This window comes from Marmota monax, unplaced genomic scaffold, assembly GCF_021218885.2.
Source record: "Marmota monax isolate L192 unplaced genomic scaffold, Marmota_monax_Labrador192_F-V1.1 WCK01_AAM20220418_F8-fsc00033, whole genome shotgun sequence".
NCBI classification, from domain to species: Eukaryota; Metazoa; Chordata; class Mammalia; order Rodentia; family Sciuridae; genus Marmota; species Marmota monax.
In genome coordinates this window covers 1235698-1357593 of record NW_026694282.1, presented here as the reverse complement: position 1 = coordinate 1357593, position 121896 = coordinate 1235698, and the positions used below count along the sequence as shown (strand labels likewise).

Below are 121896 nucleotides of genomic sequence, written 5' to 3'. Positions count from 1 at the left end.
TCAGACAGAGAGCTAAACTGTCAGTTAATTACCCCCTGGGTCTCAGGCTTTCACTGGGGCCTTCTAAAATACACAAAACCAAAGTGAAGGCAGGACACCATTAGCACCACATAATTCAAGCAAACAATCAATGTGTTTACTCTGCCTGGCTACTGACCACCTGCCTTCCATCCCACCAGGCAGGTCTCTCTATATAGGCTGTCCTGTTCACAGTCCTGTAGAGTGAGCCTCTTTGGGCTTCACCATCTGTGAACTGAAAGGAATCTTGGGGTCTGATAGCATGCATCTGCTTTTACTTCAATTGCTTGTGCTCCTGCCTCTGGGGAAGGCTGGCTGGTGCCTGGATGACCCTGGAAGTCATGGTTCTTTTTCCCTCCTGCTCCTAGAAAGGAGCCGCCGAGAACTCTCCACCAGCAACCAAGAGGAAGCTGAGGACAAGCCGGATCTGTTTGTTGCAGTGCCACACCTGATAGGCACCAGCCTGGCAGTGGAAGACCAGAGGCAGAAAGAGAAGATGCTGTCCATGTTTGGCAGGATCTGGAAGAAGCCTGAGAGAGAACTGTACCCTCTTGGGGACTTAGAAAGTGAGTACTCCCCACCTGGGACCCAGGCCCTCCGTCAGCCAATGGAAAGGAAGAAAATAGAGAAGTCTCCTCTTCAAGAAGAAGCCAAGAAATTCTGGCACCACTTCATGTTCAGAAAAGGTCCAGCCTCTCAAGGGGTCATCTTGCCCATCAAAAGCCATGAAGTACATTGGGAGACCTGTAGGACAGTGCCCTTCAGCCAGGTATGTGTCCTGGGGGTAGAGTAGATGGGGGTTTGCAAGATGGGAAACAGCTGAGACAAGGAGAGAGGAGGAAAAGCATCTGTGGGGAATCAGTCTTGCTTAACTTCAAACTTGGTCCTAGATAGTCACCATAGGATTTGGTAAAGTATGATCTTATTCCTTATATCTCCTTCTCATCTCTCTGTTATTTCTTGGCATGCCAGATATGCTACAAGAATGGTATAATGGTACTGTCAATATGATAATCAAAGGACACAGAGCTCTGTTTTATTTATTTATTTTTAGACTGGGGGTGTCCTATCCAGAGAAGTAAGTCTGCCCTCAGTTAGGAAACTGGGAATACAGAGCAATCACCAGGACTTATTTGTAGCTACATCTCTGCACCTCTGGAACGTGGGTGAACAGATCAACTCCTTCTGTAGATAAGGTGGGACGTACTGAATTCTTCCCCAAACAAATTTCACATTCATTGTGACAGTCTTAATCTATTTCACACCTAACCATAGGTTTATGAAAGTTTCTTTAATAGTTGTCAAAGCTATCCAACTTTTAAAAAGCTATCCCACAACCTCAAACTATATTGAGATTCTTGGGACAAAAGTTGCTGTGTTATTTCTAGTATTGTGATAGAAAATGATTTAGTTTAACTTATTTTTACATAAGCTCTCAAAAAATAATCTAGATGTGATATGACACCCCCTACTCCACCCTATCTCCGGATTTATGTTGTATTGGCTGACATATACTTACCATGATCAATTCCAATTCTATTAAGACAAAATGCATCAGATACGTAAACATGAAGATGTTGAACCAAAAGCAATGCAGGGAAGAGTAAAATTTCACAGTCCAGTAACTCTACCCAATTAAGCAGGCAGTGTTATAAGACAATTGACTGTGTGAGGCAGTTAAGTATTATGCCTGCAAAGGCAAGGATATGCAGCACAGACAAGTCAATTATCAAATAATAATGACTGCTTTGTGGCCCATGTGCAATTAGAAAATTACTTCTAAGAATTGAGCCATCAAATTTCCTTTGAAATTCTTATTTTGAATTATATTGCTAATTAAATTAAGATGTTTGATTCTTGTATATTTTGGAAGGCACATAAAACTAGGTGTATGAGGTTACGAGAGAGGCAAAGATGATGTAACAGGTGCATGCATTGCAATTTTGCCATGCAACTTTGTAGATTTGAATGCATCACAGTTCCTGCAAAATAGGACAGAATTAAACTTGTGATGTTCTGGTCTATTTTATGATCAATTGAACAAACTATGTATAGAGAGCCTACTATGGGAAATGTACTGTGAGGAATAAAATAGTAACACAGAGTACTTAAATAAGAAGTTTGTCATTAGAATTTTTCCAATTGGTCACATTCAACTAGACAAAATGTCTTAGTCTGACATTTATAGTACCAACTATTTTCATATTAAGTTGAGGATACCAAAAGGCTAATAATTTACTCAATACATTTAGTTAAGTTGGCTTTATGCCCTAATAGATACCCTCACTTGGACATTACAAAATGTATCCAAAATGGAAAAGCTATGGAAATTTTAGTCTGTTATCCTGATTTACACTCTCTAGCTTCTTTGCATCATGTACACTAGCGAAATGACTCAAGATAACATAATGGAAATGTGTTTGTCTTTTAGACCATCACCCATGAAGACTGTGAAAAAGTCGTTGTTCAGAACAACCTTTGCTTTGGGAAGTGCGGGTCTGTTCATTTTCCTGGAGCAACGCCGCACCCCCATACCTTCTGCTCCCACTGCTCACCTGCTAAATTCACCACTGTGCACTTGCAGCTGAACTGCACTGGCCTGGCCCCCGTGATCAAGGTAGTGATGCAGGTGGAGGAGTGCCAGTGTGCAGTGATGACAGAGCATGGAGACGGACACCCCCTTCAGGCTGGCTCCCAGGATTCCTTTATCCCAGAGGTTTCAACTTAAAAAGTTCTCCCACTATTACCTTTGAAAAGGTAAACCACAAGAATAAGGCAATGGTTATTCAGTCTGGAAATGATAAGTGGGTACATAATGCTTAAAGGGAAAGGTGGTTTTAAAAGTAGTTACAAGATGGCAATATTTAGAAGAAATAGTATTTTTCTAGTTTTTAATAGATGTTTGGAATCTAGTGATGGCTCTACCACTAACTGGTTGTAGAATGTTAAGGAGCTGTAGAAATTTGCACCATCTAAAGCTTTTTATCTACAAATGAGAGACTTGTCCCAGTTGATTGCTAAAGTCCTTTCCACTACTGGTACATGGTTGATTTTCTCCAAAATTTTAAAAGCCTTCTATCTAAGGAAAAGAAATAAACTACATCATAAAAATGGGCTTCTTCAATAGCTTGTCAAATCACCAGCAGGAACAAACAAACAAACAAACAAAAAAAGTTGGAATATTTTTAGGAGGGATTTCTCATGCTTGTAGCTGCATTTGTGATTCAGGGAATGTTTTGCCTTCTTCTATCAGATGATTCTTTTCATAGATGTTTGAAGTAACTTGCTTGGTTTCTCCTCCCCTCCCATCTTCCTCCTCCTTTTTAAAATTGTTTTTTTTTGGGGGGGAGGGTTACTGGGGATTGAACCCAGGTGTGCTCTACCACTGAGCTACAAACCCAGCCTTTTAAAAATTTTTTTATTTTAATACAGGGTCTTGCTAAGTTACTGAGGGCTTCAAACTTGTGATCTTCCTGCCTCAGACTCCCACGTAGCTGGGATCACAGGCATGCACTTGGCCTCCCCATATAAAGTTATTAATGTCTGGTGTCTGTCTTTGAAGAAGTAACATTGATGCTACTTTTAGCAGTTTACATAAGGAAGAGGAACAATCTTTGGTAGCCAAATAGCTACCTATATTATGAGAAAGAAAAACTATATGACGAGAACCATGATTAAAGCTCACTCCAAAAACACTAATGAAAGTAAACAAGAAATTCAGCAGAGGTCAAATTAAATAAATTGTAAATAAATAATTTAAAATTGAAATAATTTATGGTGAAATATCCACATGGCTTTTGAGTTAGGTAATAAGTAAGGTTTCTGAGTTTGGATCACTGTTTTTGAGTATTGTATAAAACTTTGTATGATAAATTCTACTCAGCAAAGGCCACAATGAAAAGGTCTGACAATATTCTGAATGTTTTGATGTATTGAATTTTAGTGTATGAAACATTCTGGAAAATGTTGTGGCATGTAAATATCTTATGTTTGGCCCTTATTTGTTTTGCCTGTCTCATCATTTAAAGGTACCACTGGGACATCAGTATTAGAAGTGTTTCTGAATGTCTTTGTGGGCTTATGACACTGACCCATGGGTTTCTTCTGACTTTGTAAGCAGCCTGTGGTTTAAGCCTTTGAACCACTGTCGTTTAGCAATTGTCTTTCCTGCTGTATTTATTTGTATGCATACATTGTGCCGAATTGACTTTTCCCAACCAGATTATTTTTTTATAATTGTTCAAAAATTCATTTAAAAAAATTACTTGATTTGGATTCCTTTACTTCAGTACATACACATGCGAGCACGTGTATGCACGCGTGCCTACACACAAACACACACACACACACAAGCAAATGTTTCATGGAATAATAACTAATTATTTTTTTGAAAAGAAATCAATTTAAATTTTAATTCTATTCCTCTTTAATCACACTATCTAACATGGTGTTTCAAAGAAGCAAATGCATTTATATTTAGTGTGTATTATGAAACACATCAATGTAATAGAATATGAGCTACATAGATACACATGTGACATTTACAACAGAATATATTATACCCTTTGGTGGTCAAAAACAATCTAATTGGCCAATATGTGGTCATAAGGATAAAATTGTTCAGCATTAGTGATATCCCAACTGGTCAATATATTTTGATGCCAAAAGCTATTGAGCAGCTGTCTAGTTTGCAACTGCCTTACTCTGATTATGTAAACCTATCTTCCCCAATTGGAATCTCCCTTTTCCTCACATCTTTGCATATATCCCTTTTATCTGTACTTGCAAATAGACTCTCAAGCCCAGGCTCCAAACAGCTCTCTCTTTCATTCAAACACTGTTCTGCCCTTTGCTCACATGTAAATTCCAGATGGGAAAGCTGATAGCTCCATTGGAACTAACATTAATGGAGTGATAGCGTGAACCTCATGAAATGGCCCATTTACAACCAGTTTAATATGTAAAAAGGGCAGTTTTTAATGTTTCAACATAATATGTGGGAGTGTAAGAAACTGGGAGGAAACACACAAATATCAGACATCTATTAATGTCCAGATAATGTGTGATGGCTTTTAAAGAAAGTACAAAATCTAACCCTTGCAAAAACCATGTGATGTAGGTAATCACCCCATTTTATAAGGGAGAAAAAGAAGCCTTTAAAAAGTTTGAAAACATGCCGAAAATCACATGGAATATGCTTTCTTTGTATTAAAATATTTGCTCATTGGTCCTCCGTCAATTTAGATTGAGGTCTCCTACCCAGAGGCCTCAGAGAGAACTTCTTACCTTTTACCTACCTCTCACATCTGAAGCATATTGGTGTCATCTCTTAAATAGAAATTATCCCTAGGTTTTCAGCTAAACATTGCCCTGGCTTGCTTGGTCCCCAAGGCAAGCCCCTTCATAAATCCTGGCCTCATTTTCCTCTCATAAAAAAGGTTGATAATGATTACCTCAATATTATTTGATAATCAACTGTAGGTAACAGCACTTCAGAGAAACTTTAGATCCCATAAAACCACAAGGTATTAATTCACTTTTCTCCTTTCAGACTTTCCTCTTTTTGTTATTTTTTTAAAATTTGTTTTGAGAAATTTTAGACATAAAAGCATAGAAAAGGATTCTATAACAAACACAAAATTCTCATGGCCAGAATAGATGATTATCATTTTGCCATCTTCTGCATTTAGTCATTTTTGAAAAAGAATTAAACCATTTGGGATATAAAGAAATTTCCCTCCATGAGATGCTGAGTCCCATCCCTCAAACTCCCACCCACCCTACATTCCACCCCCTGAAGATTTTTGTTTACACTTCCAATTCCTAGTTATATTTTTGCATTTCTATTCACATCCATAATCAGTACAGGGTATTATTTTTATATGTGTGAGGATGTATTTGTTAGTGTGCAACATACAGCTCTGGGGGGCTGCGAATACAACAAAGGTACTGGTCAGATAGGATCCCTGCTACTATGGAGCCTCCATCCCAGCAAGGTGAGACATAGTTCAAAAATTAATCAATTTATCCATCAAGCAACTGAAAAGGAAAAATATTAGATGGCTATAAGTGGTATGCAAAGGAGTAAAACAGGAAAATATGCTAGAGATTGATAATTTTAGATTGAGTGGTGACATTAAAGCTGTGCAATTTTAATTATCTGAATGAATATTCTGCAGAAGGGTTTTTACGTTTTTTTCCTCCATACATGATGCTGACTTGTTCTTACAACAGTTTTTTAGAGGTTTTTTCCGTATACATTTTATTTGTATTCTAGAAACCTGGAATTTAGCATTCCCTTCAGTGAAGTTTTAACCTAGCTTTGATAAAATTATTTTCTCAGCATATGTATTTTTGGGGGCATGTAAAGACACAGGTTTGTTTCTTGCACACAGGATGTATTCATCACAGGTTGGCTCTATCTTGGCACCATATTACTCCAGGATCCACACTCTGGACTGGAGCACAATGGTTCATTCCACACTCTGGAATAATAATGGTCTTCCTGTCTGAAACAAAGAGTGAGAACATGGTGAATGGTTTATTAAAGATTTTCTGAAATACACCACAAAGGACTTTCATCATATTTAATTGTCCAAAACAAATCATATGGCAAGCCTGATTTCAATGGGACTTGGAATTATAATCCTCTACCAAGGTAGGCTATACAATTTCCTTAACCTGTCAACTGAATTTCTAATTCAGATGTCAATTATTCTCTGATTTTTTTTAACAGAGAATTTATTCTATGTAAGTCATTGTGCTAAGAACCTTAGGATATTCAAAGATAAATAAGATGTCACCCCAAGGCTGATAATGTAGTAGCAGAGAAAATATATGCAAATTATAAGGCAAAAATAATAGTAGCAATAATAAGAGCTACCAATTATTGAGGCCTTACTGTGTGTTTGTATGCTTCCGATCCCTTATCTCCAAAGAGGGAACATTTTAACTCTCTTTCTCCAAGGATATCGAAATTTAGAGGAGTTCATTCATTCCGTACAAAATATTTATGCCTGTCTATGATAAGCCAGCCACTGTGCAAGGTGCAGAGAATATAAATGGTTACAAGATGACCTGACCTTAGAAGCCTACCATCCAGGAACAAGTAACTGCATGTTTTTGCTTTCCATTTGTTTTTCTGTTTAGCTTAAAATGATGACCTCACCAGCACATCCCTGTTCTCAAACTCAAACTCCACTTTCCCAGTAAAACCTTTCTTAATCCCAGACAAAGTCAGGTGCATCTCTTACACGATTTCATGGCACTATTTACCTTTACTTCATATCTCTCATCTCAATTCAAAATTATACCTTTATTTGCATCATTATTAATCAAACTGTAAGCTTCCTGAGAACAGGATTCATATTGGTTTTTTTTATCATTGTAATTAATGCCTAGGAAAAGTACTCAATATTTTTTCGTTTGCATGTAAGAAACAAAATCAATAGATATCATATACTTAACATATATCATGTGTCTATAAAACAACTGTGCCAAGATTATATTATTTAATTATTTATATTATTTAATTTAGTCCTCATGTAATGTATGAAGTAGGGAGTATAGAACATTTTATTGCTGATGATGCTAAGGCTCAGACAAATAAACTTTTCAAAGTATCACTTCTTAGGGAGTGGCAGAAGCTGAATGACTCCTAAGCTCAATTTCTTTCCTACTATGTCATACTGATTCAAGATAGAAAAAGATGTATATTTACATATGTACATAAGTGGATATATAGACTTTTATACATATGCATATATATTCTATGCATATAGATACATATATATATGCATGTGCATATATAGAATATGGCAACCAAGGTTAAACACCTCACTCATCTAGTCATCTATCCTAAAACCCATTATCCATGCTTGTTTTCAGGTAACATTGAGGAAGCTTTCAACTCAAGTGCCAGAAAACACAATGCAGAGTGCATAAATTATAAAGGGATTTATTATTTCACTAGAAGTCTGAAGGGCAGCTAATTCTTTAACTGGTCAAGTGCAGCTCTACCATTTCATTAGGAATATGGGTTCCTTCTTCTTTCATCTCTATCAGTTTCAGGATATCCTGAAAGCTAAAACTCTGCTCAGTCACATCGTGCTGTTGCAGCTCCTGACATTATAGGTTTCACTCTTCACATAATACTGTCCATAGCAGAGAAAAGGGATTCTCCATTGGGTGCACTTCCTCATGCCTATAATCCCTGCTACTCGGGAGGCTTTGGCAGGAGGACCACAAGTTCAAGTTCAGCCTTAGCAACCTAGCAAGACTGCTTCAAAATAAAATAAAAAAGACTGGAGATGTAACTTGGTGGTAGAGCTCCCCTGGGTCCAATCCCCAGTACTCCCACCCCACATACACACACAAAAGGATTCTCTTCCACTCATTTCCCTTTTAAAGAGCTGAATAAAATCAGTTATGCCCAGGATAACTGAATAATGGAACAAAATCTTTGTTCTTATAGCAAGAAATAAGGAGAAGATACCTATTGGGTAGTTAAGCAACATCACGCCACAGCTGTTTCTACTTTTAATGTTGTTTCCATGATTTATTTCCTTGTCTTTCTCTCTAGATTGTAAGCTACTTAACAGCAAGTCCTGCATGTCATGCATCTTTGATACCTTTCTGCTTGTATTGTTTTCTGTTTTATATTTACATATATACACAAACATATATACATACACATAAAATCTATAATTTTAATGCTTTATAGGGAGTAAATATTCAATTCATGTAAGTTAAATGAATGAATTTTAGGAATTGCTTTTGGAAGGATAGGCAGCATACGTATGGGGAGTTTTGAATAGAAGCCATCGGGTTTTAAAAATGTATGTGGTAGGCAATGTGGAGTTTTAAGCAGATTAGGATGGTATGGGTTTACAGGAGTAGTTTCAGAGGAGTCCATGAACCCCCTGAAATGTGTGCAAATATTGTGGGTGTTCAGAAGGTCCTGAATTTTCATGAGCTTCTTAAAGGTTTCCATGAGCCAAAAATTTTAGCAGTGGGTATAATAAATTGGAATGGAAAGAAAGCATAGAGGCCAGAAGAGCTGGAAGAAATCTTGGAAATCATGTGCACAAAACTCTTCCAACTGGAACTCAGGAACGTCAGGTTTCCATGTTGGGAACATAGGAAAAATTTTGAAGACATGTCCGTGGGTGCTCTTCACCTGGTTTAATCTCAGGTTCATATCCAGGAGCTTGCAGTGATGAAAGGAGTGAGCAATAATATCCCAACCAAAGGATGGACTTTCCTGTAATACTAGTTTTCTACAGCCCAGCCTCACTTCCCCACCCACATTTCCTGAAGTGGCTTAGATTTTCATTCATTGCTTTCCTTCCTCGAATTGTTTTGTTCTTCTCCTTTCCTCTAAAAGAAACACTCACCAGTGGCCCTCCTGTTGATGAGGTCTTAGGTTAATGTTTTCCAAGGAAATTGTCACCACCTCCTCTTGTCAACTTACTAAGCCAAACACACCTCCTTCATGTCCAAAAACCAAAGAACAGGAATTTCTGGTACGTGTGCTTTGTAGCTTGCAAGCACATCACTGAAAGGAAACCTGAGTCCTGCTCAAACTTCAGGCAAGAAGTAGGTGAAAATGTGATGGATAGACATATCCTACATCATACTAGACCCTGAAAGGATGCCCTTTTCAAAAGACCTGGGGACTGTAGGACTTAATAGTATCTTTGGACATGAAGAAATGATGGCCTAGAGAGCTCAGGACCATGAAAATAGTGTAAGCCTATAATTGAAGGAGCTTCCAGATATTCAGATAGTAGCAAGAAGAGAGACACTATGCCCCATTTTCCTGCTTGTCCTTCAAAGTGATTATATGCTGTGGCATAGGTCTGTGGAAAATTGCAAGGCAGGTAAAAAAATTTTTTTGGCATCTACTTTTCCTGCTTTCTGCTTCTGAACTCAGTCTTAGGCTCCCTTATCCTTGTTCACCTCATTTCTGAATTTTCAAATTATCTATAATTCCCTAGAGCTTGTAACTAAAGTCTATTATTCCACTGATTGATTAGTTAAATTAATATTTATTTAAAATCTAGTTAGTGTTAGGCATTGGGTTGCTCATTGGGATACCGAGAGGGCCATGACAGGCACCTGCCCTTGAGAAGATAAATTTGCCTGGCTGAGGAGTTGGATTTCATCCCAGAGGCAACTGCTTTTTAACCCTGTTTGTGTATTAGTTATCTGTGGGCATCTAAAATACAGTAATACTGTTCCAATGGGTCAGCAGACTTGGTGGATAGCAGACATTGCTCTGTAGGTTTTTAAAACTTCACAGGCATTTTTGCTGCTAGGCCAGGTAATAGGAAATTAGGGAGTCACTAAAAACTTCTGATCACAATAATTAGGAACAGTTGCTCAGATTTCTTTTAGAAAGAGAACAATTGTGCTTTTTCTCCTTTTGTTTGTTTTTGCAGTACTGGAGATTGAACCCAGGCATGCGCTACCACTAAGCTACATTTCCCAACCTCTTTATTTTCTAGTGTGCAACAGGGTCTCACTAAGTTGCCCAGGATGGCCTCGAACTTGCAAATCCTCCTGCCTCCTTATCTCAAATGGCTGGGATCACAGTCATCCTGTTTCTCCTAATTCTTCTTGATGCTTTTAGTTGTTTTTCACTGAAACTCTGCCAAGTTTTTTAGTTTTCAGTTCTATGCAATTAAGGAGTTACATTATTCCTACTCCATTAACTCAATTGCTTTTTTTGTTGTGGTTGGTAATGGTGCTGGGGATTGGACCCAGGACCTCATACATGCTAAGCATGCACTCTACTCAATTACATGTTTTATATAAAGAGAAAATAGGAGTCTCTGAGTTGATTATTCTCCCCAAAATACATTGTTTTTTTAAAATCACATTTATTGTATTCCTCCATTAGTATTTAACTTTATAATTCAAAGATTTTTCAACCATTATTGCCTAAAACTTGCTTCAGGTGCTTATTAGCAGCATCTCTCTCTAGGTTCCACACCCAGTGAGTCTGATTCAGTGGGCTTGGTAGATGCTCAGGAATTTGAAATTTTCCAACTTTTTCACAATGAAGATTTTTTTAAACAAATAAAATAGTTTTAAAAAGAAATAAAAAAAGAATATCACCAAGAACACCTTCAAGTTCTCTACTTTAAATTAAAAATTGTTTTCATTTTGCCACCATTTGTTTTCTCTCTCTACTTAATGAATGCATGGTGGTATATTTATCATGTATTTTTATTTTTCAGAACTATGTGAAAGTAAATTTTGGATATCCTGATGCTTTACCCATAATACTCCAAAATGCATCTCCTCAGAATAAGGATATTCTCCTACATAATTAGGGGAAAGATATCATTGCTTCAAAGATATTTCCAAGATATTGTCTAGTTTTTTTGTATCTCAATGGACATCTTTTAGTTCTCTCTCAAATATAGGACCTACACCTATGGAAGTTTTAGACATCCTGGTGGGCCAATGGAGGAGAACTTTGGGGAGCAAGACGTACTTTAGGCCAAACAAAACAGGTTTCAAGTTGGTTCTGGGTAGATTTCACAAAGCAGGTCAGACAAATGTCTCATCTTGCCATAATGACCATTCCACTTGATAGTTGGACAGGTTATACAGCAATGTGGATGCACTCCCACACACTAGTCTTAACTATAAAAAAGGTGAAAAGTTCTTTCCTCCTCTGGGGAACTTCAAAGAAAATCCTCTTGTCCTCATTTTTATGATAGAAAGTTGACTGGTGTGTGTACATTAAGGCATCTACATGACTAAATACACACCCTGACTTACGAGATTAGATTTGCTTCAGCATATATCATTAAATAACTTCCTGCTATGATTGAAGGGTTAAATCATGAGTCAGTATCAGATTTCAGGGGAGTAATAAGAAATAGGGATCATAGGAGTTGTAGTGTGATACTTCTGCATGCTCTCTGATACTATCTCCATAAAACAACATCGGCTGCTACTGCACACAGTATAATTTTAATATGTTCTTTTAATATTTACAGTGTGCCTATAAAAGACTTTGTAATAACAGCTGGTAGTTCCCGTGGTAATTAATAAATGATAGCAAAGCCATCATCAGATTGCTTTGGGAAAGTCTCTCAGAATGCTGGCCTGGGGAAAATTCCTGGGTACAGGACTTTCTAAACCTGAGGTGGACTCCTTTTCACTACTTGCCTGCATGGTTCCATAGATGCTTTTCTCTGAGTTCTTTCCAAAATAGCAAAAACTAAGGAGAAAAAGGAATGAACAAGGAGTCTGACTTTGCAAATTAAGTAGCTAGCAAAGCTAACCTTCCTGCTTGTACTCTTCATTCTATTGGTGCTTCTGTCCCCAATTCTAACTGGTCTCTTCTCTTTTTATGATCTTGTCTTAGAGATAAACTAAGGCTTCCTCATCCTAAAACACAAGCAGGAATTAAAACATTAACTCCTTTTATTACCAATTTCTTGCAGTAATAATGCCTCTAATTTCCAAGTAATCTACTTTCTTGCTAGTTCAAATCACATAGTTATTAAACATACATTGAATTACCCAGGAAAATTCTAGTCACCAAATCTAATGGCCTTTCCTTAAGACCCATGATCTTTAGCATGATCTTTCCTCAGACTTTCATCTTCTTGATCATTCCTCTGCCTGTCACCCATCCCTTTTCTCCCCTCCCTTGACTTCTGCAAACCCTTCAGTATCTGTGACAGACAAAGCTCAGACTCAGAGCCCCCTTCAAGGGTCTGCCAACTACTCTGACTCTTCTTTCATATCGTTCATTAATTCAACCAACTCATTGAGCACCCATGATGGATCCGACATTGTGAGAAGCAATGGAAAGATATGTAAAAAATAAGACTGGATCAGTGCTCCATGTAGCTCACTGTCTTGTGGGGAAGATGTATAAGCACATAGATAATCCCAACCTGATGAATGAGTCAGGAGAATCCAATGGGAGCCCAAAGGAAGGTGCCTTAAACTGGTTATTTCAAAGGAAGACACTACCAGACATCTGCAGGGTGAGCATACAGTCAGCCACTGTGGGGGCATGGAAAATGATGGTCCAGAAAGCCAATCTGTACTATGGGGACATACATTAAAAGGCAAGGCAGAGGAAGGGGATGAGAAATGGGAACAGGGAAAAGACTGAAAATGCCAGATTATGATGATATTTTATGCCATGGTAAACATGTCTTGTTTTACAGTAAACACTTGAAGCAGGGAGTAAGAATGGTTAGATTTGCTTTTATGGACAAGTGCATGAATGACAGTGTAGAGAATAAGTGGGGGTAGGAGTAAGATTGGAGGTATAAATGTACCACTGCAGTACGGGGTAAAAAAAAATGGCGACATGAACTAAGATAGTGCTATAGGGATGGAAGGAATGAATTGTTCCAAGACATATTCTAGAAGTGGAATTGATGGGGTGGTTTGGTGACTGGGTATAGATGGATTGAGAGAAATAGAGAAGATACATTCCTAGTTTTCTAGCTTTGGCAATAATTATTCTGGAATTTGGGATATGGGGTAGGGATAGAGTTAGGGTGCTTTTGATGAAAGTTTTTTTTCACCTTTCTTTTTAAAATTTTTTGAAAGATTAGTTTTCGAACATGTTGGGTTTGAAGTTTTGAGGGATGTGGAGAATAATTTTTCATAGCATATAACTAGGGTTTTGTTCTTGTTCTGAAATGAGGCTCTTTTGATTTTGAAAATTCCAATGAGAAGAAGTTGGGGGACAATAAGAAATAAAAAATAGCGAGAAGGCTTTATATACTCTTGTTCTTATCAAAAGCAATGTTCAAATCATATGTAGATGTTACTCATACTGTGTTTAGCCTTCTACCTTAGCATGAGAGTAATACCAGTTGAGTTACTTCTTACACCAGATCCATGTCTAAGTGCTTGGCACACACTGACTCATTTAATCCTCAGGTGTTCTACCACGGTGACTATTATGTTACCTTCCTTTTACATAAGAAGAAACTGAGGCATTGGGTAGTTAAGTAAGTTAGACTGAGGACAAAGTCAGGCATTCTTTCTCATTATACTCTTTCTGAGATTGAGTTTCTAATTATCCACAAACTCTGACATATGGGGGCCTAATATGGCCTGTTGCCTGTTGTTGAAAATAAAATTTTATTGTTATACAACCATGCCTGCTCATTTACATATTGTCTATGGCTGCTTTGCAATACAATGGCCAAGTTAAATGGTTACTACAAAGATTATTTCTCTCTCTCTCTCTCTCTCTCTCTCTCTCTCTCTCTCTCACACACACACACACACACACACACAAACACACACACACACTATCCCTATCTGATCCTTTACAGAATGTTTGTTGACCTCAATCCAAAGGGTTCTAGTCACCTGAGCTGATATTTTTCTTTGTGTGTGGGGGGGGTTGAACAATGACCACTGTACCTTACAGCCAACCTTCTGCAAATAAGAAGTTAGAAACTGATCCTTTTTTCCCCCCAATGATAAAACCATTCACCACCTCATTTGCCTTACTTGTCAGGATTAAAAAGTGACAAGTATCTTTCCCTAAGCTATTAATGGAGATAGTTAAAGGACAAACAGATTAAACATTAAGTTGATGTGCAGGTGCAATGATGCACACCTGTAATTCCAGCAAAAACCAAAACCAAAAAGGGCTGAGGATACTGAGGATGTGGCTCAGTGTAAAGTGTACCTGTGTTCAATCACCACAAAGAAACTAACAACAACAACAACAAAAAAAGAAGTTGGTGGCTTTTTTTTTGATTGTTCCTACTCTCTTACAGGAAATGAGGCAGAGAAACTTTGTTTGCCTTAAGAATAATGGTACCTTTTTTTACCTTTCATGGCTGGTCCCAAAGGCTTTGCATCTATGTGAATCCACATAACAAACATATGGGGGTGGGGGTTTATTTGAATTTGGGTCTGCAACTCAATAGAAAACAGTTAGATATATTGACTTGAGAATAATTGGAACATAGGAGATTCTTAATCATTTTTTTATCAAATACTTAAATATACAATAGTCAAGATTTTTCAAGATTCTGCCTTCTTATCTCTGCTCTAACTACAACCCCTTTCTTTGGTGACCTACTCCACTCTTACTGTCTCAACTGTTCCTGCTGGTAGAGGTCTCCAGAAGCCATTTAACATCCTTGAGGTTGCTTACGATCTCTGCTCCAGTCTTTTTTTATCTATTGATATGACATTTCTCTCTTTTTTCTCTCTCATTTCTCTCTTTTATAATGAAACCTCTCAGGGAAAATCTCAATCTCTGTCCTTCATGTACAAAGGGCAGAATCATCAAAATCCATCAATTTTTATTACTTATTTATTTTGCAGGGATAGGGATTGAACGCAGGGCCTTATGCCTGTTGAGCAAAGGCTCTACCACTAAGCCACACCCTCAGTCCTGCCCTATTTTACAGTTGTTCTTGACATTTTACCAAGGCAGGACTTTTCATCATCTTTTTAGATAATTTAACCTTCCCACTCTCTTGGCACTCTCTTCATCCCACTTACTTAAATTAAGCTGCTTCTAAGTAGACTAAGGGAAGAGGGTGACCTGCTCAAAACATTTCTTCCTCCCACCTTGGAAGAGTCCTTGTGTAAACCGAGAGCCTCATTATTGGAAATAACAGTTACTTTATTGTGCAATTGACTCAGAAAGGTTCCTGAATAATTTTAATTTTTGAGTCCTGACAGTGGGAAGCTTTCATCATTAAGTGGGTTGTTAAGACATAATCAGTCCAGTAACAAATCTGTTATCCCACAAAATCAGATTCACTGCCTTTCAGGGAGGAAGGGCACTCCTACACAAGAGCGGGAAGGGTGGAGCGGGAAGGTATGCTCCCATTGAGGGATTCTGAGGTGAGTCTAAGGGAGTAGTATTAGGTTGGTGTTTGTTTTAAGGTGGGATTAGGAGAAGAGGGAATTAACTAGGAATTGCATGTTTCCAAGAGGTGAAGATGACTGAGCAACTGAATATCACCAGTGACAAATGGAAATAACAATTTTTCTGAGTTGTCATCTGTAAGAAGTCAGTAATCATCCAAAGAGGGTGGGGGTCATTATGGCATCTTAGAACTGCTGCATGACCTTTGCAGATTGTCCTGTTAATTTTGCACCTGGATTTGTCTGTCTTCTCAGCCTGATTAGTGGCAGGACTTCTTTTTAGTTCAAGTTGATTTTCAGTCTTTCTATCTCAAATAGATTTTAACTCAGTGTTAATGTGGAGATTAAGTGCACATAAACATTCACCAAGATAAATTTCTTCATTGGCCCTTAACCAAGTATAAGAATCTCAAGTTCACCTTAACAGAAAATTCTTAAGCAAATGGCAAGTAAATACTAGGTTCCAATTTAGGACATTTAGATCTTTCCAAATGCCCTATCACTCTACTTTTTGATAATGCTACTACCCTTGCTAACAGTCTCTTCCAGCTCAAAGTGGGTCATTGCCCTTGTCTGAAGCTTGATGGTTCTTCAATAGACATAACATTATTTTTGAGACTCACCATAACTTGACTATTTCTTTCCATTTGCCTCTCTCTCTTTGCATGTACTCTACATTTGAGCCACACCACATGGACCCTTGCATTTTCATGTATCCATGTCTTTGTTCAATCACTTCCCCCATTCTGAAATTTCTCTCCCTTTTTTGTCCCAAAATCTTATTCTTGGGGCTAGGGGTATAGTTCAGTGGTAGACTGTGTGCTTAGCATTCATGAGATCATGGGTTCAATTCCCAGAACTCTCCCCAACCCCTGCAAAAATATCACTAAGCTTCCTTAAACCAATATCCTATTCCCAGTTGCCTGATGCAAGAACTTTTCTCCATGAAATCACCCTTACCCATCCTATTGAAGTTACTAGCTGCATCTTTAGCACTTTCATAGTATTTTGCTTGTAATTATTCAGTGTTGCTCTTATCTTCTAAACACACAGTGGTTTTATAGTTTTCCCTTGATATTTTAAAAAAAGTTATTTTACTCACCTTTTTTCCTAGGAAGAGTTCTTTACGTAAAGTTCATGACTTCATTGTGATGCTCTCAAAAGTGTGAGACAGTGGGGCAGTGTGTAAAACTTTGTCCATAAATGTATGTACATGTTTACATACATTGTGTATGTGTGTGTGTATTTGTGGAGAGAATCATCAACTTTCATCACATGCTCAGAGATATGTTATCCCCCCCCCAAAAAAAAATTAAGAACAACTTTTAGATTATATTAGACTACTGTGGAATGGGCACTCTGCCACTCAAACAGATGGAGGAGATGAGTATAAGCAACCAAGAAATCACGAATGTGCATCAAATGTGGGTGCAAAGGGCATGGAACCCATCTGGGCAGGTGGAGAACGCCATCCACCCAAAGCTGCCAAGGGCTATTAGCCTGTATGATTAAACTCTGGATTGCACTGACTTTTGGAAATTGCAGTAAAATTCAGTCCTCCTTAGTCATGGCACAGAAGCACAATAGTTGACTGAATTTATCTACATAAATGCCCTGAGTGTGCCTTTGTTAAGAGCTAAGTTAGCAGTGGAAGCAATGCCATTGTCCTCATCTATTTTTTAGATAAATATGAATTTAGTTAATAATTACATTTCAGTCCATCACAGGTCCATAAAACAGACTGGAATTTTGGAAGAAAAATATACTGTGATTGATATTATCTGTCTATCTATATCTATATCTCCACATACTATCTTCTGTGGCAGGAAGGCACAATAATCTAACTGCACATCACTGCAATATATGTATTCTTTCCATCCTTACAGTAAATATGAAAAGATTATCTGATGACACAGGTGTCTGATGCTTAGGATGAAATGACTTGACCTTTAGTACAGAGGATAGACAGGACTTTGGTTATATGTCTTAACTGCCCATGCTAAAAATGTTTCATGATTTGAGAATATTTTTACCAACACTTCTCTCATTCCTGTGGAATTGACTTGGCTGATATGAGAATGTTAACTCACACACACATAAAGGCATTAGAAATATGAACACTTTTGATTCACATTCATATGCCTTTCAATTAATTCTGATTTGGGCATGTTGAGATCATTTGACCTTAATTATTCCCTCTCACAGGGGTAAATGAAGAGAGAGCAAAACAATATGCAATTCAGGTAGCAGGATTAGGGGAAGGGGTTTCTATGTGTTTTCCTTCAAAGTGACTCCTTTTATCTAATGTTTTCTTCTATCCAAACAACCCAAGTTACAAAAATCCTACTATATCAAGTGAATTATGAAAATCCAAGCTAATTCTTCCAAAAGGAATTGTGACTAGTCTTCAAACCTATCTCTGTATGAATGGGGTCAAACCAATCCCTATCACTTGGGTTCTTTTGGAATACAATACTTTAGGTCAGCAATTCTGAAATGTTAGTGTGCACTAGAATCTTGGAAGACTTGTTAGAACACATATTGCTAGCTTCTACCTCCAAAATTTCTAATACTATAGATTTGGGGTGGAGGCTGGAGAATATGATTTCTCACAAGTTCCCAGGTGCTGCTGCTGCTGTTGGTCTAGGATCTATACTTTGAAAACAACTAATCTACGTCTTTAAGATCACAAGGAGTTTGTAATCATTTCAATCTGGATAAAATATATTTTTAAATCCCTAGCAATACAAGGTAACATAAGGGTTCTCCAAAGCTACAATGAGTGTGGTCCAAGAATAGTGGTGAGGGGGAATCTGGGATATCAGGATTTCAGCTGACTTCAAAGTTGGATCAGGATTAAGATGATCGGAGAGAAGATGGAAGACATTCATAATATGGGGAAATAAACCAATTTAGTTGGAGCTAAGACTTGAGAGGTAGGAAGGAACCTATTGGTAGAAGGCTTTCAATTCTATCTTATAAGTACAGACTTCATACAGCAGGAACTATTTCTTCCATCCACACCAGCTGCCCATCACTGCAGAAAGTTTGAGCTTTTCAAATTCCTTTTAGCTGGGATAAGATGGGAAAGTTTTTTTTTTTTTTTTTTTTTTTTTTTTTTTTAGTGTATCTCGTAGGTTTGGTGAAGATGCCAAATTCTACCGGGATGTGTTGTTAGTATTGCTCAATTAAATTATTTTTCCTATCCTACACGGATAGAAGAGCTGACAACCTTTGAAGTTCTGAAATAAAAGTAAGGCTTATTTGGCTACGGATGGAGGTTACCGATAGGAATAGGAAAAATCTTCGATGGCTGTAGTATCCCAAACAGAGGGTCAAAAATGGGTAAAGCAAGCACTACAGTGCAGTACTTTGCAATGATTAAGGTGCACTCCTAAAAATCATCTGGAGATCCTGTTAAAATGCAGATACTGATTCAGTAGGCCTGATATTATGCACTTCCTACAAGTTCCAGAGGATGCTGCAGACCATACTTGAAGCAAGGTACCGGGGGAGTCAAGAACACGTCAGGGGGAAGAGAGGCCTGTTGGCCATATCCTCTGAAGAAAGGAGGATACTTGCAATCCTTAAGGATTAGGCCCCAACCCGGTGCAGTGAGGGTGTGGGGACGAGAAGGACGACCTGGGCAAAGCCAGGAAGGGGACCAAAGGGAAGGGCGGAGACAGTGAGGTGCTTCAGGTAGAGTGTTCCGGTGATGGCGGCCCACCGCGCGATTTCTGGTCTTTCGGCCCTCCGCGGCTCCCATCGCGGCTCCCATCGCGGCTCCTGGGCGCGAAGCGGAGACTGCTACGGAGAAGGCGGCGGCGGCGGCCGATCCCTCCCCGCGCGGGCGCGCGGGCATGCGGACACCAAGTCGGCCGGTCCTGGCGCTTGGGCTCCCGGAAGCGGAAGAGGAGAGCGGCACGGCCTGGGCGGCGGCGCGGGAGAGAAAGACGTGGGTAGAGTAGCGGGCGGTCGCGTGAGCAGCGGCGGCGAGAGGCTAGCCAGTCGGCGCCGGTAAGTGTGTGCAGGCGCGGGGGTGAGGGGGACGCCCCCGCCGCCCCGCCCTCCTCGCGGGACGCCGGGCCACCGACCCCGCTCCCCGCGCCCTCGCGGTGCCTCCCTAGCCCTAGCTGCACCTGTCCCCGCGCGCGCTCGGAACCCGGGCTCGGAGCCTCGGGACTTCTCCGCGCTCTCCCAGCCCCAGGCCTGGCGGTTTTCAGAGCACCTTCTGCCAGCACCGGAGCCACCCGCCGGTGCTCCTCCCATAACTGGTGATGGGTGGGTTCCTGCTCTAGTGGATGTGATTTTGGGTTAGTTAAAAAACAAAGTCAATGCCTGGAGTTTCCTCCCTGTAAACCAGTTTCCCTTTCTGCACTCCCTCCCGGAGACCTGCACCAGGATTCCGGATTTCTCTCTGCTGTGACAGAACCTTTCATTCATTCTCAGACCGCTGGCGAGAAGCTGCAAAGGACTAACAGGAGAAACAGTTGGCTCTTTTATTGACCTTCTTCCCCCATCCCCAACCAAAGGTGTTTTAGAGAAAATTTCTTATGGGTGGATGGCAGCAGTTTGCACTTGTTACCATTCCCCATTATAGGTTGCTGGATTTTAACTGGAGAGACCATTTAAATTATGGTCTTTCTCAAGCTATATTTTGGTCACATTTTTAGATCTCTTGTGAGTCAGTGGAGGATGTCTGTATCTCCAGGACCTGACCAATTATTTCTTGAAAATATTGCAGTACAGCAGTCATAAAAGTACAAGAGGAAAAAAATCAAGGTCATTGTGGGCGGGCTATAAATAAATCATAGGTAAAGTTACTGTCTAAAGACAAATAAGGATAATTAAGTGCAAGTTAAAAAGGTGTCAAATGGTTCCTTCTGCTACTATGTTAATATGTGCACCTAAAAACATTCACTACCTAACTTGTGGTAAAAATAATAATAGTACTTACCATTTGATGACTGCTTAGAGTGTACTGTTCCTGGATTAAAAGGCTTTTTATGTAGTATTCCATTAACTTCTTCCAACTCTTTAGATTTAAAGATAAAATTCAGAGAAGTGCTCTTTTTATTGGCTTAGTTGTGCTATCACTTAATAGCAAAAAGATTTTTGAAAAAGAGATGAGGTGAGAAATCAACTGGAAAGAATCAAATGAGATTTGGTTTTGTGGAAAGTAAAACCAGATTCTATTCCCATTTCTGTCACTATCCAGCTGTGGGGTCATTGGTAGGTCAGTGACCCAGGTTGTTTTCTTATCCATACAGCTAAGGAGTCAAGACTAAATTCCTTAAGGCTTATTCTTTATTTTAAAGCTTTTCCACTTTTTATTTTTGAAAATTGCCATGTTTGTAAGACTCTTAACATGTGGAAGGTATATTTAAAACATTTACCTGATGAAAAATATTAGTAAAATTTTGAGAGAGTGCCAGAATAGATGAACTTTAGAATTCATCATTTTGCACGTAAAACAATAGAACTATGCTGGGTCTCTTCAAACTGTTGAGATTTCTGTTAGTTTAAACATATGTTAGAAGCTGTGGTTGGAGTAAATGAAACAAAGCATGTTTTGAAAATGGATGATAAGAATTATGTCATGTTGCCTGTCTATAGCATACTTTGTTTAATAAAAGAAGTTTAAACATTTAAAAATAAATATATATAACCATCGGCTTAATAAGTTAGATTTTAAGACAAAAAGTAATCAGCAAATCATAAAACTTTTACTTATTTTCCCACTGCCTGATTTAAATCTATGTTTTAATTCATAGTGTGTGATTCAGAACCTGTGAAAAAGTTCTTGAATAAAATAATGCCATGGATTAGGAAAGAAACTGATTGAGAAATCTAGTAGTGTCTCCATGGAGCTTTTTTCCTGGAATTGTAATTAAGATTGAGTCAATGAAAATTTTTCAGCATAAGAGGCTACACAGTGATAGTGTCAGTACCAGGCTTAACAGGGAAGGCAGAAGAAAAGCTGTTTTTATTGCCTGAAGGTTATTCGTAAATTCAGCTTTACTTTTTGAATAAAGAATATAACTTTGGCAAAGTATTAAGTCTAAGATTCAAATTTTCAAATGTGTTAGAAATAAAAGAAAATTTAGCACCTATTGGCATAATCGGTTTATAAATACCTCATCAAATTTGAAAATGTTTGACATATTTTGAATCAATAATAATAATAATAAATAGGAGAAAGAATTGGAAAAATACCAGTCTTATTGCCAGAATAGTGATTTGTTGGTCAAGAATTCCTGATAAATTGGATCAACTAGTTTAAAAAGCACATTTTCATGGACCTGTGAAGCTGCATTGATAGCTACCTTAGTATAATGGTAATTTGCTTATTTTGTTTCCCTTTTTAGATCTACCCTAGGCAAAATGTGATGTTTTCCAAGTTTGTCATCTGCCCTTTAGGCCTCCTTTTCCTTTGTGTTATTCCTCTCTGTGTAAATTAACCTTCTTCTCCATTTTGGAGGGTAAATCAACATCAACTCTCCTCACCTATGTGGTGCTCCTTTCACAAAAGGTCAGGTTAGATTAATTGGTATTATACCATTCACTGATTACTTTTAATTCTAACTTAAAATGCTCAAGTATGATCTCAACTGGACTTCTGAAAGCCTTTTAATTATAATTATAGAATGAATAACTTTCACATATGCAGGATTTTCAGCTTCAGCAAGTAGGTGAGGAGAGAGTTTCCATCTAGTGTTAGTGTTTTTAGATTAGGCCTGCTTTGGTTAATTCTGGTGTAAAGACAGTCTAATTTAGTTTCTTTTTTATTCTTCCAGTATATCTTGGTACAGTGGGTATTAGGTGGTCAGAAGCTGGCCTACCTTACTATTTGGAAGACATGCCTTATTTATACCCAGGAAAAACCTTAGCCTCATTAAGTCTAGCTTTTACCATACCTGAAGTTTTTTTCCTTTTACTTTCTTATTTAATTTAATACACACACACACACACACACACACACACACGTGTGTATGTGTTTGTGTGTGTGTGTATGTATTCAGATGAAATGTGTCACATACACACACACGTGGGTGTGTATAAGTGTGTGTGTGTGTGTGTGTGTGTGTATTTTAAAGACAGGGTCTAGGTTGCCCAGGTTAACCTTGAACTTGGAATCCTGCCTTAGCCTCCCTGCTAGGTGGGATTATAAGCATGCACCACTGTGCCCAGCTTCTTTGTACCATTTTTGAAGCAAAGATTCTCATTGCTTCCTGTCTGTATTCTACATTGAATCTTGCTTTTTCTATCCTTTCTCCCACATTCCTTCCTTCCTAAATGAATATTCCCACATAGATATTTGGTACTGACTAAAACAACATTTGGTAGTTTTAATTGCTGTCATCCCATATCTTCCAAGTTATTTCTACTATTTGTTAGAAGATTCAGATGAAATATGTCACTGTAGTGCAGTATTATTAATAGAGATGTAGTATTTTTATTTATTTTTCACTCCTGAGGCAGGTGTCCAGAAGAGCAGGTTTATGTGAAGAACAACAGCTTATGTTTAGTTTTGTCCAGAATGTAGTGGCTTAGATACTTGTTCTACACAGTAGATTCTTGAAATCATTGATGGTGCAAGAATGTTATGCTTTGAAACTTTGCCCCACCCATGTTTTTACAAAAATCTTCTTGGAGAATTTAGCAATTGATTCAGAATACCCTGCTTTAATTATATAGTCTCATTAGCTTCTGAAATCAAGGATGATTTTCTTCCATGCTTCATTTCTCCTCTTACCATCCTGCTTGCACTTGAAAGAGATTAGATTAGGGGCTCTTTTAGTTCAATTATTCTGTTTTAGATCAAACTTCTATTTTTGGTTTTGTGCTTGAAGAAATCCCAGGAAAACATGTAGAAATATAACTTTACTACACGCTTGTAGTATAACACTAGCTGAAAGGCTATACTTTTTGAAAAAAAAATTTTTCCCCCTAACAAGTAGTTGACAGATTTTGGTGGGGGAGGAAGTAAATTAGCTGAGGTATGGTTAAATTGTATCACTACTTTTAAGGATAGGACCCTGAAACACTGTTTCATTCTAGAGTTTTTAAAAGGAGAAGTAAAACTCATCTTTAAGTTCCCCTCTCCCCCCTACTTCACACTTCCCTTTAAAGTTACTATTTTGGAGATATTTCTTTGCCAGGCAACTTCTCATTTGAGCATGATTACAACCCTGTAAAATTGATATTTTTAGCCCCATTTTAAAGATGGTCAAACAGAGCTTGGAAAGCAAGCAGCTGTATTACCATTTGAACATGCTTCTCTGTTTTAACATCTGTACAAGATATATTTACTACTCTGTTGATAATAAATGGAATACCTACATGATATCTTAAAAATTACTTTATTGGCTAAGTATTACAGGCAGCTAGAGCCTCATGTTTAAGTAGAGCTAAATGCCACGATTAACCATTTTGCAGAGTAGGATAAATAAAATCAAATAGCTTTATAAGTATGTTTAAAGATACACAGCTGTAACTTTGTTTTCTAAACTAATTTTTGCTTGTAATAATGTTTTAAATTTCATATATTGATCTAGAATAGTATTAATTTTCTCTTGGCCCTTGCAAAAAATTTTTTTGGTATGTTTGGTAACTTACTCTGTGATTTGACTATATTTTTTCTGACATAGCAATGTTAAAAATGTTTAATGTCATAGTTTTGAAACTTTGTAATATTGTAATCCCAAAATTTTTAGGATTTTTGAGGTTACTATTATTTTCATACTACATAGACGAAATTTGATTTCAAAGTAGCGACAGTGGTATTGATCTAGCACTGAAATGTTAGTTGCATTTTGCATGCTATGTCTGTAATAGAGCTCTAATAACTGTAAATGTTTGTTGAGAATTTTTTTGATGTTAAGCCAGTGAGTGACGTGGGTTTGCCTCATGGATGATTTGCCAGTGGTATTACCTAATGTTACTTACAGAAACTACTGTTTTGTTGAAACATTAGGAAGCCACCCTAGAGTTGTGGCATTAGTGGCATTGCTCACTTTGGCTATGTTTCAGAACTTTTTGTTGTTCCACATCTAATTGTGTTTGATTTTCTTTTTTAATACATTTATTTGCCATTAGGGTAGCAGCTCCTTAACTTTGTCCTATGGTATTTTGTTTTTAAGAAGCAAGGTACAGCAAGGAGACCACTTTAAATTAGGTTAAAAAGTTAGAGTAGAAAGAAATGACATTTGACAATCTAATAATCACGCTGCATAGAAAAATTGACCTTGGGAGAAAATACAGGTATTGAAGCTAGCCAATTCCTAAAAAACAAATGCCAAATGTCTTCTTTGATATAAGGAGAGTAACTAAGAACAGAGTAGGGAGGAAGAGCAGGAGAAGAAGATTAACATTAAACAGGGATGAGAGGTGGGAGGGAAAGGGAGAGAGAAGGGAAATTGCATGGAAATGGAAGGAGACCCTCAGGGTTATACAAAAGTACATACAAGAGGAAGTGAGGGGAAAGGGAAAAATAATACAAGGGGGAGAAATGAATGACAGTAGAGGGGGTAGAGAGAGAAGAGGGGAGGGGAGGGGAGGGGGGATAGTAGAGGATAGGAAAGGCAGCAGAACACAACAGATGCTAGTATGGCAATATGTAAATCAATGGATGTGTAACTGATGTGATTCTGCAATCTGTATATGGGGTAAAAATGGGAGTTCATAACCCACTTGAATCAAAGTGTGAAATATGATATATCAAGAAATATGTAATGTTTTGAACAACCAACAATAAAAAATTAAAAAAAAAAAAGAAAATACAGGTATTGTTCGTTTTATAAGTTTATAAGGGAGAATGGAAATGTAATGATAATCATTGATATATTTTTCACATTCTCACTATGTTATAGTTTTGTTGTTGCATTGGTAAACAGTGCACTTCATAAATTCATAGCTTGTTCTTTATTTCCTGTCTTGGAGAATGATACCAACTTTATTTAGTCCCTAAGCCAGAGATTTAGGACTAATCATAGAATCTGCCCTTTACTTCATTTGACCACTATGTCCTATCAGTTTTTTCATTAAAGTTCTTCTAGATCTGTCCTTTTTCCAGTATGTTTTCTGTTGTGTCACTTCATAACACAAACATACCGCATAGCCCTTATAAATAAGCATTTCTGGGATGCTTACCATGTTTCTCATCATTTTTCTCTCTCTTTGTTGTAATGAGGATTGAACCAAGGGTGCTTAACCACTGAGCCACATCCCCAGGCTTTTAAAAATATTTTATTTAGAGACAGGGTCTCGCTAAATTGCTGAGACTGGCTTTGAACTCACGATCCTCCTGCTTCAGCTTACTGAGCTGCTGGGATTACAGGTGTGTACTGCACCTGATGTCCTTCATCATTTCTTAGGTGAAGACTAGTTTGTTGTTTGTTAAGTCAGTTTCAGTACTTTATCCATCTATCCAAACTCAGCCATAAGATCTTTGCTTTTCTTCTCCAAATACAAATTTGATTCTGGGATTTGCTCCCTAAAATCCTTTAATGGTTTTCCATTACATTCAGGATGAAGTCCAGACTCATTGACATGTTTTCATTTCATAGTGCTTTTTAATTTGAGGATCACTCTTTATTTGGTGTCATGAATTCTGTTTAGTAGGCTGTGACCAGCATCATATATTTTTGATGAAGTAAAATCGAATAGCAGTATCAGAGTGCATCTTATGTAGAAAGGGTAAAATGTCTTTCTTCAGTTATTCATATATTTCTGTGTGTACTGATAGTGTTGTGGAATTTATTTCTTTGAATTGATTATGGTCACATCTTTTTTTTAATTAAAAATTTTTTTTTTTTTTTTTTTTTGTAGGGGCTGGGGATGTGGCTCAAGCGGTAGCGTGCTCGCCTGGCATGCATGTGGCCCAGGTTCGATCCTCAGCACCACATACAAATGTGTCCGCTGAAAACTAAAAAATAAATATTAAAAAATTCTCTCTCTCTCTTAAAAACATTTTTTTTTGTAGTTGTAGATGGACAGAATACCTTTATTTTATTTGTTTATTTTTATGTGGTGCTAAGGATGGAACCCAGTGCCTCATGCATGCCAGGCTAGCGCTCTGCCACTGAGCTACAGCCTCAGCCCAAGGTTGTCACATCTTGACCCATGTTCCAGATGCAGTGATTCTTGTCATTTCCATTTACTTCTATTTCCTCTGCTTGCTTTTACATCTTTTCTTGTTCTATTCTCTCGGTTAGAAAAAGCCTCTGTTTTTCATTGAGCTCATTCACAGGCTTCATTGTCTCTGAAAATCTTTCCCTGATGACAGCTTACCATAAGAAAGAAGTTGATTGTAATGCATCCCAGCACACACATGCATCTTCAGAAAACTGAAAAATGTTCTATGAACTAATACCCTTACTATGTGAGATGCATTTTTTCCCTCTTTCTTAGCTTCTTTTACATCATAATTGATCTTGTCTCTTTACTGGTCAGTCTCCACTGAGTATAGTGTCTCTTTTTCATCTATATCCTGTGTCAAAGCATAATATAAAGTTAATAAATATTGACTGAATTAATAACAGTTAATTGGTATACGTTATTGTAGAACTTATTATTTTAAGCTTTAGCTATAGGATCTAACTTTTATGGTAGACTCTTCTGGTGGTGGTTTCATTGTAGGAGGATAACTTTTTTCTTAGAATATTTTAAACCAAAATTTCTATTTTAAACTCTTCTGTTCTCTGTTTATTAATTGTGAGTAGATGCTTCTAACCTCATATCTTGGAAGATATTACTTGCATTTTGTCATGTAAGTGATCTCAGAATCTGAATTTTACTTTGAAATTTGTGGTCAAGGAAATTTGATGATGCCCAAATGCTGGACACGTAATGCTTTTTTTGGTTTTATGGGAATTAGGTGATTTCAAAAGAGAGAACTTTCATCTGTAATGGTGAACAAGTACAAATTCTGCAGGGATGAATGGCATATGTAAGCATTGAATCAGGTGGAATTGAATCATCTTATTTTTTAATTTAAAAGTTTTGTAATTGTCATTTTCATAGAATGTTTAGTTGCTTATAATTTTTATCTTTGTGAGAGATGATTGTTTGTTAAACCATTAATAGATTCTCATGGAGAACAGTTATTGAAGAGAGGGTCCATTTGGTGGAATGTAATGCAGAAAGAATGAATCAAGATAAAACTTCTAGATGCAAGTACCAGAAAAATTACAACACATCCCAGTGAATTTGCAAGTGGTAAGTTTGCATTTTATAGTGGGACTATTGTTTCTCATTTATTTAGTGTAGTATCCTTGGAGTCTAATGTTTGTATGCACTTAATTGTACATTAGCAAATGTAGTTTGTTTACAAATTTTATATTACATTTTAACTAAGCGTATTTTCTTAAATTAGACTTTTTATAAAGAAAATAAGCTGTAAATAATACGAGTCACAGGAATATCTTTCTAAATTGCAAATATTATGTTGTTTTATGGCAGATCCTTCCACATAACAGTTTTTAAAAATCCTAATTTAAAAAATAATATATAGTGATCGAGGCTCAAATTAAACATTTATAACACTAGTCCTGTCACTTAGTCTATTTTTCGGTGGTTGAAAATAATTTAGAATTGTATATGATACTGATAAACTTAGAAGAACATATAAATATATGCATAAAATAGGAAAGCCTTCTTCCTCACTCCTCTTTCAGTTCAGTGATAACCCAGTTTGGTTGATATGTGTTTTCTTCAAACAATTTTTCCCCTCTATACACATGCAGAAATTACTTATGTGTAGTTTTTGCTAAAAAAAAAAAAAAATGTTATAGGAACTATTCCTCAACTTATCTTCCCAACATTTAATTTTGAAAACTTTAAACAGAAATGTGGAAATCAATTTTATAGTGTTAAATCTGAATACCCATCATTTAGATTTTATAACTATTATTATTGAACTTCATCACATATTCATCTCTTGTCTATCCATCAATCAGTTTTATTATTATTATTTGATCCATTACAAAGTAAATTGCAGGTATCAGTATACTTCCTTCTCCACATACTTTAATATATGTCATTAACTAGAGTTCAGTATTGATTTACAGGGGTTTTGTAAGGTTAGTTTACATACCATGAAATGCAATAATTGGAAGTGTACCTTTGCTGAGTTTTGACAAATTCACATACTTGTATAACTCAGACTCCATATCATGGTATAGATCTTTATTAGCACTACAGAAAGTTCCCTCATGCCTCTTCTTAGTCTGCCCCTATTCCTTCTCTTCCAGAAAAGCTACTGTTAAGATTTCCCCCCTTCCCACCATAAAACTTGATTTATTAATTCAGTAGTGCGTTATAGGTAGTGACATGCACATCTAGGTCTGCCTTCCTTTTTTTTTTTCCCCCTCAAAATTGTAGTAACTTGGGAGTAGTCTACACTATGGATGTATTATAACTTATTTGATCATTCCCCTCTTCTACATGGACATGTAGGCTGTGCTATATTTTTCTAATTTACAAGAAGTGCTGTGTCCTTTATACCGCCTTTTATGTATGTATACTTGTATACTCTCACGAGTACCTTTGCCAATATTACTAAAAATAAAACTGCTGGGTAAAAGGGTTTTACGTTTTGATGTATACTGCCAAATTACCCTCCCCATATGATTGTATCAGTTTATGTGCACACTGGTAATTTATGAGAGTGCCCTTTCCCTGTGTCCTCTCAACATTGAATATCATCTGTCTTCCTGAAAGTTTTTTAATAAATTGATGAAAAATATACCTAGTTATTTTACATTTCCTAATCAGTAATGATTAGCCATTGGATTTTATTTTCTATTTTTGAATTGCCTTTTAATGTATTTCCTTTGTATGTCTCTTATCGTTCATGTGTTATAATATTTTTTCCATGGATACTGTATCTTTTGACTAGGTGTTTGGTGTGTTTTGGGATCAGGAATTTTAATTTTTATTAAAATTTTTTGAATTTTAATTTTTATTAAAAATTTTTTTTAAATGTTTTGGTTGAAATTGACTTTATGGGTTTTGTGAAGGCCATCCTCATTCCAAGTTTTTAAAACCATTGGCTGTTTTCTTCTTCTAATTTTGCTTTTTATTGAAATTAAGAACCAAAAGATCATTGTGAATTGAAGTGCCAGGAAAAATTTCATTTGGAAAATGAGATTCAAATTGTCCTGAATTGAGAGTTAAATTTAAATAGAGTTAAGGAGAGTAGTGGGGACATTTCAGACAGGAGGAATGAATGATGGAATGTGTTTTTCATATTCATAGAACTGCCATCAAACCACTTTGGCCAAGATGATGAGTCATACAAAACTGTATTTGGGGATATACTTGTGACAAGATTTCTTATAATTATTTTGGCTAATCTTTATGATTTTCTAAATTCTGCATTCTGATGTTACCATTTTCTGTCATATAGTAGTTTTCTGTTATTTTTCTTTTCCCAATTCCATAAATATTCTTCCTGAGGAGAATATGTGGTGAAATACAGTTGCCTGAAAAGGCAGAAAAGGAAAGGTGGTATCCATCCCATTGGGAAAATCTGAACATTGTAAATATTTACTCAGTGTAGTTTAATTAGGATTGAATTATAATTTCTTTAAAAATAGTTTGTGCTGTAGTAATTTACATCATTATGAAATTAGTCATTACACTCAAGTTTAGTTACCAGATAGTAATCTTTAAAAATCTTGAAATACTAGTGTATCTACTAGTCACATCAAAGTTTGAGTTATGAGTTCACCACTTAATATATAAATTAGTATGTTGCTAATGAAAGTACTTAACAAAATGCCACCCTTAAGACCAAGCAGCAGCATTGTATTGCTTGTTGCTCAGGATGTGTAATAGTTTCTGTTCAGCCATAAGCCACGCCTGGTAGATATTAACTGACTGGAGTGATCCTACAACTCTACCAGTTATGTGTTTGTAGTTGTAATCAGATTTGGAGCTCTTTGGACAACCATTTTCTTCTCTACAACCCTGTTTTAAGGATTATGTGGCACTAATTTTCTCTTACCAGGTATTTATTTAAATATTCAACATCTTGTTCATTGTTTTATTTTTCTATCCTGTGCTCATTGTTCATTGGGGTTCCTTGTTCTTTTAGAGCTTATCATCTATATATGTTTGCATTCAGGAAAAAAAAATGGACACATTTTTAAATGATACTTTTTACTATGCAATATTTTCTGTTGTGAGGCTCTTTTATGGATGAGAAAATTTTGCTATTTTCTGGTAGAAAGAAATGAAAACAGTTTAAAAAATGAATGAGTATTTGATAATTTTCCCACTTGTTTTGCTGGTTTGTATGCTTTTCTGTTTCTAATGTTAATAAAATTAGAAATGAATAATGAAATTACTCTATTCTGTGTAATTATTGGAATTCACATTCTGTTTTTTAGTCCTGAACAGAACTGAAACATTAAAGGACAAAAAGGTACATGAAGTTAATAATATTGAACATGTTGAGAAACAGAACCTTCTGTCATTTCTTTTAGCACTTGGTAGTTGGCAAGGCTGTAAAAAATTAACATTCTTTGGAATGTTTCTCTTTTTAGCTGTGTAAATAGCTTACCATTTGCATATGAACTTCTTTAGTTTTTAAAATACTGATACCTATCAAATTACACAGATATTAAGCTTTATCCTCTCTGATTTTCTTTTATGAAATTACACAGATATTAAGCTTTATCCTCTCTGATTTTCTTTTATGATAACTGATCTGTCTTTTCATTTTCTAATGAAGGGGTAGTGAAATTTAGCTTTTACTTTTAAAAACCTGGGTACTATTCCTGTTTTGGAATTCTTATGCAAATACTAATTTGGGCCATATCTGACTGAAACTGTTGAATGGTATTGCATTTGAGTTCTTGTCTCCCCACCTCCCTTCATTTCCCAGTATTTGCAGGATCTAAGAAGGAGAGACAGACTACTCCTTTAAGAATTAAATGGCTCCTTAATCTTTATTTTGGTAGCTTTATTTATTTTTATTTTTATTTTCTGTTATATGTGTATATATGTGTGTGTTTTAGTTATACATGATGGTAGACTCTGTTTTGATATATTTATACAAGCATGAAATCTTATCTTACTCTAATTAGGATCCCAGTCTTGTACACTATGTTGAGGTTCATTGTGGTATATTCATACATGTACACAGGAAAGTTATGTCAGATTCATTCCACTGTCTTTCCTATTCCCCTTTGTCTAATCCACTGAACTATTATTCCTCCCACTCCTGTTGTGTGTTAGCATCCACATATTGAGAGAACATTTGATTTTTGTATTTTTGGGATTGGTGTATTTCATTTAGCATGATAGTCTCTAGATCCTAGGCCTCTAATGGTACTCTGAGGCTTTTCAATTGAAGATAAATTACTCTTAGAATGAAATAGTTGGGATATAAGTTGGAAGTCTAGGAGTCATCCTTGACTCTTTTCTCTGCAACTCCTAATATTGAATCAATTAATAAGACTCACTGGTTTGATTCTATTTCTTTAGTTGGCCCTTGGCTAAAACTAAGTTTGGCTTTTGTATTCTCTTAGCCTAATTGATCTTTGTCTTTAATTTTATTCTCCATACCAAAGCTTCACTAACTTATTTAAAACAAATTCATCAGGTTAACCTCCTGCTTTGATAGGTTTCCTTTGCCTAAGAATGAAGTCTTAGCATTTTAAATGTCATGGTTGTGTCCTTCCTGCTGTAGCCCTTTATTTCTCATTTCTTACCAGTCACTATCCCCAGAAACTTTTTTTTTTTTTTTTTTTGGTACTGGGGATTACACCCAGGGGTCCTTTCAGGGGTCCTTTGTCCCCAGTCCTTTTATTTTTTTACTTTGAAGCAGGATCTCACTGAGTTGCTTAGGGCCTTGCTAAATTACTGAGACTTGTTTTGAACTTGGATCCTCCTGCCTCAGCCTCCCTAGTCTCTAAGATTATAGGCATATGCCACTGTGCCCAGTCACAGAAAGCTTTATGATTTGTTCTTGCAGTTAGTAATACCTCTTGCAGTTTTTACTCTTATATATCTCCAGCTCTTCTTTTGTTTGTGGTATTATTGTCACTTTCCTTTCTTGGATAACTTCTTCTCATCTTTTAAGACTGAACTCAGTTTTCATTTGTTATAGAAAGTCTTGCTTAAATCCGCATTTAACTATTTCCTTCTTTTGTGCCCCTACTGACAACTTGAGTACATATCTGGAACTTACTATATTATACTAAATATTTTTGTGACTCTTTGCCATTAGACTGTTAGTTTCTTTAAGCAAAGACCATATCTTAGTCTTAGTTGCATCTTTAATGTCTAACAAGTGACTGGTGTATAGCAGAGACTCAGTCAATATTTATTGAGTTGAGTAAGTTCAACTCATAGCTATAGAATTGACATCTTTGTAAAGATTCAGGTTTAATGGTTTCTAGATAACAGTCAGCTGTATCAGATACCTGGAAAGCACTTTAAATTGTTTTATTGGTTTTTGAACTCTATGAAGAATTAAGATTTATTAGATTGCAATGGGAATATATATTCTTTTAAAGCTTCTCAGTTGATTCTGGTTTCTTACAAGTTCAAGAACCATTGTCCTGGTTTATTGTTATTTCTATATATTTGGTATAAAAAGCGCCCACTAAATCTTATATTGTAAGTGTTATTGTTTAAGCGTTATAAATGTAGGTATATTTTAAGCCATTTTATTGATATCTATAGTTGAAGTATATCTTAACTTTTTAAGTGTCTCATTTGGAGATCTGTTGGTGGATCATTAATACTCAATTGAAAACAAAGCCCCATTTAAACAAGAGTCTTCTTGAGTAGATAGTAGTAAGATTAGTTGGAATTTTAATGTTTCTAGCAATTTGTACATGATTTTAAAAACATTTTATTGTGTTTTAAAATTAAACTGAACTGCACAAGCCTTCAGTATACAGCTCAGTGAATGTTTCTATATTTCCACAGGGTACCATCCACATCAAGATATAAAACATTTTTAGCCCTTCAGAGGTTAAAACACACCCCTTTTCAGTTAATACACACCCTTTCATTACAGGATAAACACTATTTTGACTTGTGTGACCATCAGTAGTCTTACAGTTAAATCTACTAAAATTTTTTTATTAATCTTTTGCTGGACATGTACACTTATTTCTCTTGGGTTTATACATGAAATTGTAGGGTTAGGGCAAATATTGTTTTAATTTCAGCAGATAATACCAGTTTATACTCGTAATAGAAATTCATAATGAACAGTTGAAATTAAATTTTTTGAGGCTTTTGGTGAAATTTAATACCCAGAAGTTTCTGTTTTCATAAGTGTTTATTGTTAAAAAATCAAATATACAAAAAAGTTAGTAAATGCATTTTATAGGTGCCAGAAACGCAGTTTTTAGTCAAGTAATTTTTTCTATGTTTGTAACTTTTTTTTCCCCCTTCTTCTTAGGATTGTCTTTCCTTGTGGGTTGGCAGGCAGTTATAGGACTGCAAAATGGGTCTCCGGATTCACTTTGTTGTTGACCCACATGGTTGGTGCTGCATGGGTTTGATTGTCTTTGTCTGGTTATACAATATTGTTTTAATTCCCAAAATTGTCCTCTTTCCTCACTATGAAGAAGGACATATTCCAGGCATAGTAATAATAAGTAAGTTTTTAGATCTTTATTTGTTTTCTTTATAATTAAAGTTTTTTCATTGTGTATGTTTTTGAAGAGTAGTGCCACTATGATAATCTTCCTTTTAATATATTTATTATTTTAGTAGTGGTATTATTATTATAAATTAAATAAGTTTTAAAATTAAATAAATTTTTAAAATAATAGTTTTTATATATTTGCATATTGAAGAGCTATCTCCATATTTATCTAAGTCTGAAAAATACATATGAAGACCATTTTGCTAAAAAAAAAACAGCAGTTGATGTTTGCATTTTTAATGTTTCTGTTTTGTATTTAATTGCAAATATGGAAGTTCTAAGAATGGGGATGGTAGTGTACATTACTGGGAAATGAGAGTTTCATTCTACTAAAATCATTGATTTTGATTATGAAGTTGATTATGACCTCACTTTGAACTTCTGAATAATTAATTTTTGCTATAATATACATGTTAATGGTTTGCCTATGATTAAAATAGTCAGATCAGAATGATATTTTACATGTATATGTACATGTTTTTATGTACTTTACCTTATTTGTATTTCAAAAGAGCTATGGGTTATATAATTTCTTTTATACAGATGATAAAACTGACTTATAGCTATGCAATTAGTCCAGGAGTGAGCAGTCAAATTGTTTCCTTTTACATGTGCAGTGTGTTTTGTTTTTATTCCCTCAACAAAATGCATGTGTCTTACTAATTTAAATTGTGAAATTATAGAGACTGAATCTGTTTTCCCTTGCTATTTTTTCCTGATTTTTAATTTTAAAATTAAAAAGTTTCTAATTCTTTATTCTCAAGCATGTTAAGATTCATCAAAAGGTGCAATTGAACATCTCTAATTGAGAGTAATTTTGAAGATAGAATTAATGGAAAAATTCAAGAGTAAAATATTTTTTAAAATGCTATCAAATATAGTACAAGTAGGGTCTATTTGTATCATTTTTGATGAGAAGTCACTCTTATTAAAGAAACTGATTTATATCAAATTTATAAGTTATTAATATGCAAAATAATATTTAAAATTGAACATATAGTATAGTTTTGGCAGTATTGATTATTTAATTTTTCATTTCATCTTTTTAAAAATTATTTATCCTGATAGTGTTAGTTAATATATACTTTTTAAACACAAATATGCTTGTTGATAATGTATTTTAAAGGGTAAATGACTAATTTATTAATTTATTTATTTTAAATAGTATTTTATGGCATTGCCATATTTTGTCTGGTCGCCTTAGTGAGGGCCTCAATAACTGACCCAGGAAGACTCCCAGAGAACCCTAAGATCCCACATGGAGGTATGCTACTCTTTGGATTTATCAGTTTTGCTGGTACAAGAATTATTATCTTTATCAATGTATTTTATTGTATTCATTAAATACTGTATTTGTGTCTATCATTTAACACCATTTTTAAGTCTTTGCTCACATTTTTCTTTCCAGACTTCTCTATTTAAAATTGCAAACCATCCCTTCCACTTCCCTCTCATTCCCTGGCTCTCTTTTTCAGTTTGTCTCCTTTTACCTATTCCAGATCTATATAACCTTTGTGAGAGTATAGATTTATTTTCCTTGGGTTTTCTTCCTTCATTTATTGCTATATCCCTAGTGTCTAGAAGAATCTCTGTCACTTAGATGTGCAACAAATATTTGTTGAATGAAATATAATTATCAGAAATTCTATTTTTATTTAAGAAAGGAATTTTGTTGCTGTTGCCATACACCTCATGATATTATAAATGTAATATTGCCTAGAGTAAATATTTGTAGTATTATGAACACTGTTTCTTATATATCTCCAAGTTTTAACATAGTCAGTGAAACATTTGAAAACTTTTAAATGTAGTGCCATTTAAACATAATGTTTGATCATCCTATTGCATAATAACCATTTAAACAACAAAAGTAAATAAAAATATATTACTTGTTTTATTATATACCAGACATAGTATAGACTCATCCTCCTGAGTCTTGCATTTTGCTTATTTGCTATATAATTTTTGAGAATGATGTACTTTGTTCTAGTAAGGAATTTATATCTTTGTAGTACGCTATAGAACTACAATACTTTCTGTTGTAATTTAGTAAATTCCACACTTGCTGCACATTAAAATTACCTGGGGGCTTTTTAAAATATCTCATATTGATTAAATGAGAATATCTGGATGTCAGTACATGTGTCAGTATTTTCAAAAGATCACAGTAATTTCATTAAAAGTTTGGAAACCAATGCAGTAATTCCTTGTGAATTGAGGTTAAGTGACAGGTCACTTATAGAGCCTCCTATAAGTCCTGATTATTATTTTTTGGGATCCATCATTTAGGTGCTTACTTGGCTTTAAAATTTTAGAGGTTAAATGAAAATATTATACATATTTATGTAGCTGAAGAAATTTCTCTTATGTTTTGGGGGAATAGGGAGTGAAACCCGGAGATACTTTACCACTGAGTTACATCTACAACCCGTTTTATTTCTTAATTTTGAACAGGGTCTTGCTATATTGCCCAGGCTGCCCTTGAACTTGTGATCCTTTTACCTCAGCCTGATCTGTAGTAGCTGGGATTACAGACATGCATCACTGTGCCTGGCTATAGCTATAGAAGTTTCTGAATACCATTCAAATATTTACTTTTTATTAACTTACAGAAATACCACCTTGCAATTTGTTTCTGTTTTATGGTGGGGGCAGAGAGGGTAGTACCCTTAAGCCTTAGAATCCCACTTCTCAACTGGCATAGCCAAAAACTCTCTAATATATAGTATATGTGTGTAATCTCTTTTAATACTAAATCCAGAAGTAAAAAGAAGTCTTTTTCTAATTTTGGATGGATTTCTGATAAATTCTTTTTGTTTGTAATGATCAAACACTCAAATGCCTACAGGCTCCAGGCACCACCAATTAGTGAAAGGAGCCAGGTTTGTGGTTTTCCTGTTGAATCTAATAGTGGCAGCCACAAGCCAGTTCCTGTGAAATCATCATGCGATTAGATTGCTGGGTCTTAAAATTTAAAAAGTCAAAATAGGTGTATCATTCAGCTTTTTGTCACTATGATGAAATACCTGAAGTGGGCTAACTTTATAAAGCAAAAGCTTATTTAGCTTGATATTTTGGCTGCTGAAAGTCCAAATGACATGAAATAGGCTCTGGCAAGGCTTTATTCCAATAGAATCTTCTTTTCCATCTAAGACTAATTCCCTAGTCTTATCTTCTGAGCACTCACCAGAATTTCCCATAAGGCCCATCACACAGCATTCTAGATTATTCTAATCTGTTCCTCAAAACTCTTCTAACCTATGACCATTCCAAAAGTTGACTTCACATTTTCAGGTATAGTTATAGTAAAGACCCTACTCCTGAAATCCATTTTTGTGTGTGTGTTTGTTTTGCATTACTATAATGAAATAGGTGAGGCAGGTTACTTATGAACAAAAGAGAAATGTTCCGCTCACAGTTCTGAAGGTTCAGGAATGGCTGCCTGCATCTGCTCAGCTCTGTTGAGGGCCCTTTTGGCTGCATCATATCAGGGTGGATGGTGATGGTGATGGTGGGAATGCATATGGGAGTGAACAATCACATTGCCAAACAAGAAGCCGAAGAGTTACTTAGTGGGGCCAGGCTCAGGCTTTCCTAACAACTTGCTCTCATGAGAACTTACTCTAGGAGACTGGTATTCCCTTCCAAGAACAGTACCCCCAATTACCTGAGTGCTTCCCACTAGGCCCTACCTCTTAAAGATTGTTTCAGCTGTCACTGTACCACACTGAGGACAAGTCTTCTGCATATGGACCCTTGAGGGACAAACCACATCCAAACTGGAATCCAATTTTTATGAGAAAGTTCATCATTCAAAAAAACATAAAAAAATCTGGATTCAATCCCCAGCACTGCAACACCACCACCACTCCTGAACAACAGCCAAAAAAGTAAAACAACAACAACAACAAAAAAAAAACCAAACCTAATTAAGAATTTTAAAAACATTTTGAATACCAACAAATATCTGTAGATCTCACTGAGTCCACATTAGACCACAGTATTATTTTAGATTATAAATGCTAGTGATGGAAGATATCATGGCATATTGTTCTGACTCTGAGTGTCTGCATTATATCTTGTTTTAATTGACAGTTGGCCTGTTTTTCTTTGAGTCCAGGAACTTCCCTTTTATCCAATCAGAAAATACATTTATGTATTATATTTTAATGTTTTCAAAGTCTGTGGTTGTGTCATATTACAGGATCTTCATGATAATTGAGGTAGGAAGGCTGGGTAGTCAGGAACATGGATTGTCTATGCTAGAGTACACAGCTATTATGTTATAGAGCTGGTGTGAAACCCAGAGCCCTGTCTCTTTATCTTTTTACCATAGATCTATGTACAGATGAATAATTTTAGTTCTTTTTCACCTTTGTTATGATTTTAGGGAAAATTGAAGTCATCATATACTTTTTGTTGCTGGTTACCTGATTCTTTTGTAAATATGATTTTTTTTTTTTTGTACCAGGGATTGAATCCAAAGTGTCTAACCACTGAGCCATTTCCCCAGCCCTTTATATATTTTATTTTGAGACAGGATCTTACTACGTTGCTTACAGTCTTGCTAAGTGCCTGAAGCTGGCTTTGAAACTATGATTCTCTTGCCTCAGCCTCCCAAGCCTCTAGGATTATAGGCATGTGCCTCCATGCCCAGCATAAATATGATTTTAACAGGCAAAAAGATCAACAAAATGTTAGCGGTGAAAAATAATATATCATGAATAAAGAATTGAAGCCCAAGAATAGTGACATTTATTCAGTAATGTTTGAAGGTTGAACAGTTTTATATAATTAAGTTCTTCACAAAAGGAAACTTAAAGCCCTAATACTTTTACAGTTTTAACCATCTTAATTGAATTACTCTGAAATATTTTGCCTACCTTTCTGAATGTGTATGTTTATGTGTTTATGAATAACTTTAGTATACTTGGAATCCACTAAATATGAGGCAAGTTGAATACAAGGGAATGTCCCATTTTTCATGAGGAAATCCCCAGAATTTGACTTAAAAAACTTTTGGGCATATAGGTGAAATAATCAAATGAATTGTACATGTCTATTTATACTATTTGAAATTTTCACATGCATGTTTGAAATAACAAATATAAAATAACACTCGATTTAAGAATATCATTTTTTATCACTTTCACATTTTATGAAATGATTTTATTCAATCTTTTAATTTTTTTAAAAAAACCACTTTGTTGAGCATAATTCATATGCCATCATCTATTTACAGTGTACAATTCAGTGGCTTTTAGTATATTCACAGAGATCTGCAACTGTCACCACAATCATCTCTAGTTTTTGTGGTCGAGTTCTTAGCTTGAGTGTGTGACTCCAATGTTTTTGTCATCTCTAAAGACACTTTGTGTGTGTGTGTGTGTGTGTGTGTATTACTGAGGACTGAACCAAGGCCCTCATGGTGCTAGGCAAGCGCTCTACCACTAAGCTATATCCCCAGGACCCTAAAGCCACTTTTGGCACAGTGTTACAGAGCAAAATCTTTTTTTTTTTAAATTTTTTAAAATTTTAATTTATTCTAATTAGTTATATATGACATTGACACATCATACATAGATGAAGTTTAACTTCTCATTCTTCTGGTTGTACAGGATGTGGAGTTGGGTCTTATAATCATATATGCACATAGGGTAATAATGTCCAATTTTTTTCTACTATCATTCCTACCCTTATATCCCCACTTTTCCCTTCACTCCCCTCTGTCTAATCCAAAGTACCCCTATTCTTCCCTATGTCCCCAACCCTTATCGTGAATTAGCATCCACATATCAGAGAACATTTGGCCTTTGGTTCTTTGGAATTGGCTTAGCATGGTATTTTCTAGTTCCATCCATTTATCAGCAAATTCCATAATTTCATTCTTTAAGTCTGAATAGTATTCCATTATATATATATATATATATATATATATACACCACAATTTCTTTATCCATTCATCTGTTGAAGGACACCTGGGTTGGTTCCATAGTTAGCTATGTGAATTGAGCTGCAGAACAAAATCTTCCAAGTTTCTTTCTCTTTTTTTCTTTCTTTCCTTTTTTTTTTTTTAAATATAGTCTTTTTTGATGCTGTCCCTCAAAATTTTACCTCAAGCTCTAAGGATGCATGTGTGATTAATGATCATGGACATACATAGTTTTACTGTTTTCCTTCCTCTTATGTTGTTTTTAAAATGTCTTCCATAAGAGACTTATTGACATTTATTTCCTACTATTTCTGTTAGGAAACCTATATTAGGATGCAAATCTTATATTGATTTTGGTTCAGGTATTATTTTTCTTCCTCAAACAGTACTTTGTGATTTAAAATATTGTAATTAAGAGAGAGGGCCCCATAAAATGTAATTGTTTAAGACTTGAACAGAAGATGATTCCTTATTTATTTTTTTTTAAATTTTATTTTCTTGTGATGATGAGGATCTAACCCAGGACCACGTGTATGCTAGGCAAGTGCTTTACCACTGAACCATGTCCCCAGCTTTGATTCCTTAAGGGGAATAAAACAACCAAATCAAACCAAACATTGCTTTATATTCATTCAGACATTTATAGCATTAATAGAGATCCAGGTTAAATAATGTGATGTTATTTACTCAAACAACCTCAGTCATTTATGCAGTTTGTCTTTTTTCTCTTTGTTTTGTTTTTTTCTCTCTCTTAAAAAAATGTGTTTGCTTTTAATTTTTCCGTAAGTACCATAAATTATCAATTGGATTCTCTCTTTCATAGGCTTTTACTTATTTATTTTTTAAATTGTTGAAATAAGTTTTTATATCTTTATTTTTATGTGGTGCTGAGAATTGAACTCAGTGCCTCACACGTGTGAGGCGGGCGCTTTACCACTGAGCTACAGCCCCAGCCCATAGGCTTTTATTTTATATTGTTTGATGGCTACTACAAAAATCTCAACAGTAAATCATCAGATATCAGACTGTATCATTCACCAAGGTCCTATTTTGAGCTGAAAACCCTGAAAAAGGAAAGAGAAGACACTAAGAAATGCTTTATCAGTATATAGGTTAAATTAAGGTGGATGTTTTTTACTTGCAACACAGCAAAAACATTGTAGATGTACTTTATGGTTCTAGATTTTTATAATAGTGATTTTTTTTTTTTTTTTACTTATTCTCTGAACACATAGGGATGCATTGTGCGTATGTACGTGTGTATAATTGTTTGTAGGTCTTTCTCATTTTAGATATTCTGTAGTATCTTCGATTTAGCCAAGCTTTTTCTTTAACCAAATTTATGGTCCATACCACAGGTTGTCAGGCTCTTCTTTACTATAAAGGCCTGATAGTAAATATTTTGACCTTTATGGGCCATATAAGTCTCTGTCACAACTTAGCTTTGTCATTGTAGCACAGAAAGCAACCATGAATAATACATAAATTAATGGGCATATAACAAATACAACTTTATTTATAAACAGTGAAATTTAAGTTCATATATTTTTTCATGTTATATATGACTTTGATATATCACATTCTTAACTCATGGGTTTCAAAAACAGGTGGTGGAGTGGATTTCCTACAGACTGTAATTTGCCAGTCTGTGGTCTAAAGTACAGAATTATAGGTTTTTTCTTACATAGCCAAATGCTTTCTTTTCATAGTATATAACATTTTTGGTACAAAATAAAAATTTTATTCTCTAGGCTATTATATACTGATGCTCAGAAACACGAGAATGAAACATTATATTTATGTTTTGAAGGATTTATTTATAAACATAAAGTTTTTATGTTGCCCTTTTGTGAAAATTATCTCCTAGAGTTTCCTTTCTATCTCTATTCCTTATAATGTGTGAATTCCACGTTTTAACACTGGGATGTTTGAGAGCATTAAGCTAAGTAGAGAAAAATGATATGCTTGTGATATCATAATGTGTTACATAATAGATGAGTTTCCATTTCACTTATAGTTAAATAATACTAGTTTAATTGTATCTAAATTCAGCTTTAATATTGTTGCTGTCTCACATGATATGTTTCTACTAAAATAAGAACTATAAGAAATAAAAGGATTTTCTTCTAAAATAAGATTTCAAGTGTAAAAGATAATGTTATCAACTTTCTTATTGGAAAAATCAATTTTATGTAGGTTTTATTTGTACTTACTGGTTTTTTCAGAGACATCTGTAGCAGAAAACATTTCCCTGATGCTTTACCACATAAAATTCCAGTATGTTGACTTTTTCCTGGCCATTAAACTAAAATAATGGAATTCAAATGGGGAATCATTTTAGAAAATGATTTTCTAAATCATTTTAGAAAACCTCTAATATCTTTTATTTTTATTTAGAATATTTCCTTTTTTATTTTAAATTTTTCATACTTCAGCAAGCATTTGTAGACCACCTTTTGTATGTTAGTCACATTCTGCATATAGTAATATTCACTGTGAATGTGAGAGTCAGGATATGGGGTAGTATAAAATAAGTGCTGAAAAAAATTAAGAATTTTATAAAAGTAAAATTTCATTTCAATACATATTAAAAGACGCATTTATATAAGAGCACTTGTATTGTCTTGAAAGATGACTGTCCCATAATTTTATGGGTCTGATTAAAACAGTTTATAATGAAAACAAATGCCTTTTTTACTTATGCAAACCTCATGTTTTTAGCATAGAATGTCATTGTTTGCTCTTTTACTATATACCAGAGAATATTCCCTGCTTAGTGATAGAACAGTTTTGTGAAGAGCCTCTTTATTTGCATTATATAGTAATCTTTTTATAACCTTCCTCACTACTGAAACTATTCTGATACTTCTAAACCATTCTGATCCCCTACTCTAACTTGCTCCTGTACATATTCTCAGGTTGATTCATTGATATTTTAAAAATGGTTTATGGAAAGCATTTGGGAGTGAATACCATCTCTGTTTTTCTAGTGAGTTTATAGGATTAATTTCAACTTATTAATTTGCTGAACCCAGGACTCCATGTTATTTCTTCTTTTGCTTTTAGATGATACAATTTCTATAAATTAGTTTGTTTAAATAAATTCTGTTTTGATATAATAATTCAGTTGTACTTTAGGGTTTTGTCATTGGATTTTACTTATATTCTAGCAATATGTGCAAAACTTAAATACATTGCTTCTGTTCCTTACTTTGACTGTAACAGTAATCTTTTATTTTCATAATGTTTAAAATTAGAAACACAAAAATAAGACAGACATAGACTAAAACAACAACATTTACGGCACATTTACCTTGGAGACTTAGAAATCTCTTAGAGATAGATATTGAAGACTTCCTATAAAATCTTCTAAACAGTTGTTGTTGAATTTTAGCATTAATCATTTGTCTTTGTTAAATGCATTTTAATTTCTTTCTCTAGAAAGGGAGTTCTGGGAATTATGTAACAAGTGTAATTTGTTGAGACCAAAGCGTTCCCATCATTGCAGCCGCTGTGGCCACTGTGTGAGAAGAATGGATCATCACTGTCCATGGTAAGAAAAGAAAAAGTCACTTTTAGCAAAAAAGAAAGAAAAGAAAAAAGAAAAGTAAAGAAAAATAAAAAAGAAAAACAAGTTGGTGAAAACCTCAAACTTGCCAGGATTAAACAAAAATTTTATTAAGTTATTCAGTTAAAAAAAATTTTCTAATAAGGACATATGTATATTTTATTCGGTCATATGGTTCTGTCAATTCCCAAAGGCATTTTTCCACAGAGATCCCCTTTGCTAACAACAAGGAGATATTTGAGCAGAACAATAAAAATTAACATGCACCCAAATGTACAAAAAGACTGAGGTGCTTGTATTAAATGAGACATTTGGTACAGTATCTGTCATGCAGGAAGTACTTAAATAGTAGTTGTTAGTTCTTCTTATAACAAACCATATACATCCCAACATTTTTATTTGCCTTTTCTTGTTCAACTAAAGAGCAGTGCATTTCAGATACCCTGATAACCTGCTTCTACTCCATACGCCTTTTTAAGTTCTATGTATTAGATATAGGTATTAAGATTTCATGTCGGGCTGTGGTTATGGCTCAGTGGTATAGTGCTTGTTTTGCATGTGTGAGTCACTGGGTTTGAGTCTCAGCACTGCATATAAATAAATGAATAAAATAAAGGTCCATCAACAACTAAAAAATTAAAAAAAAAATAGAGTTCATGCATGTTGTATGTGTGTAAGTAGTAATTAGCTGATTTTGTTGAACTGCCAACATTTTTGGTCAATAGGGGGCTCTCTTGTAATACTTAAAATGTTCAGTTGAAAAGTAGAATTTTTGAAAACAAATGCTGTGAGAATTCTGTATTGTATCTCATTTCAAAGCTGTCACTGAAATCTGTGAACAAGATATTGTATTTAATTCTGTTTTCCTAGCATTGGATCTTGTATAAATATTTAAACTGGTATAGTGTAGCACTTTATAAATATATCTATATACATATATATTTATGTTTGTACACACATGCATGCATTTATACAAAGTTAACTACATTACAGTATTCTTTATAACTGCTTTTATCATTTTTCTCCACTTAGCTTAATGCTCTCAAACATCCCAGTGTTAAAACGTGGAATTCACACATTATAAGGAATAGAGATAGGAAGAAAACTCTAGAATGGAGACAGTTTTTACAAAAAGGCAACATAAAAACTTTGTATTTATAAATCAATCCTTCAAAACATAAATGTTTCATTCTGGTATTTTCTGAGCATCAGCATATAATATTCTAGAGAATAAATTTTTACTTTGTACCAAAAATGTCATATTTTTGATAATTTATTTTGATGGCACAGCTAATTAGCAAACTGTTAGTGGCAATTTGGTTGATTATTTAAGTATAATCTGATTATTTAAATAGAAGATAATTTCCCAAGATTAGGGAAAATTAAGATCACTTGAAATAAAAGCACTTTGTTACTATGTAAAAATTTTAAACATTGTCTAAAACTATCAACAGGATAATATAATGTGACATATAGATATTATTTTTAAAATATGCCTTAGATTTAAACAAATTAAGTCCCAAATAATTTTCTAAACCTCAATGGTGTTTGCAATCACAGTAGTAGATTAAAAACAGGTATGTGAAACATGTATTCAGAAAAGTGGTAATTACTGAAGAACTCAGTTTTAAGCACTTTATAATCATGTTTCTAATGAACTAAAAATATAATAATGTTCATAGTACATTATTATGCCAAGATATTGATGCTTCCTTGCAAAAGAATCCTGTAGTTTTAAAGACTTAAAAAGAAATCAGCTTGGAAATGTATTTTTAAAAGTTAGTGATATTTGTTTAAGAGATAAAGACTAGCTTGTTGGTGACCAAATGAAGTGCCTTTTAACCCAAATTCTATCATGGAAGTATTTTTCTCTGTTTCTAGGCTTATTGCTTCCCTAGTTTTATTAAAGTTTTCACAGTATTGGTAGGAGAGGAGAAGTAGAAAAGATTATATAAGATTAGAAAGGAAGGGACCTAAATAGATTTAATGCTTATTAAAGTTCTCTGGTTAAGAGTGCAGTGATCATAGCAGCTATTTGCCAAACTTCTTGGGTATAAGAAACATGGGACAAGGATGTCATCTTTTAAACCACAGCTATTAAAGAACATCTTTTGTGTGTGTGTGCTGGGGATCGAACCCAGGGCCTTTTGCATGTAAGGCAAGCACTCTACCAACTGAACTATATCCCCAACCCTTAGAGAACATCTTTGAGTGCATGCATAAGCTCACTTCTCTTACAACCCTGCTTATAGTAACAACAGTAAATCTTTTTGTTTACAAAATATGTACTCTTAAATCTAATAAATGCCTCCACAAGGTTTCTCAGTTCTGTTTTACTTAAAAATAATTTAGTGATATACTTTTAAAATAACAGTTTAAACTAGGAGCACAACCTTTTATTTCTTTTTTCTTTTTTTTTTTGTGACAGTATAATGCTGTTTTGAAATGAAAATATTCATACAAGTTAATTTTAAATTAGAGTTTTCTCCTGGAATTTTAAAATAGTTTGAAAGTTTGGATATATTATGTAAGTTAAGAACAGTTTAATACTCAGTTTAAATTAGTGTTTGAAAAATTTTGAATTATAACATTAATCGTTTATCCTACTTAGACTTCTCTGTTACGTTGCTGGAAATGTAGCTCTTAGTATTTTTACGTGATTTTTAATACATTTGTATTTTCAGCAACCAGGAATAGATTTTTAAAAAGAAAATTGTGAACACTTAGCATTTATGTCAGAGTAGCAAATTTAAGCTGTTGCTCTCCACAGTTAGATCACTATGCTGGAAGAAGAATGTCAAAAGAGGGTTCTTTCTTCCTTCTCTGTTGGCCCTTAGCTCTTCTAACTGTACATCCTCTGGCTAGTGGTTTAACTATTTCGTTTCTGTTTCCATCAATGACACAAGGAGACTACTTAATATCTGTTCTTCATGCCTCACTGGATTGTTGTGAGTTGAAGAATTATTGTATATGTGTGGGTTTACCTTTGTTAAGTAAGAAATGTTTTACAAATGTAAGATGGTATATCTTTTTTTAATATACAGCTTGTTTTTAGGTTTGAGTGGCTTTAGCACATCTCAATGAAATTAAGCATATATGAAGTAATGCGAGTTTAATTTTAGTCTTACTGATCCTGAAATGAACATCTTGTTAAAGTTTAAAATATGTTTTCTTTTTCATTTTTTTTTCTTCAGGATTAACAATTGTGTTGGTGAAGATAATCATTGGCTTTTTCTACAGTTGTGTTTCTACACTGAACTTCTTACTTGCTACGCACTGATGTTTTCTTTCTGCCACTATTATTATTTTCTTCCACTAAAAAAGCGTAATTTGGTAAGAAATGTTTATATCCACTAATGTTAGAGTAGCTGTAGCATACAATTATTAGCATGGTGGTTCCTTTAAGGGCAGAAGATTAAAAAAAAACAAAACAAAACAAAAACACCAATAAGCCCCAAACTGTTAGAATTTAAGAAATAGACCTTAATCTGATTATGATTACTTCTTAGTGTTGAGTAGCTTTTTTTAGAAACCAACATATTAGATCTTTTAATACATGTATCTTGGTTTAAAATACCTACATGATGAAAAAACAAAGAAAAAAGTGTTAAATTCTTTTTTCAGGAATAAAGATCCAGGGGGAATGTTATTGGCTAAATTTTCTTGTTATTTTGTGTGCATGTACTAATATGTAACAACAAATCCCATCATTATGTATAGCTGTAGTGTACCAATTAAAAAATGTGTCAAGAAATTTAACAAAAAACCATAGAAACAGTTTAATTTTATAAAGGTTCTCAAACAGTTAAGTTCTTGAGAAAAAGGATTCCTTCTGCCCTTGACTTTTAACAATAATAATAAGGTGAGTTTGCAGGGTGTTTTTTAAAGAATTATCCTTATGTTTATACCATTCAAGGCAGTGCTTTCCCTGTTGTAGAGGAGTGGAGTAGACATTGACTTCCTACAGTGGCAGTGGTGGAGGTGGTGGTGATGGCAGTAACAAGAAATTTTGATTCCCTGTGTCCACACTGGGGTGTGTACATCTTATTTTCACTCATCCTGTAATTTTCCAACACCACATGAAGACACAGAGACTAATAGAGGTGTACCAAAAGATGCAAAGCTAAGAAATGACTATTCACCTGGTTTTAGTTTTAGGGCTGAGGTTTGAACCTGATATTCGTATTTTTTGATTATTATGCTTTCCATTTTATTTGGTGTTGGGTTGCATTTTAAAAAATACTGTGTGTGTGTATGTGTGTGTGTGTGTGTGTGTGTGTGTGAGAGAGAGAGAGAGAGAGAGAGAGAGAGAGAGAGAGACAGACAGACAGACAGACAAGAATGACCAGGCTTACAGGTGAGGATGCAAGGTAGGGATGGAAGGGAGAAAGAATAAAACCTCTGATGGAGAAGGAATTTTTCATTCCTTTTTATATCAATTTATACTGTTTAAACCTTTATATGAAAAAAAGGTTCTGTGGTGATACAGAATTTGGGAATAAGGGAATTTATGAGAGAAAGTCTTAAGTTCTGTGTGTTTGAATTGTTGTTGTATACATAATCCTTTTGAAGAATTAAAAGTATTTTCTAAATATTTAGTGTTTCACTGTATATATTAGTGAGAGCTTATGATTATATTTATTGAGATATATACCTGAGCAATTAAAATTACAATCTAATTACTGAAAAAAATTGAAAAGAGAATTTTAAATATGGGTGTTCCACATGTTCATTCTGGTTTTAGAAATATGTTTTCTTATTTGTAGATTAATTTCTGGTATAATGGGTATTATAGTTAGAACTTGTCAGAATTCTCTTGAGTAAACTGTTTCATATAATTAAGCCTAATAAGAAAAGCATTAAAATAAAATGGCTCATTAAAATTGAGATATTATTTTAAAAGTGAGAGAAAAGAAAATGCAGTGGTGTTAGTGATAAAGATCTCTAAAAGGGAATGCATTGTAGTATAGTACACGGATTGACAAACTATGGGGCATTGGGTTAAATATATCTCTCTTCTTAAGTGTTTTTGACAGTTTGAAGTATTTTAAAGTTTTACTGGAAAACAACTGCTGTCATTTGTTCACATATTGTCTATGACTGCTTTTGTGCTACTACAGATTTGAGTAGTATTGATAGAGACGATGGTCAGTAGAACCTAATGTGACCAGCAAAACCTACAATATTAACTATCAGGTTCTTTACATTTGCCAGCTGTTAGTGGAAAGATATTGGTTTCATAAACAAGACATAACCTAGGATCAAAGCCTGGCTTTTCTTGTAACATGTATAACCTTTGATCGGTTCTTTTACCTTTTCAATTATATTTTTATAAAAAATGTGAATAATAGATTAAATAAGATAATTATGTAAAAATATGTGGTATATACTAGATGTTCAGTTTATGTTACATTTCATTTTAATGAATGCCCTTAGAAGGAGAGAACAGTTTTTCTTTGGTCTCTTAATTTTAATGAATATATTTTAGGCCATTTAGTAGGGTTACTGGGAAATTCGTGATATACTAATTCCAATAATGAAATAAGAATGTCAGTTAGTGGTAACTAACTGAGGGATTAAAACATTTGAAGTTATGCACTGATTTCTTTCTTTAAGTGTAAGATAGAAAATGTGGAGGTATTAATGCCAATTAGAGGAAGAATTTGTTTCTTTTAAAGGAAGAAACTGACTATAGATGATATTTGAATTTATCTATCTACCTTTATATGTACACATATATAATTTTAATGTGCATACTGAATGTTGAAAAAAGATAGCAATATAATAGAAGTTCATTGAAAGATTAAAAATATTAGGGAAAAAATATACAAAAAGTTAGTACAAACTGGGTTTTAGGAACTCAAACCAGATTTTTTTCCTTAGAGCAATTTATTGTTGAATTTTTAATTTTAAACAGTCATAATATGTTAATCAATAGTATTACTAAATAAAAGTCAAAAACCTAGATGATATTACTTACAATAAAAGTTACTTTCATAATCAGTAAATTATAGTCTAGATCCCCAGAATTACTTATAATTTATTTGTTATTTATATCTAATAGTGCTGAACAGATATTCTTCTCTTAGCCTGACTTACATTATTCTTATTGCATTAAGTGGGATGTTTTTATAATTTATTACCATCATATTAGAGGTAATAAAATGGGAACTCAAAGAGTTTATATTATGACATTTCTAAGATCACTTTGCATCCTATTGAAAAATCCATATTTTAAAATCTTGTACATGATATATTCTCTGAATGAAGGATTTATATACATTATCAAGATAGGTTTATGGAGGGGGAGCTTTAACACAATTTACCCAATATAAGAAAAGACAATTTTACTAGACAAATTTAAATACATAAAATACAATGTTTGCTATCAGTGTTTCTAACTAAATTTATTAGAGTAAAGCTAAATTCTAGGACCAAAATTATGTCTAAAATTGTAGAAAGTATTTTATAATTTATATATCTCAAAATATTCCTGGAACTGAAGCAAAATGAATGTTCAGTATATGTTGAGATGAATCCTACTCATTTCATTGATTTAGATGTTGAAAATTTAAAGGTATACAACTAGGCACACATAAATTTAGAATTGTTATTTGTTTTTGGTGAATTGACTCTTGTATCATTATAAAATACACTTCTTATCTATAGTAATGATTCTTGCCCATTATTTGATTAGTTGTATTAGCTTTCTTTTGGTGAGTGTTTTCATGGTTGATAAAGACAATTTTTATTTTAAAATTTTATTTTTCTTATGTCTTGTATGTTTCTTGTAGATGGCAGATATTTTAATTAAAAACAAACAAAAAAACTAGTCTTGGTCATTATCCTTTTTTTTTTTTTTTGATACCAGGGATTGAACTCAGAGGCACATAACCATTGAACCACATCCCAAGCCCTTTTTATTTTGAGATAGGGCCTTACTAAGTTGTTAAGGCTGGCTTTGAACTTGTGATCCTCCTACTTTACTCTCAGAGCCACAGGGATTATAGGCATGCACCACCATGCCCAGTGGTCATTGTCTTTTAATGACTTAGTTCATTTTTATTAAGTTTAATTCTGTCATCTTCTTATTTATTTTCTATTTGAAACCATCTGTTCTTTGTTTTCAATTTTCTCCTTTTCCTGTCTATTTTGGAATTTTCCATTTAAATTTCAATTTTTCTGTTCTAATGGTTTTATTCTTTTACTCCTTTTAAAAAAATAGTTTTCCTGATATTTTTGAGGACGTCTAATATAAGTTAGACTGTGAACATTGCCCACATAATGAATGCAGTGCCCTTAGAACATGCCCTACCATTATCATTTTTTGGTATGGTGTGGTATGCAGCAGATGTAGAACTAAAATCACATGGCAAGAAAACATTGTTGCTGTTACTTATGCATTATATGTTGTGATGCGTATATTATATATTGTGAATATTTATTTTGAATTATCCACATATTGGTGCTTTTCTTAGTCTTTGTATCTTCATAAATTTCTAAGTCACTTCAGGGATTCTTTTCCTCCTGCCTTTAACTTCAAGTCTGCTGAAACAAATTCTCCCAGTTTTCATACACCTGAAAATGTCTTTATTTCTTCTTCATTTTTGAAGCATTTATTGGCTGACAAAGAATTACAGACTGAAAATTGCTTTCAGGCTTTTTTTTTTTTTTTTTAAAGTTATTCCATTGTCTTGTGGTTTCTTATAATTTGTGTTGTAAAGCCACATGTTTGCTTATTTTTCCTCCATAGAAATGATATTTGTCTTTTCTGTAGCTATTTTTATGATTCTTTTTAATCTTTGTATTTTAGCAGTTATTCTGTAATTTTGTGATGTGCTTCAGTGTTACTTTTGATGCTTTTTTTCCTTTTGGATACTTTTATGTAACTTTTTGAATCTGGACTGAATGAAAATTTTAAGTTATAGAAGTTTCTTGGCCTGCATCACTTTAAATATTACTTCTGCCCTACTTTTTCTCTTGCAGTTTTGGGATTCTAATTAAATATACACGAGGTCTCACTGTACTGCCTATCTTTCTGCATTTTCCTTTTTCCCTATGTAGTTTAGTCTAGATATTTTCTACTGATTTGTCTTTTGATTTACTAATCAGCTTTTTTGCTCTAATCTATTGAATTCTTAATTCAGTTATTTCATCTTTCAGTTTCATAATTTCTTATTTATTTATTTATTATTTAAAAAAATTTTTTTTATTGGTTGTTCAAAACATTACAAAGCTCTTGACATATCATATTTCATACATTAGATTCAAGTGGGTTATGAACTCCCATTTTTACCCCAAATACAGATTGCAGAAGTTTCATAATTTCTATTCAATCCTGTTTTTCATAGGTTACTTCTTTGATAAAATTTTCCATTTTGTCATCTATTTTTAAAATATTTTACTTAAAGTTATTTTAATGTCTGTGTCAGATAGCTTCAATTTTGAGATTTCCTTGTCTGTTTTTATTGACTTTTTTCCTCTTCCTTTCCAGATATTTGGTCTAATATTCTGACATGCCTCATAAATTTTTATTGGATACTGAGCATTTTGTTTGATAACTTATAAGAAGATCTGGTTGATGTGTTCTAGCTCCAGATATGATTTACTCTGTGTTTGCTTTTTAAATATAGGATATAAAAGAAGGCTCATCTTAATTCATTCAGGAGTTTTATTACATGTTTTTCTAATGCTAAATAGCAGAACATTGGTCTAAGTACTTTAGTTTTTTGGAAGACAACATGTATTATATTTATTGTTATTTTATAAAGATATATAATTTCTAGGTTTGTTTTAGTGAAGGACAGTTTGCCTTTACTTCTATGGTGTATCCTTTTGGTGTCTCAGGAAAAATTGAGGTGTTTATTATGGATTGTGCCTTCCAGTTGTTTAACTTGTTCAAGGTAAAAGCAGTGCAGATGTAGGGCTAATCTTAATGTATTTCTACTCTCTCTCTTAAATTCTGGCTAGTTTGACTACTTTCCAGTATATTGTAACAGCTGTTTATTAATTAGTTGGGTTTTCTCTGGCTTTTTATTGGGTTCTTGGTAGGAGCATTGATGTCATGCAAACAATTCCCTATTAGGCATTAGTGACAACAGGACTTTATTTAAAAATTTCTCCTTTGGTGATTCTAATCACTTCTACCTAATCCACAATTCCAGGAAGCAATACTTATGTTATAATCAGCGTATGTGATGTCCTGCAGCATGGTATGGGGCAAAACTTCTGTGGCCCTAAGCTTTGGGAACTGTTATTCTTCAGGAAATTGAACTCAATGAATTTATAAGTGAGGTGTAGAGTAAACAAATGAAAAGATGAGGGAAGCCATTACTGGGCAAGAAAATAATATATACCTTGAGGCATCAATTAGAACAGTCAGTTTTAGGGCTAAATGTGTTATAAAATACTAACTGTATACCAAATATTTCTAAGGCTAAATAATAGAACATTGTTCTCTCTATAGCAATTCTTTTGAAGATGACATTATGTTTTTTTTTAAAGCAAAGGTAGAAAAATTACTATTTCAGTACAAAAGTCACCATTATTACTATTGATATTTTAAACAATGTTTTGTAGTGGAATATTCTTCAAATAATTCTTTGCCATCATTTTTTAGTGTCTTCTTTGTGTTCCCTTTATTTTTCCCAAAGACAAAAAAGTATATGCAGCTCTTGATTATGTGTGTAAAGTTGGCCAGATAGTGTCAGAAACCTCTTTAATTCATTCTTCTTATTACTGTTTTTGTTTTTTGGAATATGGAATAAATATCACCAAAAGTCCCCAAATATCTTTGGAAGTGGTACTAATGATTACTGTGCATCTTTCTTGTGGAAATAATGATGAAGTTAAAGTATGCCATGGGCTTTGATCCTATACTCTGTTATAGTCCATTAGCCAGACTGATGTGAACACTCTTGTCTGCAATTTCTGTGTGCCTTTTCAGGTAGATAGATGGCAGCATAGTATCTTTTGTAGCCCATCTTTAAATGCCAAAGCTGAATCCTTGTCTTCTGGGTTGGAAAATGAAGTGTTAACCACTCTTATGTGTTTGTTTGTTTGTTTAAGGTGAAAGTGTTTATTCATTAAACAAAAGCAAAAAAACTGAGTTGCCTTTTAACTGTTGTGATGGAACTTAATATGTACTCAGAAGAAACTGGTACATTATAGTTACACTCATGGGGAAGAATTGAAAGAAAGCAGACTGTTCTCAAATTCTGGGATATGAACAGTTTGGAAATCTGACTCTCCATTTCTCTTTTCTCACTTTCTGTTTTCAGGAAGGCTCTTTTTAACTGGATTACTGTAATTCCTTTGCAATTTCCACATATTTTTATGTGTATGTGTGTGTGTATATATATATGTATATACATGTATATATATGTATATGTATTTGGTAACAGTAACTTAATCCTTTTTAGATTTCCCCTCTCCTCCCCAACCCTGTGGTGCTGGGATTGAACCCAGGTCCTTGTACATGTTAGGTAAGCACTCTACCACTGAGCTATTTTCCCAGCCCTTTACATTTTTAATCTCTTTACTTTTAAAATATCTATCTGTCAGGGATGTTCAAAGATTTACCTGGTTTTACTTTGTGAAGTTTTGAGGAAATTCATAAATATATTCTTTGTTGAGGGAAAGAAGGAGTAAGGAGTGTAAGAGGTAAGGATTTTATAGTTCAACATGAATCAATGCTCAAGTTTTGGATTTATATTTTTAAGCTATAAATGTTGACTTGCATTCTAAGCTGTATGCTAAGGAAAGGCTGCAAACCTAAAATAATTAGTATATACTGTCTTCTTTGAAAAAAGTAATTAAAAAATTCCAAAGTTCACAATTAGTGTAAGAAACAAAAATAAATGAATATCTAGAAAAACTGCAGAAAATTGAATAGTTTTTTTTTTCTAAATAAGTACGGATAAGTTAAACATTTTTGGGAGGAGCAGAAATCAGTAAAACTTATAAACTTTGAAAAGTCTGGAAAAGTTTTTCAAATGTTGGACATTAACCTCACTTGACCCTCATTTACATTTATAATGGGAAAAAGAGTTGAATCCAATACAGTATAATATTGGATTTACTTAAAAATCTTCTTGAAACTAATGTCTGTCTTTAAGTAGTTATTTGGATGAAAATTATTGTAAGGATCTAAAAACCTATGCATTGGGGAATGATCTCCCATTTTAATTTGGTAAAATGGATGGCTATTAAAGAAAATGAACTTTCATTGGATCAAGATCTGTATTTGTTGACTATTTCATATGGTTATTTAAATATTCATAAGGAAATTTTAGTTATTTGGTACATTATTGAATTTATTATAATAATTATATTGGTTTATCAAAAGCAATACAAGAAAATTACAGCTTTTTAATTAAATACGAAGGAAGGTATCATTTTATTTAAAGAGTATATACTGTCTTAAGTTTATTATATGTTGTCCTAGAATATTTTATTAGTCACATTTAATAATTTTTACTTTTTATTATCTTATTCTGGATTTGCATATTACTTGGATTATTGGAAAATATCTACTTTTTGAAGTATTAATGAGAGCATGAACAATATGGTTTCCATTTTACAAGTAAAATGAGATTCAGAGAGATTCAATAACTTGTCTAGTCATAGAATAACCATTTGACAGAGATATGATTTGGGCTGATTTTTGTCTGTCCCTAAGTCATGCTTTGGTATAACACCAAGCTTGCAAATACTTTTTATGTTTTTGTTTGAAGAAAATTTAAAAGCAGTATTATTGTAGCATAGCTTTTCATTAAAAAAAAAAAAACCAGATTGATAAATAATAAAGTATCACAAAATCTGCTCTTCAAAGAATGTTCAGTGTACCTTTTGATAGGTCGGTTTGGTTGGTCAGTCTTTTCTTCCTTCTTTGGGATTGAACCAGGAAGTCTTTGCCATTCAGCTATATCCCCAGTCCTTTTTTATTTTTCATTTTAAGACAGGGTCTCTCTAAGTTGCCAAGGGTCTCACTAAATTGCTGAGACTGTCCTTGAACTTGGAATCCTCTTGCCTCAACCTCTCAAGGTGGTAAGATTATGGATATATGCCACTGTGCTTGGCTTGATGTTTTCTTTTTTTTAATGGAGGCAACCCTGCTTCAGTATTTTGTCTTGTATAAAGATTGTTCAATATATCTTCTAAAGGCATTCTAGTAGGTTAAAACATACTCTAAAAAACACATAAACCTGCTGGCAGTCAGGTATTTTAGACAATGATTGTTATTTCTCCATATGAGGAAACACAAACTCTTTTTAAAAAAAAATAATTTGTGGTTATTAGTATTAAGGTAGTTAGTCATTTGTGGCATATCACTTTACTTCTAAAGTTGTATTTTTAATTTTTTTTTTATGAAATAGATTCAGATGATTTCAAATGGATTGTTTTGTATTTTTATGGCAAGGACAAAAACTAACATACTAACTGCATTCAAGGCTATGAGAGCATGGGGTGACAGAAGGAGAAGAGAGGAGAATTTCAATAAAGGACCTGCTGCCAAAATTCAGAAAAGGAAAATAAATAATGTTTAGTAGCCCAGCCAACTCTTCTGCTAGGAAGATACGTTATTATTATTCCAATTGGCTGATGTCTAATAGTGTTGCTAGGGATTTGATGTCAGAACTGTGCCACAAAATTATTCGCCTAGGCTTTTGGCTAACAAAGAATAGAAATAGCTAGAAGACTTGGTTGCAGGTAGCTTTTAATATTGGTAAATCTCTTCCTAATTCATTTTAATCTTTTTGTATAATCTTAAAGAATCCTGAGTATATTGCTATTTGTAAAAATATTTTATACTTTAAAAAAACTTGGTTTTCTTAATACATACAAGGTAATTTATTTATTATGGTCATGAATGAATGGATAAGATTGCTGAAATATAAGCTTTTTGGATTTTTGATAAGAGTAACAGAGAACACTATGGAATTAAAATCAATATGAGATGAAAATTATTTTTAATGGTAGTATGAAAATAATTTGGCTTTTTTGTTCATGTATTCTGAAATGCTAGTAGAGATATTGTCCCTTAGTAACATTTTTGGTCTTGTTTTTCTCTTGAAAGGCATGGCGTCATGTATATAGTTTATAGACAGAACCAGTTTTAGACTATTCTATTATTCTAATAATAGTTATTCTAATAATAATTATATTTGTCAGTATATCCCCGTGCTTTTACTGACAGATGGGATTCAGAAACCTTATAATAAATCTTGTCCTTGTACTGCAGTACCAAGTAACTAATATATTTTCTTATTAAATGTGTTTATATAGCATATTAATTACAAATGTAATAGCATTGAACATAGAAGATTTTGCAGTTTTTATTTCTCTGTGAGACTTTTTTAGTCTTTTTGAGATTAAATGGTTAAATTGTTAAAACCTGGCAGCAATTTTTTTTTTGTCACTCTTTTACCAAACGCTGTAGCACTGCATTAAGAGGTAAATTTAGCAAGAAAATATGTTACCCTATTTTCTTATTGAATTCCTCTAACTTTTCTAGAAAATTTACTGCCAGAATATGGCAAGGCAGGCAAAATAATTTTTATGAAATATTTACTTTCTGCCTGCAGTGAGGTGCCATTAAAATTTGCTCTATAATATAGTTGCATCCATGTCTGCACCAAAATGTAATGTTTAATTCTGAACACTCAGTGAGAGTCACTAGAGAGGTAATAAATAAAGATTTTTTCCTCCTTAAATGTTAATTTCTTTTAGAATGTAATAAGACTGAAAAATGTGTATTTTACCTCAGGACTAGAGGGGTTCGTGTATGGAGAGGGTGGTACAGAATTCATCTGTAACTTATTTACCTGTATTTTGGAATTATTAAACTTAAGTGCATTCATTCTAAAATGTGCAAAAAAGCACAAAGATGTAATAGAATTTTATTTTAGGATTAAATTAAAATTATTTTAATGTAAGTGTAATTATCATCTGAACTTACCTCAACAAGTAAAATTATTTAGTCATTTTGAATATTCAAATCTGTGAAAATTGCCATCTCAGGTGTCTAAACTATTTCTCGAAAAACAGGAAAAATAAAATCCTTACTAATAATATGCTGATTCTCTGTAGGGATGTGGGAGATATTGTTCCCTGGGGGACATTTGGAGATGTCTAGAGACATTCTTGATTTGACAGTTGGGGACTACTGGTATTTTGTGGGCATAGGCCAGGGATGCTATTAAGTATTCTACAATGCAGAGGGAAGTTCTTCACAACAGAATTATCCAGCTCCAGTTGTCAGTAGTGCTGAAGTTGATAAACCCTTCAGTAGATGGAAGATCACGAATTGTTACTTTCCTGGTTAGTCTCATTAAAACATATAAAATTACTTAGAGACAGTAGATTGTAATTAAAAATTGTTTCATAGTGAATTGATAGAAAAACCATTATTTTGTGTGTAAAATTTTATTTGTAAAACAAATTGAGAAACACATTCATTCAGTTATTCAACGAATACTTATTGCATGCTTAATGTGTGCACTGGTCTCTGTTCCAAGTTTGCATTTAAGGAGCTTACATTCTAATTGTAGGAAACAGGCAGTAAGCAAAAGTATGGCAAACAAAGTAAGTATTTTAAAACATAATAAAGAAGGATACAGGGATGGAGAGTGATAATTGATGATGTATTTAGGGAAGGCCTTTCTCATATGACTCTTGAGAACTCAAGCAAGGCACCCGTTATCAGGAGCAAGAACATTTTAGGCAGAGGAAAGAACCAGTGACAATACCCCAAAGTAGAGCCTACCTGAGTTTTTTGAGGATCAGTCAGGAAATCAGTATGTCTTAAGCAGAGTGAGTTAGGGAGAGTAATAGGCATTGGATTGAGTGCACCAAGCTGTACATGGCAGGTGGACCCTTGTTTTGTTAAGATGTTTAATGGTTGTGCTTTGGGAGCTATTGAAGGATTTGTATAGATTTACATAATCTCATTTACATTTTAGAAAGAAAATTCAAACTATTAAGAAGAATAAATTTAGGGACTAGAATGATAGCAGGAAGACTGCTAAAAATTAGGCCATTAAAATATAGTCCAATAAATTTTAAAAAATTAAAAAATAGAAAAGCAAAGAAACAAAAAGAAAAAAAATAAAATATAGTCCAAGCATGAGATGATTACAGTGGAGGTAAAAGTGTTAAGAAGTGGCCTGTTAAGAGTTTGAAGAGTTAACAGGGTTTGTTGATGATTTGGTTGTGGAGATAAAAGGTGAAGAGTTGCAGATGATTTCAAGGTTTCAGGGCTTAGACAACTGAAAGTGTGCAGATACCATATACTAAGATGAGGAAAGAGTAGGTTTTAGTAAAAAATTAAAAGATTTTGGTTTCATGCTTGTCTACTTTGAGTGTCTATTTGACATCCAAGAAGGGATTCTAGGCTGTTAGATAGGGAATCGAATTTCAGCCGAGTTGTATGAGTTAGTAGCTTTCAGTTTAAAGATGAAGTTTAAAGCCATGAACTTTATTAGAGATATCTTTGAGTGTACATATAGATGGAGAAGAATAGTGATCTGGAGGGCAAGCCCTCTTTACTCATAAATTTTGAGTCATAAAGGTGAGGAGGAAAAAGAAAGGTAACTAAGAATGAACAGTCAATGAAACAGGAGAAGAATGGCAAGAAAGAGTCAAGAATGTTGATTGCATATTGAAAGAGGAATTTTAACAGTGGTCCATAGAATGGGAACAAGTAGAAGGTGAATGAATGAATGTTCTAGAGGAAGCCAACAATAGACAATGAAGTAATGGTTGGATAAACAAATTGGAGGTCCCACTGAGGTTGAGAATTTGTTAGCATTAATGGCCTACAGGGAGTTAACTTGAAAGATAGAAGGAGGTATTCATAGAGTGGTATACTTGACACTGCAGTTATGTTATAGAAAGAATTATTGGGAATGATATAGGATATAGTCTTAGAATGGATTAAAACTTATACAAGATAGTAAGAAGAAATAAGTTCAAGGAATTTATAGACTAGGTATTGGAAGAATTATTTGCTAGATCCAAAGTAGCCAAATCTAACTCTGAATTATTTCGTTTCACTGTCATCAAGCAGTGATGCCCCGACTACTGTCTAGTTTTACACCACCTTTGGAATTTTATATATCATTCCAAAAGATCACCAGATAGCAGGATAGGGATATTATTTCATGGAAGTGCCCCTCTCCTCTCTTGGTTTGTGCGCGAGGACATGTGTATCTGTGTATGTATTGCCTACAGTTACTTTTTCTGTGTTTATCCCTGCCACTACATGTGTGGAAAAGTCTTGTCAGTAATCCCTGTCTCCTCAGGGGGAGGAGACTTGCTTTTTGTGTCCAGCATTGTTCTTCATTTTTATTCATTTGTTCAATATATTAAGTACCTGCTATGAGATAGAGCCCTTTCTTGGCTCCAGGGACTCATCACTGAACAAGACATGCCCAAATCCCCATCTTCAAGACATATATTTACTGCTGAGAGACAAATAACAAATAAATCTTGTATCAGATTGAGATGATTCCTATGGAAAAAGTGAAAAAGGGCGAGGAGATAGGGAATGTTGGGATAATCTGTACTCTGGTCAAGGAAACATTCTCTATAGTTATATTTAAGCAAAGATGTGAAGAAAATGAGGGGATAAATATGTGGATATCTGGAGAGTTTTCTGCGAAGAACAAATATAATGGCCCTAATATGAGAATTGGCCAGATATATTTGAGAAAGAGCAAGGTCAGTGAGAATAGATCAGAATGAGCCAAGACAGTGGCAGATGAGGTCAGAGTCCCTCTGACTCTTCTATTTTTCCTTTGTCTCTATGTCCTTTTCTGTATCTTATATGGTATATTTTTCTCTCCTTTCACAAGTCATATGCAACTAAATATTTTACTTATATTATTTTTTTAAAGATTTCTGTTTTTTCTAAAACCAATAAAATGTTTTATATTCTTTATTTCATTACTATAACTGTCTTTTCTACTATAAATTCATTTTGAACCCTTTATATTATAAAATACAATATATCAGGGGGGCACAATGGCACATACCTGTAATCCCAGTAGCTTGGGAGGCTGAGACAGGAGGATAGCAAGTTCAAAGCCAGCCTCAGCAACTTAGCAATGTCCTATTCGGTGAGACCCTGTCTCTAAATAAAATATAAGTAAGGGCTGGGGATGTGGCTCAGTGGTTAAGCACTCTAGGTTCAATCTCTAGTACAAAAATAAAATAAGATATACCTATGGCAGAGTACCCCAAAATTAAAATACATAGATCAGTGGATTCTTCCAGTGCTTCTTTGGACAACATTTGTAAGTTGTTGAGCTAGGTATAGTTAATATTCATTACTATAAACATTGCCATAAATATTCAGAGTATTTCATGTCAAATAAAATAATTTATTCAAACTGTTGATGAACATTTACATTGTTTCCAGTTTGGGGTTATTACATACAATACTAGCATTAAGCATCCTTGTTCATATCTCTTGCTCTCTGTGTGCACATGTTTCACTTGGATGTACAGCTAAAAGTGCTAGTGGTCAGAAGTTATGTGTGTGTCCTTTAAATATTGTTAAAACAGTTTTCCAAAGTAGTTGTAAGACTTTAACTTCGACTAGTAGACTGTGTAAGTTGAAGTTGCTAACAACCTCACTAATTATCTGTTTAAATTTTTCTGACATTGGCAGTTAGGTGCATGTGAACTATACTTCATTATGTTTTAATTTGCATTTCTCTGATGACTACTGAGCTTGAGCCCCTTTTCATGTATTTAGTGAGCCTATGAATAACCTATTTGGTGAGATATATCTGTTTTAAGTATTTTGTCCATTTAACTTTTTTCCTGGTAATTGTAGGAATTTTTAGATTAGCACTTTTTTTTTAATCGTATATATTATAAATATTTTCTTCCACTCTGTGGTTTACCTTTCCAATCTGTTAATGGTAGTTTTTGATAGAAGTTTTTAATTTAAATGTATTCTAAATCACCAGTCTTTTCCTTTTTGGGTAGCACTTTTTTGAGTTCAATTTAAGAAGTCTTATTCTAGCCTAAAATCACTGATATAATTCTTCCATATTGTCATCTAGGTACTATATTTTTCTGTCTTTCCCTTTTGTAGTTAGAATTGGTTTTTTAAATTCTAACTAGAGATAGGATTAAGGATTTCATTGTTTCACAGAGGAATGGTCAGTTGATCTTGTCAGCATTTATTGAAATGATAATTCTTTCTCCTCTATGTACAGTGTCCACTTTGTCATGAATCAAGATCCATATGTTTGTATATATGTTTCTATCTCTTCTCTAGTCTATTGGTCTGTTTACTTCTTCTTGTAATTATACCATATTATCATAATTATAGCTTTATTACTCTTTTATAATAAATCATATTAGACAGTAAAGCAATATTTTTCAGTGTTTGAGGTTTTATGGACATTTTTTCTCCAACCCTCCAATGAAGTTGAATACTAAGGAATAAGATTGTGTTGATAGGATTTGAGTAGGGCCCCAAATTACTTAAATAGCTAAGATGTTTCCTCTTGGAAGTGATACTGGCCCTGTTGAAAATAAACTCAGTGGAACAGACCCTCCTACCTGTTCTCCTTTGCGTTTGCTCAACCTCCCCATAAAATTTAGAAACAGCATATCAGTTCCTACAAACCCAAACAGAAAACTCCTACCAGTAGAGTATGTTCTCTACTGTAGTGGGGATCTTTTCTTAGGATTATATTAATTCTGTTGATCAGTTTAGATAGTTGACATTTTTTATGTGATCTAATTTCCTGATCTACAGACATAATATAACTTCAGAAAGAAATTGGAAACAGGTAGTCCTATAGTCCTAAGGAGTAGCTAAAATTTTTCCTGCAGTAAATACTCATAGGTTGATCAGTAAGTTCTAGCTCTGTCAAATATGAAAGAAAATGATAATTTCAGTCACAAATTCTTTCAGAGGATAACAAAAGAGTAAAATCTTCCCAACTTATTTTATGTGGATAGCTTCTCATGGGTATATAACCAATAAAGGAAAATGTGAGAAAGAAAATTATAGACTAGTCTGATTGTGAACATAGATGAACAACTCCTAAACAAAATACTAGTAGACTGAATAGAATTATATAATAACCAGCAACCAAGTTGAGATTATTATCCTAGGAATGAAAGGTTTTTTTTTTTTTTTTTTTTTTTTTTTTTTTTTTTACATTTGAATACCAGTCAGTATATTTTATCACTTTAACAAATTAGATTTTAAAAATGCTGATCTCTCAATTTATGAAGATACAATTCAGCATTTGTTCATGTATAAATCTTTCCAAAGTAGAATTAGATGAGAACTTCCTTAAGCAAATGAAAGATAAAATGTTTCTGAAAATATGTGAACAAAAATACTCCTCTGCCAACTACAGCATGCCAAAATGAATTATTGACTTCTTTTCTTCTGAATTGGGAGACAAGACATTGAGACCCACTGCCACTATTTTTGTTGAATATAGTTCTAAAAGTTGTAGCTAGTGCCATAGGGCAAGAGAAAGAAAGAGACGGTATAACTGCTGAAATAAATAAATAAAATTACTTGCAGATGATATATTGTGGAAACAATTTGGGTTTTAAAGAAAGTTTACCTAGTGATTTCAAAACAGTATTTTAAAAAACTAATTCTATTTTTGTTCAGGAAAAATTTTTATGTTCACAAACCTTTAGTTAATGAAATCAATAGCAGATGTCATTAAGAGTTGAATAAGAAAAAAAAAGTTCTTGAATTAAATCTGACAAATAGAATAAAAAACCAACAAAGTTCTTGAATTAAATCCAACAAAAAAAGTACAAAATATCCAGGGGCAAATTTGGGGAACTTAATGAAAAGAAAATGTTATTTGTGAATATACGTTTGTGTGTTGTAACTTGAAAATCCAACTTTAAGATTTTAATAGAAATTTTTATAGAAATCCAAATTATCTAGAATAAGCAATTACAGAAAATCAAGATGATATCACTTAGCCTACCAGGTGTCAAGATGTATTACGAAGTCATAGTAACTAAGATACTTGTCATTGGCACAGGGATAAACAAATAAACCAACGGAAGGAACGAAACAGGCCAAATCAGATCCCATATATGTATGGATACTTGATCTCTAATTATTGAAGAAAGGACAGCTTTTCAAATAAATTATTCTGGAATAATTGAATATCCATACAATAAAAGTAAATTCAGATCCCTGTCTTTCATGGTGTACCAACAGCTAAGTGGATTAGTAACCTCAATGTGAAAGGTAAAACTTATAAAACTTTTAAAAAGACTTTTGAGAAGATAATAGAGGAGAATATTATTATTAGTTCAGGGTCAATAAAAACTTCTTAAACAGGATATAAAAATAGATACAGGGGCCGGGCACACCTATAATCCCAGAGGCTTGGGAGGCTGAGGCAGGAGGTTTGTGAGTTCAAAGCCAGCCTCAGCAAAAGCGAGGTGCTAAGCAACTCTAAATAAAATACAAAATAGGACTGGGGATATGGTTCAATGGTCAAGTGCCCCTGATTTCAACCCTGATATACTCTCTCCCAAAAAATTGATACAAGAAAAGATAAATTGGACTACATTAAAATTAAGCATTTGGGTTTGTCAAAAAATACCATAAAGAAAATAAACAGGTAGTCTCTTAATGAGAGAAGGTATTTGCAGTGTGCAAACATAGTATCAAAAATGCATGAAGAGGGCTGGGAGTATAGCTCAGTTGATAGAGTGCTTCCCTTGCAAGTACAAGACCATGGGTTCAATCCCCAGCACCACTAAATAAATAAATAAATATTTTTAGTTTATAGGTCATTTTAATATTTATGATTTCACTTGATTGTTAGGAAAACTTGGAAAGACTTACTTGGCTGATACCTTTTTTTTTCTAACATTTCTTTCTTTTTTATTTATATGTAACAACAGAATGCATTACAACTCTTATTACATATATAGAGTTCAATTTTTTATATCTCTATGTATATATGTATATTTTTTATATCTCTATGTATATCTCTATGTATATCTACATAGTATACTCACACCAATTTGTGTCCTCATACATGTACTTTGGATAATAATGATCATCACATTCAACCATCATTAATTACCCCATGCCCCCTCCTTCCCCCTCCCACCCCTCTGCCCTATCTAGAGTTCGTATGTTCCTTCCATGCTCCCCCTCCCTGTCCCACTATGAATCAATTTCCTTTATCAAAGAAAACATTCGATATTTGTTTTGGGGGGGATTAGCTAACTTCACTTAGCATTATGTTCTCTGACTCTATCCATTTACCTGCAAATGCCATAATTTTATTTTCTTTTAATGCTGAGTAATATTCCATTGGGTATATATGCAACTTTTTTTTTTCCATTCATCTATTGAAGGGCATCTAGGTTGGTTCCACAATTTAGCTATTGTGAGTTGTGCTGCTATGAACATTGATGTGGCTGTGTCCCTGTAGTATGCTGTTTTTAAGTCCTTTGGGTATAGACCGAGGAGAGGGATAGCTGGGTCAAATGGTGGTTCCATTCCCAGATCTCTAAGAAATCTCCATACTGCTTTCCATATTGGCTGCACCAGTTTGCAGTCCTACCAGCAGTGTTTGTGTGTACCTTTTTCCCCACATCCTCGCCAACACTTATTGTTGTTTGTATGCATAATAGCTGCCATTCTGAGTGGAGTGAGATGAAATCTTAGAGGGGTTTTGATTTGCATTTCTCTATTTGCTAGTGATGATGAACATTTTTTCATGTGTTTGTTGATTCATTGTACATCATCTTCTGAGAAGTGTCTCTTCAGGTCCTTGGCCCATTTATTGATTGGGTTATTTGTTTTTTTGGTGTCTAGTTTTTTTGAGTTCTTCATATACCCTAGTGATTAGCGCTATATCTGATGTGTGAGGGGTAAAGATTTGCTCCCCAGATGTAGGCTCTCTGTTCATCTCACAGATTGTTTCTTTTGCTGAGAAGAAACTTTTTGGTTTGGGTCCATCCCATTTATTGATTCTTGATTTTAATTCTTGTGCCACAGGAGTCTTATTAAGGAAGTTAGGGCCTAATCCTACATGATGGAGATTAGGGCCTACTTTTTCTTCTATAAATAAATAAATAAGATTTATTTATTTTTTTAAATGCAGAAGAATGAATCAGTATCCTTTACCTTTTGGTAGGGGTAAGAGGAAGATTGTGATGAGAAGAAATGTGCTGGAGGCTATGTGTGGTTTCAGGTATCCTCATTCTTAAGAGGATAGTGTGTCAGCATGTCTTAACGAAAAATAGGGAGAAATCAAAACAATAAGGGATAGTTACTGATTATATTATTTTGCTAGGGCTACCATAACAAAATACCATAGATTCGATAGCTTAAACAGAAATTTATATTCTTCAAGCTCTGATGGCTGAAAGTCTAAGAATATGATGTCAGCAGTTTGGGCCTTTCTCTTTGGCTTGCACATGGCCACCTTCTTGCTGTGTTCTTACATGGTCTTTTCTTCTATGTGGGAGTGTCCCTAGTGTCTCTCTGTGTGACCAGATTTCTCCTTCTTATAAGAATAGCAGTTGAATTGGTTTAGCGTCTACCCTAAAAGTCTCAATTTGATTTAGTTACTGCATTAAAGAATTATCTTCAAATGTAGTCACATTCTGAGGCACTGGAGTTTAGGACTTAAACACATGAGTTTTGGGTGGGTACAGTTCAGCCCATTTTGTAAAGATCTTGAATAGTGAGTAAGTTTTTGGGATTTTGATAAAGTTTCTTAAGCCAATGTTTTAGATTCAGAGAGTGCTATATCTAAAAAAAATCTAAGATAGAACTAAAGATATACTGTAGAGAACAGTGTTAAATGACTTAAAATATGGATTTAGTGTTGGTGTTAGTTATGCATGTGTGTACCTGGAATACAATTGGTTTTTGAAAGTGTGAAGGTAATAAACAGTAATTTCTAGATCAAAACATTTTCCTGTTTTATATAAATACTGTAAATGTTTAACCAAATGAATAAATCTAATATTATAACTAGATCTTTTAGTCTTATCACCATCTCTGGCATTTATAAATTGTACTTGGCAAAAAATTTTTAAAAAATCTTTTTACTGGGAAAAGAGAGGATGGATTTTATTTGTATATTATTATATTATATTACCAAAAAATGGTAATTTTAGTACAGTAAACTCTACTATAATGCAGTATATATATTTTTAAAAATTACTGTACTATGTAAACCCATGCAGCAAGACCACAAAGCTATGAGAAAATGGAGACACAATACTCAAAAACTTCATCAGTGATACAAGGATAAGAATCTAGTAAAAATATTCCCGTGGCTTGGGAGGCTGAAACAGGAGGATTGCGAGTTCAAAACCAGCCTCAGCAACTTAGCAAGGCACTTAGAAACTCAATGAGACCCTGTCTCTAAATAAAATACAAAATAGGGCTGTGCCTGGGGCTCAGCAGTTGAGTGCCCCTGAGTTCAATCCCCAGTACCAAAAAAAACAGAATCTAGTAAAAATAGTAGTACAATTTTATTCATATTAAATGGTTAAGAAATACATAGACACTACAATAATCATGGTACCAGATTTTTACTTGAATCTAGTGGTTTATTGATGTGATACACAGAGAAGTATCACTTCTTCGTCTTAAGCATTATTTTCAGTGGCCTCCCTACTTTTGGTATTGCTTCCAGAATACCTTTACTTAGTAACCATGATCAGTATAAAAGAAAGCATGTGGGTGCTTGTGGGGTTTTTTGGCCGGGGGTAGAGGGGTAGTTTTTCCAGTCTACTTGTTGCTTTTATTCACTGTGGCTTTGTTACTCCAAAGCTTAGCAACAACTGGTTTCCTGAAGAAATCTTAATTCTTTGATTCCCTCCTGTGGTATATTTTGTTGGTAGGAGTGATGGTGAATTAAATGTTTTTTGTTTTTGTGTCATGTACCTGCTTCACTTTCAAGATCTTCACCTTGAGCCAGAAAAATCAGTTTTCCCTTGCAGCATGTCCAGCTGTCCCTACTAGACATTGCTTTTCATTTCTATAGTACTTTCTGCATACATCCCTGTTATAGAATTTGGAGTTCTGAAATGTTGAGTTTTCTCTCTAAATAAACTGTACTTCTTGAGGGCATGGAGAACGATCTATCATTTTTACATTTCTTCTACATATCCCAGAGCATGACAGTGGTGGTTGGGTAATGGGATAGAAAAAATGAATGAAGCAGGCTTGAATTAGGATCCTTGTGATTCTGTTACACATGTTCTCCCCTTATTTTGACAAAGTTAGGTAATTTCTAGGTATTTTGGTACTTGAACTTTAATAATGTGCTAATATATTTAATAACATGCTAATATGCATATTTAATAATATGCTGATAATAATGTACACCCAAATCACTTATTCATTAGCCTGAAAAAAACTTAAAATTCAGCAAGACACTTAAAGTGTTATATAGCCGTCAAATATTAAGACAGTCGTTTCAAAAACTTTGACTTAAAAAAAAAAAAACTAATTCAGAATCCTTATTAAAAATATAAAAATGAAAAGATGGGACTCCTAAATACAGAGAGTTCTGCTATAATTCTATTTAAAAATACAAATTTATTCCAACATGATTGCTTCATTAAGCAAAAACTTGAGCATTACAAGAATTTTGTTTCTTATGCATTATTTTATCTACATGCTTTTCATTCAACATTTTTAGCAGTGAAATAAAATTTTCTTTGTAGACCAAAATTGTGTATCATCTGGGATTCATTTGTGTTTTTCCTACAAATAGATTAAAAAACAAATAGGGTAACTTGCAGCCCTGGTATCGAAGGGTTTTTGACATAATAGAGTAATGAAATCTTTTGTTTTTCAGCTTACTATTGTAAATTGAAATTTAAAAAAAAAATTTCAAATATTGATATATTGATTAAGGGGCACGAACTGAAGAGTGGGGGAGGTAGTTCTTTTAAGATAATAATGGGGCCATGTATTAAGGCTCAAATCTGGATTTTTATTGCAATAACAATCAACTCTTCAAATTGTTTTTGAGACTTTCTTTTCTTTTTTCTTTATAGGACCTCTTTGTTGTTAGACATGAATTGGCGATAATGAGACTAGCTGCCTTTATGGGTATTACTATGTTAGTTGGAATAACTGGACTCTTTTATACACAACTAATTGGAATTATCACAGTAAGTATATTTTTAATGTGAAGTGACATTGTATGAACATATTACCTAATTATGAACTTAATTCTAAAGTTACAAAAAATTTAGAAATCAAAGGAGGAATCACCTATAATCTTTAATATATTTCCTTCATATGCTTGTATATAATTTTAAGAAAGTTATAATGAGTTTCAGGAGTGTGTATATAAGATTTTGTATCCTGTTTTTGAAGATTAACAGTATTTTTGCATGACTACATACTTTGTGTTTACAGCTTTTTAAAATAGTTATATATTCTTTGTTTAATGAATATACTATATTTTAATTAACTATTTTATTGTTGATTGGCATCTAACATGCAGTCACTTTTTCTATATTAAAGATAGCACTGTTTTCATCATCTCTTTTTTCTCGCTTTTTTTTTAAAGAGAGAGAGAGAGAATATTTTTAATATTTATTTTTTAGTTTTTCGGCGGACACAACACCTTTGTATGTGGTGCTGAGGATTGAACCCCGGGCCACACGCATGCCAGGCGAGCGCGCTACCGCTGGAGCCACATCCCCAGTCCTCTTTTTTTTCTCTTTAAACTATTTAGACTAAATTCTCAAAAATTGAGTTGCTAGTACATTTCATTAGTAATTTTTTTATTTTTGCATATATTTTTAGTTTGATATACAAACTAACAATAAGTGATTGTCATTGCTTATCTAGGATGTCTGAAAGGCTGATTGACATTATCTCATTTTATGTTTGGTACAGAAAAATCTTGAAATAGTGTCATCTATTTTTATATTTTTATATGAACTTAAAAACTATTTACTTGTTTATTTGCCTTTTCATTTTTTTTTTACACTGCCTAACTGGAACAATTATTGAACACATGAAGTATAATATTATGTACTAGTTCCCTCAGGGGTGCACTTATTTTTATGTTTCATAGTTCAATTTGAGACTATAGGCATGTAAGCCATGAAAGAGTAAGATTGAAATACACATTATAGTACCATACTTTCTTCACGCAGAGATGATCCCTTTACCATAGTAGAAAAGATTTTTTAAAAATGAGAAAAATCCTATTAAGAATTTAAAAGATAATATACTATATTATACAAAATATAGAGCACATAAATTTTCTTGTACATTATTGATGGGAGAATAAATTGGCTTAACCTCATTGAGCAAAATGTCAATGTCTTTTAAAATTTAAAATACACAGCCTTTTTGACTGTCCTACAAAGTTGTTTTTTATAAGCTATTTATTTGTGTGTAACCAGGTAGCTAAAGGTCTCCAGCATTATACATAACATATATGTATATATATTATATATAAAAATTGTTGTTACCAAAATATATAATATACAGTGAAAAAAATATAGTAAGAAAAATGTATCAGCACTATCATAAATCAACAAGTGTGGTATTGGCATAAGGATAGACATAGATAAATAGAATTGAGAGTCCAAAAATACAGTTGTCCCTTGCTATCTAGAGGGGATTAGTTCCATAATACCCTGTGGATACTGAAATTTGTGGTGAGTGCTCATTTTCCTTATATGCATTGGCATTAATATTTGCATACACATCCCACTGTATACTTTAAATTATCTCTAGATTACTTGTAATAACACAGAAATGCTGTGTAGATAGTTGCTATACTGTATTGTTTAGGGAATCGTAACCAAAAAGAAAAGTCTGTGCATATTCATTAGAGACACAGTTTTTTTTCCCCCAAATATTTTCAATCAGTGGTTGTTTAATTAAATCTATGGGTGTGGAACCCACAGATATGGAGGGCCAACTATGCAAGTACTGTCGTTATATGAATAGTGAGTTGATATTCAGCAAAGGTGCCAAGACAATTCAGTGGAGGAAAAAAGTCTTTTCAATAAATGATATTATTTTCTCATTCTCTAAGCTGTCTTTTCACTTTCTTGTTTCCTTTGAAGCACAAAAGTTTTTAAAAATTTTTATTAAGTCCAATTTATTTACTTTTTTTACTATTTATATTCTGGTAAACAATTTTTCATGCATGACATGTATGTTATGTAATTCTGGAGACCTTTTTAGGATACATGATTACACATGTTCAAATAGGTAGCCACTCCAAAGGTTGTTGCATTGAACAGGTTGGTTAGAAGGGCTATGCATTTTATATATCCATAAGCAGAAGAATGAATAGACCTCTTCTTCACAGAATAAACAATAAATTAACTAAAAATGGATCATAGTCTCAAATGATTGAACAATAACTGTTAGAAGAAAACACAGGAGTAAACTTTGGTGGCCTTGGACTAAGCAATGGTAGTATCTTAAATAGATCATAAACTACCAAAGAAAAAAATATCATATAAGTTGGACTTAATCAAATTTATAAATTTTTGTACTTCGAAGGACACTTATCAAGAAGTTCAAAGACAGTTCAGAGAATGATAGAAAATATATGCAAATCATATATCTGACCAGGAACTTGTGTTTGGAATATATAAAGAACTTTTATAATTTAATAATAAAAAGGCAACTCAACTAAAATATGGCCACAGGATTTATCCAAAGAAAATATGTAGATGGACAGTAAGCACATGAACAGATACTCAACCTCATTAGTCATCAGGGAAATGCAAATCAAAACCGTGATGATATACTACTCCAAAACTACTAGAGTGGCTAAAGGCTGATAATAAGAATTGTTGGTAAGGATATAGAGTAATCAGAACTCTCATACACTGGTAATGGTGATGTAAAAGGGTGCAGCCACTTTAGAAAATAGTCTGGCAGTTCTTTGAAAGTTAAATGTAGAATTACCATTAGACTCAGCAGTTCTACATGCCTGTATCCACACAAAAACTTGCAGATTTATGGCAGCATTATTCATAATAATCTAAACTGAAAATAATCTACATGTCCATCATTTAATAATGAATACACAAAATGTGATGTATCCATCTAATAGAATATTATTTGTCCATGAAAATATGGAAGAAACGAAGTGCTGATACATGCTACAACATGGGTGAACCTTGAAAATATTATGCTAACTGAAAGAAGATCCCACCTTTATGATTCCATTTATATAAAATATACAGAATAGGAAAATTTATATAGACAGAAAATAGATTAGTGTTTGACTAGGGCTGGCGGACAGAGGATGATAGCTATGGGGTACATGGATTTTTTTATGGGGTGATGAACATATTCTAGAGCTGAAATTACTAGGTCACATAAGATTGGTTCATCTTATAAGAAACTATCAGACCTTGTACCCAAATGGTTCTGCCATCTTGCATTACTACCAATAATATATGAGAATTCTGGTTGTTTCATATCTTCCTTATCATTTGCTGTTGCCAGTCTTTTTAATTGTAGTTTTTCCGGTAGTTTTAATATTATCTTGTTTTAATTTTAATTTCCCTGATGATTAATGGTGTCAAACACTTCTTTGTGTGCTTTTTAGCATTTCATAGATCTTTGAGAAATGTCTGAATATTTCATTATTCAGTTTGAAATACTTTTTAGTATCCCTTGTGACTTCTCTAATAATGATGATGGTAAATAACGTTGTATTAGTGACATTCCCAAAGATGAGAGGAAGTTATTCCCTAAAATATTTTTTTCTGTTTTTATACTTGTTCATAATTTAGAATAATGAACTCCTAGTTCATATGTCTTGTCAAAATTGACAGGTTATGCTTGCATCTTTGGAATCTGCTTTTTTGAATTTACCCAAATCATTGATATATACTTGTATTCCTGTAACAGGATTTTTGCAGTGCTTAACCATTAATGAGTGGGAAATGGACCTTGGGAATATAACAACAAAGAGTACATGTACCTAGTGAGGACTGTAAACTAGGGGTTAATAGCAGAGGATAACAATTTCCTTCCCACCTCCTAGCCCCATAGCTTCAGATAGTTAAGGTTTTAAGATCTTTTGAAGACCCCTACTCTAAAATTTTAATATTCTTTTCTGAGTTGGACATAGTAAGTTGTTTGTTATTTTTGTTCATTTTTAAAGATTGTATATATCAAGTACTATTCTGACTATTCCATTCTGCAAACAGAATTTAATGAATAATATTCATTCTCAAATTGCACAGTTTTATTTTGTTGTTGTTGTAATATTGAACATTTCATTGTATAAAGGAGGGATGTTGAGTTCTGATGTGATATTTCTAAAACAGTGTAGAAACCACATTTGTTAAATAATGATCTATCCAAAAGCTTTATCTCTTTTGCATGCATGAAATACCTCTCGGAACATTCTGTACCAGGCAGAGCTCTATCTAAAGAAATTGCATATCTGTGAAACATTCATAGAAAAATAAGTATTGAAAGAGATTATATTCTATTTGTTAGTCTGATCTTGAGTCACTTTAGTTACTCTTGAATGAAATACAATATAAATTATTGTCAATTTTAATTGCATTTACTTGTACCTTCATAGTGCATCTCAACCACTACTTTTTTTGAATTAGAAAAACAGTATTCATGGGTTCCCAGAATGTCCTCCTCCCACACTGATGCAAATTCTTTAAGGCTTAGTTATTTAAAGTTGTTAGTATTCAGTGTTTAATTTTTAATCTAATGAATTATTGGCATCTTACTAAAATAGTATTTACTATTTTAATTAAGATTACAATATAGATTATACTTTCTTTGTAAAGTGCTTTTTTTCTGTTTTGTTTAATGGTAAAATTAAGATTACCTACAGGAAATTTCACATCTGGATATGTTTTTTGGTCATGATATGAATCCAAGGATCTCTCATTAAAGTGTGAGAAGTGATGAATTTGTTAGGTAGCATAAGAAAGAAAAGAAATATTTAATAATTTCACGGAAGTTTTCCTCCATCCCCTATCCCTGTACCTCAAAGATCCAAGAGGCATTTTGGAATAACACTGGTGGGGATGTAAGTTCATTATATAAAATTGCATAGCTTGATTACAGGCCTGTTAGATAAACAGCCAAAACAAATGCTCTCTCTTTAGGTTTAGCTTGAGATTTCAGGGAAACAGTATGTCAGTTTTCAGTAATTTTCTCCATCATTCATTTTAACTTGGAATAAGTATAAATCATTTATCTCAAGTATAAAAAGAGAAGTCTCATCATCCTATTGGTGGAAGATAACAGGATAATCATAGCAATGATAATCTGATGTTTTAAACCTAGAAAGAGTAGATTATCTGTGACCCAGAAAAAATAATTAGAAATTACTTAAGAATAGTGGATTTCTAATCTCATTTCCAAGGTTAAAAGATCTCAACATAACCAGATGTTTCTGTTAAATAGACTAATCTGAAGCCTGATTTTAAAGGATTACTTTGATTACTTTTTGATTTAATTTTAAACACAATTTAAATATATGTATTTGTGTATTTTTACCAAAATTAATATTGGAGTTAAGATGTTTTTAAAAATAATCTGTTTTGAGACATTCTTTTTTATTTAGGGGAACAAATTATTCCAACTATTTCTTAATTACACTATTTAACTCCCTTTTTTGCTGTTTCTGAATAGCAGTAGATCACACAGCCAAAAGTAATGTCCATTCTGATGAGAATGAGTACTAATAGTGATGTGTGGTTGTGTTAGTCATGTTTTCAGTGACTGGGCTTGGAGAGAGTTAATGGAGAAGTGCTGTAACAGCTGGTCCAGCGCATTCTGGTGAGGTTCTGACAGTGAGCTATTGTCTACCATGACACTCCTCTGACAGTTTATCTAAATTTTGTATACAAGCATTTTTGTTTCCTGGGCACTGTGGAGTTTACATAATAGAATAAGCTTTTGATGATGTCTCTGGAGCTTAGTGCTTTTCTCAGTTGTGGTGAGGTTGGGGGTAGGGTGAGAAAGATGTATTTAGTTGCAGTTTTATAAAAGGCTTTAATTTCACAAAGTAAAAATCAGTGATTTTTTTGTACTTTTGTCTCATAGCTACTATTGTTGCATTCTATTTGAATTACTAAAGATAGCTTAAAAGAAAGCTTTTCACATTAAGAAGGAAAATATTTTCTCCTATGTATCTGCTTATGTTTAACTTGCAGAGTTAATATTTGCCTAAATAATTGTAGAAAGAATCACAAATGCAAAGGTGACTTAATTTTAACTTGGTTATATTGTGCAGTAAAAAGTATCTTATGTTTAAAATGTTAAATCAGTTTAAAGAAGATTATCTATTAAATAGCATTTCATTAATCAATTAGTGGATTTACTTGCTTTTTAATATGTACCCAGAAATATAGGCTTGAGATTATTAATTCTTGTAATTAAATTTTGCCAAGTATTCCAATGAATTAGTGTGGTGAATTAGCAGCATTTAGTACAATCTCTATCCAAATTATGTTTGATCTACTCAACTCCAACTCAGCATTGCAGATATGCAAATCATTTGCTAATTATGCTGAACCTAGCCCACTTATAGTTCTACAAAGGGAGCTCTGTGTAGCATTTTTGCTTTCTTTTCTGAATTATCTTTTTGTTTAATAAAAGAAAATAAATATATTTCCAATACAGTATTTCCAGTTATAATATTATATGAAGTATCTTCTCAGTACCTTTATAAAAATCTAGAAAAATTATTACAATTGAAAAATTCATCACTCTTCTTAGATGCCTTTAATGTCATATTCTAATATTGACTATAATGATTTCTTTGAATTTTGGATAAAGAATTTTATAGAAACTAAGTTCTCCCTTGCTATGGTATTAGTTTAAATATCAAGTTATGTTTCATAGAATATCAAGACAGTCTTCTTAAAAAAGAATCATCATCAAAATTATTGCTATCTCTAAAGTTATGATTTAAGCTCCTTAGCTTAAATATGTTCCTATATAAAAGTATATTTATAGTGCATTCTCATTGCTCAGTGTAATCAACTACTTGGAACTATTTCTAATAAAATTAAAGCAATTAAAAACAAGTCTTTTTCTATAATTTTTAATAGAATAGTACTTTTAATTTTCTTAAAGGATTACTAATTGCTGAGTGATTAAATAGTTGCATTTTTTTGATAAGGAAACTAAACATTTACAAATTTTGTTTTTAATTGGAATTTTCCCCAAATATTCATTTTATGATCTAAATCTACTGAATATTTAGCCTGATTTTAAAACATCATGTAATTGGAAAAAGTAGTGTATCTTATAGTTTACTTGTGATCTTTTGCCACAGTGATTCATATGCTTCTTTCTGTCATATTCTATTGCTATATTAGTTCTTTCCCAAACCCCAGCAAAAGGGACATATTAAATATCCATCTTCTGGGGGTTGGGGCTGGGGCTCAGCAGTAGTGCACTTGTCTGGCATGTGTGAGGCACTAGGTTCGAGTCTCAGCACTGCATATAAATAAATAAAATATCAACAACTAAAAAAAATTTTTTTTAAATACCCATTTTCTGTTAATAACCAAAAACCTTATCAAAAGAATAATTTTGGTGTTAAAAATATAAGAGTAGTTGAATTATTTGAGTATTGATTATGAGCATAATTTTCCAACTGTTTCAGATATTCTAGTTAGTGTAAGATTTATTTATACAATAGATTATTGTATATAATAATCATCTCCTCTGGCTTCCTGTGTAATTTTTTTCTTGTAAACTTGACTGCTTGTAAGTTCCTTCATGCTGAGGATGTGTCATAAATACATACTTAGTAAATGTTTGATAGATGTACGGTGAATAAATGAATTATGGTTTTTATACTTGGGACTTGTTTTTTTCAAATGGATTATAAACTCCTTGTGGTCACAGGATTTTATATAAATAGTTCCCCACATATAAAATCCCCACATATAAAAATTAAGTCTCTGTCATTTTATCTTTCATTGTACGAACTTTTTTGTTTAGTTTAGACATAATTTTGAAGAGTTATATTCTGATGTAATCAAGACACTGTCCTCAGGCACGCTCAAAGTGTTTAGTAGGCATTAGCAATAAAAACTAGGACTTTTGTTTATTGAGGAGTTACTAGGTGCTTTTCACATATTAGCCAATTTAATCACCATAAAAACCTAGCAGGTAAGAATAATTATTTGGAAATTGAGGGAGAGTTTTTAAGGAATTTTCTTAAGGCTATAGAGCCAGAACATGGCTTGAGAAAGAGGAGTATGGCAATTATTTTGGAAAGAGATTTTCAGTGGCTGAAGATGTAAAATCTGTTGCCTTCTCACTTTGGTTTTGTGATTGTTTAAACAATTATGTGAACTTTATATCCCAAATAAAAGACATAGCAAATCTTCTGTTGGAGCTGAATGCTTAAAGAACCATTTGTTTCAAATGAGGAAATAGTTCTGGCTTTCAAGGAGGAGAGTGATTTAAGATTAACAGAACATTTTCTATCTTTAATTAAAAATATGGAATGCTATTTTGGGTCATGTGAAATGAATTTAGTGCTGCAAATTATATTGTTACCCATTCTAGATGCTTTGTAAAAATTTAAACTCAAAATGAAATGAGATGCTATTTGTACACTGACCAGAGGTGCTAAGAAGTCAAGTGAAAAACTTTCTTACAGTTGGGAGTAATTAGTAATAGATAAAACAGGTATATTGTCTCTAGTTGTGAAAAATTTTTGCTGAATAGTGTTTTAAACTCTAGATTAATTCAATATGTAGTCATTGTATTAGATAACTATGAGCAGCAGAGTTAGACACATCGATAAGACCATTGTAACAAGAATAGAGTGTAGATGATCATTGACTGAGGTTAGATGGAACTGTCTTTGAGGATTTTCTACTGATGCATGTTTTTACTTTCACAGGCCTTCCAGTTTGTCAGGCCTAGAAACTCCATTTTGAAACTGTTTCCAAAGTTAATCGGGCCCAGAGGCTGTGACTCTAATAAAAGAGATAGTTTATTTCTTTATGTACCATTGTTAGGGGTGCTAAAGGACTCCAGTATATTCCTTCTTCTGTGCAACAACATATGTGGCAAAGTGTTGCTTGGTGAGAATGAACTCAAAGCAGGATGAGTTGGTTGGATGGACAACATCAATTTATCTTTACCAGTATCAGGTTTATTAACAAGGAAACCTCTGATGATAAATTCTTGCTCTTCAACTTTCCCCACCCTATCCTTCATTTTTCTAACATCCAACCAATAGATTCATCTTTCTCCTTCTGCTAGAACCCCCCCCCCCCATTTCAGGTATAGTCTTATTAGTTGGGATTCAATTTTCTTTTATAGTCCACCTTAGTTTTTGGACTAAACCTGAAAGATCATTTCTTAGGCTAAGATTAGTCATCATGAAAAGATAAAGTATTGATTAATAAAATGAGTAAGACCTATATTTTTGTGAAGCCAAAACTTCCAGTGCAAAGAATTCTCATGTTATGCAGACTGATGAAAGTTTGAGGTATTTTGATCATTAGGCCATATTAGACATATATACTTCTCAGGAAGGAAGAGAACCTTATTATAGTAATTTACAGTAAATAGTTGTTTTTTATCATTTCTGGAAGAATGAATTGGCAGGGGCTGGAATACCTGAGTTTATAAACTGCATTTGTACTCTGAGATTTGATGTCTTATTGGTCCTTTTCTGTTGGACACTTTGTGTTGGTTGTTGTATTTAATTGAATTACTTGCATCGAAATATTTCAATTACTTTTAGTATTTAAAAAATTCCACTTTTCTATGTCAACAAAACAAAAGGTAAATAAAACCTAATTTATTTTTCTAATTTAGCACTTGAGAATAACTTGTGGTTTTTGCTCTTTCTGGCAGTAGTAAGATTTCCCCTCTTCTTATTTGCTGTTTCTGCATTGCTTGTGAATGTGTTAACATAACTTGTGTTGCTATAGTATATTGTGTAAATGTCAGAACAAAAACTTGATGACATGTTTGGATGCCCAAATGCAAATCATACTTTTTTCTTTTAACAGTTTTTTGAATAGCTGACTTTTAGAGAGATGAACATTGGCCATTTCTAGAGGGGAAAAAAAATAACCTATTTTGGCCAGCCTCATGAATTCTGTTCATAAAGTGGTAGTACATGTCACATGCTTTGAAAGAGTAACCTACTCCTGATGATTTAAAAAGTAGAATTCTCCTGGGGTTGTGGCTCAGAGGAAGAGCACTTGCCTAGCATGCATGAGGCATTGGGTTGGATCCTCAGCACCACATAAAAATAAAATAAAGGTATTGTGTTCACCTACAACTAAAAAATAAATGTTTATAAATTAATAAATAAACAAACAAACAAAAATAAAGAATACTGTGTCCATGTGTAATAAAAAAATTAAAAATAAATAAAAAGTAGAATTCTAGTTATTTCCTAAAATAGATTCTGGAAAGTTATCAAAAACACATAAAAATTAAAGCTTTTCCTACATGAAATCTAAAATTGATTCTTTTAATGCCACAAACACATTCCTTAAGGTTATAGTCAAGTTGTAAATTTCTACATAGCAAAAAATTTCTTTAATATTAGCTGATGATAATCTTGGAAGTGATAGACTTTACAATTATCCTGAAATTATCCTGAAATGTGTCCAGGTTTTAGGTGTTATCCATGCCCGTGAATTTTAGGCCATCCAAACACCTTGCCTGATAGCTTCTTGATTTCTGTTCTTTTGTTTTATATTTTTGCATGAGCTGTCTTAATTGCTTTGGACTTTAAGAAACCATCAAAATGACTTCATTCACTTCTTTTACAAATGTGAAACCTTAAGCCCAAGTTTTGTCAAAGTCCCCAATTAATATCTTGTGTATTTGTAGATTATCTTTTCATAAACAGATAAAGACCACATTGTTTTGAAGAAGTTATGCAACATAGTTCATAGTATTAACTTCTCATGCATGAACAGTTGAATAACCACAGTTAAGCATACATAAGGTTAAATACATCTGCTTTTTAGATGACTAGTAGCCAATAACAGAGCTTCATTTACAGATTTTCTAGGGATTTGTAAAGAAATGATAGATTCGCTACATATTCCATATTAGTATTTTTATCATGCTTTGAAATTCATGATATCTAAAAACAATTCTATTTATAGTTAACCTTTCTAGTTCTTTTACATAACTTCTCTAAAAAGAGGTTTTTTTAAAAAAATAAAGGTGCTATTTGTTAGCATCATTGGGAAAAAAAAAAAAAAAAGCTCTACAACCAGATAAATTTGGGTTGCATCCATAAGTATTTGTATGTATCATTCTACTTAATAATGGTGCAGTCTGCCTTCTGCCCTATATGAACTAGGAATTCAGGTAAAGCAAAGGGGGAGAGAGGAAGACTTAGTCAATGTTTTTGTATACTTGAAAGAATATATTCTGTACTGCTTTAAAGTATGTTTGAAATATAAACTTTTAACTGAAAATAGGATTGTTCATTTGTGTGTTGATTATTTTGGTATGATTTATAATAATTTGCCAATCTAATGACAGGACTTCTTTTAGCACAGTTTAAACCAGCATTTCTAGAAGCTGTCTTCTTTCTGTTTGTTATTTTTCATTTATATTTTATTAGAGTCTTTTAGAAAACACATAATAAGAAATTGCATTACTATGAAGAATGATTTTTCTATTGAAAAAAAAGAAATTGTTTTGAAATAGAAAAAGAAATAATATTAATGAGCTAACTTTAGTTTTCAGAGCAATATATGTTGTGATATGGCAAATTCATAAACTGCCTTGTTGGATTTTGTTATTTACAGAAATCTAGAACTAGTTGTACTTTGACTCTTACTAGTTTTTTGTTCATTAGTGTCTTTAATATTGCCATTTTAAAATGCATGTTCTCTGACAGTTGAATTGAAAATAAGTACCAGACTTAAAAGAATGATCAAGAAAGCAACTCTTAAATTTTAATGAAGTCATACTCCCACAATTTTTGTGAGGTTTGTATTTGAATAATTTGGGGGCATAATGTAATATTGATTCTGTTTTTCCAAGGGAACTGCAACAGTGTATATACATCATTTAAAATTCTCAGCGCATATATTTAAAATTTTAAATCTTCAGAATATTCTCTGAATAGGATTTAAATCATAAAATAGATAAGAATAAAAATAAATTTGTTACATCTGAGTATTTTTTTTATTTTTAATAGGATACAACATCTATTGAAAAGATGTCAAACTGTTGCGAAGAGATGTAAGTATAAAAGTGAACTGTGTAGTGCTCTTATTTAAAAATTGAAACAGCTGGCCACACTTGAAAACCATGTATATGTAATGGAAAGGTAATATAATAATGACTTTTTCTTGGAGCCTTGTCTGAGGCTGGAGCTAGCTAGACAGACATACTCCAGTCTTATAGTAAGGGGTCTTCCAGCCAGGATAGTTTTTAAACAAAATAAGTAGTGATCATTTTTGTTCCTTGTCTAACTAAAGTAAGTTAAATTATTTGTCCCGAAAGTACATCAAAAGAGATTTGCTACTGTGTTGTTGACACATATTCTATTAATCCTGAGATTCTCCTGTGCTTCAAAAGTTGCTCTAGGTTGATTGACGATGCAGATACAATATCTGCTATCCAGAGTTAAAACTCAGCTGCATGCCACAATGAAAGAAAAGCTGTATTTGTGATGCTGGGACACAATTCATCAGAGTCCAGTAATGGATCCCCAGCCAACCTGCATTGTTTTAGCTGACTGAAGTGCACCATGGGAGTGCTGTCTTTCACTAATAATGCTGTCTTCTGTAGATCGAGGCCCCGAAAGCCATGGCAGCAGACCTTCTCAGAAGTTTTTGGCACTCGTTGGAAGATCCTGTGGTTCATTCCTTTCAGGCAGAGGCAACCACTGCGCGTTCCCTACCACTTTGCCAATCACGTCTAAACAGATGGATGGTGGGCACAGATGGGTCCTCCATGCTGGAAATGCGTTACAGGTTTTATGATAATAGAACTATGACAGTCTTCAAGTCAATTAAAATCCACCCACCAATCTTAGGCATCATAATGTGCCCCAGGCTTTATTTTAATAGTGATCTTGATCCTGTTGTGGAACTAATACAAGATCTATATTTAAGTTTTAAAGCATGTTTACTTTCAAATTAGCTTTCCACAGAGATTTCTATAAATGCTTTTGTTATTAAACTCAAAAGGCAGCGATTAGGATGAAATAATTGTACATAAGTTCCTTTTAGTACTGACTGTGTTACAGATTTTAATTTATGGGAAATTTCAGATGTTTATTTAAATTTTCACCTTTAAGCAGTACTAATGAAATCTGAATTTAATTATTCAGATTTTACAAAACTTGATATATACCTTCTTATATGTAAACTTCCTTTTTCAAATACAAGTTAAAATACTTAATACTTCTTTTTATATGTGCTGCAAGTTTTTTTTTTTTTTTTTTTTTTTTTAATGCAGTGTAGAAGTGAATAACAACAAAGGGCAGTGTTTTCTTAGGAGTTACTTCCTAATGTTTTCTCTTTTTCTCCTCCCCAGAACCAAAATAAAACACCACAAAAGTAAAACACCAGCTACCTACCTTATAATAAAGAAAAGGTTAATTTTTTCCACATTAATTTTCTGTATTTTTTCCCTTTACTGTTGTAATTATTGATTGTTTTTAGGATATTTGCTTCCAAGAGAAATTTGTGACCAGTGGGCATACATTCCTGTTTACCCTAAAATTTTAATGAGGAAAGGGTAGAAAATTTGCAATAATACCAGTTACTTTTCTAGTGCAATTATATTAGAATGCATATGTTTTTAAAATGCCAGTATAACTAGATACTATATAATGTACAGTGTAAAGGAGAATATTGTGCTTTTAAAAATATATATCCTTTTTACTTTTATTTATCTACTAGTGAATCTAAAACTATTCATTGGACGTTTATGTAATAGATAGTGGCCAACTCATTGAAATTTTATTTATAAGAAGGTACTAGTAAAAGTAAGTTATTAACTTTCATGTACCTATAATCACCTAAATTGAAATTAAATTTTCATTGGCCAGCTACAATTTGTATTTCTAAACACCTTTTATCGTAGCTGTTAGGAAATGACCTTAAAATAATAAAATAGAATGATCTATATTTATCATTAGCATTATACAAATTTAAGTTGCTAATAGTGATTGGAAAGCACAGAACATTTGGATAAAAAGACATTTAGTGTGCTTTGAAATAAATTCAGATTTTAAATTTTTTTCCATTGGAATACTGCAAAATCCATGCTTTTTAAAACAATTTATGTACTTACATTTACTTGAAGAGAATATTGAAATTGTCTACTATTCTTGGACCATATTAATATTTTTCTTTGGTTACTTTGGAAAGAAAAAATCACACCTGGGAACTAATGAAACAGAAGGTGACCATTGTCAGCCAATTAGCTATACTATGGCTAGTTCATTCAGAAATTGTAAATATCTTATAAAATATCCTAAAATAATAGAATCAACTCTCCTCAAAAATAATAACATGTTTTTATGTTTTAATTATAATGTGTTAATATTTTAAAACTTAGAAGTGGCAGATGAAGGTATTTATTGGTGCTAATCAGAAGCATAGTAAATGTAATATAAGAAATATATTTATAAAAATTAGTATGTGTGTTAGGCAGTTGGGTTGGATTTTGTTGTGCAAGCTAACTGACCAAATTTGACGTTGTGGCAGAACTATTAAAAGGAAGTATTGTAGCTATTATGTAGGTAGATATCAGTTGAATACTTTATATTGTATATATTCCTTTCACAAAAAGACTTTGAGAAAACAGCAGAACCAAGTGAAGACCCTGTACAGAGCTTTATGGACATATTTCACATAGTAACAGTAGCTACACTGAAAGGTAATGAGAGAAGTCTATTTCCCATTCTAAGGAAATATATTTTTTATTTTCTTAGATTTATCATTTTTAGGGCATGTTCTCTTCCTTTCTTTCTCTTTACCCTCCTTGGTCCTGCTCCATCTGTACCCATTTCCTCTTAAGTTAGTGGACTACAAACTAATACACTAGATAAGCATATAATTATTTTGTTTGAGTGTCAGAAGTGCTACATATCAACATTTATATAAAAATATATATTAAAGTATATCTATATAGGCTTATGATGTAACTTACAGTATTCTCAAGTTAGCACATCTAACCCTACTGTGAGATTTGTAGTTGTTGTTAGACTACCTGATAGTAGCCAGTTGGCAGTTTCCTAGGGATTGTTTAAACTCTGGTGTTCTTTCTGCGCCCTCTTTTGGCTAATTGATGTAATTATACTGGCTCTAGAGGTTTACTCTCCCATAAGTAAATTCTGAACATGTCAGAGGTACACAATAAGAAGGCGTTCATGTACAAAAATATAAAGTTTTATGAAAATGAATGTGTCGCTGTTGACAATGTTATTTCTAGCTCAAAAGAATGTGATGATTACTTTGCTTCATTAAGTATATTCTTAGTATAATTTTTACTGTAAATCACAAATTTAGATCAGGACAAACTAAGCCATTTCATGTATTTTATTTTAAATTGTATTTTGGCAAATTAATTCTTGACACTTAGAAAAGCCGTTACCTTAAAAGTTATTAGATTATTATAAAACACAAATTTTTTATAGTTACAAAGGCATCTAAGTATCTAGAATGTCTTTGAATATCTAAAAATACATTTAGTTTTCTCATTCTCAAATTTTGGAATGATTTTTTTTTTTTTTTTAAACTGGCACTCTTGACTAAAAACAACTAAAAAGAGATTAGTAATTCTTCCTATATTTTTTTTCTTTTTCTTTTTTAACTTCTTTGGTCAGAATTAGACCTCTAGTTGTAGTAGGCAGTTTATTATGTGTTCAGGATAACCACAAAGATAACTAAAGATGTTGAGCATTAGAAAATAATTATGAGTAGTAAGATTACTAATGTAATCTACATGTTGGACTAAAGCTTTTCTTTATGAATTTTCCATTAAATTTTAGCCAAATATAAATTAAAGAATTTTTTACATTGGAAGAGTCATTAACTTGGCTTTTGGAGAGGAAAGGTTCTTCTAGGATATAGTTGTAACTCATGAACAATATATATTAAGTATATAAATATTAAGTTAGCCTATATGTCATTGTAATGAAAATATTATTTTACTTAAGTCATATTTTAAAAATTGTGATTAACATAAGAGACAGCTATTTAAAATTATAGTTAACATATTAACCTTTCTTTCAGAAGATAAATAGTTTCCTTTTGTAATAGTGAAGTAGAAGCTTGAAGGTGTAGTGTAGTGGTAGGACACATGCTAGGCCTGGGTCCAATCCCCAGCACCAAAAAATAAAAGAAAAATGAAGTAGATAATATCAGCATGCAAAAAATTCAGTATGACAACTTTATATAATTTCTGTCAGAATTAATATCAGTGCATTTTTACTAATGCATACAGGAATTTTCACTAAGTATGGTGCCTAATTCTAACTATTCTCAGATTTTCAAGTCACTTCCACACAAGTTAACTAGTTGGAGATATGTTTTGCTCAAAAGGGTTTTTAAATTCTGAATGCTAATTACAAAGACTTAAGTTAGGACAATACTTCCAAGTAGGAAGTGTGAACTAATTAGATTATGACCACACGATTTTCTATTGTTAAATCATGGGGCAGTTCTAGTATTCTCACAATATTACTATTAAATTATAATGTGTCTAGCTGTGGTTTAATATGGCATTAATATTTGTTAACATAGCTGCTAGTGTCTCTCTGGACTGTCTGAAGTATATGAGTACTTCTCCTGTGCTTCATGTATTAATAGATTACTTAGCTCAAGTTTACTAAACTGTAGTAACTTCTTTAAGCAAGTTTTTGATGTGATCTCTAGTATACATAGATATATCTAGAATTTATTTGAAGCTTATACTTAAAAACATTAAGTAATTTACATAGGTACAAGTATTAGATTTCATCCAAGCTCTACTATGCTTACTTTGAAAAATTATAAGTATTTAATAAGTCAAGTACATTTAGTCTGTACTACTTGCTAGTATTACTAACCATATAATTAACTAATGAATGTGTTATTTAATGCCCATATTTGTTGCTTTCTGTTTTAAGAATCAACATCTGAATTTGTCTGTAAATGAAAGATTTTAGTATACTCTATTTTTAGCCATTCTCAGTTGAATTCTAGAATCTTCTACAGTAGAGTATGAGAAAGTATTAGAACCTACTTGCTTGAAGTATTTTGAACCAATGTTATTGTCAATGAATATTTAGCATTTCTGCTATCTTTGGAATGGTGAAGGTTTATCTCTAAGATAGTGATTTTTCTCTGACTTCTTGCATTATCATTTTGCAATTTTTTAATAACAAAATTCACTGTGTTTTTATCTGTTTTTCAGAAGTTGCAAATACTGCCTTCTAGTGCTAATTTGAAACAGAAGTTACAATATTTAAGATTCTTAAATCACTGGTATTACTGATATTTTTCATTATCATAAGTTTTACTATTATTATGTCCTTTCCCCTTGATACTCTAGATGACAGGAATCAATGAGTAGTGAGTAGCCAAAAAATTGGAGAGAGAGTGGGGAACTTAATAAGATGGGGAGACAGAGCATGAGTAATCAGCATCTCAGCAACAGGGTTGACTGTGACAGTTTCTGTGACCTCATAGAATCTGTGACCTCATAGAATCTTGCTATAGTCATTTTATTTTAGCCTATCACTTGTTGATACAATTTTCTGTAAGAGTTGTTAATGCATTTAAGCTTTTAGTTCAAGTTATTTAAGGAGTTTATATTTCTCTTTCTTTTCAGCTGGTCAGACACCTTGGAGAAATTAACTTTAAGTAATTTGGTAGTGTATGCTAACATGCAGTATTAAAATAATGTGAAAATGCAGCTATTTAATGCAGAGAGGAAATGAATAGATTGCTCTGAGTGTGAAAAAATATTGGGACTATTTTGACATGTGTCTTGTGGCAAAGAAAGGACAGTATTCTAGAAAATTTTGTCACAGAGGAAAAAACCAACAATTTGAATGTAAACGGTGGATTTCACCTTAACATTTGGGATATTTTGGATTTCTTTCTTGATCCTAAAGGTCTCCATTTCTGTTGGTATTTTAAATTCCTTATACCATGTAATGTAGTGCTTAGCACAGTTGTTCAACACTCTGGGCTTTTTGGTATTGATAGCATTATATATATAAACAAAGATGTGGACAAAACAACAGCAACAAAAGATGTGGGTTTTTTTGTGGCTTTGCTTGCTTGCCTGTTTGACTTAAAACAGGGTTTGATTGTAACTGCTAATTAAAGGGAAAGCTTATCTGCATATTGCAAGCTCTGTCCTCTTGCCAGTATGCATGGGTGATACTTTAACCTACTGGTGCCTGAAGTTAGTGTTTTACAACTTCAACAACTAAAACATCCTGGTGCTATTCATTTTAGCATTGAGTGACATTTTTAATTCCTGTACCAAAGAGTTAATTTTCTTTTTGGTTGAGAGTTTTCTCGTGCATCTGTGTTTATAAAGTGGAAGTGAATAGTACTAAGAACATTTTTATTACTAGGTCTTACTTTTTGCAACTGCTGCCTTGATTTAATGATTTTAAATGTTCCTCGATGGATTTTTTTTTCTTCCAGTTAAGCAGGTTAAGTATGGATATTAATTTTGTATTTTAATATAGCTTGGCTACTTTAAAAGGTAGTTTAATAGGCTAAAGTTACAAAAGATAGTTTAAACACTTTCGCAAAATTATTTTTGCTTTTTTTCTGTAGCAGTTAATAAAAAATAGGAAGAACAACTATGCTTTTATTTCTGTAATGAGTTATATAGCATATAGTGATAACTGAAGCAAAGTGCTAAAATGAAGGATTAGTAGCAGGTCTTTTTTGATTACAAATTAAGAATTTAGCACCTCTGTGTCTATAATCTTTAGTGGCTTTAAAGAATACTATTGCTATTTGTCTGTTTTGTGAATAAAGATAAGTAAAATTAAAGAATACTTTTAATATACATATATATGAAGCGTGTGTGTGTGTGTATACACACATGTATACACATACTTTGCCAATAAGAAATGTAAATATACCTTGATTTAAGCAAAACTGCTAATAGAAAATTAAACTTTACCAAAAAAAGAAGAACAAGTCTGGATATTGTTACTCACTTTACATGAAATTTCAGAGTAAGGATATTTTTAAAACTAATTTTGCTTAGTGATTCATTTTACAAAATGGAAACAAACACTCTTTAAATGTACTTGTAATTGTCCAGTTGTAACACTGCTATGTATATACCGTTTTGGTTCTCTATTTCTTCCCCTTAAGCTCTAAAAACACTCATGTAGTATTTTTAAAACTAGCTGAAATGGTTAATCATTCTGGCAAGATGATGATAGAATATATGTGTTGAAAAGTAGACAATCACATTTGAAAATGTTTTGCTTTATTTTTGATCAGCTGAAATCAATCTTTCCTTGAATATATATTTTATGTGTGGGTTTGCAGTGAATTCTGAATGGAAAAAAAGAATCAAGTCTGAAACTTATATGAAACATGACTTCAGATCATTTGAATGATAGCCAGGAATCAAGATGAGCATATTCAAGGTGAAAGCAAAATTTGCTTAAAAGCAAAATGGGATGGAGTAACATTATGGATCTCGCTAGTCTGCCAAGAATTATTTCCTAGATTTGTTGTCACTGTATTAGTTCTGAGTAATTCAGCTTATTTATGCATGCTTTAAATTAATGTGTCTGATTACATTTGTTTTTCAAGTTATGGGTAGTGGAGAATTTGCCACCATTTTTCTCAGAGAGAATATTAAAAAGTAAATAAAACAGTACTCTACTTTAGCATAGGTAGAGAAAAAGAACTTAAAGATTATAATAGGAAGATTTCTACTACACTCAGAAACACTCAGAGAAAGGTGTGACATGGGGTGACAAGAATGGGCTCTTGGGAGGACTGAATGTGTGTCAATCGTGCTCTGTGAGCATGTTTTATGTCCCAGGAATTAGTCTTTTTTCTTTGTTTATTTAACCTGACTAGCAACTGTAATGAATAGACAAAATCTGTGTTATTTGGGGGCTTCTAAAATTTTATGTCAACTCCAAATCCTACCTGACATTGTATCCCTAAAATAAAAGACCTGTCTGATATTTTAATAATAGTATGTTCCAAGTACCATATGAAGATCCAGTTTTTAAATTTGTCAGGCATTTTTTTTTTGTTGTTCAGCCCATAATATGTGTAAATCTGAATGTTGTTTTCCTTTATTATCTACTATCTTGCCTTGTCTATTCCCCTGAGAAAATTTAAAGAAAATCCTCACTAACATTTCTAGTGTTGATGGTAATAAGGAAATAATAGAATTAAAAATATAGAGAGAAGAGGGAGAAAAATGGTTAAAAATAACAGGTGTGTGTGTCTGAGATATAATTGTATAATTGAAAGGTCTACACTGGTTCTTAAAATGAAAAACAAACCAGGTATCTACCTTAAGAACAATATTGTTGTCCTTAATTTATTTAAGTGATTTGGTTTTTTATTTTGCTGATTATTTTTAATTTAAATTGTGAAATTTTTACTTCTCTCAAAATGTGTTATGTACTGTATTTTTAGAAATATTATTTTTAAATAAATATTTTTTAAAAACATAGGACTGTCCTCTTATTTATTAAAATCAATTCAAATTCTAGATTTCAGCACTACCAATGTAATAATCCATGATTTTGTTTTGTTTTGTTTTATGCAATTTGGATAAGAATTCATAATGCAGCTATTGTAATGAGATGAGTGACATAGGATATTATAATCACAAAATTAATTAGATATTCAAGAATAACTAGGTATATATACATCAGGGTTGAAATTGATAAAAAAAACATCATATTCCTCATTAGGTATATTTATTTTAGAGATGACCCAGAAGGCTAGAGTCAGTCACCCAATTTATTTAATATCGTGTCAGATGCTATTTTATGGAGATATTTTTTATTTGAGAAATGATTTAAATACAATAAAATGTAAAATAAAACCTATATCTAGACAATGTTTTAGATTCAGGTGTATTGAATTATATAAAGACCATCAGTTCATTGTGAAACTGTTTAATAGCTTTATACACAGATTTCCTAAGCCATCAACTAACCACTTGTACATGCAAGAGCTCACAAAGAAGAAGTGTATATTTATGAGTACAAATTGGTTAAAAATATCATTAGTTCTAAATAGAAAATCAAGAGTCTTCCATAGAAGGAAGTAGAAACTGCTCTGAGATTGAAGACAAGGGCTTTAAAAATTTTCGCAAATTTTTATTAACAGAAAAATAATTTTGATAACATTCTGTATTAACACAAATGATTTTTAGATAAAATTACAAATTTTGCTGTTTGGTAAATCAAAGCAAATCATTGGCTTCTGACAAGATTTCAAGGGTCATGAAACTTCAACCTTGTCCCTTTTGCAATTTCCTGTTCTAATTCTGAGCATCATTTACAATAATTGTGTTTTCTTAGTAATGATAAATTACAATAGTTCTCAAACTTTTTTGTCGTAGGACTCCTTTATACTCAAAAATTATTGTAGACCTGAAAGTATTTTTAATGTTAGTTGTCTTTATCAATATTTACTATTTTAAAAAATTCAGATGCTTATTTATTAATTTACTTAAACATAAACTCATTACAAGTTAAATATGTATTTTTACATAAAGACCCATAATCTTATATTTCTACAAAGCTCGTTCATGTTCACCTTCATAGAAGAAAGTTGATTTTCATACTCCTACTTTTATTGTGGTGGTGTTTGGGTTGACATATCTTAAGGAATCTGGTCTCTAGAAGATACATTAGTTGGAAAAGGAAGGAGTGTTTTATTAATCTTTTCAAGTAACTGAATATTCTTCTTTTATACTACAAAAATCTTGACAAGTGATGGTTTCTTAAGCTTAGTTGCAACGTGGAATCAGAACATCAAAGGACTTTTCATTCTCATGTTAAGATCCATTGGTCACATCTTCACTTTAGAAAGTTCTCTTCCTCATATAAAATAAAATTTGCTGTCACTACTGATCCTGTTGCGAAAGTAAGTACAGTATTAGAAAGCTGTGAAGCTCATCATGACAGATAATATTTTTCAGAATTCTGATTTTCACTGTAAAATTTAAATGTTAGCCTTGGAAACAACATACTCCACTGGTTTTCCTTGAAGTTTTACCTTCATTCATTCTTGACTTGTGCTTGACAATACCCAAATCCAAAAAAAAAAAAAAAAACATTGTCATTCTTTCAAATATAAAATGGTGTTTCATGGAAAAAAAAAAAAAAAAGCTACTAGTTCAGCTTGCAACTCCAACAGCAATAGAAGTGCTTGTCTCAGGAATGAGCAATGATACTTCAGCATTCACCCCAAGCGCTTTATGTATATTTCCCATTTTGTCAAAATAATAAAAATGTGCTCAAGAGCAAGACTTAATACAATTAATAGTTTTCCTGCATCATTGAAGATTTAAATGGAACTGGCTTGTCATTCTCCTTTTTAAGCCAATGCCTGAATCCAGTTCATTTGACTGTTTTGGAAGGAAATCAGTGGTGGAAGGACAGAACAGTATGCATTTGAGACTCAATTTCATTTGCTCTGCATTAGACCTGGGAGAAGAAACATTGGAAGTTTAAAAAGAGAATTTATATCTGTATTTCAGCTTTTGAGCACTCAAGACAGCATCCTTACAGAAGCACATGATTTAGCCTTGTTACAGAGACCAAAACTAAAAATGCATGATAGTATTATAAGGCTGCAAAATCATTTGAGAAACTGCCAGACACTGTAGATGAACAAGTACATACAAATGCTGCTCCAGGCTGACCAATTACCCATATGAACAGCAATTATATTAGCGTGCAAGGGCAATTGGAGGGAAAATTGGACCCTGTGGACATCCAGCTGAGCAAACAGGACTGAGGAAGGATAGAGGATGTGTGTTAGTTTAGGAAAAAAGTCTAAGTTACTTAAGAAAATATTTGTATCAGTCACAGCACATTCTTTGTATGTCTTCTGAATGCCTAATATTTTTCAAATTAACTCTCTTCATCAAATGAAAAAGTGCCTCTGCTTAAAGATCAAACACCTGAATAGCAATGTGTTTTGCATGTAAAAAAGCCAGAATATTCAGGAAATTGGGAGGTTGAAGTACACAAATCCAAACATTCAGATGCTACTGTAGACATGCACATGATTGTATCTTTAGCAGTAGGTTTATTGGCAAAAACTGGTTGAAGATGATGTTCTAATATGATGTCAAGGATTTATAGTTCCACATTTAAACTATGGGTTGTAATCCTTGATGAATAAGTAATGGCCATCAAGTCAATGAAAATTATCCTATAAATTTATCCCATACATCTGTAGCTTTTGGTCAAATACCCTCATTCTGTTGTACAGATTTGTATTTTCATGCCATCTAGAAATAAGGTTTCTTGAGAGGCTCGCTTGATATCACTTGATTTCTGACTTAGATTTTGAATGTTTGAAAGCATTTCAAATATTCTTAGCTTGGAAAAGTATCCACAATATGGAAAATACCAATACATTTATACACAACTGTGAAATGCTCTAATTTTTGCTGTTTAGTTTTCAAATATAATACTTTGAGAGGGTCCCCCAGCAATCCCCATCTTCTGGATTTCAAACCAGTAGAATCTGCTTTTCTCTTCTCAGAGGCCAACACTTGTAAATTTGGAATGTATCATTTCTATGCATGTATTCACACATTGATATATGGAAACATGAAATGTTGTTTGATTAAGTTTTAAGGTTTACATAAACTTCCCACAGCAGTCACTGTCTGTCTTTCCTGCTTTTTCAAATTGTCCATAGTGCTTAGGTGGGACATCTCCACTCTTTTCTCCAAAGGCAGCTTCAGGCAATAGCGGGTGTTCATCACACCACTCTCCTCCCTCTCTCTCTCTCTCTCTCTCTCACACACACACACACACACACACACGCATGCACACATGTGGTTGCTTGGTTTACATAAGGGGACCCTACTGTTTTGACAATGTCAACATACAGTCATCTCCATTTTTTTCTTTCTATGGATTTTATCATGTCACTAATTAAAATTTATTTAATCATGCCACCATGATGGGAATCAAATGGATTTTTTTTCTTTTCTATTATTATCAATGCTACATTGAGCACTCTTATGCTGAAATCTTTGTGCCCATTTGCTAGTATTTGTATAGGTCAATTCCTAGAACTGAAATTGATATGTGAAAGAATGTACATATTTTTCCATCTCGATAGCAAATACCCAGCCATCTTCCAAAAGTATTTGTACACACTCTCACATGTTAGTATTAATCTTTAAAATTTTGCATCAACTTAATAATAAGTGGCTAAGGTTTAGTGGTTTGGTTTGGTTTCTACATATTTCTTGCTTATATTTTTTGGCCAAGTTGTTTACTTGTGAATGTTAGTGACTCTTGCTTATAGTTTTTGGCCAAGTTGTTTACTTGTGAATGTTAGTGACTCTTGCTTATAGTTTTTGGCCAAGTTGTTTACTTGTGAATGTTAGTGACTCTCTTGTGAATGTTAGTGACATGTTGCTTTATTCAACATGTTTCTAAATTTTAACTCCCAACCCCATGGTGATATTCCAGTTACTGTTGCTTTATAACAATGCCAACGACCAGTCATTTTTGTTTTAGATCATAATTTCAGAAATTGTGAAAGGGCACAGCAGCTTTTAGTATTCCATGGGTTCTAAGGCTTTAGCTAGAGAGATTGAGAAAACCATTGAGGATTGTAGGACTGGAAACTACTGAAGCCTTTTTCTTGACTGTCATGTCTGGTGGGCTGTCAGCTGTGACTTTAGTGGGTACTCGGTTGTGCAGAACATCTAAGGGAAACTTTCTATGTTATCTTTTTGGGCTTCCTTATAGCATGGTGGCTGGGTTCCAGAAACTAGTGTACCAAGAGCACCTGGAAGAAGCTATGTCATCTTTGTTTGTTTCGGTGCTGGGGATGGAACCCAGGACTTTGCACATGCTAGGAAAGTACTCTGCCACTGAGCTACATCCCCAGCTCACCATGTCACCTTTATGTCCTAGCTTCAGAAGTCACGAGCCTGCTATAATCACTGCCCAAAATTAGTGGGAGAACATAGAATCCATCTCGTGGAAACAGTGTCAAATCACATTTCACAAGAAAACATGGGATGGAGACTTTACTGAGAACATCTTCGGGAAATAAAAATTTCCACAATAACTTATGTTGTATAGAATTAAGTTGCCTTGAAATTTAAGTTTTCTATGAATACACCACAGTGAATCTCATCACAGTGTATATCCACAAGAATGGAGTCCTAATTAGAATAAGATATATTATATGCTTATATAATTATATCAAAATGGATTCTATTGTCATATATAACTAAAAAAACCAATAACAAAAAGAAATTTAAGTGTTCTTTGTGACTTCTGGGTTTAATTACCTTATTTTAAATAGCCTTCCTAAATCAACATAATGTGTTTTCCAAAAAACTTTGCTAGTTTTACTCTTTTACATTATTCACCTGAATCCATTTGGGATATCTTTCCTCCTTTTTTTTTTTGACTACATAATCTTTCTTTTTTATTTGTTTTTTTTTTAATTTTTTATTGTTGGTTGTTCAAAACATTACATAGTTCTTGACATATCATATTTCACACTTTGATTCAAGTGGGTTATGAACTCCCATTTTTACCCCGTATACAGATTGCAGAATCACATCAGTTACACATCCATTGATTTACATATTGCCATACTAGTGTCTGTTGTGTTCTGCTGCCTTTCCTATCCTCTACTATCCCCCCTCCCCTCCCCTCCCCTCCCCTCTTCTCTCTCTACCCCCTCTACTGTCATTCATTTCTCCCCCTTGTATTATTTTTCCCTTTCCCCACACTTCCTCTTGTATGTAATTTTGTATAAACCTTTTCAGAGTTAGGATTGAAATTTATAAAGTCCTCATAGAAATTAATAAGTACTGCCCGTTGAGATCTTATTTTCATATTCTATTTATCTGGCAAATCAAGATTAGCTCAATAATTTATATATCACTTGAGGGCAAATCAATGAGCTCTGGTTGCTTTTATATAAAGGAAGTTGAATCCAAATCTGTCATGTTCAAATGTGCTTACAACTGGGTATTCATAGAAACAAAAAACACAGTGGGGAAAATGTATTGTCAAAACAATTTTTTTGCATGTAATACATTTTAAATATCTGATTCGCAGCGTCACTTGTGTCCTTGAAGTTTAACAGCATGCATTTAATGCTTCTAGTGACTATGCTAAAAATTTCAAAAGCAGTCACCTATATTTTTCTAATTGTTAAAAAAGGTAACTTTTAGTACTCACCCATTTATTTTTTTAAATACATTTTTAAATTTTTAGTTATAGAAGAACACAATATCTTTATTTGCTTACTTATTTTTATGTGGTGCTGAGGATCGAACCCAGTGCCTCTGCTGTGTGAAGCAAGTGCTCTGCCACTGAGTCATGACCCCAGCCCAATACTCTCTCATTTAAAATAAGAATTTTTTAAATGTTATCATACCCAATTCCCACATTTTTAATTAATATAATTTGGAGATTTCTAGTCAAATTACTATCTTATATTTTAAAATTCACTTTATTGAGATATGTATACCCATTTTAAGTATACATTCCAATGCAAAAGTTTATACACTCCACCCTAAAAATTTCCCTGGGTTCCTTTGCAGCTCACACCTTCACCTACTCTAGATAATTCTGACCTTCTCTTTGTTACTATAGGTTAGATTTGCCTTTTCCAGAATTTCACATAAGTGAAATTACATAATATGTCCTCTTCTTTTTTTTTTTTTAACCCTCATCGTCTTCTGATCAGCATAATGTTTTTGAGGGTTGTTCTATTTTGTAAGTATCAGTTTTGTTCTTCTTGTTGCTGGATTGTATCCCATTATATTGATTTTTAGTTTGTTATCTCTTCATTTACAAACATTTGGGTTACATTCAGCTTTTTTCCTATTCTGAGTAAAACTTCCGTGAACATACAAGTCTTTGTATAGGCATGTTTTCATTTCCTTGGATGAATGACTTAGAATATAAATACTACATTGAATGCTAAGAGTATGTTTAAGCTTTTAAGAGGATAAACAACAACAAAAATATTAACAGATTTCTCACCAGAAGATATGTACAATTCAATTTTCAAAGTGATTGTACCACTTTACATTCCTACCAGCAGTGTGCTTAAAATGGGTATATACACCTGAATTAAGTGATTTTAAAATGGAGTATGCAAAATAGTAATCTGACTATATTCTCCAAATTATATTAATAAAAAATGTGAGAATCTGATAGAATACAAGATGCAAAATGGGGCGTAATGAAAAGATGCTCCACATCATTTACTACACTTGGTATTATCAGTCTGCTTTAGCCACTCTGGTGTATATGATTGTGATTTTAATTTGCATTTACTTGATGAATAATGACATTGAGCACATCTTATGTGCATATTGACTAATCTTACATTTTCTGAGATGTCTTTTCAATTTTGGGGGGGCCATTTTTAAGTGGGCTGTCTTCTTACTGAGTCAAAAGAATTTGTGACGTATCTTAGATATCATTCATCTGTGAGATTTTTATTTTCTCACAGTGTGTGTCTATGCCATAAAATCTGCTCATTGTAGATGCACAATTGGATGTTTTGTTGTAAATGTATAGTTGTGCAACTACCACCAAAGTACGATTATAAAAAATCTCTCTCACCCTGGACAGTTTCCGCATACCCAGGCAACCGTGGATCTGATATTCTCTAGAGAATTGCTTTTTCCAGGCAGTTGCCATAAATGGAATCACACAATGGATAGTCTTTTATGTCTGGCTGCTTTCCCTTCATATGATGAGTGAAACATTGATTGTTCCCTTTCCCTGCCTTTTTTGATTCAGTATTTTCTTTTCCTTCATTTTATCCCCTCTATTGGTTTATTAGCTTTTTAATTTTTCAATGATTTTGCTCAGACTTACAATAGGCCTTATCACAGTCTACCCTCAAAAAGCATCACGCTACTTCATGTCTAATATGAAAATAATACAACCATTGGCTTCCATTTCCCCATTGTGTCCTTTTGCATATTGATGTCACATATTTTACTGACATATTCCCTATAAACTTCACAATACATTGCTACTGCTTTTTTTTTTAACAGTCAATTATCTTTTAGAGAAATTTTAAAGTAGGAAAAGTATCTTTTCCATTTGCCATATGCTTACTGTTTCTGGTGATCTTCATTCTTTTTGCAGATCCTAGTTTCCATATAGTATCGTCTTCCTTCTGTCTGAGAATTTCCTTTTACATTTCTTGTGATTCAGGCCTGCTGGTGATAAATTCTCTCAGCATCTGTTTGTCTGAAAAAGTTTTCTTACACCTTCATTTCTAAAGAATATTTTTGCCCAATATAGAATTCTAGGTTGATGGCAATTTTTTTCTCCCCTACATTCAGTCCCTTTTCATTCCATTATTTTCTAGTGTACATATTTTCTGGGGAGAAATCTGTTAATGTTTTTCTTCTTCTTCTTTGACTCAATGTCACTTTTCTCTTTTAAAATCGATCCCTTTATCTCCAGGTCTCAGCCGTTCAGTTATGATGTGGTTTTCTCTGTTTGTCCTACCTAGAGTTAAGTCTGTGGTTCCATTGTTTACATCAGATTTGAAAAGCTTTGGCCATGATGTGTTCAAATATTTTGTCCACTCCCCACCTCTTCCAGTAAGACTTGGTATGCCAAACACTTTACTGAGGCTTTGTTCATTTTTTCAGGTTTTTTTCCTTTCCCTCTGTCCTTCTGTTTGAATAGTTTCTATTTTTGTGTTTCAAGTTCACTTTTCTTTCTTCTATAGTGTCAAATCTGCTACTAATCTCATACAATAAATTTTAAATTCTACATATTATATTTTTCACCACTAAAAGTTGTATTTAGTTCTTCTTTCTCTTTTTATTGTATGGATGTTTTCCTTTCAATATTTAAACATCCCACTGAAGCCATGTGATAAAGGCTTGGTCCTGAAGGAGGTGCTGTTGGGAGGTATTTGAACCTTTACAAGGAGGTGGGAGGACTTAGTGGGAGGTCTTCAGGTCATTGGACTCATAATTACTGTGAAGCAGATAGTGAGACCCCAGCCCCTTATTCTTATCTTTTGCTTCCTGACCACAAGGTGGGTGGTTTTGTTCCACATATGCTCCTGCCATGATGCGCTACCTCACCCTGAGCAATGAGCTCAACCAACCATAAACTGGAACCTCCAAAACTGGGATACAAAAGAAAGCCTTTTATCTTTATAAGCTAAATTATCTCAGTTATGATGGAAAACTGACTAGTACATTATCTTTTACGTAGAATTTTCTCTGGAAAAAATACTTAGACCCTTGCTATAAAGACAATGGAAATGTAAGCAACTTGGTCAACCCTTTCATCAACTCTACCATCTCTTTCCAGGCCCAAGGAAAACACTAGATACCCAAATGGCCTAATTGTTCATCAGCTTTCAGAGGAAAGAAGGTCATTATCTTTTGGCTAATGAAAGGTGGGTGGGTGGTCCTGCTGGAATTCTCCAAACTTTGCTAGAATTTCTCTTGGGCTCTTCCTCCCTTAGTTCCAGGGAAAAGAAACATCAGGTACCTTCTCCAGGGTGAGGGAAGGTTAGTGCCTCTTTTTCTGAATATCCATTTGGAAGCAAAGCTGGCCTGCTGGTTCTTCTTTTCTGTTAGTTGGATGGCAGGGGTGGAGGTGGGAAGAATAAAACCAGTACCGTCAACCACCCTACATTTTGTGCCATCACTTTGTGTCTTTGCCATAATCCCAGGACAATGTGGAAAATCCTGTTTTACAATAGCAACCATAAAACTATACTACTAGTATCTGTTATTTGCTAAATAAATACTTATGTGCCATGTGTGATGCTGAGAACTTTACAGGAATTATCTTCTTGAATCCTCAAAACAAGTCTGGGAAATTGTCCCCATTATCTCTATTTGACAGGTGAGAAAATTAAGGTCACTCAGCTATTAAATAATCAAGCCAAAATTCAGACACAGAGACCACATTTTTAACCATTAGTGAGTTTTTTTTTTTTTTTTTTTTGGCTCATGCATTTGGGAAGTTGATATGATTCAGAGTTTCCATCTTTAGGGGCATTTTCAAAGGTGTCAATTGGAGAGATGAGAAGAGGTGACTTGGGGCTGCTGGACAGAAGCCACTCTCAGCCAGAAGTCTCACTGTCTCCTATAATTCTCTTCCTTTATGATTCTGTGATTCAGCTATAAACAATGAATATGGTTTAGTAGAGGTTAATAAAGCACCCATGAATTACTGCCAGCTTCACTCTAGGTCCTTGTTCATTGGTGGTTCTCTTAGGGACTAACTGCCTCTTTAGGAATGAATTTCCCCATGTGGATTTGCATTAATTCCCTCAGCCTGCAGAATTGTAATCTGGGAGAGTTCATTCAGCAAATGGCACCCAGCTTTTCTCACTCTGGTTTGCCAAAGACACTGTGAGGCTTTGTTTGAACACAGGCAACAGTACCGGACGGCAGATGTTTGCAAATACCATTTGTTTAATTGCTCGGGTACTTTATAATATATTTTTGTCCTAAGCTGTGGAAAACACATCCTTCATCAGCTTTAAAACAGAGTGGAACTTCGGAGGGCCATTCTGGCTGTCTTTTTTCCTTGTGCATGGGTCCAGACAGATGGAGGGAACAAAAAGAAGAGAAAGGGGAAGCTGTTGGCAGTCACCCTCATCTTTGCCTCTTTGTAGCAGCAGGAGCAATATAGAAATGGTTACCCTTTCCAATTTTTCTCCCCACTCCTAAGGGGGGGGGGGACACCTAACCAACAGAAAGGCACTCAGAGCCATCAAACTGAATAGACAATCAAGGAGGAGAATTAGGTGGTGGCTGCCCTCCCTAGCAGCATCTAGAGCAGTTGGCATCTGAACTACGTTGCAGGGACCTGGCGTGGCCTTTTTGGCTGGCACAAATGCTACTGAAAGGTTTACATGGGCACCATAAGCGTTCCCAGCATGGCCTTTCCCACAGTGTGCAGTGACTTCAGGCTCCTGTGTATGCTGCAGAGCCCTGAGCTGCATGCACCTTGAGAGGACAGAGGTGTGTAACACATTAGTCCAGGTTTTACATACTTCTATGCTGTGTCTCCCATCGTGGGCTCTCCAGAGCTGCCTTCAGTGATGCCGCCAGACGCTCTAGAGTCAGTGTCCAAGCCTTAGGACCATTCTGCTTGACCCTTAAAGAACTTCCAGTGATGCCTCCCCAAATACGCCAGACCTCACCTGGAGACCTCCCCTTAATTTGCTAAGTCTTGATGGCACATGGGAATTTGCATCCAGGAATCAATCCATAGGTGACTCAGAGGTGCAGCTAGAATCAATACCTTAGTGCTTTCTAAAGTATAACACTAAATGTATCATTTATATGTAACAGTTACAAAAATGGTTTTTAGAACACAAAATTCCAACCCTAACTCTGCTGCTTATTATCTTTATGATCTTGGACAATCCACGTAACTGCTCTGTGCTTTATTTTCATTATCTCTGATATGGGATGGTAATGTTTTCTAGTTTGGGGACTATTTGGGATTATATGAATTCTCATATGTAAGCTGTTATAATTTCTAAGTTATAAACTTAGAAGGAAAAAATGGCTATACATTTACTTTGAGGTTTGTTTTGTTGGAATCATGAGAAATATAGGAAATGGTCTTGTTCTACATTTGGCTAGCTATTACATAGCAACAGTGCCAGTACATTTAACTCATTTTAATTTATATTTCTCTCTTGAAGAAGGAGGAGCATTTGAAGGTTTTTCAGATGTTATTTAATTGTTTTGCTTTGCAGTACTGGAATTAAACCCAGGATTGCTCTCCCCAGCTCTTTTTATTCTTTAAGACAAGATCTTGCTAAATTGCTCAGGCTGGCCTCGAACTTGCAATGCTCCCAACTTGGCCTCCTATGTAGCTGTAACTGTGCACCACCATGCCCAGCCTTTTGAAGATTTATGAGCAAGGACCGTGTCCTGCACAAAGCCAAAATGAAGAAAGATCCTTGTGGCAAGCAATACTGAAGTGAGAAAGGAGGTTATTGGAAGGAACCTTGGGTAGGAAGATCTGAACTAGTGCCAGAATTGTGGGAGTGGAGAAGTGAGAAGACACTGCAGAACTCACAACTGTCTAGATGTGGGGGACCAAAGAAAATGACGTATCAAATTCAGTTCTGTGCTTGAACCTAGGTCCCTAAAAGAATGGTGTTGTCATAAGCAAAAATAGGAAATTAAGGAAGATTAAAATTTAGGAGGGGAGGTGATCTCATTTGGATATAGGGTAACTCTGAGGTGCAGGTAGGTCTCTGTAAGTGCATTAACTTGAGTGGAAATTGATGCAACCCATACCCAGAGTGGGGAGGTGTTAGCTTTTCACCATCATGAGGAAATGCATGAGAGAAATCAACGTAAGGAGAAAGATTCATTTTGGCTCACAGTTTCAGAGGTTTCAAGTCCATGTGGTTTGGCTCAGTTGCTTTCAAGCCCGTGGCAAGGTAGAAGTGTGTGGCATTAGAAAGCTGTTCATTTCATGGTGACTGGGAAGCAAAGAGAGAGAACAGCTAGAGACGAACTATACCCTTCAAGGACAGCCCCCCAGTGATCTTCTTCTTCTGACTTGACACGCCTCCCAAGCTCACTAAGCTATGGATCCATAAATGGAGTAATCCATTGAGGACATCAGAGTCCTCATGATCCAGTCACACCCCCGAAGCCCCACCCATGAACACTGTGACATTGAGGCCCAAACCTTCAACATATGAGCTTTTGTGGGATATTAAGATACAAACCGTAAGAGAAGGCAAAGGACAGTGATAGTGGATTGGGCCACCCAGGAGACAGGTCTCCCATGCCTCCCACTCAGGCGTTGGAAATGGGGTTCCCCTTGGTGGAATGGGCTGGCTGGGAAATAAAAGCTAAGAAAAGTAGAACTATGAAAAAACTACAGGACACAGAAAGTAGTTTCAAAAGTGGGGGCAGGACAGGCAAGCCGATCAGACGGATTGAGCTTCTCTACTGTGGCAAAATGGAGCCCGCGCCTGCTTTATTTATATCAGAAAACATCAAAAGCCTTCCATAGAATGTTCACCAAAAAAGGTTAAAGGTGGGATGTTCAGTTCCCAACCGGTTACGCCCATCTCTGGAGCTACTATGAGGGATCTTTGTAGCAGAGTGGAGATAAAGGTCACGTGCATTGGGCAATCTATTGCCCTGAGAGAGCCATGGATGGTTCACAATGCCAAACCTAAATCTCCCTGGCTACCATATCGAGAGAAGACCCTCATGTGATTAACAGAAAGCTTCCCGTGGACAGGCATGAAGAGAAGCCCAGCTCAAGCTTCATGCCAGCCTACATTTAGAGGGCAGGAGGAGAGGAGGGGCACATGTACAGGAGGTGGGTGGGTCCAGGGAGAACCAAGAGAGAACAATATCTCAGAAATTAAAGAAAGGGATGTCTAAAAAGGAGCAATGAACTAGCATTAGGAAACCTGTGGATAGACAAGGAATTGAAATCAGAGAAACCATCTTAAGAGCAAACCTGATTTCAGAGTGGTTTGTGAGTAGAGAGGAGTTGGCCAGAGGTGAGTCAAGAACACCAGAGGTTAAGAAATGAGTGCTGGACAAGGCAGAATGAATGGCAGCCAACTCCCTCAAGAAATCTATTGATAAAAACCTTGTCAAGAGACAAGATCAGTCTGATTCTATTTTGCAGTCTGATGCCTATGTCAAGTGGCATATTGCAGCAGTGTGAGCTCTTCCAATAGACAAATCCATATTTTCAGATTTAGAGAAAATAAAAAGTGTTAGGAGTAAACATGAGGGGCATTTTCTTCCCCTTTTACCCCTTTTTTCTCTTTTGTGTTGCTGGGAATTGAAGCTGGGGCCTTGTGAATCTTAACCAGGTGTTTTACCGCTGAGCTCCATCCCCAGCGCTCATGAGGGAGACATCTAAAGCAGTTCTAAAGAAATGGGTAAAACATACAATGCCACAGGATGGAAATGAACTTGTAGCTTAAGAAAGGATCACAATTCTGGCTTCAATACAGCATTCCTTTATAATTAGAAAAGATAAGATAAAACTACAGCCTCTCAGCCAAGAAATACTCAAGTCATTTGCAAGCCAGACACAAAGTTTCTGGAAGTGACTTGTAGTGTGCCTGACCACACGTGGCCTTTATCTTGTAGAGGAACAAGACTGCTTCCTCATGGAGACTGGGCATTCAGTTCTCTTTTATTCAAAGCTTCATTTCAAAGGATTCCTCTCATTGCTTCTGACAAATTACAAAGAAGGATTAAAGTCTTTTGTTTTCCCTTACTATTATTGTAAGTATTAATCTTTTCCCTTTTTCTTTTTGCAAGCTGCTATCTCAGTAATGTTACAGTGATGGTCAGACTAAAATGAGTCCTTTCAAAAAGACTTAGTATTGGACTATTGAGGAAACATAAGTTTCCAGTTAATGCCTTCTATGAATGTAGTAATTTTAGTTTGTGCTTTGGGAATAAAATCAGGTTATGTGTGAAGAAAATCAGGCTATATACTCTGATTCCAGATCATCCATACTTGCCTCTGACCTCAAAAGACACACACAGATGAAAGCTACAATAGTATAGATAGAGAACCAGCCCTTAATTTTCTTGTTGAGGTACTTTATCAATCATCTTGGGAGACAATGGGAGTCTCAATTTTTTATGATTTTTGAGAAGTGGTTGCCTTTAGATGAGACTTTTTTCCTGTACAATAGTCAATATCAGAAAACCAACATAATGCTCATTGCTTGTTTGCCTGATCTCTCTGCTTCAGGCCCTTATAAAATGAGAGACCCCTATTTGCTCTATTCTTTAAGTGTTGTTTATTTAGAAAATTATGGAATGTGAAATCACCAATTCATTAATTATTAGTGTTTTTTAATAAAATGGCATCATAGCAAATCAAAAAAAAATAAATAAATAAAAGCATATCCATAACATCATCCTAAGAGAGATCACAGTCTTTAGTTTAATGTATCTGCATCTAGTCTGTTATTTGCTATGTTCATTTATTACATAGTCGTACTCACAGTCTGACACAGTTTTTATTGTTTCTCACTTGACCTTATACCTGAAGCACATATTCCCACTCCATGCCTCACCCTCAGGACTGACACAAAGTTTTCCTATCTTGGCAAGAGGACTGACTGGAGACTGGCATTTTCTAATTCTCTATTGAAGGAAACACACTGGTTAATTGGATCTTAGTCCAGCTGTAGCCTATTTACCTTTCTTTCAGTTCCTAAAACTGAGGTATCATGTTACCATTGAAAGGCCTCCTTTACCTGTCCTTCAATCATGTGATAATTCATGCATCTTCAGGTGATCTAAAGAAAAGTATGTTCCCACTTTTCTACACCATCCCTCACTAGACTCATTATCCTCTATTTGCTAAAAACAGTTGGAACTGAGATCATTGCTCACCTCAACACCAGCCCAGAATAGTGCCATGGGTTACAGTTTGTAGTGAGGATAGTAAACAACTATCTGTTTCTCATCAATCAGCAGTGGTTAAACCCAATAGGAATCTAAGATGTGTTTCAACTTGGTAACCAAGTGTCATGACTGGTTATCAATATCTGCCTCAAACATGGGGAAAAATTTACAGCACACATCCCTAAAATTCACCATTCTTAAGGGAAACATATTTAAAGGCTATTATATGCCAAATTTCTTGTATACATCACATGATATGCTCATCATAGCAATACTAGGAAGTGGATATGAGGGTGGTACAACAAAGCAAAACATAACTACCCACACTCAGAAATTAAGAAAATAAAATTGGCCCCAGGAGTTAGCTATGGAACCAATGCATAATGAAAATCAGAGTAGGTACTTGTGGATCTATGTGAAAGAAAGTCAGCAGAATGGTTTCTAGAATAGCAAGATTTGTCACTAACCATATTTAATGTATGAGCACATTTTAAAGAAAGATTGTCAACTAGAAGAGATGATTGACAATGGAAGCCTAGGAAAGGGAGTGACAGTGAATGAGATGTTGGTGGTACATTCCCAAGAAGGAATGTCCAGGTAGCTTCATTGGGCATGTGTTTACTGACCATCTGGCAGGGCCATGCACTGCACTGGGCACTGGGCACATGAAGACCACTCACTGCTCCTGGCCTATGTGAATTGTGCTCTGGTATGCCTTCCACACTTTTTCTTCCACCTCTTCTCCTTCTCTTCTAAGATTCATTTGCTCTTTCGATCCACGTTTTTTTCTCATCTCATTCCAAACCTGTAAAATGAATATTTTGGAATCAGGATACAAAGGGAAGAGAAGAAGATGTGATTCCAAGTGAATTGCTGCCTTTCCTTTCTTTGCAGTTCCTGGATGATAACACTACAAATTTTTATTCTAACATTCTGGAGTTTGAGTCCCAAGTTTGTCGCTCACATAGGATTTTACATGCAAGTGCAATTGATGAGTTTGACTATATCAAATTCAAATTGAATGTTGAAGAAATCAGTCAGGTCAGGATTCCATTTTAATTTTATGAACCTCAAATATGGAAAGAGAGTGAGATTTTTTTTTAAATTATGAACTAAAAAGTTGGGAACTTTGCAACGTGACTTTTGTGGTTGATCCCAGCATTACTCATGCTCTTTATGAAACTTTTTAATAGCTTCAATAAGAAGAATTTTTAACTCAGAATTTTTGAGTTGGCTCTAAACTTCTGGCTTTGGGATAAACTGGTTTCCATAGTTTCTGAATGCTGTTTATTTGAATAATAAACCAAATATGATTTAACTCAGCATAAGATGCTATGTCTAGCTATCCAGGGATTCAGAGCAACACATGGATGGGCAGAAGAAATCACAAGTGAAAAAATCTACCATCCATCTCTATTTCTAAAGTGAAAAAAAAAAAAGAACAACATAAAGCCTTTCTCCCTTCTTTCTCTGTCTCAACTTAAAATGTGTTGCTCTAATTCATTTTTTAAAACAGGCTTCCATTGACCCTGATTCCTTTATTTCTTTTAAATTTAAATATGGTTTTATAAGTCAGTGTTTACTCTTTTTAGAAATAACTTTAGTTATAAGCAGAGAAAAATGAAAATAAATCAATAATGATAAACACTATTTAGAGGAGGAAATCCCTTTATGAATTGACTATAACTTAATTTCTATTCTCCCTCACTTCACCCATATGTGGGGAACATCTTCTAAATGCCTAGCACTAAATTAAGATTTAGTGCTGACCTCAGAGAGCTTAAAGCATGAATGTTTCCTCATTGGTGTATTAGCTCCTGGATGTTTAATGAACTAATCTTGTGAGCACAGTCATGGAGAAACATGTGGAGGAGAGCCATGCCCTTGCCTGGGAAATGGAGAAGTCTTTAACAGAGAGAGGACATTTATGTAGGTTTGGTTTATTTTTATAGAATCACTCTAGCAAAGTAGTGAGTGTATGTAATTTAGTATGTCTAACAGTTTTACAAGGCTTTTCATAAAAGCATCCGATTCCTGTTCTCTCCTCCTTAGAGTTCCACCCCATAGAGACCATGATTTCTAGTTCTTTGGGGTTTTATCTACTACCATATATTTCTAAATACTATGCCTAGCATGCTACTTCTTGAATTTTTTAATGATAAGGATCATGAGTTGACTTATTTCTATGGAAAACAGATTTTGCTTTCTTATTACTCAGACTTTACCACAACTTTTTATGAGTTGGTTAGCTGGTTTAGTTATTGTCATAGTGGAAGTTTTGTTCAAAGGAGTCCTGACTCTTGGCAGATTTCTCCTATAGAAGGCTGCCTGATAACTCTGTATGGAAAGGCAGGCCCGCTGGCTGGAGGCTTGGGGGTGGGGGTTCAGGCATTTTACTGACCAGCTCAAAAAGTATCAGTATTTTTAGGTCCTTTCTCTTGAGATGGTCATTTTCCCCAAAGAGGAATCCTGCAGTCCCTTGAATATGTTCAGTTGCCAGAGTTTGCAGAGACAAGTCTGTCATGCAGGTGAGAGTTTCACCTGCAGTCTTCAGAATGGCACTTCTGGCCTGAGCTATGACTACTCCTTCCAAGTTCAAAGTCTCCCATTGTTCACCTCTCCAGGAGAAAAAACCTGCTCTGGGTGGAGAAGATCTTTCCCTGTTTATGTGGAGAGAGTGGGTAGACGGAGGGATCAACAGCCTCTTGTCCATCCAGCACATCCTTATGTGGTCAGCACCCCACCTGGCCTTCCCAGGCGTCCAGTACTCCTAGTTCCCACATCCTCTGGCTCTGATGATCTGTGCTTTTTCCTTGGTTCTCTAGTCTTTTCTGGTCAACTACATTGATATCATAGATGTATGCTTTTCACATCCCAAAGTTGAAATATTTTATTATCTGTCATTTTCTCTTCTCCTTTGTGGGTTTATGCCTCTTTACAAAAAATTCTTTTATATCCTATTACTCATTCTTCATGGTTCTTCCTTTGCTACCAACATCTTGTGTGTCCTCACAGATGATAAGTCACTTAATCTTAGCCTCACCAGCTGTTAATTAAAGGCACTAGAAGATGGACCAGATAAATGATTTTGAAGCTTTTCTGCACATGTGAGCCATTAAGGAGGTTGTCAAAAATTACCATTCTGAGAGTCAGATGCACAGTGGTGCACACTAGTACTCCCAGCTTCAGGAGTACTGGGAATCTGCGGCAAGACTATTGCAAGTTTGAGTTCAGCCTTGGCAATTTAGCAAGACCCTGTCTCAAAATAAAAAGTAAAAAGGGTTGTTGTAACTCAGTGCTAGAGCACCCCTGGGTCCAATACCCAGTACTGAAAAAAAAAAAAATTCTGTCCTCAACCCTATAAAATTGAAAAGTGTTCGATTTTCTTTCTTTCCCTGGTGAGTCTGATGCAGCTGGCCAGCAGGCTGTCCAAACACAGTGATTCAGAACCACTCTTGTCATGAGATCTTCAAGGTTCCTTATGGGTGGAAAATTTTGTGAGCTTAAGTCCCTCCAATGGGTTTTGCTGTGGCTTTAGATGTTTATTGCTGCCTCCACCATGGTGCCTAGGTTTTTTCCTCAGAATGTTCTTCCCTGCCTGCCTCTCACCACTGGGGCTGTATCACTTTTCACCTCTCCTGCTCCACAGCCCAGGCAGCCTTTGGATTAAAATTCACAGTCAACAGCCCCACAGGGACTTTGCCCCCAGCCACGGAACTCATTGGTACCTCAGTTTTTATACTCACTTCCACCTCTGCTTCTTAGCTCTCCAGGAACTCTTTTGATTATTAAGGAAAAGAGTCACCAGACATGGGCTGTCTTTATCCCTCATTCAACTCGGAGTTCTCATTCTCTCAACTCACTGCAGCACTTTGGTTTCTCTGATAAACAATGGCAGGTGACTTGTGTTCTTTGGCGGCCCCAGCAACATCAGACCCTGTTCCATCTGCCGATTTTTTAGGCTTTAGGAACTAGAGTTTCTAGAAGGCTCCAGTCTTCTGCCCTTGGCATCACCCTCTTCCCATCTGGAATGCTGTTCTCTTTGGCCCAGCTTGGCCAAACTAGAGCTTCTCCTCAGTGAACACCAGTGGGTCCTTTTCTCAAATCAAATAATAAACTTTGGGCAAAACCCTACTCCCATTTATCCTCAAACCACATTTTGTCAGTGAAAGTGGGGGAGTGGGTGAGAAGAGGGAAGATTTTTCCATTAACTGCATCCATATTGTACACCTCCTCCCCATCCCAGGAAGGAGTTATCTTGGGATATCACACAGAAGCTTTAAGGCATATGGCAAAACCTGAGTAGTTCCCAGCCTTGGGACAATGAGTGGGGTTTGGAAGAAGCAGGCCCCATGGGAGCTAGAGGTTGTCAGGCTCATGAGATGAAAGAGACACCCTTTTTTGCTGATGAGTGACCTAAAAGTCTAACCCTGTCTGGTGCAAAACATGTCCCACTCTTTGGATTCTCCTCTACATTGATGGAGTCAACTCCTCCCATATATAGTAATTAGTTACCCTGGACAATTTGCAGATAGGTATTAAGTACTACTTAGGATTTTAAAATGAGCTGGTCAATAAAGTTAACTTAACTTTCTTTTACTATGAAGCCAGAGCGATTTATTAGATAATTCGCACCTGATATAGTGTACTTGAGAGCATGCAGCCACTACTGTGCCCTCAGACAGCTTTGATAGAATAACTCACTTCAATTGCATCCTTTTAAATACAATGACATCTCAATAAAATAAGCTTTTTCATACTTAAAAAAAAGTTCTTCATTGTTTGGTCATGAGCAATCCTTGGGTAATCCAAGGATTGGGCAATTTACAAAGGAGACATCTTAATGGCAGATCAATTGTTTCTTTTCATTGGGACTTACACTCCTCTTGTATGGCCTTTGGATCCTGTCTTCCTCACATTGTCTGAACTCAGCAGTGGTCTGAGGGTGGAGTAAGAACTGGCTTCCTCAAATCAGTGACAACAGTTTAGGGACCATCAACAAATACTTCCATCACTAGGATTTTCTCCTCAAGCTTAGTCTTTTATCCAAATATCAAAAAGAAAATGAGAATGTCAGAGCCATTCTGTGTTTCCAAAGTAGCACAAGTCAAAGGACATGTAATGTGGACCTCGTACATAATTTTTAAAATTCTAGCATTTATGTTTTAAAAAGCAAAACACAGCAGGTAAAATTAATAATCTATTTTATTTAACCTAAGCTGTCAAAAATGTTCAACATGAAATCAATATAAATTATATTATTATTATTGTTGTTGTTGTTATTTGCATGCTGGATTGAATCCAAAGCCTTTGCATACTAAGCATTTCCAATACCACTGAGTTACACATCCAGTTTCCCAAAAAATTGTGAGACATTTTGCCTTATTTTTTTTTTTTGTACTTGGTTTTAAAATGCAGTATGATTTTAAACTTCCAACATACCTCAATTCAGACCAGCCACTTTTCAAGTCCTCAGTAGCTGCCCTTGGCTAGGGCTGCCATCTTGGACAGGGTACTAGACTGACCTGAGTTGGCCTCAGAGGAGAGGCCTTTAGGCAAAGGAGCCAGTTTCTTATCACTTGAGGCTCCCCATGGGGCACTATGGCTCAACTAGTCCTGGACAGTAGTCTCCAGGACTCCTGCTCTGATTCTATTTGCAGGAAGGGGCGGTAGTGTCCCTCCAGTGGATGGTGATGAGCAACAGGGAGAACTTTAGCCTCAGGTGGGCTCCCGCTTCCAGCAGGCCTCCTTTCCTTACATGAAACATGACCGCTGGCCAAGCCAGGCCCGCAGGCCTGCCTAGAAGCCAACCCCTGTTTGCAGCTCTCATGAATTGCTCTTTCTTCTCCACAGCACACAAAAACCATTTCCCGGACTCCTTTTACTCCCTTCCAGCATTACAACAACCTGCAGAGGGGAGGTACACAAGGCTCCCTTTGTTCCTCAGCTCGGAGTTGGACAATGTACCTGCTTTAGATAAAAGTCTTACCCTGCAAAGCCACATTTTTGTCCCTTTTCTTCCTTTCTCATTTTTTTTTCCTTTTACAGAGCCAACAATCAAACCTTCACTTTCAACATTTTAACCTTATAAAATTTGAGCAGGTTTCTACTTTGAAAGTGGATTTGAGAGTTTCCCAGCTCCCTGCCCAAGGGTTGGCTTTCGGAGAGGAAAGCTAGGAACTGGGCATGGGTTCTGAAGGTTCCAGAAATCCCTTTATGATGCCCCCCGATAATTTGGTGACCTTATGTTCTCCTCCATTTCTCTCTGAAACCATTTCCAGACTTCAGGGGGAGGTGTCCTTTAAAGAAATGGGTTTGGTCAAACCACTGGGCTGTTAAGTCATCCCTGAAGAGAAGCAGACATAAAAGGGTCCATGTCAGTGCCATCTCTGAGGATGAGAGTGGCCAGTGTTTGTACAGTTGAAAGCTGAGTCTCCTCCCTCACCTCATCCTCCCTACCTCAGGTAACCTGCTCTCCCAAGAGAATGTGTATAATGTGGGCCTTCAGGTCAGAGCGAGTTTGCTCTCTTATTTTAAACCTGGAAACAGGTTGGGAACTGTTGGGAACTCAAACAAAAGATTTTCTAGCAGTGTCTTAGGGACATCTTAAGGAACAACACTGAAACAAAGCAGCTCTGTAGAGAGTGCAGACTCGGTGGCTTTTCTGAGGTTCATTACAGGGTCCCGGGAACCAGGAAACTTTCAATGTAGGCAACTGGAAGTTTGACTTTCTGAAGAAATCCTTGGTGTTATTGGAACTAATTTCCTCTGAAGTAAAGGTATACATTACCCCTTTCCTTCTCTTCATGCCCATTTGATCCACTCTGGTGTCAACCCTTTATAGGAGTTTCCTGTAGAGAATCTACAGCTCAATCCAGCACATGTGTACTGAGCACCTTGGGATTTACCACCCACAGGACTAAGAGCTAGTGGTGCTTGAAAGCACTCACGCACTTTCACAGTGGGTGAAAATGTTCGTTTTCCTTTTTGGTAATAATTATCCCCTGAATCTCTAGACCAGGAATTGGCAAATGATAGCATCAGAGACAGCTTTGGCCAGTGGACTGCTTTTTGTTTTGTTTTAAATTGTGCTAAAATACACATAAAGAATTGGTCTTTTAAATATATAGTTCAATACTACGACGTGTATTAACATTGTCATGCAACCAATCTCCAGAACTCTTTTCATCTTGTAAAAGTGAAACTCTGCTCCCATTAAACAACTCCTCATCCCTCACTCTCCACATCCCATAGATGCACCCATTCTTCTTTCTGTTTCTATGATGTTGGCTGGTCTAGGTAGCTCACATGAGTGGCATCATGCATCATTTATCTTTCTGTGACTGGCTTCTTTCACTTAACATGATATCCTCAAAGATTCATCCATGTGCCAGAATTCTCTGCCTTTTTAAAGCAGAATAATACTCCATTTTATGTATATTCTACATTTTGTTCATCCACAAATCTGTTGACAGACCTTTGGCTTTCATATTTTGGCTCTTTTGAACAATTCTGTTATGAATATGGGTATACAAATATCTTTTCAAAATCCTGTAATTTGTTCAAAATCCCTAGAAGTAGAATTCAAAATTATAAGGTAGTTTTTGGTTTCGATTTTTTAGAAAAAGAAAAAAGAAGTTTTATGGCTTTGTTAGCAAACGAAAAACACAGGGGACTCCAGTCCCAGAGGCTGTGATTCTGCCCATCAGTACGAACAGGGGGCTTTTAAAGAAGTGATTCATGTTGGAGTTGTTGGTAGTTCTTTTAATTTTTTGAGGAACCATCATACTCTTCCACAGAGGCAATACCATTTTAAATTCCTATCAACAGTGCATAAGGCTCCAATTTCTCTGTATTTTTGCCAATGTTTTTTATTTTCTGTGGTTTTGATGGTAGCAATCCCAATGAGTATAAGGTGGCATTTCACTTCGATTTCTATTTGCATTTCCCTAATGATTAGTGATGTTAAACATGTTTTCATGTGTGTCTTGGCTATCTTTTTAATAGAAATGTCTATTCAAGTCCTTTTCCTTTTTTTTTTTTTTTTTTTTTTTGCTGATATCGGGGATTGAACTCAGGGGCACTCTACCACTGAGCTACATCCCCAGCCCTATTTTGTATTTTATTTAGAGACAGGATCTCACTGAGTTGCTTAGCACCTTGCCATTGAACTTGCTGGCTTTGAACTCGAGATCCTCCTGTCTCAGGTGGTGCTGAGGTGCTGGGATTATATGCGTGCACATGCACCACCATGCCCCAGCTCTTAGCCCCTTTTTCTTATTTGGCTTTTGCTAATATCCTATTTTGATGAAATTTTATTGGAATGTTCCTTTATCCATTTATTTACATATTGTCTGTGGCTGTTTTCATGACAATGGAAGAGACCATATCATACGCTCTAGAAGTCTAATATATTTGTTATGTAGTAGTTTATCTTTTTGTGTGTGTGTGTGGTGCTGGGGATTGAACCCAGGGCCTTACACATGCCAGGCAAATGTTACCATTGAGCCACATTCCCAGCCCCAGCTCTATAGTACCTTACAGAAAAGAGTTGCCACCCCTTGCTTTAAATAATCAAGAACTGGTTATATAAATATCCTCATGTTGTTTAAAACCAGTAGATCATATACATGGTAACAGCTCACAAAAAATAAATTTCCTAAACATTAGAGCATGGCACCAAGATATGGTACTGACAGATGAGGAAACCCAGGCTTGGAGGCTCCTTCCTGGCCAACTTTCATTTTCATGGCTCATGACAGTGGCTTGAAATTATTTTTGGTCTCACCAGATTCTGTCACCTTAAAACCTTCCATCGTTTTTCAGAAAGAATCTTGTTTCCCCTTCATAGGACGAAAAATATAGCATGAGGCTGAATTTCTTCAAGCTGCTTCCCCACTCAATTTAACAGCTCCTGACCTCAGTTTCTGTCTCTCTCCTCCTGGAGAGCACGACGCCTTCTCATCCTAATTTTCCTGGAATGTCCATCAGCTATACGCTCGCCCCATGTGCTCAGTCTTTCTATTTTCTAGGCCAGTTCCCTATGCTTGAAACAATGCTTCTTCCGTGAATGTATTTATATCTGTACATACAAAGATGATAGATATAAACATATAAGGATTAATATAAATATATAAATATCTGCTGGTTTACTTATTACACATATTAATATGCATTCAAAGGTTTCCAGAGTACAGTCTGACCATCTGACCACCTCAGTGTTTTGCTTAAAAATTTGCATCTTTTTCTTCTTGCCTTGTACAATGGGCTCAACCAAAATGATCAGACTCATGTCTTGATATTTCCATCCAGGGCAGTGCTTAACTGAAATGCCTCCAACCGAACACCACTCACTTCCGGGCTTAACATAGTGTTTGTTTCTATCAAATAATTTTTAATAGTGAAAAGCTCTAGTTTATAAGGTTTATTGTGAAAAACATCAACCTCTGCACTCCTTTTGGAAATAACCTTTTTTGACTCTTGGTTGTTCCTTCTGTGTTTAACCTCTATATCTTCTTTCAAGTTTTCAGATTTATCATTTGTATACTTATTTTTCCCCCTCCTGCCAGCCTGGTACACACACTTTCCCTTCCACATCCTCTCACCACAGTCATAGAGTTTTTGATAGGTACATACTCAGAATCTGCACTGATATAAAGAGGTTTAATGTTTCTTGTCACTGAGCCACATTATATATTATGGTATTTCCTTTCTTGGACAATTTTTTATTTTTCCATGAATTAATAATTGCTGTGATTTTTAAATTGTTTACTATCCTTGATGCCAGTAAGTGATTCAGTCCTAAATTTATGAACAGAAGTTAAAACATTATCTCAGTATATTCACACGTCAGTAACCCATCTGTTCCATTTATGTTTTGGGGATTCATCTTCCTGCATCCCTGTCTCCTCATCTGATTTTTCAATTTGGGAGAATGAAGATGAGTCTAGGAGAAAGTATTCAAAAACAGAATACATATGTCACTCTGGCATTTAGAAGGGAGATTTTTCTCCCCACTTAGTTTATTTAAAACACCCTATTAGTTTGTTTCCCACATCAAGGTATTGCATGTCTGGTTGAGCTACATGGCCTATGGTTTACTCTTCAACTAGTTCATTTCCACTCACATGTGATTGTACAGCACTTATCAAATGTGGCCCCTTCCACCAATATAGGGTGTGATAATGGCAATGCTGCTGCTGGTGGTAATGACCCTACAGAGATAATGGACGGACATCTCTAGGTCATATCTGTCTGGATCTTGCAAGGGACATAGCACAGATCAGGAGCAATGGGCAGGATAGCTTCCTTTTATATGAAGCTCTGACAAGCTGCCTGGTTCTTCCCGGGAACAAAGGTGTCTGGCTTACCTGCCTTGGTCAACAGTTTCCATTTCTTTAGCACTTACAGCTTGCCAGGCACTGCACAGAGGGCTGTCTGAATCATTATAATGTAGAGATTTAGGATAGAGAGACAGAGTCTTAAAGAAAACATGCACGAGCCATTGAGAAGCAGAAAGCACAGTTGTAAATCTTGAGCAACATGCCCTTGGCTTATGCCCTGGTAAAATAAGGGAAATACACAAACAGGGACAACTGGTGCAAAATTGTGTAGCTCCACCCTGGCTGCGCCTCCAGTCCACCTCTGATACAACCCCTCTGTAAATATTGGACCCCCAGCCCAAGGTGGGGTTTCTCACTCTCAAGATAGCTGGCATTCTCCCTCAAATGTGTATCTGCTTCCTAAATAAACCTCTGTCTATCCCTTTGCCTAGCTCATGCTGAAATTCTTGTCTGTCACGTATGCCAAGAGCCCTGCTCCTCCTGAGTTGAATTCCCCCTCCCTTCTGGGAACTCCTCAGACCCTTCTCCCCAAAGCCACTTCTTTTCCCATGACAATTTCACTTACTCAATACAACAGCTCTGGGACACTGAAATGTAAGTAGTCCTATTTTACAGAGAAGGAACTCCCAGTGGCTTCCCCAAATCATACAACTAGCATCTTTGAGATTCAGGAGCAAGACAGAACATGTGTCTTTAGAGCCTCAGCCCTCTCTCTCTGTTGACTGCTCTTGATCTTAAAAGTGATATATGGTGTGGTGCCAACCAAGAGAGTAACAAGCATTTGGGTAGACTACCAAAGGTGTGTTGAAGAAGTGGTGCCAACGATATTGTGAGCATCTTTTTATGTTTATCTGTATATTCCAGGTGTTTCTGGGCTTATTTGCTCAATGTATTTGAACAGAACCCATCATTTCCACATACATCAGCATATATGGAAAGGACACACAACTTGGCAATCCTTAGGAGATTCTACAAAGTCAGGACTAGTTTTTCTCTCTGTTCTCATCTCTATACACACCTTGAGCACACCCTGTATTCCCAGATATTAAATGTTGTCAATCCCTCGTCCTTCCATGTCTTTCTCTGTCCTTTTGCAAATGTTGTTCCTCTGCTGTGAAATTCCTTCCTCCCATCTCCTAACCTTCTGGACAGCAGATATTGCCTCCTTGAGAGACATGTTCTTTGACCTTCTCAAAGGGTTTCCTTCCCCGTGTTCCATGGAGTCAAATATTTACCTTGCTTCCACTGTAGGTTGCTATACAAGTATCTGATACAGTGCTTGGCTCTCTGGAGCTATTTAGTAAAATTTTATTTAATGAACAAACAAACAAATACGTCAATGGATGGTTGTATGGATGAGATTCCTTTGTAAACTTTCTTTATGGACCAAGAACCTTGCAGTTCTCCAGGACTACTTTTGCCCAATAAGAAAATTTGCCCCAAACTGTTCCCTCCATAGTTTACCTTTTCCTGTCTTTATTTTTTGTTATTTATTTTAAAAATTGCATAATGGAAAGTGTCTGACCTTAATTTCAAGCTGACTGTTTTTATTATACCCAACTGAGCGCAAATATTCCATTCCACTATTTTGTTATTCTTTTCAATATCCAACATACCTATTACTCATAAAAATGTGACTTCCTGCTTTATTTCCAGTGTAACACATGAGAGTTCCATAAAATCTAGCAGAGAAAATGAAATTTAGTGCAGACAGAAGATTTTATCTATTCACGTGGCTCCCCACTGTCGACTCATATCATGTAATTCTACTTAGCACTCTGAGCTATTTCCTTCAAAGTACTTTCCAAGCATTACCTAAGTGATGTAGTATAGGTAAGAGGTGGGACGCCAGGAACTTGAGCCGTAAATGCAGACCTGTTAAACGCAGTTCTGAGGAAATTAGATTTTAGAGTTGGAAAAGAAATATGGTCCTGACACTAACACCTTGTCTTACTTCAAATGACCAAACCTCACCTTTCCTCCAACATCTCCTCCGTGAGGACAAGGGGGATATTATGTTAACTGGAAGGAGACCCAGAAACGTTGTTCCAAAGATTATGAAAAGTTATAATCCCCAATGGACGGCCACATTAAAAGACAGTGTTTTTTCCCCAAGATTGTCGGAAAAAGAACTTCAATCACTTTATAATCAAGATGCAGTATACCACAGTTGAAAAAGCCAGTCATGGTTCAAGAACATGCAGAATTTTAAACTATAACAATATCACTTTCTATTCCTTAAGTGCCTACTGTGTGTCAGGTATTTTATTTTATTTTATTTTTTACTTTTTAAAAATGCCTTTGCTTTATTTATTTATTTTTATTTTTAAAAAATTTTTATTGTTGGTTGTTCAAAACATTACATAGTTCTTGATATATCATATTTCACACTTTGATTCAAGTGGGTTATGAACTCCCATTTTTACCCCGTATTCAGATTGCAGCATCACATCGGTTACACATCCATTGATTTACATATTGCCATACTAGTGTCTGTTGTATTCTGCTGCCTTTCCTATCCTCTACTATCCCCCGTGTCAGGTATTTTAGATGCAGTGTCTTTCTTTAATCCTTTTCAGAATACTCAGAGCAATATCAGTGAATCTTCAAAATTGCCCAGTTCAGCTCATATCCCTTTTAACTTTTATTTAGGAGTATTTGCTCACAGAAGGACACCTTTTACGAAATGCCACTGGGTACAGAAGAAGGCCAGAGGCCACATAAGGAATTGTGTTCACTGAATGAGCTTCTTTAGAATTAGATTTTTTTTTTTTAAATCTCACATACAGGTCAAAGGTTCAGTTGAACAGTTGTGACCATTGGGGAGGAGATTAGGGATGGCTTTTGGTTATAAACTTATAAATCACAACTTGAAAAAAAATAGCATGTAGTCACTTAGAACTTTCAAAATATTATGAGAAAAAATATAGAAGGATCTTTTATAATCCAGGACCGAATTCCAAGTGGTGCATTGCCCTCCGGGTCTGGTGTTGTGAGCAAATTGGAGGAGCCATCCTCCTGTTCTTCCTGGGGGCAGAGGTGGCTTGGTCAAGTTTATCACTGTGTCTTCCACTTGAGCAACTGCCTAGTGCCTGGTAAGTGCTCAGTCACAATTTTTCAAATGGATTCTTTCTCTATGAGAATTTAAAATTTTCTGTTTTCCTTTCCGTGACAATATAAAAGCTGAAACATTCTAGTTATCTTGAGACCCGTCAGGATTTTTGGTGCATTAGTGTTCAAGATTGTGCTTGAAAAAAATGGAGAAAAGAAAACTAGTCAACTTATAATGCAAATGAAATATATGTGTGCTAAGCCAAGGCCATGGACACTGGGTCAGACTGTGGAATGACACCTGCATTGGTGTCACCAGACCCTTCACAGGCCAGTCATGCATAGCCCAAAACACCTGCAGCACCAAGTTCAGGAAAAATCTAATCTAAAATTGTTATCAAAAATACTATTAGACAAAATCAGGGACAGAGCCCTCTGACATATACATTAAACTAGTAATCCACAGTTTGTATATATTTGTTCAATGAAGTAAAAATACACATAATAAAACTATTACCCAATCTGTGCATCTTATGTGCTAATAATTAGATGTATTAGATGTACTTGGCAATACTTAGAAGATTCCACAGTCAGAACTAATTTTTCTCTCTGTACTCATGCCTACACATACCTTGAGCACACTCTGTGTTCCAAGATATTAAATGTTGTCAATTTCTCATTACGTAAATACATTAGATGATATATTTATTGCCTTATCTTTTATGTGAATCAGCATTTTTATCTTAAAAAAAATAGAGCTTTTCACCCAGGATCCTCCCGGACTTCTCTTCTATTGCTAATATTGTTTACTCAATTGCACACAGCTTTTATCATTCTACATTAATTCCCATAGCCGGGCAACTAGAGATGAGAGGTATGCAATTTCTGCCTTTCTGGAGACTTGAAGTCAACTAAGCTGAGCTCCTGCTGTGTTCTTGACCTCACTGCTGAGGCATGGGAGCAGTCAAGCATTCCCCAGCTCCCAGCTTCTCTCCCTCCCTGGTTTCTTTCTCCACAGGGACTAGGAGATGTGTGTGAACCAGCCTGAATTTACACATGTAATTCATTTTAATTCCATACACTTCTGCCAATTCAGTAGATCTATTTTCTGAGTGATACAGAACCCTCAGCCTAGGACATCTGACTTATGTAGACAAGTGAAAATGTGTTGTAAATGATATCAGGTTGAAAGAATAGAGAACAAAATTGTGTATAAATCCTGATTACAACCGTGTGACATATGCATGAGTTCTAAAAAGTTTTGAAAAAAGTTATACCATATATTTTATAAATACAATTACAGTTCAATGTTTATTATATTTTCCCATTAAACTTGAAAATAATTGAAATTTAATAAAATAGCCACATTTATTTGACATGATGTGTTTTGGGTGAATATATATATATATATATATATATATATATATATATATATATATATATATATATATATATGATGGCTTCAAGTTTTTGCAACTTTTTCTAGGTAGTGCCCAGAAGATGATTATGATTGGCCTAAACTTAACAACAGAATCAACCTAATCTACCATTTATCCAAATCAAGGTAAATAATTATTTTTTTAAAAATTGTGCTTTTAAGAAATTTTAAATGGAGGGTGTATTCCTTGCTCAGTGTTCTAGAATCTTAATCATTTCCATGATTTCTCCAAAAGATGAATAAGTGCTGACAATCTGATTTTATATTCCCACTTCTCTCAGTGCCCTTGAAATAGAGTTCATTAAGGCTGGGATCCTGCCTTGGGCTGTGGTTTCCTTTTTATAACATTTGTCTTATCTTTTATCTTAAAAAAATAGAGCTAGAGAAGAATATCTTTACCTATCTACAGCTCTAAAGGATTACATTAAGAACAACTACATATTACACACAGACATGGAAATTTTTATCAGATGTAGAGGAAATGCGTGAAATTGAACTTGGAATGATAAACATCAATTTAACAAGGAGTGGTATAATAAATACAGCGGTTATTTTTGTGTATAAAATCAAAATCATTTAACTTTGGAAACAAACACTTGACAATTTTTTTCTTAAATCAAGCATGTTAATATTATCTGCAGAATTTTGTATTCCTAATATCCTTATATTCCACGAAGAGATGATGTATTTATTAGCCAGTCACAAAAGAACAGATATTGTAGGATTCTACTTACACAAGGAATGTCCTGTCACAGGGGAGAAGGGGGAATTACTCTCAGTACAGAGTTTTAGTTTTACAAGGTAAGGAAAGTTCTATGGATGGCCGGTGGTGACAGTAGTACCACAAAGTGAATGTACTTAATTCCACTGAACTATATGCACACCTAAGAATGGCTAATACGGTAAATTTTAGCTAATGATCCAAATTGGAACAAGTCTGCTTTGCTTCTATACATTTATTCAAGTTAGAAGTACTTTTTGTCCTAATTCTAAAAGTTGGACATAAAAATTGGAAATGTAAAGAAAAAAGTCTTTACAGATGACATAAACATGCTTGGAAAACCCAGAGGATGCAGTAAAAAATTATTAGAAATGTGAGAATTATATAAGATGCCTTGTAAGAGACTTGATCTTAAAAATATAGAGCAGTCTTGTAAATAAGAGACATAATGAAAATACCAATCTTATGTAACTTAAAAAATACTTTAAAAGTAGAGAAACTCAAAGAACTTACAGAATCTGAATGAAGGAAAGCTAAAACCTTTACAAAAGACATAACATTGATTTGAATAATTGAAGAGACATGTGCTTCTAAATAGGAAGGCTTGAAGTATAAAACTATTGTCTTAAAAATATTTATAAATTTAATGTATTCCTTTTACAAAAGTAGATAAATTGGTACTAAAGTGTACATCAAAGACATATTTGTGAGAACATCCAACAGTTTCTTTTAAAAAGAAAGAAAAGTAATTAAATAAAATTTAGGGGTGATTTGTTACCCAGAGAAAGTTCAGTGATTAATTGCCTTTTAAAAAATCCTCCATTTGTCCAACAAAAAGACATACAATTGATGAGATGAACTATCATTCATTCACACAGTGGAGTAGGTGTCTACCACGAGAATGGTACTGTGGATACCAATGCAGGGACTCGAGAAGTTGTTCTTGTTGTGCTGCTAAATAAGAAAGGACAATCATGGAACAGTGCATGGAATGTGATCTCATTTTATGTTCAAAAACCCAAACCAAACAAACTATGAATATTTCTGGCAGGTTATACTCTCATATAAATGGTGGTGAATTCTGACAATTTTCATTTTAAAAATAATTTTTCTGCTTATCTCTAATGTCTCATTTTGCAACTTGGATTAAAAGAAGTAGTAGTATATATATATATATATATATATTTTTTTTTTTTTTTAAATAGAAGAGATACTGAATGTAGTCTGATTTCTATAGATAATATTTTAATTAGCTTCTTTAAAAGCAGTTTCTCTATTTATGTCCTGCTCTCCATACCGTCTTCTTTCCCAGTGTTTCCTCACCTCTGCCTGGTGAAACTTCCTTTGCATCCCTGCCCCTCGGCTCCCCTCTTAGGCTTCTCTCCTGTTCAGCCCTCCTTCCTGTGGCTCTTGGCCTCCATGAAACATTCATTATAATTTTATTCTTTGCTCCTGTCACAGTCCCTTTCTCTCCCTACTCAGGTTCCCATGAAGGATCTGTGTTTGTGAATGAGACCTGAGAGCACTTGGCTACAGACATACTTTTGTCTTCTCAGCAGGCAAAGTAATGCGAGAAGACCTAGGATGGAATGAATGCTACCAGCTGCTCAGGGCTGGTATTGATGGGGGTGGGAAATGGCAA

The 121896-nt window shown here is 34.5% G+C and overlaps 2 protein-coding genes across 5 annotated transcripts; both read left to right on the top strand.

The window, feature by feature from the left end:
• The first annotated feature begins 280 nt into the window (after positions 1-280).
• Positions 281-2746, top strand: Cer1 (cerberus 1, DAN family BMP antagonist). Its single transcript, XM_046467309.1, has 2 exons — positions 281-787; positions 2450-2746. Exons 1-2 carry the CDS (start codon positions 281-283, stop codon positions 2744-2746), a joined length of 804 nt encoding a protein of 267 aa, XP_046323265.1.
• Positions 2747-19714: 16968 nt separating this feature from the next.
• On the top strand, positions 19715-89758 carry Zdhhc21 (zinc finger DHHC-type palmitoyltransferase 21). Of its 4 annotated transcripts, XM_058586343.1 has the most exons (10): positions 19715-19926; positions 27997-28128; positions 31305-31339; positions 34337-34535; positions 35751-35849; positions 43959-44070; positions 47280-47418; positions 69142-69258; positions 81276-81319; positions 81872-89758. In XM_058586343.1, the coding sequence occupies exons 4-10, from the start codon at positions 34382-34384 to the stop codon at positions 82002-82004; spliced, it is 798 nt and encodes a 265-aa protein (XP_058442326.1). In that variant the 5' UTR covers positions 19715-19926; positions 27997-28128; positions 31305-31339; positions 34337-34381; the 3' UTR covers positions 82005-89758. The 4 variants fall into 4 exon arrangements, with proteins under 4 accessions (XP_058442326.1, XP_058442328.1, XP_046323295.1 ...); XM_058586345.1 differs by lacking the exon at positions 31305-31339 and having other exon boundaries at positions 34337-34418; XM_046467339.2 differs by lacking the exon at positions 31305-31339.
• Positions 89759-121896: the final 32138 nt, after the last annotated feature.

Bases quoted from the DNA above. Each gene is read 5' to 3' on its own strand.
- Cer1 (XM_046467309.1), top strand. From the start codon at position 281: ATGCATCTGCTTTTACTTCAATTGCTTGTGCTCCTGCCTCTGGGGAAG. The intron at 788-2,449 runs GTATGTGTCCTG...TTTGTCTTTTAG, and splicing joins GGACAGTGCCCTTCAGCCAG to ACCATCACCCATGAAGACTG.
- Zdhhc21 (XM_046467339.2), top strand. From the start codon at position 34,382: ATGGGTCTCCGGATTCACTTTGTTGTTGACCCACATGGTTGGTGCTGC. The intron at 44,071-47,279 runs GTAAGAAAAGAA...TTTTTTCTTCAG, and splicing joins ATGGATCATCACTGTCCATG to GATTAACAATTGTGTTGGTG. The intron at 69,259-81,275 runs GTAAGTATATTT...TATTTTTAATAG, and splicing joins AACTAATTGGAATTATCACA to GATACAACATCTATTGAAAA.